General features: G+C 41.3%; 1 protein-coding gene across 1 annotated transcript; it reads left to right on the top strand.

Annotated features, from left to right (window-relative positions):
- Nucleotides 1-53,108: 53,108 nt before the first annotated feature.
- Nucleotides 53,109-54,000, top strand: LOC147462320 (histone H4). The gene is made up of 2 exons (XM_086525957.1): nt 53,109-53,668; nt 53,847-54,000. Exon 1 carries the CDS (start codon nt 53,348-53,350, stop codon nt 53,657-53,659), a length of 312 nt encoding a protein of 103 aa, XP_086382083.1. The 5' UTR covers nt 53,109-53,347; the 3' UTR covers nt 53,660-53,668; nt 53,847-54,000.
- Nucleotides 54,001-144,179: the final 90,179 nt, after the last annotated feature.

The raw sequence follows: 144,179 nt of genomic DNA, 5'->3' as shown, positions 1-144,179 counted from the left end.
ATGTTATTTCCTCCCTCTTTGAACTTTTTGAGCTTGGATGACCTCTTCCACGCGGCATAGGATTTCCTATGGCCTCTTCTTTTTGGTGGTTCGAAAGCTGCACCATCACTTTCTTCAAAAGAGGAAGAATTTGAGGAGGATGGAGAAGAGGGTGACCTTTTTCTCGCCTTTTCCTTCCCTTGTTCCTCCTTGGATGCACCATCACTTTCTTCATAAGAGGAAGAGGATGAAGAAGATGGAGAAGAGGGTGACCTCTTTCTTGCCTTTTTCTTCTCTTGTTTTCTCTCATCCCTCTTTGAATTATGGTGTAGAGAAGCGTGTGATGGTCTTCTCCATCTAGGGGGTGTTGGAGAGCGTTTTGCCCATCGTCTTCGTGGAGCCATCTCCACCAAGGTGGTAGGAGACTCACTTCTTTCTCGTTCTTTTGGTGGGGACTCTACCATTGAAACTTGAGTTCTCTTTTGAGAAGGAGATGCGGAGATGCGTCGTCAAGTAGTAGATTTTTGAGCCCTTTGTACAGATCCTCTTCTTCTTCCCTTATCGGAGAGAGGCCTCTTTTGGAAGTCTCAGAAGGAGGCTTCCTAGGTACTCTCTCTTCTTGGTGAGGAGTTTGGAGAATCCCATGAGCACGTGACTGTCGTTGCACTTCACTTTGGAGGGATGGATTGCCGATGGCTTGTTGAAGCCTAGTAACAAGGTAATTAACAAGATAGGGGCATCATTAGTAGCATGTTCATTAGCAAAATCAAAGCTATCAACATTAATTTCACTCTCTTTACTATTTTCATCCATTCTAACAACTTCTAGGAGTAAAATTTTTAAGTGTACTTTGGCACTTCAAGCCCTAGTTGCTACTCCTCTTAACCCCTTTAAAAAAGAACTCAAGCATGTACCCGTGGCTCGAATATCATTAATTGCAAGGAAAAGAAGAGAGAGTCTTTCACCACCAAAACAATATCGGCTCCTGTCAAGTTTCTAATAGCTCAATAGTAGCCCCGTAGGACTACACTATTAAGACCATAGCTCTCGACGGTGATGCCCCGTTATCTGCACGAAGCAGGCGCACTACAAGGCTGAAAAATCATTATTCTACTTACTCAATTGCAATTAATAATACCATTTACTTATAGTGATAGCCGTTTTTTTGGCTTTCCATAATTTCCATAGTAAGCTACCTCACCCTATCAAATCACTCAAACATTTTGGTTATCCCTACCATTTCACTATATATAGGCATGTGTGAGTTAGGGGACTTTTCCCATATTTTCTTAAAAACCCTCAATTAGCTAGTCACTGGGCTAGTTGAGCCAAAACAAAATAAAAAATTATAAGTATATTATGACCCATTTGTGTATAAATATTTCATTGTATATAGAGCCTAAATAAAAGGATTTTTCATAATTATTTTGGTATTTATTTAAATATTTCTACCTATGGTGTGTTATTTATGCTATGTACATTGACTCACCATTACCATATTTTTTCTTACCATTTTGCATACTCTTTATTCCATATAAAAATAATTTCATGGAAGCTTCTCTTATTTTTGGTGTAACTCCATCCCTACAAAAATAAAAAAATTAGTTCTATTTATGTGTATATTTTTTCACTGTTGTGATTTTTTACTTCCTACATCTATTCTCTATTACTCTCATAAATTAGACCACCAAAAATATTCATCTTTTTATGGTAGACTTATAATGAGAGAGATTTATTTTGACCCCTTTATATTTTTTCCACCTATATTATTTATATTTGACATGTACATATTTTTTAGGCCCCTCAATATTTGATTTTCTTAGTTGTACTATTCACTTATATCATGATCTCAACAATATCTTCAATTATAGACCTACCAAATAAGGTCAAGGGTATGTGGAATGCATGCATGCACCATGGGGGTCTCACTCTTGGAGGTATTCAAAAGAATCATCCAAAGAAGGACCTCACAAGGACTTTGTGCAGTGGAAAAAACAGTTGGTTTTGCTGAATTTTTAAAGATCACATGCTCCCCGAATTTGAAAAGGTGATACAAACAAAAGTTGTAGCTCGTGAGCTGAACTTTTATCTCAAATTTTTTCATATTTTTATGAGGTACGAGCTGTGATCTATGATTTTATTGGTGGACCCCAGTTTGCCCATGCTATGCAGCCACACTCCCTCTTCCACTTTATCATTTTCCTCTTTCACACACACTTCTCCACTCATCATCCCTACCTCTCTCACCACTCCTCTCTGCACCCTACTCACCTTCTTCTCAACCTTGAAGAATAAGAGAAACCATGGTGAACTCATGTCTCCTACACACACTTCCATTCCAAAATTGACCACTTAGTCTCATTTTTCCTCATCCATATTACCCATATCTATCAAAAAAACCACAAAATTCAGCCTCTTCTCTTAAAAGACAGCATCATGGTGATTGATTACTCATGTTCACTTACCTTGGCTCTCAAGGAAGGTCAAGAGTGGAGAAAAAACGTACCGTCAAAGCTAGTGGACCGTCAACAAGCGTCAAAATTGACTCTACTCAAGACACTTGGAGCATCAACATTGTAAGAAATCCATGTTTTCTTACCTATTAAGAGTTTTTTCTTCCTTATTTGTATCCTACATGGATACTCCCATTGTAAATATCCAATTCCATTTGTAAATCAATAAAAATACTAACTCTACTAATTTACTAACACTAACCTACTATGAAAAGTCCTATCACCTCCACTTCTCTCCTCTCTCTCTTCTTCATCTATCCACACCAACTTCTTGATAATTCCAAGCGAAAGAAATTAGATAAGTGCTGAAAATCTAACCCAACCATGGTTAGAGGAGTAACCCTAACCTTCAAAATTGCTATAAAAGGAGGGTGTAGCTAGCACAAATGGGGGAGCCATAAGCAAGAGCACTATGCTATAGCTTGAGAATCCACGCTCAACCTCTCTAAAAGGAGCTCTTGAGTGGAAGCTCATTGTCTTATGCATATGCATGTGTTGTATTATGGGTGATTAGCAAGGGAACTCTATGCCATTGTAAGAGAGAGTGATCATTCAATTGAGAGTAGGAAATCTATCATTTCTCCTACTAGTGTAAGCCCAACATTTGCTGAATCAAGGAGGGTGGATTTGGAGTAAGCTTGGATACTTTGTCTCTCTTCCAACGTAAAGTAATGGACAACAATGATGTGTAAGTGTCTTGGTGTTTTGTTTTAAGTTCTTGATAGCTTGTCTCTGGGTGCTGTCATCAATTTAGCCATAAATCCCACATACTGTAAGAGGACGACGGGGTGGAGAGGACTCCCCTGGCTTTAAGACAGTGATTGGGGTGGCTTTTCTTGTGATTTGTTGTGGTGTAATTTACTCAAGCTATGTTGAACAAATACTAATCTCACTTTCATTGGTCATGACAGATTTGTAAGAAGGTATTAGTGCAACAATCACCCCCTCCCCCTTCCCTCTCTTTCCTACATATATAATTGTTTTTGCTTGATCATTGTCGATACATTTCAAAGCAGCCCGAGCTCTCTCTCTCTCTCTCTCTCTCTCTCTCTCTCTCTCTCTCTCTCTCTCTCTCTCTCTCTCTCTCTCTCTCTCTCTCTCTCTCTCTCTCTCTCTCTCTCTTTACGCGTCCTAGTTCGCATCCAAAACTAGGTGGTGCCCCAAATTTGTGTAGGGTTAGGTTGCGGGTTTGTGTGTGTGTTTGTTGTTTTTTCCAACCCCAACCCAATTGAGCAACACGGGAGCCTAAAAGAGTGCTTAGAGGCCACTCTTCTTGTTGCCCGCCCCAGACCGCCTCAATAGTTAGCTTGAGGACCTCTCTTCTTGAGCAAGAAAAGAGAAACCTTGTGCTCTAATACCAATGTAATTTTAATGGTCTAGTAACTTGTGTGTAGCGGAAAAAAACATAGACATAGTGAGCATTTCATTAAGACTAGATTCCTAGCAAGAGTGCTTGGATGGAGAGAGCAACAAAAGCATAACACCTAGTTAGATAGGCATGAACAATACTTCAAAAAGAGAGAGAAATTAAGCTATTGACAATAGTTGAGGACCGAATTTACATGGAGTCAGTCCCAACTCCAAAAGGCTTTGTATTATAGATTTCCCCCATCAAGGGAGACATTTTACAATACAATACTTTGTGTTACTTCAATAACTTGCTAGTGCAATGAAGATGGAAACTTCAAGCACCAAGCGTACACTTGAAAACACAACATCAATTCCCTCACAGTCTCAGACCCAAGACCTCACACACCTTCGAAGATGGTGAGAGCTAGCAGGGTATGAGAGTAGATCGAGAGGAAGGAGTATTCTTACGAGAAAGAAGTATGTCTCCTCACATAATCACTCTTAATAGCTTAGTGTATCTTAGTAATTATCATGGTAGAGGAGATGAGCATGCATTGGAGCTTGGCTCTTGGTTGGATTTGCATCACAAAGCCAAGAGTTGTTGGTGTAGGCCTCCCTTCTCACAAGCTTGCAGTAGATGATGAGCTTTCCATTAAAGCTTCAGAAGGAGATAGTCTTCTTTACTTCACACATGAGCTTGTGTGAGTGTGTGTGTGATAATGCCTTGCAAAAATCAGCCCCCTCTCTCTCTTGGTCAACCCCTCTTGCTATTTGCTCATGCTAGCATCCTATTGGCCCTTGCAAAGCTTAGCCAATGACAATTAAGAAGCATAAGTGATAGCCTTGTGACATGTGTTCCCCTTTCCCCTTTTGAGAGATTTATCTATTTAAATAATGCAATTAAACTCTCATTGGACCTCTTAGTCTTATGGCCAATAGGGACAGGCAAGCCATTGGGCTGCTGAATGTTCATTGGGACCCCTTGGAAGACTGTCCAATAGTCTTCTAGAGAGCTTAATTTCTATTGGTTCTTTTATCAAGTGTTTTTAAATGAATTAAACTAAATTTACTCTAGCATAATTCTCATTGGTCCACCTCTATGGCCATCCAATAGGACTTGAATGCACCTTGGGGGCAACTAGGCTAGGAAGCTGACATGTGTACACTATGCCCTTTGTGTAAAGGGAGCTTTAGAAGAGTGTGTGTGTGTGTGTTTCCCTCTCATCTCCTATAGATATGGATCACCCCCTCCTGGATAGGGATGTGGGAAGACTTTTGAGTCTTCCCACAAGCATCCAATTTTTCCTAAGGCTTTACCATTGAGTATCTGATTTAATTTTGGAACCTTAGCATTTTGGAAGTCTTAATGGGCTGAACCTTAGGGTCTTTGAACCATTGATGCACATTGCTCTTTTCCAGATGGCCCCCCTTTTGGATCCCTATTTTCTTTGCTTTGAATCCCTACTATGATCAGTCTGCCAGCCTAACCAATATTGTAGCTTTTTCTCCCCTAGTTAGTTTAACATGAGAAAATCATTTAGGAGAATTAGATATTAGTTATTATGACAATTACTCCATCCATTTCCAATCCCTAATTCACCATGGGAGAGTATATCCATGGATTTTATTACTGGATTACCCAAGTCTATCCATGGGAATATGGGAATATGGACAATAATCGACAGGTTTAGCAAGCAAGAACACTTTATGCCTATCAAAAAGATTATGAAGGCACACCAAATGGCAACCATCTTCATATCTCATATTTTCAAACACCATGGATTACCAACATCCATCGAGATCCTAGAATGACCAGTAATTTCTGGAAAGGTCTCTTTGAAAATCTAGGTACAAGATTGAATTTCTCTTCGGCCTACAACCCACAAACGTATGGCCAAAGTGAGATAGCCAATCTTATGATACTCGATCTACTAAAGACTTATGTTATAGAAGTAGATCAACGATCACAATGGGAGAAGTACTTACTCGTTGTAGAGTATGCGTATAATAATAATGTCCATACTACTACAGAAAAGGCACCTTTTGAGATCATAGAGGGAAGACCTAAAAGTCCCTTGCTACTTAAAGTACACGGGAAGATCTTCGTTGTATAGCTATGACCTACAAGAATCTTTTCAAAAGGTTAAGGAGTCTATATCCATCTATCGACAAAGGAAAAAAGCTACTGCTGACAAGCACATAAGGGCCTTAAAGTTCAAAGAAAATAATTGGGTCTTACTTAAGTTTCCCAAGCCTTGATTGAGGCAAATGATTAGCAAAAAGATACTATGATCCTTTTCAAATCTTGAAGCCAATCAATGACATGGCTTATCAACTCAAGTTGCCCAACCATTGGCTCACACACAATGCTTTCCATGTGAGCCTACTTAAGCCCTACAAAGGAGAGCCACCAAGAGAAACAATTATTGAAGACCCTCTAGAAATCAAAGACCAAGAAGAGGTGCTACAACCCGAAGCTATCCTTTGGCATGAAGACAAGGTACTATGGCATGGTAAGATTATCCGACGGTATCTTGTTAAGTTTAAAAATTATACTTTTGAAGATGCTAGATGGATGCAAGGAATACAGCTTAAGGATAGTATGAACCTTGTCAATGCTTACAATGCTACACTAGAGTAAGCAAATGTATATGCTTTCTAAATGAACAATGTTTTTGTATTATAAGACTAATCCTCTTTTGTGCACAAATTTCAACGTCACTCAAACACCAAGTAGAATTTTTCACACTACTTTGAGAGTATGATATGGACTAAAGAGCAGACATGCTTGTTGCAGCTACGTCTCCCAAGCACAAAATGGACTAGTCATCCATTATAGAATGATGTCACAGGGTGAAAAGGGATCCTCTACCCGCTAAGAAACATATACTAATGACTAAGACTATCTCTTCTACCTCATAGTCAAAGATGACTATGATTTCAAGAGAGAGGTAATGTCATAAAATCTAATATCTAACCAACCCAAATGATTTTCTCATAAACTGATCATTTAATGTGGGAGAATAAACGGGAACAAGGGTTAGAATATAGACATGTGCTTATGAATCTGTCTCAACACAATGCCAAGGTTAAAGGGGTCCAAATGAGAGATGGTTTGTTAAAGAGAAACTCTACCTAATGGGGCTTAAAGACCTTAGGGTTAGCTTCATTAAAGACCTCCAAAAGTTAGTGTTAAAAAGTCCTTTGACCTTAGGCAAGCTAGGGCTGACCTTGAGGTGGGAACCCTGCCCAAGCATGAGGTGCTTGTTTGTTTGCTAACTAAAGTGCTTAAAGTGTTTGTTGGAACTTTGCCCAGAGCTTGAGGTGATTTTTATGCTTAAAATGACTAAGGTTCTTGAAGTGTTCAATTCAAAGATAAACTCTCAAGAGGCATAAACGGTTTCCATGCTTGATTGACTAAGTGCTTGAAGTGTTCAATTTAAACCAAATGACTTAAGAAGCATAAAAGACACATGGCAAAATTCTCCACATGTGGCCCTCATGATGTGCTTGAATCCTATTGGATAGGCTATAAAGGGGTCCAATGAGAATTTAGATGAATAAAAATAAATAATTAAGTTATTTCTCTCAAAGAGGAAAAAGAGGACACATGTTCCAAATGATATAATTAAATATTGCTAGAGAAAGAGAGAGGTGTGGACCAAGCATGAGAGGGGGGGTATACTCTCCCACACACACACACACACATTCTCTCATTGTGTGGAGTGCAAAGTGCAAGAGCTTCATCTCCTTCTCCAAGCGTGTTGAGAAGTGGAGATCCTACACCAACACTCTTGGCTATGGAATGCAAATCGAACCAAGAGCCGTGCCCCAATGCTTAATCTTGCCATCTTCTTCATCTTCATTACTATTCTATTATGCTATGCTAAGCAAGAAGAGTGATGATAAATGAGGAACTATTTCTTTCTCCTATGGATGATTCTTCTTCCTCTTCCCTACCCTCATTCCCCGCTAGCTCTCTCCACCTTCGAAGGTGTTTGAGGCCTTGGGACTGAGGCTTGGGATAGTTAATGCTTTTTGCAAAGTTTATGTTATGCTTGTGATGCATGAATCTTCATTGCATCACAAGGAACACAAAGATTGTATTGTATCAAGTCTCATTTGATGAGAGAATTTATAATACAAACGCCTTTTGGAGGGGGGACCAGCTCCAAGTAAATCCGGTCATCAACTATTGTCATGAACTCTAATACTCTCTCTCTCTCTCTCTCTTGCAAAAGTATTGTTCATGCCAAGTTATTTACTATGTTTATGTTGCTACCATCAATCAAGTTCTTCCTCTATGTTCTCAAAGTAACCTCACAAAAATTCTCACCCTAATTCTCTTAATTTCGCTATTCTCAAAGTTCATAGGTCATTTCCATTGCACCAATACTTCATACATGTCCATTGAATGCACTTTGACAACTTTAGTTTTTCTTTGTAACATGTATTGGTTGATCTTCTCTACCTCTATCCCAGTATCCACATAGGAAATTCCTTCAAAGATTTTAGGGAGAACATCATCTGGTTCAAGTACATCACAACCCAACAATTAACTTTGAATACTTGAAACATATTGCTCCCTCTTGCGTACCACCATAGTCCTGCTTTATAGTGGCACCTTGAGAAAATCATGTGCAAACATGTGTTCTTTGAAATCTTGGCATACCTTTGGAAATGGATTATCATGTAAACTATCTTTGTTCCTGGAATGATAAACACATACAATTAAAAATTAAACATCTCTCTTAACATCTTGGCTCCGAATCCTTGCATAGGCTAAGCCATCATCTAACACTTTTGTTTCCATATGCACAACCGTTATGTACGGCTGCCCCAATATGAGTGGGTACGAGGAATGCTACTATACAAAAAAGTTTTTTAATCACAAACGTCCCCAATAGTTACCTTAACGTTTGCATATGCACAATAAAGTACCTATTGAAAGCATGTTGGCAGCTTGAATCCACCAACCGTTGTCCACATCAATAGGCCACTTCCCCTTTTGGTGCAAGCTCTTTGCCATAAGATTGATTTTGGATCCATGGTCTACAAGTGCCAAGACCAACTCTTCAATGCCGCCAATATTCACGATGGTTTCCACCGTTTCTTTAGCCCAATGGGTCCTTGAAAAGTGACTCCTAGGTACAGTTTCATCAGATCCATCCTCATTAAAATGAGCATGTCTTACCTCAGGTACACTTGAATTTGAAACCACCACAAGCTTTGGCTCTTCATCTTCAAAGTCTTCTTTATAGGCAACCCAAACTCAATCCAATATGGCAAATCATTTGGCTCTCTTAACTGCTTCAGGCTCCTGCTCACTTGGTACCTACCATTTTTATTTTAATAATATCAAATCTCTTCATGAAATTCACGCTTAGAAATCCCCAAGATATCACCCAGTGTGAGCTCCACTTTTCTACTAAGGATACACTCTTCAAAAGCGTTCTTTAGATTTGTAGCTAGTTCAATGTCAGATTTCAATTTGTATGAAGGCCCTTTGGGCTTACTTGTACTTTTAATCCTTTGGTGCCTCTTCCATAACCACTTCAAGAGCCATTTTAGGAGAAAATACGTCTTCTTTCTTGCTGTTGACTTTGGTAGACCTTTTTTATGTCCCTGCATTGTCTTCATCTCTCTTACCCTTCTCTTCCACTATAGCTTCATTAACCTGAGACTTAGCAATAAACGCATACACATAAAGAGAATCCATCGAATTAGTCCACCCTATAGTGTTGTGAATGCAATTCCCAACCTGGCATAGTTTACCATGAGTCACTTTCCTGCTTCTGTTGTCTTCAAAGCATGGGGCCATAAACGCATACACATAAAGAGAATCCATCGAATTAGTCCACCCTATAGTGTTGTGAATGCAATTCCCAACCTGGCATAGTTTACCATGAGTCACTTTCCTGCTTCTGTTGTCTTCAAAGCATGGGGCCATAATTTACCCTTAGCTCTTGCATCTTCATCATGTCCCTTTCCATAAACCTGCAGCCCATATGTAGCTGCTTCAACAAGAGCATATTATGTAGCATCTCATCCATTAACTTTTTCATTCTACCTTTCTCAAAGTTCAAGCAGAGCAGCTCCCTAGTTGTCCTAAGATGAATCTTCTTATCCTTCCAAAAAACCACATTTTTTGTGTAGGCTTCATTCATCACAGTCTTTATGTACATGGTCTTTGCAATCGCACCACATACATTGATCATCCCAAAATTTATGTGGAGAACATTGCTTGGGCTCTAAAGTAGACCACTTTGCAGCTAATCATTCTAGCTTTATCGCTTTAAAATTCAAACCCAGCTCTTGTATAACTTTCACCAATGAAATTGGCTCCTCCACTTTATGTATTGCTGGGGATTAACTGCCTCTTCTCAATAGTGTCTGTATCATTGGCCATAATCAACTTATCAACCCTCATGTATTGCTTCACAATCATAATAATTGCTGCAAAAAAAATTTCCAATGAGAGGTTAAACCTAATTCACTTATTTAGTCTTCTAGTAGTTGCATCAAACTCCTTTGAACTCACCGATCAACAACTTGGATAAAATAGATCAACCTTCTCGAGCTTCAACAAATGTTTCTCTACCATAATTAACTATCCAAAACTTTTTTTCAAATTCTTTTAGTCGGTCTCATGCAAATAAGTTTTTATTCTTCTTATACATCCACTACGGTAAAGCTCTATTTTGTTACCCTTTCAGAATCTTCAAGAAAATACTCCTCTTGCAAAGCTTTCTTAAACTCCTACCAATTTGGTGCTTGTGCTGCCTGTATTTCTCTAATTCAAGTCTTATGTTAAGAAATTGCAGTCAAGTGAAACCCTTCTACTGCATTTTGATCATTGATCCCATTATCTTCCATAGATTGCTCATATATACTACAATTTTGAGATATCTCGGCCTTTAAATAGCTATATTTTGTATGTGATTGTCTGCCGAGCTCTACAAATTTGCTCATGCACATTGTGTTGTTGCTAGGTAGAATGTTGTTGTAAACATGTAAGTACCAACCTGTTGCATCATTTGTTGCATTGCTACCTCTTGTGGTGGTCATCTTCCTTAGCAAATTTTTCCCACCCCGACTCATTTTGCATCGGGTTCACCAAAGATGTCGGGGGATATGGGTTTGCAAAGTGAGCTGCGTTAGTGCCTTGTTGCTTGGTGTGGGAAAAGTGTGAGATAATGATTCATAACACCAAACAATTGGCTCAACAAACACTTTGACAATTAACAAACAACAACTTGAATGCTCTAAATTGATAACTTATAATCCATGTGGAATTTGGTTACAAAACAAAGCCTTAACGGCACTCTTAGAACTTCTTAAAATGATCTTTGTGCTTAAATTTTAATCCTTCTACTCTCGTTTAATCTCTTGATGTTTAATCTCTTGATGTTTATCCTCTTGACTTCTTTTATGCCCCTCCTGATCCTCTCTTACTGCTCCCTTTCATGCCAATTTCTCCCTTGAAAGGACGAGAGTTTCCTCTGCTTATCCCCGTGAAGCTGATTATGAGGGAGGTATCAAAGCTTGAGGGTGTACAAGAGAGAGAGAAAACAAATAGTTTTAGTGAAATGTAAGCTCTCTTAGTCTTCACAAGGGTGTTCAAGAGAGAGGAATCAATAGATTAGAATATGTGGGAGTTATGGAGCTTAAGCTCCTTACAAGGGTGTAAAAGAGATTAAAGGTTATGATTATGATAGCATAAGGAAATGGGAGCTCAATAACAACAGTGAGAGAGAGATATCCCAGCTTGAACATGAGGGCAAGAGAGGGATGTGAGAGATTTGTGCATAAGGGAGAAGGAGATAGCTATGGTGGCTTGAACACAAGGGAGGGAGAGAGTTATGGTTTACATTTCGAAGGGAGAGTATAAAAAAAAAGCTTTTCTGTTGGTTTTATAACCTCTCCCTTTCTTGCATGCTAATGCAACCTCCTAAATATAGCTAGGTCCTCTCCCACTCCACGAGCACCATTTGCCTACTCACTGTTGCCATGCCATCCTCCTTCTCCTCATGTTCACACAAAAAACCCTTTTTTCTTCACCCTACAGGGGGCCAACCTCTAAGTCCTTATGGGTGGCCACTTAATATACAAATCTCTAAGTCCTTATGGGCGGCCACTTAATATACAAATCTCTAAGTCCTTATGGGCGGCCACTTAATATACAAATCTCTTCAATGCCCACTTCTCAAGTATTCCCTTCAAAGTGCACCACATTGGGGTAACCACAACATTGCTAAACACAACATGTTTCTTTGATGGCCCTTGCTTAAGCTTCATGAAGGATTATTCACACTCATCCGTCCATTCAAAGAGTGTAATCAAGTTGTACATGGGTTTTGCAATTATAGCGTACATGTAAATGAATTTTTTGTAATATCTACAATGTCCCATAAAAGCTTGAACCACTTTGATTTTTTTTTGTCTAGACAATTCAACAATAACATGAATTTTATCCATATCAATAGCTATGCCATATTTAGACCCTATATGTCCAAGAATTTTTCCTTGTCTGCCCATAAATATTCATTTTTCAGGATTTAAGCAAGTCCTATAAAGTCTACTTTTTTGAATACCTTTTTGAGGTGTTCAAAATGATCAGCACGGATGACGAATGTACACATAGATCATCCATATATACTTCCAAGAAATTCCAAAGATATTCTTTAAAAGCATGGCTCATCAATCTTTGAAAGGTGGCAGGAGCATAATTCAACCCAAAAGGCATAACCCGATAGGCAAAAATATATGAGAGCAAAGTTAGAGTCATTCTAGAATTGCCCCCACCAATGAACTATGAGTGCAAAGATTCATGGGCCATGTTGGTTATTATCAATGGTTTATATTATTCTTTGCTCATTCCAGGAGTGCCTCCATCAGCCATACCTCCTCACATATGTAGTTTGGCAGCATTTGCTCAAACAATATGTCAATCTATCACAAAGAATATGCATCATGCACCTGAGAGAGAACCTAGGAGTAAAGTGGTACAGGTTGCAAAGCTTATGCAAAAATTCAATAAGGACGAAGATGCTCAAAATCACATTGAAGTACTTGGACAAGTATGTGATTCCCTAGGAGAACACAATGAACTTCATAAGTGCAATGATTTAAGCTTGACTTTGAGTGGGAAGGCTAGTGATTGGTATAGGACCTTAAGGATGGAAGAGAAAATGATTTACCCTACTCTTTGGGGATTGTTCCTGAAGGAGTACATATGAGAAGGTGTGCTATTGGGGTGTAGCATCTCAGCTACAAAAAGCAAACGTGAGGAAGGCGAGTCAGTGAGAGACTTTATCAATCATCTAAAGTACTTAAACTCTTGTTTTACTATAAATGAGCGTTTCAACAATAACCAATTTTTAGATGGATTCCTCCGAGGATTACAACATAAAATTATTTATTATGGACTAGTCCTTAGAGGTATTACTACCTAGGAGGCAGTAACTACAAAAATCTGAGATGACTTTGGCAGATCTCACCAAGGCCATTCAAGAAAGTCTTAGAGATAATCATGCTCCACAAAACAACCATATGTATCCAAGAAGGGAACAACAATGGTGCTCAGTTTGGTTTGGTCCACATAGCACTAGTGAATGCCCTACATTTAGAGTAAAATTCAATGGGAATTGCAATGCATGTGGTAGGTACGGTCACCAAGCTAAGGATTGCATAATGTTCAAACGTGTGATGTCAAATAGACCACCTTTGGCTTGGACGGATTCACCTTGAGTTCCTGCATTGATGCCTACCCCACCTATTGAGAAACTATCGCAACACATGGTTCCTAGAGCCCAAAATGTTGTTCAACCTACACCGCTACCACCTCGAATGCTAGGACCGTAGCCCTCGCATCCAAGAGTCACCCATGTGAATAATATGGGTTGCAAGCCATCTAGTGCTTGTTTGGATGGTTGTGAGGAAGAAATAGACACTAGAATTGCCTATGGGATAGGACCACCTCTTCAATGCTACAAGGGTGGTGGACCACATCGGATAGTTGAATGTCCTATTAGGCTAAAAAGAATGCCACACAAGTGCAAACCAGTCAGATTAGCTTGTTCACAACGCCAATACTCACATGTAATCGTTGTGGCATAGATCATTTGATTGCACACTACCCCCATAACCCAAATGCACCCAAGATCACACCCTTGAATTTGGTCAAAATTGCTAGTGGAATATCCGAAATACCACCCATTGTTCTTGCCAATTTGATTATACGATCAATGCTCCAAAATTCAAACCATATCCTTCAAGAGAGAGACACTGCATCGATTGATCGAGCAAAGAAAAACAAAACACGAAGGAAGAGATCGCTAAATACCAGAAATTCAAAACCAAGTTCTAAGACAAACATAGGGACAAGAGATGATCCTGTGTATATGAACAACCCCAAGGATGATTTAGATTCGATTGAAACAATGGAAACCAAAACCATTACCACAAAGGGAAAATCCAACAAAGAACACCATGAGCCAAATAGAAACGCAATTGGGGAGAGCCATAAAGAATCCCTAAAAATGCAGCAAGTGTTTACAAATCCAATTAGGAACCCCCAAGATAAGCCACGAGGGCCAAAAGAGGAAAACCGTAAAAAGAAGATTGGGACCTACCCAAACCCAATAGAGGAAATTGAGCAAGTTCAACACCTAAGAGGTTTGGTGGAGAAGACTCAAAGAAAGATAGAACCAGAACCTAGACATGTGACGATTTCTGACATAGTGTTTCCACGCAAATCCATCCTCACCACACGAACCCTAGACTGTTAGCCATACCGGTATCATCCGAGAAGAGAGTGAGGATAAGACATCAAAAAGTGGGCATACACCCTTCTTGTTTAAAAGGATGTTTAGAGAGGGAATGTTTGATTCCATTTAGGAAGGGGAGATTCCATCCTCACCAGTTCCTAGTCCAGTTCCAAGTCAAGGACCTACACCTACACCTCATGAAATGCCATTGAATGTTTCCAAGCTAGTGGATTTCATGTCTTTAGAGGTTTGAACCACTATCATAACAAAGTTATACAAAGATCCTGATTTATTCTTTGCACTTTGAGAATTCCTCAATGGGGAGATAGAGGCTAGATTATTGCAGTTTGCGCAAATGTAGGCATGATTTGATTATGAGTGTTGAGGAGAATCAAGTGTTTTTGCCTAACTTAGATGGGCACGAGTCTATTGTCGTGGTACCCATCAACAAATTAGGGTAGTATTTTGAAGGTGACGAGTCTAACTCAACCCTAACTATCACTACAAAGGGATTAACTGTAAAGGGAATCCTTGATGGTGGTGTGGGAGTTATCGTTACTAAAACTTGTTGGGAATCCATGGAAAAACCCCACCTCAGTGTTACAAACATTGTGGTAAAGATGGTCAATGGTACCATTGCAAAACCTATTGGGATGCTCAGGGATGTTAAGATCAAAGTTCTAGGGCACAAGATAATACATACTTTCATTGTGACGGATTTCTCTAAGCACCCTATGTCATATGAAATGATCTTAGGATGACCTTTTATGAGGGAAGCACAAATGGTCCATGATTGGTGTAAAAACCATATCTATCTGCAATTCTAGGCATGTGTCATTAGAGTGGATTTGGTGACTAGTAAAGTACACCCCTGGGAAGTAGAGCCATTATAGCTCGGACACCACGGTTCATGTAGTCCCACTACAATATCGTTATACTTGTAAGAAGGATACAGACATTGGCCAAGATTCTCCTTATATGGATGTGCTATCGAGTATGACGGAGTCACACAATTTTGATTGGGATACACCTAGTTGCGGCCATAGACACCTGGGGAAACAGAGGAACTACTTGCATCACACCAAAGGGGGAAGAGTTACCACAAGTTTCACCCTTAAACATGATAAGTGCAATGCATATATCCTCTAAGGGCAAGAAATTGGCAGACCAACCTAAGAGTGCCACCGATGACTCTATAGAAGACTCTGACCAATGCAACTTAGAGACTGAATCCCAAAGTGAAACTGATTTTGAACCTCACAAATTAGGAGATAAAGTAATTTTAGAGTCAAAACATTCAAGACCAAGTACATCAACCTATGTTAGCTCATCCGAGGGTGAAGAGGACACCAGTGAGGACCAACCTAGTAAGTCAAATCTAGATGTAAATCAAAGCGGGTCCTAGGCAAGAAAAAGATGAGCTATAAAGAGGTGGAAATATTGAGCAAATTCGCGTGCTTAGATGAATGAAAAGAAATCCACTACAGATTGGCTTTGTTATGTGGGAGCTATGGATGCTCATCAAAAGTTAGTAGACAATTGGGGTGAATACCTCCAAAGTGTCATGTGGTGCAATCCACAACCCCCTAACATTGCCCAAATAGAGATTGCAGAGAAGCCCAAGTTGAGCCATACAATAAGGAGACAACAAAACCGGGATTTAGCCCAACAACAATAAGAAGCATAAGCTAAGGCCAAGAACTTAGAACAACAAGAGCATGTATACTTACACCCCACACTTGAACATTTCAAATCTTATACCACGGGAGAGCGTAAGGTGGTCTACACCAAAGCCCAAAGGATTCCTACACCAGAAAGTAAGGGAGAGTGTAAGGTGGTCTACACCAAAGCCCAAAGGATTCCTACACCAGAAAGTAAGGGAGTATATGATGGTCCGGCAATGGTGAAGGAGATCGAATTAGCAGAACTAGGTGAGGAGTCTAAACCAATCTTTATTGCTCAAGACCTCAAAGGAAGGAAGAGGAAGACCTTAATGCACTGCTTAAGGGATTCAAGGATGCATTTGCTTGGACATACCATGATATGAAAGGTGTTCCACCTTCTGTGGTACAACATACAATTCCAATGGTTAGCACCACTAAGCTGGTCCAGTAGCATCCCTACCCCATGAACCCTAAGTATGCAAAGATAATTAAAGAAGAGCTTGACAAGCTTATCAAATGTGGATTCATACCCTATTGAGCACTCTAAATGGGTGTCCCCAATTGTCATCGTGCCAAAAAAGAATAGGAATCTCCGAGTGTGCGTGGACCTTAAAAAGGTTAATGAAGCCACTAGGAGAGATCAATATACATTGCCATATTCAAAACATGTGCTTGAAAGAGTAGGAGGTAAGGCGGCTTATAGTTTCCTAGATGGGTACTCGGGCTACAATCAAATCACGATTGCACTAGAGGACCAAGATAAAACTGCCTTCATAAGTAAATTTTGTGTATTTGCATTTCGAGCGATGGATTTTGTCTTGACCAATGCCCTTGTTACATTCCAAATATAGTATCCAAAAATGGGGTTTCTAGATGTGAGAGCAAATTAGAGTTATTCTAGAATTGCTTCCACAAACAAACTATAAGGGAGTGCAAAGATTCATGGACCATGGACGGTTTATATTATTATTTGTTGATATAGATCGTCCCTTGTACAAGCTTCTTATTGAGTTTATTTAGACCAAAGAATGTGACCATGCCTATGAGTTATTAAAGAAGGCTCTTGCTAGTGCCCCAATTCTACAAATGCCAAATTGGGATATAGTCTTTCAGGTGCATATCTATGGGTCAAACTTTGCTATTGATTGTGTTTTAACTCAACCCAGAGAGCATAACCTAGACTACCCCATTAGTTTTGCTAGTCACTAGTTAAATGATGCCAAAATGAACTACACCACTACATAGCGAGAAGGGTTGGGTATGATCTATGCAATGAAGAAGTTTCAATATTATCTTCTTGTCACCAAGTTTGTTTTTTATGTAGATCACCAAGTGCTACTATACTTGGTAAATAAACCCTGCTCCACTGGAAGACTTACACGTTGGTGGAAAATAGTTTCAAAGTCCTGTACTTCTAATCTGTACTCAAATTGTCAAATATTATTTCTTCAGTACTTATTGTGTCTTTGATAGCAACCTCTTTTTTGGCTAGCTTCTTAGAGATTTCTCAAGAAATTAAGGAGTAAATATTTGTGATAGGTAAAAGGAAAAAACTCGGATAATTTGCTTAGGATGACCCTCACCATCCGATCGAGCCCTGTTGTGTAAAGGATTTGGCTTTTGGTAATAGTACATTACTAGCCAGAAGTGTAGTGTCTTTGATAGTGACCTCTCTATGGCTGGCTTCCCAAAGATTTTTCAAGAAAGTAACGAGATCATATATGTGATAGATAAAAGGCAAAACTCAAATGATTGGCTTAGGGTGACCCTCTCCATCCATTCTTGATGTCTTCCTAATCAAGAACTACCTAGTATGTGTTGAGTTCCCAACCTCACCCCTGGATTTTTCTCACCACCTAAAGGACATTACCTCAACCCTCGCCAAAGTTTTGGCTAGTTGTTCCAAGATGGAGGTCAAACCCTCATGGCACATGCATGAAAATATCATAAGAACTAATAGAGAATATCGTAACTTGATGTGACATCAAGCATAAATATAGAAAGGCCAAAATTTATGCAAGTAGTTTAAAATGACAAGCCTAAAGTGACGACAACCCTCCCCACAGTGCAACGTGAAGGTTTGCATAGCCAGGGACAAGGTGTCTACTAAAACCACAACTCTCCCTCGGTGCAATGGGGTGGTCTACACAACCAAGGATAAGGCAATCATACACACTTATTTGGACTCTAAATTTAAGCAATTGGTCACTTGTTCAAAACGATCAATTACAGACTTAGTGAGAAATAGAAGATATGCACAATTGGCACATCTGTCATATTTGAAGAAGCTATTGTTAACTGAGTCAATGTCAGTTAACAGAAGCTGCTAAAGATCGAAGATGTACGAATACACATCGAGGATGAATACAAAGAAGCAGTAAAGATTGGAGTTACACACTTTTAACATTTTTCCAAAACGGCCATGTATTGTAATTTCCCGCTTTATTTAGCCATTGTGATAATTGTAACGTGGTACGGGCTCAATAAGAGTTCCAAGATGTAAAGCATAGGTCAATTAGTGTACGTAGGTTGCAAATACAATAAGTGTGGAGCGGTAAAGGTCTTGGGCGCTGGACATTACAAATTTTAGACCTTGGCTAAGGTATAAAAGCCAACTTTGTAAAGATTTTATTAAGTTTTGGATAATAGAAACACAGCGTGAGCCAACGGCGCTCACTTCTCTCTTTCTCGCGCTTCCTACTCCCTTCTCGGTTGTCACATTATAGTTGTGTCTGTTGCTTGACGTAAGCATTTCACGGTATTTTGTAGCTTTTGACATCGCCAACCCGCAGACTAATTTCATCATAAGTAGGAATTTAAGCTTAAAAATCATAAAATAAGTATAGGTGGGGTATTGGGGCATCATTGCTAAGCATTTAGATGCATTCTGGGTTGAAAATGACTAGGTCAAAAACTCACTACTGTCAATAATCGTGATTTTTATACTTGACCTAAAGTGAGATTTGAGACCATAAGGATGTGTGCTTAGGTCTTATAAACATTTGCTAGAAGTTTCGTAATGTTTGGAGGTCGTTTGATAATGTAACGGTTGTGATTTGTTTGCCGATGAGTGACTAGCTTTTGGTGATTTCAGTCATTTGAGTGTAGATAGAGTTAGATGCGAGTTGTCTATTGTTTTCCAAGAGATTGAAAACCTCTTATAGCCTCTATGCACTAGTCAAGCCAGCTTTAACTTGACTCAAAGGCTTAAAACAGGTCATAAAAAGACTGTCCAGTGAAAAAATTACAAAAAGTGTTCATTTCAGGTCAAAAGTAAGTGATCGCATTTTTTGCATTTGGCTCAAAATGGATCAAGGTAGATACCACAGACTCTATGCATGATTACAAACATCTTTTGTGAAGGCTCATAGAGTTTGGATCACAAAACATACCAAAAACTTGGCAAAAACTGAAATCCATACTGATTGTCAAGAAATTGTGTCTGAGTTTATGAATCTTGTTCAAATTAAGTTTTGACTTGACTCAAAGGTTTAAAACGAGTCATAAAAAGACTCTCAAGTGAAAAATTTGCAAAAAGTGTTCATTTTAGGTCAAAAGTAAATAATCGTATTTTTTTACATTTGGCTCAAAATGGATCAAGGTTGATACCACAGACTCTACGCATGATTACAAACATCTTTTGTGAAGGCTCATAGAGTTTGGATCACAAAATAGACCAAAAACTTGACAAAAACTGAAATTCGTACTGATTGTCGAGAAATTGTGTCTGACTTGATGAATCTTGTTCAAATTAAGTTTTGACTTGACTCAAAGGCTTAAAACAGGTCATAAAAAGACTGTCCAGTGAAAAATTCACAAAAAGTGTTCATTTTAGATCAAAAGTAAATAATCGCATTTTTTGCATTTGGCTCAAAATGGATTAAGATTGATACCACAGACTCTATGCATGATTACAAACATCTTTTGTGAAGGCTCATAGAGTTTGGATCACAAAATAGACCAAAAACTTGACAAAAACTGAAATTTGTACTGATTGTTAAGAAATTGTGTTTGACTTGATGAATCTTCTTCAAATCAAGTTTTGACTTGACTCAAAGGCTTAAAACAGGTCATAAAAAGACTCTCTAGTGAAAAATTGCAAAAAGTGTTCATTTTAGGTCAAAAGTAAATAATCGTAGTTTTTGCATTTGGCTCAAAATGAATCAAGGTTGATACCACAACTCTATGCATGATTGCAAACATCTTTTGTGAATGCTCATAGAGTTTGGATCACAACACAGACCAAAAACTTGGCAAAAATTGAAATCCGTACTGATTGTCGAGAAATTGTGTCTGACTTAATGAATCTTGTTCAACTAAGTTTTGACTTGACTCAAAGGCTTAAAATAGGTCTTAAAAAGACTGTCCAGTGAAAAAATTGCAAAAAGTGTTCATTTCAGGTCAACAGTAAATAGTCGCATTTTTTGCATTTGGCTCAAAATGGATCAAGGTTGATACCACAAACTCTATGCATGATTACAGACATCTTTTGTGAAGGCTCATAGAGTTTGGATCACCGTACTGATTGTCGAGAAATTGTGTCTGACTTGATGAATCTTGTTCAAATTTGGTGAAACTTGAGTCAGTCTTAAAACATGTCACAAAAAGACTGAGTATTGAAAAAATTGCAGAAAGTGTTCATTTAGGTCAAAAGTAAATAATCGCATTTTTTGCATTTGACTCAAAATGGATCAAGGTTGATACCACAGACTCTATGCATGATTACAAACATCTTTTGTGAAGACTCATAGAGTTTGAATCACAAAACAGACCAAAAACTTCACAAAAACTGAAATCTGTACTGATTGTCGAGAAATTGTGTCTGACTTTATGAATCTTGTTCAAATTTAGTGAAACTTGACTCAGAGGCTTAAAACATGTCACTAAAAGACTGAGTATTGAAAAATGTGCAAAAAATGTTCATTTTAAGTCAAAAGTAAATAATCGTATTTTTTACATTTTGGCTCAAAATGGATCAAGGTTGATACCACAAACTCTATGCATGATTATAAACATCTTTTGTGAAGGCTCATAGAGTTTGGATCACAAAGTAGGCCAAAAACTTGGCAAAAACTAAAATCTGTACTGATTGTCGAGAAATTGGGTCTGACTTGATGATCTTGTTCAAATTTGGTGAAACTTGACTCGGAGGCTTAAAACATGTTATTAAGAGACTGAGTATTAAAAAAAGTACAAAAAATATTCATTTTAGGTCAAAAGTAAATAATCGTATTTTTTACATTTAGCCAAAATGGATCAAGGTTGATACCATAGACTCTATGCATGATTACAAACATCTTTTGTGAAGGCTCATAGAGTTTGGATCACAAAACATGCCAAAAACTTGATAAAAACTGAAATCTATATTGATTGACGAAAACTTGAGTGTGATTTGGTAAATCTTCCTCGAATTTAGTGAAACTTGACTCAGAGGCTTAGATTGAAGTGTTAAACAAGGTATATGCTCAAATGACCAAAAATATGCAAAAATTTATCAGAAGTAAATAATCGTGATTATTAAGTTTTGTCCTATTTTTTAACTTTTTTGACCAACTAAGCATACCACAAGTTTTAGCATGTTATATTAAGCCCACAAATCAAATTTGGTAAGATTTAAATCATTGGATTGAAAATTGTGGCCAAATTTTCAAAGTCAGTCTGCAGACACAAAACTGTTGACAAATTGAGCAGTAATTATCTAAACTTGGTGAAACTTGGCTAGGGAGCTTAAGTTTAGTTGCTTAATCAGTTGGTATCAACATTTTGGCAAAAAGTTTTTTTTTTTTTAATCTATGTAGTAAATAATCGCGAGTATTTACATTTGCTCCAAAATTGAGAAATTTTGCACAACTGAGTATACCACAGGGTTAAGCATATCAAGTAGGCTCCACAAATCAAATTTGATGAAATTTGGATCACAAAATTGAGACTTAAGCCAGATTCTTGGAATCAGAGTCTGCAGACAATAAACAGTTGATAACTTAGACAAATCTGGATCAAACTCAACCAAACTTGTCTAGAGACCACAACAAGGTGATTACTTGGCAAAACAAGCCTAAAAAGTGTAGAAACTGAGAAAAGTAAATAATTGTGATTATTTACTATTGGAGCCCAGAGACAGAATCTTGGACTTTTGAGTTTGTACAATGTTAGAACAACATAATACAAAGACACTGATCAAGTTTGGGTTCCATCGGATCAAAATTAATACATGATAACTCAATTTTTAAGTTTGCAGATTAGTCCTTTAGCTCCTTGCAAGGATAGAAGTTGGAAATCTCATTTGCTGACTCGCTTAGCTCAGATTGAAGAACCAGGTTGCAGGCAAAGGATTGGGAGCTTGACACGAGCTGAATTCAAGTCAAGTGGAAAAACGGATAACAATCTAATTTGCAGGTTAGGTTATTCAAGGCCTAGATTTCTATCATTTCAAAGGCTGCAATCAATTTTCATAATTTCGAGCTAGAGTTAATTAACCCTTGTGAGTCTAAGAGCAATCAACTGCCAAAAGTACTTGGGCAAAAGCAGTCTTATCAAACTCAAGCAAGAGTAATTCTGCTAATCAATACCAAGATTTGCTAAGAGATTTTTCTTAGAGACCAAGACAACATGGAGTCAAGCCGAACCAAAAGTCCAAATGCACGAGAATCGAAGCTAACCAGTAGCAGTAGCAACACATGCACAACTGCAATAGAGCGAATGTTATAGCTATATGGCTACATTGGAGATAAGGTTTTGTATACAGATCCGGAAGGCCATAGGTATCTTATGAGTGGCAGAAGTAACACACGAGCCACGATCCTATTGATCTAAGTAAAGCCAGATTCAGAGAACTCCCAGATGTTCACAAACTTTAGTGTATCCAAGTATTGCAAGCTTAAAGATGAAGTGCAGATAGAAGTTCGAAAAGTCAATCCAAGTGTTTATCTAGAAATCTATACAAGCCAGCAAAACATACATTTAGTGCATATGCAATCAGGATCATTGTACATGGACTACATTGGTCAGATCTATAGTCGAGAACCAGAATCGCAAGATCCAAGAGATCAACCAATAGAAGCCAGTCTAGCACTTGAATAATCAAATATACATAAAATGTAACATCCTTCTGCATAATCCATTATCTGCTGATGCTGTTGCCACCTGTCAGCTGCAATAGATAATAAAATATCAATTCTATAACAGTTTTCATGAAAGTAGATTTAAGAAATGATTGACTCCTTAAATGGCCACCCTGCCACCTTTTATTGTTGAGGTGGTTCTTATGAGTGTATTTGTAGAGCATCAACTATCAATCCTCTCATCCACGTCCATGGAATTTGTAAGGCCACTCGCCTTCAAGGTGCATGCATTGGAGGAGGTCCTTCCCTTCACATCCGGTTAAAATAGCTCAAAGCTTCCCTACCATAGCTATGTTGGGCATAATCTGCACCCAATGTACTTCAAGAGACAATAACGGCCAAGTTGCTCCTCGAGCACTTGAGTGCTTTGGTATGCATATCAGCCAAACACTCTATAGAACACCACATATGGCACACTTAACAATATTACTTGGCGTACATATTAACCAAAACATTGTTGACACTAGAATCTTCATAAGTTTATGCTTCTAAAATACCCCATATTTAGTATTGATGGACCAAAGCATGCCAATCTCATCACCTAACCCACAAAAGGCACATTGTTATTATCTTTCATATAGTTTTCCCTTGTTCATGGGAGTTTGAAACCACAGAGTGAGCTACACACGGCCATAAGTTAAGCAATTAATTCTCGCACATGCTCTAGCCCATGCCAGATGCTATCACTCAAAATCTTGTCAAGTTGAGACCAATCACCCAAGAATGCATCTGAAATCTACTCCAAAGATAGTAGATCCGACACCTAGAAAATACCAAAATGGCCATAACTTCTCCATCCAGATTTCAATCAATAAACCCTAAAGATGTAGCAGGAGGTAGCAAGGCTACACAAGGCTCAGCTTGCGTGGCCACCTTGGTGGACATGCTCTAGAGAACATTCTTTTCCAATTGGACCATACTTGGTCCGGGCGCCCGACACTCTTGGACCAACCACCAACAAGCACCCAATGTGGACACATCAACCAGCTAGGGTGGGGCTCGGACCACCATGGTCAGAGAGGTAGCATTCATCATGTAAAGTGTGGCTATCCTATGGCCACCCATTTTAGAGCATTCATGAGCTACCAAATAGTTGTTCTTTGGGTGGCCTAGGATCAATCGTGGGCTAGGGCTAGTAGTTGTCCAATGGCCAGCCAAACAGCTAGTGGCCAAACTCACCAGCGGCTTCCCTAGGCAAGGAGTATCGGGTATTTTTAGTTGCCCATGAGTTGCCTCAGCTAGATGTTTTCCATTAGCCACCAGATATGTGGTGGTCGTGTGATGGCTTCGGCTTGTGAATATATATATATATAGCATGATGTGAGTAGCAGATACAGGTTTCCATACACTTGCCTTGAGCAAGAGTCAATTTTGTGTCACATTTTGAGCACTTGCATGCACTCTTGAGCACTAGCCTTTGGGTGCCTCATCGTGGTTGCCTACATGTTGTCGGGCTTGCGAGTAATGTAGTCTTGTTAGCTAGTTACATTATTGTGATTTCAGTTGTGTCTTGTACCTTGACACCCACTGCACTCTCCATTGCACCTCATCATCTACATCCCCATTGTACCTTGTTGTGATAGTCGTGGACTAGGTAGAGTTGGCCGTAGACTTTGCATGGTTATTTGGTTATCTACAAGGTGTTGCCTTGGAGGGCTTGTGGTTGTCTTGGATATTGTTTCAATTCTATTATGTTGCTTTGCCAGTCTTGACATTGTTTCAAACTGTCTATTTTTAGATTCTGTTGGGTTGAGCAATGTGAACCATTTCCATCTACAAAAGACATGCTTATAGAGCATTTTGAGTACTTCATTCTTAGCCATAAACCCTCATTTCAACAACTTCAAGCATATCCTCATTCTTAGCCCATAAACCCTCATTTCAACAACTTCAAGCATATCCTCTTACAACATCAAAAAGTCCAACAACAGGACCCCCCTCTGGTCTTGCCTTCCTCTTTTTCCCTTGTTCAAGCCCCTCTGTGCTGCCCCTTCGTGCATAGTAGTTCCAAATCTCTCTCTCTCTCTCTCTCTCTCTCTCTCTCTCTCTCTCTCTCTCTCTCTCTCTCTCTCTCTCTCTCTCTCTCTCTCTCTACCATTGTAATTCAATCATCGTAATCTGTTGATATTTCAAGGTATGGGTACCCCCTACTTATGCATTGAAGGAGAATCTCACTTTATTCTTCTTGTCCTTTTTTTAAAAACAAAATCATAGCACCTACTCCTTTAAAAAAAATTCAAAAGGTATTCCTAATGGCCTTTAAAAAAAAAAGGTATTCCTGATTCAAAGATTCCCTCAACAACAACAAAAATGATGCGCTAATCTATAGCACGTAGCCACGGGCAATGACGAAGCACGTAGATCTCTAACAGTGTTAGCTATAAAAGCGGATGCAACATTGCGCGCGCGCACAAGCAAAAGAGAGAGAGAGAGAGAGAGAGAGAGAGAGAGAGGACACTTTGAAGAGAAGAAAATGCTAAAGGAAAACTAAAGGAGAAGAGAAATACCTTTTTATATGGACACAAAAGGTCTTTTGACTTTCCACCTTCATATGTCTGTTGACTTGACTTTTCACTTTCATTTGTCTTTTCATTTCTAAACTCACCCTTCACTCATGCACTTAATATGTTTTGAGAGAATTTTTATTTTTCTAGGATTCGGGAGAGTTAATCCTTGTAAACACAATTTTAACTTGTCACCCCGGCGTGTTCACTAAGTAAAATCTTCTTATATCGTGTGCGTTCACCAAAATTGATTTTAATTACCCCAAAATGAATTTGTAAATTTATACGAAATTTAAATCCCTTCTATTGAATCCGTGTGCTATGTTACATATACTTTAGTGAACTCCTTGGGCTTGTCACTAGAGTGTGTTTTGCATTTAGGTTCATAATTGCTTCTTTGTTCCCTCTTCTTTGCAGCCCAATAGTTTTGTAGACCTAGCAGAAGTTCCCTTGGGGCGTGTTGTGTAATAGACAATGGAGGAAGATATAAGGTGTCTGTACTACCATTGTCGACATCATGTGATTCCATGTGGAACAAGTAACAAGGCTAATGATACAACAAAGAAGACCATCAAAACACCGCCATAGTACTCATGGGTGGGGGGGGGGAGAGAGAGAGAGAGAGAGAGAGAGAGAGAGAGATGGCACATGAATAGTTCTAGGGAGGGAGGGAGCCATTGAGCGAGTTGCAGAGTCCAAAAGTAGCGATGGTGGGAGAATCTTCAATAGAGTTTAATGGTCCAAGTCAATTTTCTATACATTTAAAAACTCCAAGCCCGCCCATCTTATTCCCTCCCTCTCTGCCGAAAGGGCTTTTATACTTTTACTTATAACATTTGAAATTAAACAACCCACACCCCTCTCTCTCTCTCTCTCTCGCTCCTTCCAAAGGGGTGTCCAAGACACACCTTTTTGGTGCCACCTAGACATGCTTTCACCCATTAGTGTTTTCATCTAAGCCACTCAATTTGAGGCCACTAAAGCACACTTGATTTTACAAAGTGGGAGTTTTTATGTGTGTGCATAGTCCTTGTTGAAAGCTTCTCAAAGCACCTCTTTGAGCTTAAAGTGGCCAAGCACTGTCATTTCAATTGCTCAATTAAGATCTCAAATTTAGTGCATTTTAGCCTCAGGGGTATGTGCACGTATGAGCCTCAAAAGGGGTGTGTGTGTGTGTGTGTGTGTGTGTGGATTTGAGCCGTTTTTAATGCCTACTTAACACCTTTTTTTTTTAAGTCTCACAATCTTGGCCACCTGGTGGACCCAAGATCCAATGGAAAATCGCATTGCATAAGGCACCAAGTCCACAAGCATGGCTGCTTTTGCATAGGCACACTGTGAACCTTCACGGCTTTTCAAGTGTTTCTGCACTAAGGGAATTAAAGCCAACAGAGCTTCACTGGTGGCTCTCAAACCAGATTACCTCGTCACCCTCGAAGCATTACGTTTCCCTTGCTCTGACCCTCACTCTGCATGGCCCACCTACCCTGGCTTGCCGCTTGATAACCACAACCCCCTGGCTATCACACTTAAGCCTCGGTCACCACTTGCAGTCAGATCGACCTCAAACTCATCATCTTCTTGTCCTAATATGCACATTAGGATCACCCCCCCCCCGGACGTCCTTTTTGCTTTAACCGAAGCACTGGCGGTGTCCCCATATTTTATTGGTGATTGATCCTCTACTAACACGTGCTTGAATCCATTGCCCTTGACCTGCAACATCATCTAGTGGACAAAAACTGCTACAACAACGAGCACACAACTAAAAATCAAGTCTAACCACCTCCTCTCTCCCATCACAAGTCCACATGAACCCTATCAATCCAGTAAACCAACAAACATAGATAGCATTGCAAGGACATGACGGCCACTCTAGTGCTCTTCGATCATGCCATAGTTGCAGATTGGCATTCCCTTGCTTTTGACGACGTCGGCTTCTCTCTCATTTCATGCTTTTAGTCAAATTTTGTCATTTTCTTATTTTGGCAACTTTGAAATTTCTCTTTCAAATTAAATAACACAAAAAAGGAGGTTTTTGTTTTGGATTTAAGAGACAGTTCTCACACCCACAGTGAAGGTGACCCCAAAAGCACATTGTCATTGAACCTCTCTTAGAGGTCTTTCCCATAGCTCATACCACAATCCAAGCTCGCATCTTTTCAAGACTATTCACTTCAGCCAATTTTTATTGCACAACCGCTTCGCTTCCAAGCATAAGTTAGGTGACTGAATCAATACCATTAAAGCCACTTCAATGCAACAACAAAACTTCACACCAAAGGTGGCTAAGTCCGACCTCGTCAAGTAGTTTCAGTTCAACGTTAATCAAATTTCAAAGGCATGAGTGCAATGCACAAACATGCTATGGAGATATTGTACACACCCATGTTGTTTCCGTTAATGTATAGAGGTGACACTCATGCACAAAATCGCAAGGAAATGTATGTATCATTCACCATTTATGGGTTTGACACTTTCATTGTGCTATAGAGGACTAGGCATTGTCGCAATTGATAGTAAGACCTTCCTTGAGAGAAACTTTTGCCACAATGCCATGCACATCATTATTTGCATGTTCTTATGTATGCCAAACCTTTTTTTAAAGAAGAGATCCAAAAGAAAAGCTATCATTGCGACAAACGAGTTGCAGCATTAGCAGCGGCAACAACAAAGTTGTAGCATATGAAGAAGATGATTAGGTTAAAGGGGGGGTGCTACTATGAGTATACAATGGTAGTCGTACTGTAGATATGGTTGGCCTTCCGCCCTATGTGTTTGAGGGGAGGAATCTTTAGTATGTGTGATACCATGTCAGATGAGACCTACTTCTAGTCTTTGTGACTACAATCCGAGTGACTACCCTAGTATGTGTGACTATTAGCCTGTGTGGCATTGAGTTTTGATTTGCCTTTCTTCAGTATAGGCCATGTCCAAGGGGAGGATTATTGGGTGGGCATGTCCAGCCTAGTCTTAGTTTTTGGTGAGAAGTAACTCCTAGCTATTAAAATCCTATGTGGGGATAAGTGCTTGTGTGAAACGATATTTGTATGCTTTTATGAAAGTCAAAGGCTCTCAAGCATGGACGAGCTACAACATTAGCAGCAGCAATAGCAAAGCTGTAGCATATGAAGAAGATGATTAGGTCGAAGGGGAGGTGCGACTATGAATATACAATGGTAGTTGTAATGTAGATATGGTTGGCCTTCCGCCCTATGTATTTGAGGGGAGGAATCTTTAGTATGTGTGACACCATGTCAGATGAGACCTACTTCTAGTCTCTGTGACTATGATCCATGTGACTACCCTAGTATGTGTGACTTTTAGCCTGTGTGGCATTGAGTCTCGATCTACCTTTCTTATGTATAGGCCATGTCCAAGGGGAGGATTGTTGGGTGGGCACGTCCAGCCTAGTCTTAGTTTTTGGTGAAAAATAACTCCTACCTATAAAAATAATATGTGAGGATAAGTGCTTGTGTGAAAAGATATTTGTATGCTTTTATGAAAGTCAAAGGTTCTCAGCCGGGACAAATTTTGGTTTTATAAGTAAAGGCTTTCATGTACATATCCTATGCTAAAAATAATATTGTGCATTTTGTATATTGAGTACTGCAAGTGTTTACTTCTCTCTCTCTCTCTCTCTCTCTCTCTCTCTCTCTCTCTCTCTCTCTCTCTCTCTGTGTGTGTGTGTGTGTGTGTGTGTGTGTGTGTGTGTCTCTCTCTCTCTCTCTCGTAGCTATGGCTACCTTGAGCTTCAAGCCACCTTGAACTCGTTTGCACCCACGTCGATCCCAACAAAGCATTAGATGGAGCTGCGAGCCGAATGGTTCTCATTTGGGGGGAAGAGGCTTTAGAAAAGAGCTCAGTGCTTTTGATGTTCGCCTTGGCCAAACACCCAAGAAGATAAATGCCTTTGTGGCTTTGAATTCTAAAATTAGTGGCTTTTCCCACATGCCTTGTAGGCCTTTGAAGCTTGGAGTCCAACTTGGATCTTTTTCCTCTAAAAAAAGAACCTTGAGGATTGATCTCTCAAGCACACATACACACAATGCTTTTGACATGTTGTAGAAAGACCAAAAAACCAAGCTTAAAAGCTTGATTTTAATCGAGGTGTTGATTTACAAAGCTTAGCCCAAAATGTGTGTGGATGGTTCAAATGAAAGCTAGTGATGATGGCCACACACACACACACACACACACATAAGTATGTTCTTCTAATTTTGTTACCACCATGACTTCCAATTGAATAGCTTCAAAAGTATAATCATGGCTCCCAATGAAGTAGCTCCAATGCAATGCAAACTAAATGCAAATACAACCTACATGCACATGCTAATTGACTTCAAATTAATTGTTGGGGAGAAGCCCAACTTTGGAGGCCAAGATGAGTGTGAATTTCATCTCATCATTGTAAAGTGTATTTATAAGGTTTATGAAGACCTAATTGATACTCTCTTTTTTTGTGCACAACATGCTCGCTTATCCCCTTATTTGCATCTCTCCTCTCTCTTCCTTGATCACTCCCTCCGTAGCCATTTTCATTCATCAAGCTATTAGCTTTCGCATTCCCAACAATTCGTATCAGAGATTTGGCATGGTTTGGACATTGGGTTCCAAGCTCATGAGCTCTCCATATCTCTTTGGCCTACTTCTCTCATCCCCCCTACCATAGCATTTGCCTTACTTTTGGCATACATGGACCGCAGCCTCTAGAAGCAGCTTATTGTGTGCACAATATGCATTAGATTTTTGATCTCTATGAGTAATCTTTCTTAGCTCTGCTTAGGCAGCAAGCCAATAGCAATGTCAAATTTGAAGGTTGTGGTGGAGATCTTGCATTTAAGTAATCTACCCCCTGAGGATGGTGAAGGCTCAGCAAGTTCCTATATAGAAGTGAGCTTTGATGTATAAAGGTTATAGACTCTAAGACTAGAGGGGACTGGACCATGCAGCTCTCCACCCAACCTTGCTATATATAAGCTCGTATCCATCCAAATATAACACCCCTTGACCGCATGCCCATCCTGGCCCTTGACCTGCCTGGTCTTACCCTAGGCATGACATTACTCTCCCCTTGGAGAAGTGTTTTCGCCCTCAAACACAAAAGTGGTGATATCTTCATCAGAACACTAATGTTTTCTGCAGTGGCATCCTTCATAGATCCAACTGTCCATTTGATTGTAACATGATTCAATAGGAGGTTCAATGAAACCAAGATGAACATCTTGATTTTCCACATTTTTGTCCCTTTGCAACCGTCTTGTGTAACCAACCATATCCAACATAGCATAATGACTCCATGTAGAACTCACTTGAGTATGCTAAACGAGTCATCACAACTAAGAGATATCTGGAAGAATACCTCCTCTCACTTTCCATGAAAGTAACTAGCTGACATAATTTATCAGTAAAGGATAAGTCCTTGACTTATTATCAATCTTCCATCAGTAGACAACCCCACCATAACTGGTGTTCAAGGTTGAGAAGCTGACTTAAACATGAGGAGACTAAACTTAGTCATAAACATGTTTTGCCTAATGATAAGCAAACTCCAACTAGAGAGATATCATTTCCAATTGGATTGCTTGGTGCTAGCATATGCACTTAGCATATCCTTTAGCACAAGATTAACACTTGTAATTTGCCAATCCTCTCTGGATAACTGATAGTATTGGGGTGTCTTTTCCCACCATTTATAGATAGTCCTCAAGAATGACTAGTAAACAGGGATCACAATTTCTTGAGAAATTGTTGAGTAATCAACAATGTTAGGAATAACCATCTTGGTTAACTTTAGTGAGTTGATCTACAATCATCCAAACCGATCCATGGCCTCTATTGGTGATTGGTAGATCTATAATTAATTGCATAGAGATATTGCACATATAGTGTGAAATGCTTTAGAAGCTACTAATGTCATAAATGTGCATGCTGCTCCAAATCAGACATTTCTAAACATTAGGGCCCATAACACCTAGTGTGCATGCATTTAGCAAAAAACAGATCCGAAATTGTATATCCATGACCATACTTGCCAATGCTTATGGTCAATGTTATGCTGATAGCTATAGGGAAAGAAGTAAATACTTTCCACGTGAGAACCATGCTAACATATTTGGACCATAATAGAATGTGAAAATCCCTCACATCTAGGTACCAAATGAACTAGTTCATTAACAGAACATGACTTTACTACGCGTATAAACAACCATCCATTAAAGTTGTTTAACTATACTTGTAATCTTAACAAGTCCTATTAAGTATTTGACAATTTTTATCCATTGGAATTGTTCTTGATACAATCTGCTTAAAATGGTCTAATAAATGGAATTGACCAGCACCTGGGGACTATGTTGCGACACAAAATTGAAATAACAGGCACCAATGTCAGCCCAGAGATTCATATCTCCGGATGTGGAATATGTCTCATATAAGAATGTCCAAAAAATGACATCCCCATCAAGTATGAGAGGCACTTGCGTGTGGAGGTAACGGTAAACACTCAACGACATGAGTGAGAGGGGCCCTTATAAACTTTTCTCCACACTGGATAAACTAGACTCCGTGAGTTCCTAGACCATGTTGCTCCTCTTACCGATCTAAGACCAAAGGGGACTGGACCATGCAACTCTCCACCCAATCTTCCTATATATAGGCTTGTACCCATCCAAATATAGCACCCGTTGATCGTATGTCTATCCTAGCCCTTGGCCTGCTTGGCCTTACCCTAGGCATGACAATTAAGGATTTCTAAGTAGGAGGTTGTGTCCATGCACATAGGGTGCATGCTAGTACACTTGGCCCTAGGAATTGTTTGTGTATTGAGTGTAAGCTAAAGTCTTACCTCAACGAACACCCCCATAAGTTGAAGCTTACAAAAAATGCATGGATTCTTATCAAGGAGTCTAATATGGGTTACATAGGGTAACTGCAAATGGCTCATAATATGAATCTAATGCAAGAGGGTAGGTCTTACCACCAAACTTTGGGTTTAGGGAAGCCACCAAACTTTGGGTTTAGGGAAGTTTCTAAACCCATTACAATACCTTCTTATAATAAACAGTGTTGACATCCCCTTATTCTTCTTCTTGTTCCACGACATGTACTTTTCCTTTAAAATCTCTAGGCTTTTGTATTTATTAGTATTATCTTTGAAAATACACTGACGGTTGGGTGCATGTCCCTTCTTGTTGCAATGAGGGCACACCTTAATGCGCAAGCAATCCTGTGATTTGTGGTTTCTTTTGCCACAATGTGAGAAACCTTTACCGTTTACAACAAATGCATTATTTTGAAACCTTGTGTAAGTGCCCGTTCTTTTTTCTTCCACTAAAAGTGACTTGATCACATCTTCAAATGCATGAATGGGATCTTTCTCCTTGTGCATACTTACAATGTTACCAAAATACTTGGTAGGGCTTTGAGAAGGATGGCAATTTTATCCCCATTTAGAACTTGTACCTTGGCATAGACAAGTTTGGTTCAGATACAATTAATTTTGTTGACAAGGCTAGCAACATCATCTTGGTCTTGCATAGTGAGACCATAAAGTTGAATTTTGAGGCTCATTTTGGAATGCTTACATTAAGCACCAAAAGGATGCTCTAGAGTTTGCCAAGTGTCAAGCACAGATATAGCAGAATAAAGTAATCTTTGAGTGTTGTGATGATGATTCCAAGTGGTTGTTCATCTTTGGCTTGTTTTTTAGCATTCAAAGTTTGTTCCAGGCTTCCCTCGAATAAAATGGCCTTCACTTTTGTTTGCCAGGTGTGAAACTTGTCGACATTTTTGGTGGACACTGTGTATGCAAGGCGGTCTTACCAAGCAATTTGGTAGTGTCTAAACTCTTATACAACTTGGAGTGCAAAACAAGAGAGCCGATAGCTCAAATATACATACACAGTGGGTTTTACAAAAGAAGATAAATATTATCATTTCAAGTGAGGATGGTTGGAGCTCAATGAAGGAAGGGAATTTCTTGAATTGAATCCTCGATGTTCTTTAAAACTTCTTATTGGAATGGGACTTTGACTCGTCGACAAAAGGGAAGAACGGGGAGTTGCTATAGGAAGGTGGTCTTAGGCCAATGGTGTTTGGGAACATAGGCTCAATGGAGGGCAAAATGGTTGATGTGGTGTAATTTGGGGTTATAAGGCTTGGTGGGAGCACCCCTTAATGAATTTGGGCAGCAAGGTCAAGGTAGGCAATGGGGGCAATGAATCTGGGCAGTGGAGTCAAGTTGGGCAGCAAGGGCAACAAAGTTGGGTAGCAACGTGAGGGTGGGCACCGAGGGCAATTGTGAGGTCCCCACCCCGTCGTATCAAACAACGGATCTGATGGTAAACCTGGTGGCCACTAGATCTATAGCGGAAGCAAATAAAATGGTTCAGGGTTCGACTAGCGGACGATCTCTCATCACAAAGTGTGTCGAGTTCGAGCCTACTAGCAAGGAGATCTAGCTCCACCTCGCAGGGGAAGCGTACTTAAACTATCTAGCGATCCTATGACCCACCTTCCAAGAGGAGAGAAGCCTCGAGAGCCTTTTTCCCCATGTTTCAGAGGCACGTACTCTCGAGAATTCCCCGCTCTAGGGGCAATGAGCGTTACTAATATCGAGTAAGCACTACGGGGACAGAGAGTTCCCGACCAATCGGGACCACCCATCTCGTAGGCATTGGCAACCCGAGCCAAGCCCCCACTTTCCACCCCCACACTCACACTTCATCGTGTGACCTAATTACTACCATAAAGGTTGTTCAACATAAATATTCCTTGTTTAATTCCGAATCACATGGTTCGTTAAAACAGCCCTTCAACCAGTATTGCAAACAACACCAAGATAGAATTCTAGTAAAAATTCTACTCAAACTTATTCATAAAAATTCCAATGTTCTGGAGGTACAACATCCCCCCTCCAGCGAGAGTTCACTCCTCCCGTTGTCGCCTAGCTGCCCATACAACTAGGTATGTCCACCGCATAGAAAGCACGTCATGGACACTCCCACCGCATAGAAAGCAAGACGTGGGTTCCCACCGCATAGAAAGCAAGTCGTGGGTATCCACCGCATAGAAAGCAAGTCGTGGATTCAAGAGCCCTAACGAGGAAGTCTGCCCCCTGTGATCAGTAGAGGGGTCAGGACTGATTCAACATTGGAAATAAAATGAACATGTCGAGCTAAATTTTCCCTAGCAAACATTCTTTCCTCTTGCAAACAGCATACCCATCAAACATTACCTTCCTACTTTAGAACTTAATGTATAATGATTTCAATGCCGGGGTTTCCGTCGGATTTCTCCAACATGTTTGGGGATATGAGCATTCCTAACTAGCATATGCAATGTTAATTTAAACAACTTGAAAAAAAAAATATGATCTACCTCTTCCACTTCTTCATCGATGGCCCGTGAGATGGCCGGTATTTGCTCGTCCATGGGAGCCTTTCCCTTTCCGTTGACATTGCTCGTTCCTGCTTCGCGATCATGGGCACCACCGAAGCGCGTCCTCTTAACCGGGGCCATTTCTCACTACTTTAAATGATTAGCTTGGGGAAAGAGCTAAGGTTCACAGCATCATAACAGTCCAATGGGTAGATTAGTGACATCAATTAATCCCTCCTATATGAGAGTCTAGATTTCTTTCATAAAGCAATCATTAAGGATGGCACATAATCCTATGGGAACCGGCTCTAAGATAATTATTCGGCTTACATGATCAAGAATAATTAGGATTTCATTATTGGAATTACCAGAGAATTGGATTAAGTATGATTAGACTATTTCCTAGCAATTAGATGATGCAGATTTACCCCTTGCATATGTGTGAGGAAAAACCAATTCTTAGAGACTTATTGACGGATTAATTTCTCCTTAATTACGTCTTAATGCATAAGAGAAATGAATTCAATTAAGCTACAATGTTAATGAGTGATTACAATAGTGATTCTCTTCAATCTGCACAAATACTAGCTTACCGATTAATTACTATGCTATCTAGAGAGAGAAGATTCTGATAATTATGCTCTAATCATTAATCGAGAGTGAAGAATGGCTGATAATTCAGCTATGGGATAATGATTACATAATAGAGTACGAATAAGGAGAATTTAGAGAGTAGTCATAGAGATTTTCGGCTAGGAATAGACATAATGTACGAGAATTTTTGATGGTAGAGAAAGGAATTTTCAGATAGCATTAATTAAAATGTCGTTACCGTGATTAAGAGCTGGTAATCTTCTCGATTTTCTGATCTAATCGAGCCTCTTGAGATGAAAATTCGGCAGCACCTCCCTCCTAGCTTCTTCTTCAATAGGTGTGTGATTCGGCAACACCTCCCCAATGTATGTGGGTGTGTGTGTATGCACTGTGTGAGTGTGTGTGATCATAAGTGTGTGTGTGTGTGTGTATGCAGGACTTTAAATAGGCTCCTACAGGCTGAAAATCGATCTGGGTTGCTAATCGCATCTGGGAGCTTCTCCAGTTAAGCATGGCAAGTCCAGTTCTCTGCCCACCAAGTGTCAGGTTGGCTTGGTTAACTGGTTCTGAGACTGAGTTGCAGGCTTGGCAGCTTTCCCAAGACTCCCACAAAGCAAGAGGGCGCCCCCTAGCTGCTAAAGCTGATCTGGAGTGGCCTGGGACCTGTTCCCACACAGTCCCGGGCCCCCGGTGCCTCCCCGGACAATTTTTAGGAAATTTGGTTTTAGGCTAAAACGGGTCATAAGAATCGGATTTTGATGCCGTAAATTGCCATACGAAGCTCTAACTAAGGCGTACTGGCCCGAGTACCTGCCATATTTAGCAGCCCCCGGGGTCCGAAAATGCTTTTTTTTTCAAATTTGGGGTACGGGTGCAGTTTTTCGAGACGGTCGAGACAGGACGGTTCGGGTGACCAAAAACTTACTATTTTTGGAAGTTTTTCACAAAAATTATTTTAATTCACATTTTCAAGCTTTATAACATTCTAAACATCATGGCACTGACAGAATCTAAAAAACTGCTAAAAATAGTAACTTATTCCATTGTATTCATTTCGTAGTACAAGGGTGCTCTTGTGATCGGGTCAGAGACCTTACAACCTCCCCAACGTGAAAAATTTGAGATGTCCTCATCTCAAGAATGAGTTCGAGTAATCTTTTAAGAGAGTCGATTCGTCTTCCCAAGTTGCATCTTCTTCAGGGTAATCCTTCCACTTTACCAGATGCTCCGTGATAGTTCTGTTGCGTAATTTCCTTTCTCTTGTTTCAAGTACATAGTCAGGTTGGAGCTCAAGAACTCCTTGTGCTGGCATGACTATCTGATCTGAGTCCAAGAATTGATCAGGGTTGGGAATACAGGGTTTGAGTAAGCTGACATGGAATACATCATGAACCTTCAAGTTTGCAGGTAACTTTAGCTTGTAGGCCTGGTCACTTATAACCTTAACGATCTCAAAATGGTCCACAATATCTTGGGCTAAGCTTCTTATATCTGCCTAGTGATAAGTTGCTTTTCTTAGGTCGGACTCGTAGAAAAACCTTATCTCCTTCCTTGAAAGTCCTTTCCGAACGATTCTTATCTGCATAGTGCTTCTGTCTATCCTGAGCTGCCTGAATGTCCTGGCGAATGGCTCTAGTCTGGGCTTCCATATCTTCTAACATCTTTCTAGAGGCTTCTACTCTAATGGTTGGATCTGAAAAGTTCAGTGGTGTTAAACAGACCTGTCCATAAAGAGCTTTGAAAGGTGACATTCCAATGCTTCTGTGTTCAGAAGAGTTATAAGCGTATTCTACCAAAGGTAGATATTGTAACCACTTCTTTGGTTCTTGCGAACAATAGGCTCTGAGAATGTCCTCAATGACTTGATTAACTCTCTCGATTTGCCCGTCGGTCTGCGGATGATATGCTGTGTTGAAGGCTAATTGTGACCCAATAGATTGGAAAAGAGAGGTCCAAAATTTTGATGTAAACTTGGCATCTCTATCACTGACAATACGTTTGGGTAGACCATGTAGCCTGAAAATCTCCTTGATGAATACCCGACTAACATCTGAAGCAGTAAAGGTCGTCTTTACGGATATTAGATGAGCCACTTTTGTGAGCATGTCAACAACCACGAAAACAGAATCATAACCTCCTGTAGAAGGTAACCCTGTAACAAAATCCATACTGATGCATTCCCACTTCATCTGGGGTATGTCAAGAGGTTGAAGTTGCCCTGGTAATTTGATCCTTTCGGCCTTTATCCGTTGACAAGAAAGACATTGCCTCACATGGAGAAGTATGTCTCCTTTCATTCCAGACCAGAAATAACTCCTTCTGACAGCGTGAAGAGTTTTAGCATAGCCTGGGTGTCCGGATGTAGGGCTATTGTGTGCTTCATATAGAATGGCCTTCTTTAAAGATGGGTCTCTGGGTACACAGAGTCTATGTCTGTAGTAAAGACATCCTCCCATAAGAGAGTAATCTTTCGCTTCAGGCATCTTATTCTGCTGGACTAATGAAGCCATACGTTGATACTCTGGATCTTCGAGGGATGCTTCTTTGATTCTATCCCAGATAGGGTTATTTGGAATAGAGATAGCTCCGAGAAACGATTTTCGGCTAAGACCATCTGCAACTGCGTTTTCCTTCCCTGGTCTATACTTTATGTCAAGGTCATATTCCTGTAATAGCTCTATCCATCGCCGTTGTCGCATATTGAGAATGGGTTGAGTAAAAATCCACTTTAAACTCTTGTGGTCTGTAACCAACTGAAACTTGCGTCCAAGAAGATAATGTCTCCATAACTTCAGTGCATGTATAACTGCTAAAAGTTCCAGATCATGAGTGGGATAATTCTTCTCATGATCCCTCAGCTTTCACGAAGTATACACCACCGGTCTTCCTTCTTGAGTAAGAACTCCGCCTAGAGCGAATTTGCTAGCGTCTGTCGCTACTTCAAATTCTTTACTGAAGTCTGGAAGCTTTAAAATAGGAGCTGAGACCAAGAATTCTTTTAGCTTAGCAAAGCTAGACTCGTGCTCGGTCTTCCAATCGATCCTCATTCCTTTCTTCAGGAGTTCCGTCAAAGGTGCAGCAATACGTGCATAATCCTTGACAAAAATCTTGTACCATCCCGTTATTCCAAAAATCCTGTACCATCCCGTTATTCCAAGAAATCCTCTTACTTCACTGACAGTGGATGGTTGAGGCCAGTCAACGATGTCCTTGACTTTACCTGGGTCCACTGAAATCCCTTCAGCCGAAATGACAAATCCAAGATAGTTGACCTTTGGTGAGCAGAAAGTGCACTTGCTCTCTTTAGCGTAAAGTTGGTGTTCTCGAAGGAGATCAAGTACTTTGCGAACATGTTCCTTGTGATCTGCTTCATTCTTAGAATAGACTAGAATGTCATCAAAGAAAACCAAGACAAAATCATCCAGGTATGGTCTAAAAATATCCTGCATAAGTCGATTGAAGCTTGCAGGAGCATTTGTTAGACCAAAAGACATTACTGTGAATTCGTAGTGCCCATACCTAGTATTGAAAGCTGTCTTTGGAATATCTGATTCCTTGATCCTGATTTGGTAATATCCTGACCTTAGATCTATCTTTGTAAATATTCTGGCGCTGTGGATTCTGTCCAAAAGTTCGTCAATCCTTGGAATTGGATACTTGTTCTTGACAGTTACCTGGTTCAGTCCACGATAGTCTATGCATAGCCTTAAGGTCCCATCCTTCTTCTTTTGGAAAAGAACTGGAGCACCCCAAGGAGAAGTACTGGGTCGAATGAATCCTTGCTCAATGAGTTGCCTAAGTTGTTCTTTGAGTTCAATGGCCTCCGGAAGTGACATTTTATAAGGTCTCTTTGAGATAGGTTCACACCCAGGGATAGTCTCAATCTCATGATCTACCTCTCTGTGCGGTGGAAGATTCGTAAGGTCCTCGGGGAATACGTCATCATACTCCCTCAGCCAGTCTGGTCGAAGTGAGGTATCTGATTGGTCCACCTTATTGAGTTTAACTGCATATATTTGCTGACCCTTCCTTAGTCCCTTCAAAAGTCTGCTGGCCTTAACTAGAGTAGCCTTAGGTCTCCCATTTTCCCCCTGAATTAAGGCTTCATTACCCAAGTTATCTGTAAAGGTAAAATTCCCTTGTGCACAATGTATGTGGGCCCTATTTTGCTTTAGCCAGTCCATCCCTAGTATCCCATCAAAGAATCCTAAGGGTAAGGTTCGAAATTGGGCAGAAGTCGGGTTTCCCCCTAAATCAAAGTCAATTTTGCCTGCAGAGTGTTGAGATACTACATCCTTGCCGTTTGCTAACTCGACAACTAGCTTGCTTGCCGGATACTTATCTAGCTTAAGCTTTCTCATGCATCTGGGTGAAAGAAATAAAAGAGTACTGCCACAATCTATAAGGAAGTTAACTTGTTCACCTCTGAGAGATCCTGGCGTATGAATGACTGCGTATTGCTCGCAACCATTGGGATTGTCAATTGCAGCATGTAGGGTTGCTCTCTCCACTGCTTCATCACCCACAGTTGGTTGAACTACTGCGGCATTTACTCTGGCGGTAGCTCCACGCCCTCGCCCTCTGTTCATTCTTCCGCGTCCTCCTCTTCCATTAGCTTGGTCACGCCCACGGGTATTCAAGGGTATGGCATTGGCGTTGGTTGCATGAATGTTCCTGGGGCAATTGGATCTGTAGTGTCCATGCTCGCCGCAACCATAGCATCGAACATCATGGAACTCCATGGTTGTGGTGGTAACCACAATAGGGCGCTGGTTATAGGTTTGGTTGGCTGTTCTGTTGTCCCAAGTAGTGTTCCTTGCCCTCTTTGACCAATGATTCCTCCTGTTCTGATTAGCCTTTTGTACTTCGAGAGCTAGAGGTTTAGCCCTCAACAAGGCATCCTGAAGTGTTGACGGCCTGATAGCCTCCAGCCGAGTGTTCAAGGGATCGATTAGTCCTTGACAGAACCTTGCCACCTGTTGTTCCAAGGTCATCTTAGGAGCATATCTTCGAAGAGTGACAAACTTTGCATAGTATTCTTCGACCGTTGAATTCAGCTGCCGAAGTGAAAAGAATTCATTCATTCTCAAGGTCCTATAGGCAGGTGGTAAATAACGTCCCATTATTGCAGCTTTGATGTCTTCCCAGGACTGGGAAGATCCCCTAATATCCATGTCCCTGCAATGTTGCTTCCACCATATCTTGGCATCGCCAGTCAGGCGGAACATCGCAAGCATGGTCTGATTTACGGGTTGGGTTCCCGCAGCTTCAAAGTAATCGTCCATGGCTTCCATCCATACTTCCGCATCTCTCTCCACATTTGCCCCCTCGCCCTTAAAGATTGGAGGTTGGGCTTGCTTAAGGAGGAGCTTCTTCTCTTGTGCTGCCGAGTACAAAGCAACAGGCGGTACCTACATGGGTTATACGAATTTCTTGCTACCATTACTTGAATTTCAAGATAGACACGAGACTTTAATAAAATTCAAAATTCCACTTTATCAAGAGACAAATTCAGAGACAAAAAGCACTTTATTGATGGAAATTTATTACAATCGAAACTCCTCAAGGTTTAGAATGACTGATGACTGCTTATTACATGGCTTTATGGATTTGCGTATGACATACGCCTAGGAAATGGTATTGACATGATGCACTACTTCATTCGTGTAATAGTTCTTATACACATTCTTGAGGGGATAATAAACTAAGATATCGGGCCGGAGTTCCGCTTTCAGTAATCCAAAGGTTTTGACTCGGTTTGCTGGGATCACATTAGTGACCTTCTCCAAGAGCCAATCGTTGATGGTTCGGTTGGAGTTGCCCGAAACAGTCTGATCTAATCGTGTGGGCACCAAGTAGAATATCTCTATCACTCTCAACTCTTCTCCCCAACGTATCTTCTTCAAGTCGGTAGCCAGGCATCCTAGCTTCCGAGCATTGATGTAGTAAACCCCTCCTGGAAATGTCCAATCAAGTTCCCATCCTTTGTCAATGCGAGTGGAGTGTGGCGTATAAGCCTTCAACAGTATCTCCATGACATCTCGCCTGAACTGGTAAACAGGGGATCTTCGAGCTTGCTCATAAATAAGCTCAAACACTTGGAACTTCCGATATTCGAGCACGGGGTCTTCCTGCAATACCAATGCAAGGAATTCGGATCAACTACCTATATACTTTCAATTCCTTTTAAATGTTCAAACAATACGACTTTATTTTCCCAGACCCTTCAACCAGTATTGCAAACAACACCAAGACAGAATTCTAGTAAAAATTCTACTCAAACTTATTCATAAAAATTCCAATGTTCTGGAGGTACAACATCCCCCCTCCAGCGAGAGTTCACTCCTCCCGTTGTCGCCTAGCTGCCCATACAACTAGGTATGTCCACCGCATAGAAAGCACGTCATGGACACTCCCACCGCATAGAAAGCAAGACGTGGGTTCCCACCGCATAGAAAGCAAGTCGTGGGTATCCACCGCATAGAAAGCAAGTCGTGGATTCAAGAGCCCTAACGAGGAAGTCTGCCCCCTGTGATCAGTAGGGGGGTCAGGACTGATTCAACATTGGAAATAAAATGAACATGTCGAGCTAAATTTTCCCTAGCAAACATTCTTTCCTCTTGCAAACAGCATACCCATCAAACATTACCTTCCTACTTTAGAACTTAATGTATAATGATTTCAATGCCGGGGTTTCCGTCGGATTTCTCCAACATGTTTGGGGATATGAGCATTCCTAACTAGCATATGCAATGTTAATTTAAACAACTTGAAAAAAAAAATATGATCTACCTCTTCCACTTCTTCATCGATGGCCCGTGAGATGGCCGGTATTTGCTCGTCCATGGGAGCCTTTCCCTTTCCGTTGACATTGCTCGTTCCTGCTTCGCGATCATGGGCACCACCGAAGCGCGTCCTCTTAACCGGGGCCATTTCTCACTACTTAAAATGATTAGCTTGGGGAAAGAGCTAAGGTTCACAGCATCATAACAGTCCAATGGGTAGATTAGTGACATCAATTAATCCCTCCTATATGAGAGTCTAGATTTCTTTCATAAAGCAATCATTAAGGATGGCACATAATCCTATGGGAACCGGCTCTAAGATAATTATTCGGCTTACATGATCAAGAATAATTAGGATTTCATTATTAGAATTACCAGAGAATTGGATTAAGTATGATTAGACTATTTCCTAGCAATTAGATGATGCAGATTTACCCCTTGCATATGTGTGAGGAAAAACCAATTCTTAGAGACTTATTGACGGATTAATTTCTCCTTAATTACGTCTTAATGCATAAGAGAAATGAATTCAATTAAGCTACAATGTTAATGAGTGATTACAATAGTGATTCTCTTCAATCTGCACAAATACTAGCTTACCGATTAATTACTATGCTATCTAGAGAGAGAAGATTCTGATAATTATGCTCTAATCATTAATTGAGAGTGAAGAATGGCTGATAATTCAGCTATGGGATAATGATTACATAATAGAGTACGAATAAGGAGAATTTAGAGAGTAGTCATAGAGATTTTCGGCTAGGAATAGACATAATGTACAAGAATTTTTGATGGTAGAGAAAGGAATTTTCAGATAGCATTAATTAAAATGTCGTTACCGTGATTAAGAGCTGGTAATCTTCTCGATTTTTTGATCTAATCGAGCCTCTTGAGATGAAAATTCGGCAGCACCTCCCTCCTAGCTTCTTCTTCAATAGGTGTGTGATTCGGCAACACCTCCCCAATGTATGTGGGTGTGCGTGTATGCAATGTGTGAGTGTGTGTGATCATAAGTGTGTGTGTGTGTGTATGCAGGACTTTAAATAGGCTCCTACAGGCTGAAAATCGATCTGGGTTGCTAATCGCATCTGGGAGCTTCTCCAGTTAAGCATGGCAAGTCTAGTTCTCTGCCCACCAAGTGTCAGGTTGGCTTGGTTAACTGGTTCTGAGACTGAGTTGCAGGCTTGGCAGCTTTCCCAAGACTCCCACAAAGCAAGAGGGCGCCCCCTAGCTGCTAAAGCTGATCTGGAGTGGCCTGGGACCTGTTCCCACACAGTCCCGGGCCCCCGGTGCCTCCCCGGACAATTTTTAGGAAATTTGGTTTTAAGCTAAAACGGGTCATACGAATCGGATTTTGATGCCGTAAATTGCCATACGAAGCTCTAACTAAGGCGTACTGGCCCGAGTACCTGCCATATTTAGCAGCCCCCGGGGTCCGAAAATGCTTTTTTTTCAAATTTGGGGTACGGGTGCAGTTTTTCAAGACGATCGAGACAGGACGGTTCGGGTGACCAAAAACTTACTATTTTTGGAAATTTTTCACAAAAATTATTTTAATTCACATTTTCAAGCTTTATAACATTCTAAACATCATGGCACTGACAGAATCTGAAAAACTGTTAAAAATAGTAACTTATTCCATTGTATTCATTTCGTAGTACAAGGGTGCTCTTGTGATCGGGTCAGAGACCTTACAGCAATGAAGTCGAGCAACGGATGCAACTCAGGTAGGTGGGCAGGGATCTTGGGTAGGTGGGGCCAGTTGCTGGATGGAGACTGTAAGCAGCTTTGCGGTGTTCGATTGGTAGGTAATTTTGGTTTGTTTGGTGAGCGACCAGACGACCAGTGGGCCAATACTGGTAGTTTGAATGGTCAGTTCAATGAGTGCCTTAATAAAGGGATAGTCCCACAATTGACAGGGTGAAAACATGTATAGGTGGTACCAATTTTTGCACTTTTTGGTAGTACCCTTTAAAAAAGTGAGGACTGGTAAAATTTTTGCAAGAAAAAAACAAAACTTGTCGAACTTTATAGTTTTAGAATCTACATGAAAAAATCTATCCATTGATATATAACATGCTAGTTTATTTTACATGTAACACATGAAGATGTTGCTTATGAAGTGCTACCAAAGGACTGTCCAAGACACCCCTTTTTGGTACCACCAATACATGCTTTGGCCCGACAAAGATCTTCCCAAAGCAATTGAAGAGCCTTTTTGTCTTGTATGCCACACACACACACACACACACACACACACACAATCCAGAAATCAATGAACATGATGAGCAAAAACATGGAGTTTTCTCAAGCATACGAGCTATGATTCAAGCATGCATAGGTACAATAGGGAGCTCTTGAGAAAAGCTTTTCATGTATGTGCTGGTAGATGGAAATTTTGCAATGAAAATACCATGAAAGATTACAATGTTGGCCAAAATGCCACTTTGAGAGTTGTAAAAACAATTATCCAATGCATTCAAGGAATATAACTAACACACAACCTAACTCTCAATCTAAATATCCCTAAACATTGGCTAGGGTAGTGGCCATATAGACTTGCCCAAATCCAATGATGAAAATGATTAGAATCAAGTTCATTGATGTAGTCCTAAAGTTAGGAATCAATTTGCCTAAAGAGAGGGAGCACTAAATCTAGCATAGGGATCTAACTAATGTAATTAAGAAATAATGATCACATGCAAGCTGCTGTACCACATGTAATGCCTATGGTGGATAGACCAACAAGACACGCATCATAGTGAGAGCTTCATAACAAATTAAGAGCAAGTAGATTAGAGAGAATGTACTCAATAAAATGAAATGAACTTGCTTGATTGATTAGAATGAGATAGCAATACAAGTTAAGCATGGTGGCCTTATATAGGCTCAATGATGGAAGGTGGAATAGATACCCATCATCGATGGAAAAATTCTTCCATCTTTGCACCTCAGCACTCGATAGAGGAGAACTAAGTGTGGAGGCTAAAGATGCACTACCAACATTGAAGTGAGAAGGATACCTCATTTATACATGGCTCCACACTTTGGAGTATGCCTCATCGTGATCACATTTTCCCATAAGAGATTCCAAAAACTTGCTTTGTATCTCAGTGAAAAGAAGGGAGCTGATCTGAGGCATTTTACTAAGCGAATCAGCTACCACATTATATCATTCTTTATGATACCGGAACTTAGCATCATACTCCTGAAGAATCTCAGCCCATTCACCCTTCAAATTTGATTGTTGTGTAAACCATTTTATGCTTTTATGGTCAAACACATTTTCAAATTGTGTCCTATACAAATAATGTCGCCAAGTCTTCAAAGCATACACTATTGCATAGAGTTCTCTGTAAAAGAAGAGGGATATGCACCACATGAAGTGGAAAGGGGGCAAGTATCATGTAGGCTACAACATGTAGCTTGCGGCTATAAAGAGTAACATGTGTGCATGTCATGAGAAGCATGTGTTAGTGATTTTTATGCAGGAGGTTGTATCCATGCACATAGGGGTGCATGCTAGTACGCTTGGCTTTAGGGATTGTTCATGTATTGAGTGTAAGATAAAGGTTTACCTCAACACCTTCTTGAAAAAAGAAACTACCAAAAAGTATGTGTAAGGAGGTGACTAGATCACATATAGATGCTTGTGACCTATAACATGAGTGTTTTTTTCCTTATCCCTTCTTGAAAAAAACTACCAAAGAGAATCTAATTATGTGTAAGCTAGCATGTGATAACTTTTAGTTTTGTTCAAGTTGTTATGCGCATTCTAGTTTATGGTTCTAACTCTTTTTTATTTATCTTAGTTATGCATATTAAAAAAAATAGAATAATGAGTGACAATTTTGTGGGTGATGCTAATATTGGCATAGTCTAATGGCAAGTTCCTTTATGAGCTATGGGTCTTGACTAGTGGAGAAGAATGTAATGAAACATGTTTGGGTGGGGATTATGAAGTATGAGTGAAGAGAACATGAGTGTGTGGTAAAGTACATATAAGCTAGAAACACAATTAGAAAAGATACTCTTGACATGACATTGGGATGTATGCCTACACTATGTGCTGAAGCTTGACCTTAAAATGTTAGATATAGAAATGAAAGTAATCTGAGTAGTGTAGAAAAGTGGCTGTTCTTCCAATAAAATGAAATTCAAACATGGCAATGGGAAAATCCACCCAACCAAACCTTACTGTAGAAATCATCTATAAGTACTATATCATACTTTATTTTTAGAGAGGAATATGTGACTAGATACGTGTATTCCCAACAATATGGTGGCTATCTACCTATGCATTTTATTTTTTTGACATTTAATCATTAGGAAAGAAATGGACTCATTTTTGCCTTTTAGCTCTAGTGAGAGAATGCTCCTTAGCCAATAGGAAGAAGGCTAATGTTACGTTGAAAAGCCTTTTGTCTCATTTTTGAAAATATCTATAAAAAACATTTTGGTGAAATTATCATTGTTATGAAAAAAGTGAGGCGCTTGATAGTGACATCTTGCACAAGCGTCGAGCGCCTTTTTATGACCAGTTGTTGCTATCTCGCACAAGCATCAATCACCTTTTTATGAGGCACTTGCAATTCAGATTCGAACGTGTTGTACTTGATAGTGATTGATAGGTACTATTTAAAACTGTGAAGGGGTCAGAACCAAGCGAATAAAGGCCCATGAGGGGTCTTGGGGGCCTCTATTCGCTTGGTTCTGACCTTATGAGGCCCTCGGCTTAAAACGACTGTATCTTGAGCTAGAGACGTCAGATTTTAGTGTTCTAAAGTGCTATCCTAAGCTTTTTGGATGTTCCGGATGCATCCATGGTGTTCTTTTTGTATTTTGAAAACGTCTCTCGTGTGTTTTCTCTCATCGCACATCACATCACTCATTAAGATTCATGGACGTAAACATGGATTTTGGTGCACACTTAAGTTGGGCTCTCGAAAAGCATTTTGTATGAGCATGCATTTAAGCGATCGAGCAAACTTTTACGTATGTACTATGAGAAATAGAATTCCAAAAAACTACTTTTGTATTTTTCAGGGTCACCTCTCTCTATGCTAAGTTGATGTTCTTACAGGGCCCAAAATTGAGTCCAACTTTCTTCTAATGGCACTTCGCCTTAAAAATTATGGATTTAGGTGTGATCATGACAAGGTTTAGGGTTAAGCCTAGGGTTAGGGTTTATGATCCAAAAGTGATTCATAGTAGATAATAACCACTAATCGTGTCTTTGATACCACTTGATATGTTTTATGGTGGATTAAAAAAATGATGCATTCATGGTGATATACATAAATAAGAGAGATTAAACAAGGAATTGATTCAAAATCGATGCAACAAAGTAAGGCTGCAAAATAGAGTTGATTATGCTTAAAGTTTGTACAACAAAAGCTATTTGTGGAGCTAGAAAGGATGTTTGAGTTATCACACATACGAGCACTCTAAGTGGCTTATTGTAAGCCTTTCACATCATTGTTAACTAAATTTTCCACATGGGACAGATGACATTGCTATGTCTTCACAAGCTTCCACATAGGTAGAGAGTGTTCACACACATATGGTGCAATAAATCTCATACCCAACAGAAACATGATTGCAAGGTGGTAGTCTATCGGCATCCCCTAATGGTTACGTGTTCTTGCATGGCATCCTGCTGGCCAAGCATAGAACTTAAAAGAAAAAGCAATTTTAGATGCACAATACTAATCTAGGCTCACAAGTCTATAATACCGGTATGACCATGTTGATGTTCTAAAGCCAAAAAGGAAATGTCCATTGGGCATTTAAGATGACCTTCACATACACTAGACAATAAAATCTTTATTAGGATTACCAATTATAGTTTTGGCTAAATTTTGGTTATAATTTAGCATGCATTAAAGTTTTGGTCAAAATTTTGGTTGAAGTCCAATATGCATTAAAGTTCAATTGGTGTTGCTAAATTGGCACCTTCATGGTTAGTCTCTAACTTGTCACCAAGTATTGCTAGTGTTAAATTCTATGAAATGTATCATCTTTAAACTCAGGCATTTATTGGTGGTTAGAATTCCAATTGCTAAGCTATAAGTTCATGGAGGATGGAGGGGTGCTGCGTGCATTTTAGCAAGGACTCCGTTGGAGGTGATTGCATGTATGAATTTTTGTTTGCAATAGTGGAGTGAGAGAATAGATTGGTCGGTACTGTGAGTAGATCATGCATGATTGTGGCTAGTCAACAATGGATATGCTTACAATTTGCTGATGTAAATGTAGGTTGATGGTCTTCAAGGGCAGGATGGTCAAAGTTGGTGTTTGTTGCCTAGTAATTAGTTTGTCGCGATTTTTTGTAATGTATGGTGCTCTTCTCTTGTTTAATGCCTTGGTGTCAATGCTTTTGCAATGGTCTTGACCGTGTGTGCAATGAGTATTGTTGTTGTTGTAGACATGTGGTAAAGTACATAGCTGACGGTAGGCTAAAAAACCATTTGTGATCATCGAGCTCCTTCAGTTAGTCCAAGAATTGGTAAGCTTTGATTATCACATCGCATGCGAAAATTGTCTTTGATTGCAAATTTTCCTAATACAGACAATGGGGAGATAATGAGATGAGACTCCTTCATACATGTGATAATTGTGCAAAATAACTATCTCTAAATTGAAGTTGTTTGGATAAAAGCTATTGGCAATGCTGTTTTAAGTTCATAAACGTTCAAACCATTTTGAGTCTTACATGTAGTAGGGCAAGCACCTTGTGAGACTGGTGGAGGAAAAATTAATCAAAGCATTGAGCGAGAAAGAGCAGAGTATTGCTGTACACAACTACATAATCATGTTGGCAAGTTGTAGCTTGTGCTTGACAATGGCAGAGGGGCCTCTAAGTGCACTAATTCGTTGTTGAGTGAGTTTGTGCACTGCCTATCTTCTCTCAAACAGGTGATACTGTGCGCTACCTATCTTCTCTCAAGCCTATTTGTGCGAGAGGGTTGCTCTCTCTCTCTCTCTCTCTCTCTCTTAGCAGACATAATTAATTCGTTTGATTGACGCCAAAAGTTCTAGCATCAACAACAACAAATGGGCGCCCATGTGACTAAAAAAGGCAAGCGGTATATCACCTGTGACCACTGCTTGTGTGTGACAGAGGCCTTACAAGCACTGCAAATATTGGACTTTCTCCTACATGGATAGATCCAAGCAAGAATGGATGACGACCGTGGATGCTCCTCAGCATCGAGCGGTAAGGCGGGAACTTGTTTGATCTTGGTTTGATCTTGGTTTGCTACATTATTATTTGGGTATTCAGCTTGTACAATGTGACAAATGCATATACATGTTTTAGACAATAGTATATACTCAAAATATTGGAAAAAGTTATATGCAACCCATAGTGACTACATCAACTTGTGAATTTTATATGGAATCTTTCATAATGATGATGATAGTGTATGAATACACAAGTTATTGGCAGATCTTTGGGAGTGCCAATAGACGCTCACCACCATTTTTTATATAGAGTGAATGTGTTATGGCGATTGCAAGGAATCAGGTATTTTATGAAGGAGCACAACACATAGAGGTTCAATACCATTGTCAAAGAAAGGCTACATATAGGGGAGATCACATTAGATTACTATCCTACATAGGCTAGCATTGCAAAACTGGTTACAAAGGCATTGTTGTGAGAAAATTTTGAAGCTTTCAAAAAAGCTTTGGGCTTACTCCCATACACAAAGATCATCTACTACCTTGTGCATAGTTTAGTATTTTTGACAATAGAGATATATCTTAAGTGTCTTATATATAAAAATTTTCATCGATGAGCTCACTAATAATAGTGGCATTCGTGTCTACTAATAATAAGACATTTCATATTGAGAGCCCTAATGCCACTTAAAGTCCTAGTTCTATCATCTTCAATTGAGAGAGAACTAATCTTCTTATGAAGAGTTGCAAAAAAAAAAAAGTGTTTGGAGATGCTTGCGAGAATAACAAGGCGTATATTAGGAACTTTGGAAAAATTGAATGGCATTTTGGGAAATTTTGGCGGGGCATTTTGCTAGTTCTCCCAAATGTCAAGGATATTTTGGTAATTTTCCCTTAAATCTATTACTTTCTCTCTGTTGTTGCCCTATAGACTAGAAGTCCTCACCAAACTGATCTATGGAATCAGTTGCAATCAAGTAGCTTGAAGATAAAGATGAAGATGACCTCCCAATAGAATTAACTGCCCACCTGCATATGAAGTCCTTGGGAACACGAGACAAAAATGAAAAGAGAGAATACATAGACATGTCATATAAGGTAGGAAATATAATGAAAAAGCATGTCTATGCATGACAAAAATCATCCCTATTGCAGAAAGCTGCTTGACTACCTCTGTGCTACACTTTGCCATGTGAAACTTATTGAAAGCTATTTGTGCACCTCTTGCTATGATGTGCCATGTGCTTTTTGAAAGCTTTTGATAGGTATCGCTTCTCATAGGTGCCACTTCTCTCGCATCATTGTGCAAGCCTCTAGGTGGCTGTGGAAAGTGCTTTACAATTGATGCATGGGCAAGCAAAGCATTTGTTTTGTGCGATATTCACACCTCAAATGTCGGACTTGAGGGGGGGTGTGATATCCACACCTTGATGGTTGTGGGTTTAGTTCTAAGAAAAGCCACTGGTAAGCCTTTTTGCAAATCAAACTGTTACACTAAGGGCCACCGCTTGTAGGCTCTCTCCTTTGTCTATTCTGCCATGCTTTATGTCTTTGTGCAACATGCATGCCCTAATCTTCTAACACATAGACATGATCGAGACTCCAATTGCTGTATTTGACAAAGTTCCATGTGTTATTTTGCATTCGTACATCTTGCTCTCACTAAGAATATTGTTGCTTGTAGGCCCGTAACCTACAATACACAGTGCCCCCTTCCTTTCACTCTTGCACTTGACCGATCTTGCCCTTTGTTGTAAATTTGTCATGTCCCTTTCTACCCTTCTTTTCCATGTTGCAAAGCTTGACCATATGCACTACAACATCATTCCAACCACCGATAGTTAGTCGAGCGATGGAGGTGGACAAGGGGGCGACTCTATAGGCATGCGAGGACATAAGGAGATAACAAGAGCCAAATTGAATATGCAAGATGCGTATACAAGGTTTCAACAACTGTCATCCTCAATAAAATGAGGGTGTACTCTGGGTGAGAGAGTGAGAAAGAGAAAGAGACTGAGATTTTTGAGAGAAGAGAAGCGAGCTTTAACCCATAGGCCTCTCCTTTCAAGTACCTCAATGTATAAGTTGCTCTACTAATCAATTGAATTTTTCCCCTTCTTTGGTCACGAGGGGCCTAACAAAATGCCCTACTTTGTAAGGATAGTGCCAACAAGGTGTCTGGAGACAAACGTTGGCACTGCCTTTCACTCCGATCCGATGAGAGAGAGAGAGAGAGAGAGAGAGAGAGAGAGAGAGAGAGAGAGAGAGGGGGAGAAGAAGAAGACTATAGGTTAAAAAGAAGACGAATAAAACTGTTTTGCCTTCAAAATTTGGAAGGCTAAAACTCCCTTTGCATACACCCTCCCTTTTGTGCGAAAAAATAGTGCCAACAACCACTGAAAGGGTGCACACTTGCGGCTGAACTCTCCCCGCAGCGGCAAGAAATGATGATGTGGCAGGACTCTTCACCCCGCTGCGGCAAACTCGTCAAAGTAGGTCTTGGCACACAGTTAGCCACTACGGCCAATCATTCTCATTGAGAAGCAAAGGGGAGAGAGATCTTGTCCGATGGAGAATAGACAACTTGTGCATGCGAATAGGGCTTGGTGGTAGCGTGCTTAATTTCAAGTTGCATGAATGACCTCGCTAAAAAATCGTCATGTGCACACCCTTTGAAGGTGAAAGTTCACCGCAACGGGAAAGAAAGATTATGTGGCAAGCCGCTGTGTCAGATGTGTGATAGTAGGACTTTATACACAGTTGGACGTTCGGCTTGAAGATTAAGCGTGACCGCTACATCCAGGTACATCATGTGCGCAATGAAGACCATGCGGTAGGTTCCTTGTTTCTAGGCCACTCTATTGTGAACTTTCATGTGCGCACCCTTTGAGACATGGGTTAAAATTTAAATGAGCGATACACAAGGATGGATCCGTGGCGGAACAAACTGTGACCGTGGGATGTGCATACAATCGAGCGGTGGTTTTGGTTTCGGAAGTGGGCGGGGAATGATATTAAGAGCGTGTTCAAATTATGAGGAGCAGAGAAAGAAAGCAGTGTCCCCTGTTCAGTCTCGAAGAGTAAGAAGAGCTGTGTCTGAAGAGTAAGTAAGAAGAGGCATGTCGGGGCGAGGCATCTCTCTCTCTCTCTTAGCAGACATAATTAATTCGTTTGATTGACGCCAAAAGTTCTAGCATCAACAACAACAAATGGGCGCCCATGTGACTAAAAAAGGCAAGCGGTATATCACCTGTGACCACTGCTTGTGTGTGACAGAGGCCTTACAAGCACTGCAAATATTGGACTTTCTCCTACATGGATAGATCCAAGCAAGAATGGATGACGACCGTGGATGCTCCTCAGCATCGAGCGGTAAGGCATTGTGGGCGGGAACTTTGAAGCTACTTCTTCTGAGTCGACCTGAAGCGCTGTGTGAGAAGAGAAAGCGGATCGCTACGTGAAGTGCAAGAAGCAAGCAGAGAACAGAGAAGAGAGAGCAGAAGGCATGTCGGGGCGAGGCAAGGGCGGGAAAGGGCTGGGGAAGGGCGGCGCCAAGAGGCACCGCAAGGTGCTGCGCGACAACATCCAGGGCATCACCAAGCCTGCCATCCGCCGCCTGGCTCGCAGAGGAGGCGTCAAGCGCATCAGCGGCCTCATCTACGAAGAGACTCGAGGGGTTCTCAAGATCTTCCTGGAGAACGTCATTCGTGATGCCGTCACCTACACAGAGCATGCCCGCCGCAAGACCGTGACCGCCATGGATGTGGTGTACGCCCTCAAGCGCCAAGGCCGCACCCTCTACGGCTTCGGTGGCTGATTGCCCCTGGTAATAGCTTCTGCCTTACGGTGTTTGTTAACACCACCCTTTGAGCCCGATTTTTCACTTTGTGCTGTTGTGAGTTGGAAGCTTCCTCTTCCATCTCGTCCTCTTTGTCTACCGATCTTTTCAGAATTTTCAATTTATCCCATCTGGGTTGACTAATACGATTTTCTTTTTTGCATAGAGATACATTCAAGCTTCTCTCTGCTACCTCTGCTACCTGGGCTTGGATTTATATGTCACGTTTGCAATTCAGATGACCATAGCTCTTTTCATCACCTTCAAATGTTAATGTCAATGCGTTTTGAATGCTAGGGTGTACAATTTAAGGGCCTCGCGCAGATTGGCACCCAAGTAAATCTTGATTTCTCTTCATGCTCTTTTTTTTTTTTTGGGGGTGAACGAATCAATAATGGAATTGGATAGACTTCTGTTACAACAACAAATTGATGGGGTTGGGAATTTGCTGGTCAATTTTGGTGAATTTTGCTTTAAATCTAGCCTTTACATTTAGCTCTTTGACATGTTTCCCTATTTGTGTGGCTATTTTGGAAAGGTTGGGGTGGGGGGTAAACAAGCCCAATTGGAGAGGTTGAAAATTAGTTGGTTTTATTGAAATACCTCTTGTAGCTCCTTTGCCTTGTTGAATCACATAGTGAGGTAGTTGGTCTTAACCCGTTCTTTGTAACTACCTTGGGAATCTTTAGGGGCTTGGTGAGTCGATATATATAAAGAGTAGAAGTGCATCTAAAATTCCTTGATAACCTACTAGGGCAAAATTTGTCTTTATTGAAGGTCATTTTGTTCCTTCTAGTCCAACAACTAGAAGTAGAATCCTCTAGGACTCAACAAAACAAAGGCTTCTCAACTTTGATTTAGATGGAACTTCCCAAAAGGAAAAGCTATATGCTTAACTAGAGGGAGTGGGAGATGTCCTCAAATTATGCATTTACTTGACATATGAACATACAAGTCATGGTGGAGAAAAATACTTTTGTCGAACTAGAAGCTCTAGTAACCTAGTATGTACATAACAATTTTGTCAATACAATTTAATGTGTATTCTTCTAAGCTTTTCTTTGTAGAAGCATTCGACATTAAAATTCGTAATCACATGAGAATGTCTTGCTTAATCAAAAGTATCTTGAACCTATTAAAAACATCTCTTCTCGAATATAGAGTTCTTAGAGTTTGACAAGGATCATTTATAATTTTGTAAGGAATTTGGTACCATTGGATCCCATATCTAAGAAGAAAAATAAAATTGAAGGAAGATAAATAGGGAGACTAAATATTGTGGAAGGAGAGATTGTATTGATAGAAGGCTAACATAGTTTCACCATAAAGGGTTCTATTAGGGCAAAAGGGTGAAGTTGGAGATTCTTTGGAGTTAAGGAGGTTAGGTAGAGTTGATTTCAAGGGTTTAGTACAAGCCATTAATCATGCTACTCAATCTTCAAGAGTTTCTTGTTTTAGTAGATGTTAACTCTCACGGCACACGGACACCCTATGATCTATAAACGTTGTATGATTTAGAGTCAGGTATCGGGCTTGTCGGACCAATAGGGAAAGGTAGAGTGATCGTCGATGAGAGGCGCACTTTAACTTGGACATTCAAGGGATTAGTTGGTTAAGCATGGGCGCCCGAGTGTGAATGGGGTGAGCTCCTATAAAAGCCAACTAAACCTAATTTTTACTCATTCTCTCATTTGTGCAATTGAAGAGTGCTCTTGCTCCATCTCCATCTTCTTCTTCTTCACCTCCTTGTGTGTGTGTGTGTGTGTGAGAGAGAGAGAGAGAGAGGGAGAGTGTGTGTGCGATCGAGCATTACGAAGGTACGACGGCGGTTGAGCGCGGCACGATTGCAGCTTCTTCTTCATCGCGGGAAGAATCCACCACGAAGGCGAGCGTAGAGCGGTGAGTGACACACCCTTTGTTTTCTTGAGCTTGCTAGTTTAGGCTTGTTGTGTGCTTGGAGCCGTTTGTGGCTCGCATACGGTGTATTGGCAAGTCCCTTGTTTCGACAGTGCGGCAAGGAGCGCACATTTTTGGCGCCGCTGTCGGGGATATGTCCTACACTAAGCTCGGTTAGCACTTTACGTTTCCTTGTGATGCAATTTCTATCATAAGAAAAACATGGAAGAAGTGTGTGGAAGGTTTCTGTTTTTTGCGTTTTTTGCAATTGCTGTCAAGTTTCAATTTTTGCTATTGTCTACGTTTTTTCAATTTTTGCAATTTCTGCATTTTAAAGTTCGGCGTTTTCAATTTCTGCAATTTCTTCGTTTTTTCTGCAATTTCTGCAATTTTTGCGTTTTTTTTACAATTTCTGCATTTTTGCGTTTTTTTGTATTTTTTTCAATTTCTGTATAAAAATAATTTTGAAAATAGAAAACGTGACTCTTAAAACGGACGGGTTGGTTTGTATAAAAGATAGATCGGAATCGATTTCCCAAGCATAAGCCCAAGCCCAAGTTTAGGCCCATGCCTCAGTCCTCAGTCTTATGATATATACTAGACTCACTCTTATATATATACCCTACTCCCTCAAAAGAGAATGAGAGCATGTGGGACAAGTCCTCCACTCTCCTCCTTTCTCTTCCCACTTGCACCCTTAGACTTTCTAGTTTGGGCCTAGTTCCCTACTGGAAATTGACAGTTTTAATGATTCCAAGAGCATAGAGTGACCAAACGGAGGGCTGTAAAGCACGGCGCGACCCTCTAACCGATACGCTCGTTTCGAGCTATCACACGGCCCATTCCACGACACGCTCAAAAAAATCTAGCAAAAAAAACAAACAAAAAACACGCTAAAAACTAGTCACAAAGCCTCCTACAGCAAGTTTTTGACACCTTAGGGTATCAAAAGCACATGCACTTACGCTCTGGGCGGGTGCTAGAACACGAGCATATTGAGGGTGCCTCTGTTCATACGGACACCCATTACCCATCCACGATAATCTCTAGACCCTCAGCGAGGACACAAGGTAGCACCACCCAAGACCCTAAAATAGCCGCTAGTGATTCCTCCTCCGACTCAGAAATCATGGAAGCATACCCTATCCAAAACACTGAGAGAGAAGGCCATGCACCTCCCGAAGCTCCACAGCCTAGTACTAGTATGTTTAGTCGTTTCATGGAAACATTAGGTAGAGCTACTCGCTCGGAACCTGATGCAAATGAAGCACACGAAGGGGGTGGGGAAGTGGACTCTCCTTTCACATCGCACGTGGACCCCACACCCCCAAAGAGTGTCCATGTGGATATCCTGCCAACTTCTTACCAAGAAGGCCCTGTTGAGCTGCCTCCTTCAGAAGTTCCCTCTATAGTACCGTTGGTGGCAAGTAAAACCACGGGGAGCAACATTGCTTCTACCTCACAAGAAACCGTTAACACGTCGACTCTAGAAGGATTGTTCATTAATGATCATTGGACATACGACCTCCACACTGAGGTGTTGACGGATCTACACTCTGGCCACGCCTACCATGTAGGATGGATAGAGATTGTACAATCCACCTCTAGTGCCACGAGCATCGAAGATCAACAAAAAATGATCTGTAATGTTATCCATGGCATTATTCAATCAGAAAGGCAAAACCGAGGGGTAAATATACTCTCAACTGGCCCCATGAGATTTTTGGATACGAGCAAGGCTCAACAGCCTACTCTATCACAAATGGAGACTCCTCTAATGAGCCCCATGGACCCATCTTACGTCATTTCACCTGGGGTCTCTATGCAATCTGAGCCTCCGAGCGAAAACTTTAGCTTCCCTAACTTGGCTCAACCCTCTATTAAGGAAAACCCAGTGCTCACTCCAGGGATAAGCCTGACAGAGAATGTACCGATGACATCTACGGTTAGCGCAGTGCCACTACCTAGTGTCGTAGTACCTAATATGGGGCCTCGACCGTATGTGCCTCTAGCCCCTTATGCACACATGGCCCCCACACCTCCAATTGTACCACTTGTTCATGCTCCTCGAGTGCCGCTCCCTAGCCCTTATCCGAGTGGACCTATGCCCTCTTATGTTCCATATCTTGCATCATCCACACATATGCCAAGACCGGTACCCGTTCCTCTCCCACATATGATTCCAAGAGTACCTCCACCGGCCCTGCCTCCTCACATAGGTGACTTGGCAGCGTTTGCTCAAACCATAGGTCGATCTATCGCGGAAAATATGCGTCATGCATCTGATAGAGAGCCTAGAAGTAAGGCAGTACAAATTCCCAAACTCACGCAAAAATTCAATGGGGACGAAGATGCTAGAAAACACATTGAAGTGTTTGAACAAGTATGTGATTCCTTAGGGGAACGCAACGAACTACATAAGTGCAATGCCTTAAGCTTGACATTAAGTGGGAAGGCTGGAGATTGGTATAGGACCCTAAGGGTGGACGAGAAAACAATCTACCCTACCCTTCGAAGGTTGTTTCTAAAGGAGTACATACGAGAAGGTGTGCTTTGGGGTGTAGCATCTCAGCTACAGAAGGCCGAACGTAAGGAAGGAGAGTCAGTAAGGGACTTCATTAGTCGTCTAAAGCACTTAAACTCTCGCTGCCCTGTAAATGAGCGCTTCAACAATAACCAACTGCTTGATCGATTCATTCGAGGGTTGAGGAATGAAGGAATCTATAATGGACTAGTGATTAGAGGTATCACAACCTGGGAAGATGTCACTACCAATGCAATCCAATTAGAGGACAACTTGATGATAGCAGGCATGAGGGTGTCTACTGACACGAGATCCACTAGCTCACAAGCCATTGAGTATGAACCCATGACTGCAAAGCCCATTGCCAATGAGCCAAAGGTATTTGAGACATTCTTGACAGACCTCACCAAGGCAATCCAAGAGTCTCTTAAGGATAATCGACCCCCTCAAAATAGTCACATGTATCCAAGAAGGGAGCAACAATGGTGTTCCATTTGCTTAGGTCCACATAGCACTAGTGAGTGCCCTACGTTTAGAGTAAAATTTAATGGAACTTGCAACGCATGTGGTAGGTATGGTCACCAAGCTAAGGATTGTTTAATGATCAAACGTATGATGGCAAATAGACCACCTGTAGCCTGGACGGATGCGCCTCGAGCTCCTGTATTGATGCCTACTCCACCTGTTGAGCAACTACCGCAACACATGGTCCCTAGATCTCAAAATGTTGTACAAGCTACACCGCTACCACCTCCTGTGCTAGGACCGCAGCCCCCGCATCCAAGAGTTGCCCCTATGAACCAAGTGGGTTGCGAGCCATCAAATGCTTATCCAGATGGCTGTGAGGAGGAAATAGACACTAGTATTGCCTACACACTTGATACATTGGAAGAGTGTCCTATATACTACATGGAATATTGTTGGGGGCAAGTCAAGCCGGTTTATCAAGCTGCTGCTCTCGCATCTTGAGGTCAAAATATCAACACCCAGGCTAGGAGGCCACCTCTTCAATGCTACGAGTGTGGTGGACCACATCGAGTAGCGGAGTGCCCTATTAGGCTGCAAAAGAATGCTGCACAGATGCAAGTGAATCAAGGGAGCACGTCTGCAATGCCAATACTCACATGTAATCGTTGTGGCATAGATCACTTGATTGCCCAATGCCCCTATAACCCAAATGCGCCTAAAATCACACCCCTAAATTTGGTCGAAATTGCTAGTGTGACATCGCCAATACCACCCGTTGCACCCGCTTATGCGATTACACGGTCCATGCTTCAAGGGCCAAGCCATATCCTCGAAGAGAGAGATACCGCGTCAATTATCCAAGCAAAGAAAAAGAAGACACGAAGGAAGAAGTCGCAGAATACGGAAAATTCAAAGCCAAGTTCCAAAACAAACATAGGAACAGGAGATGACCCCGTGTATATGAATGACCTCGAGGATGATTCAGATTCAGTCGAGACAATGGAGACTAGAACCAATACCACAAAGGGAAAGACCGACAAAGAAAACCGTAACATGGAACCAAATGAAAACCGAATGAGAGAAAACCATAAAGAGCCTCTGAAAACACCACAAGTGTTTCCAAATCCAATCCAAGACCCCCAAGATAAACCGCAGGGGCAAAAAGGGAAGAATCGTAAAAAGAAGATTGGGATGTACCCAAACCCAGTAGACGAGATTGAGCAGGTGAAACATCTAAGAGGTTTAGTGGAGGAGACTCAAAGGAAACTAGAACCAGAACCCATGCATATCAAAATTCATGACACAGTGTTTCCCACGCAAGTTCATCCACCCCACATGAACCATAGACCGTTAGCCATATCTAGTATCATCCAAGAAGGGAGTGAGGACAGGACATCAGAAAGTGAGCATACACCCTTCTTGTTGGAAAGGATGTTTAACGAAGGAATACCTGATCCCATTGAGGAATATGAGATTCCATCCTCACCAGTTCCTAGTCAAGGACCTACACCCTGCAAAACGCCAATGAATGTTGCCAAACTAGTGGACTTCATGTCTTCTGAGGTCCGAACCACGATCATAGCAAAGCTGTATGGAGATCCTGAGTTATTCCTTGCACTTCGAGCATTCCTTAACGGAGAGCTACGAACGGGATTACCACAGTTTGCGCAACCAAATAGGCCTGACTCGATTATGATTGATGAGGAAAATCATGTGCAATCACTTGACTTAGATGGACACGAGTCTGTGATCGAGGTACCCATTAACGAATTAGGGCAGTATTTTGAAGGCGACGAGTCTAATGCGACCCTACCCATCACTACCAAGGGATTAACTATAAAGGGAATTCTTGATGGTGGTGCGGGAGTTAGCATCGTTACAAAAGATTGTTGGGAATCCATGGGAAAACCCCGCCTCAGTGTTACTAACATTGTGGTAAAGATGGCAAATGGTACCATAGCCAAACCTATGGGGATGTTCAAGGATCTTAAGATCAAAGTTCTAGGACACAAGGTACGACATACGTTCATTGTAATGGATTTCTCTAAACACCTTATGTCATATGAAATGATTTTAGGACGACCATTCATGAGGGAAGCACAAATGGTTCACGATTGGTCTAAAAATCATGTCTATTTGCAATTCCAAGACTCTGTCCTTAGAGTGGATTTGGTGACTGGTAAGGTACACCCCTTAGGGAGTAAAACCATTATTGATCATCGCTCTGACACCACAGTTCACTCGGCCCCACTACAATATTGTTACACTTGTAAGAAGGATACAGACATTGGCCAAGATTCTCCTTACATGGATGTGTTACCGGGTATGACGGAATCAGACAATGTGGATTGGGTCCACCTAGCATCAACCATAGACACTTGGGGAAATAGGGGGACGACTTGGGTAACACCTGAGGGGGATGAAATGCCTATACCCTTAAATATGCTACAAGCAATGCATATCGCTTCCGACAAGACTCATCCTAATGTCACGAAAAAAACATACAAGTGGGTCCCTAAAGCTTCTTTAGTGACCATAGCTAGTGCTAAAAAACAGAAGCCTTGTAAGAAACGTACCACTCACTCCAAGAAAAGTAAGAAAATGTTGCGATGGATCCCTAAACGACTATTGGAAGCCCAAGGCTACTATCAAGGAAATGATCAAATCTGGGTGCCAAAACGTAGATTGTGCTCTTACCTATCACCTGACCCAAGTGAGCCCAATCCCGTAGTTCCAAAACGAATCAATGATCGTGGAAAGAAAAAAATCACAGAATGCTACACACCTAGTCCAGAGCTAGTTTGGGTACCAAAGAAAGAACGATTTGTTCCACCTAGCTCAGGAAGGGGAGAGTCCCATGAAGATTCTAGCTCATCATGTAATACATCCATAGAGGTAAAAGCTTCTACACAGCCTCCATCTATAGTAGTGGACCTCAATGAAGCTACAAAAGAATCCACACCTCCCAGTGTTCAAGAATCACCTAATGAACCACTTCAAGTTCGATCCTGGGAGAGTACCTTACCACCCTTGCAGCTTGACGAGGCACCTAGGGTAATAGAAAACTACTGGCAAAAATCCTCACCTATTACCAACTGGAACAATTGGTTTCAAAGGGTGACAAGCTCATTTCAAACGGTATGATCTACCCAAGGAAGGGGGGAGTGTTTGCTGACAGTCATCATTCATTTGTTTCCCTCTCAACCTTTTTCCCTGACCTCTCAATCTCCGATCTTAGGGAATGTATATATATAGCCTTATACTCACAAAAAACAAAAATAGTAAAGAGCAAGAGCGCCTAGCAATGAGAGAGCACCCTATCAGATCTTACATATAAGTCCAAATTCACCGTGTCAAGTCAAGCAACACACAAAAAAACTCTTATGTTTTAAAGGCCTAACCAAATCTATCTGTCTTGTCAGAAATGGCTACTTCACCAGAGGTATGCACTTCTATTTTTGATGAAAGGTACCCCTTGTCTTTTCAACAAGTGTTCTACGTATGCTACCCTATACTTTCTTGCGAATGGGATTTGATAGAGAGCCTTGCATGTGAGAGAAATTTTGAGGAGTTAGAATGGCTGATACGTCTATGGCTAACTAGTGATCCCTACCCAGTAGCGAATGTGTCTCCAATGGCACATGCTTATTCTTTTGCACAAGATGAGTATCCACGCATCACGAGGTTCTTGATTAGCATGCTTGCACAAGAGGATGATGAAGAGGAACTAATAGAGACCGAGGAAGACTATGGCCTCACGGACAACGATTTTATTTATCTAGATGATGAGGATAGAGGCCTAGCCTTAGGGTGGCCACCCGGTTTATATAATATCCTCTTTCCTTGATTCTAAAAGGGGTGACAGATAGGTAGGTTAGGGGTCTAGATTGTGTTTTGAGTTTGTTTTTTAGGAGTTTTAATTTTTCCCACTGATGTGCCTCCTGGAGGTATTCCTTTTGTTTCCTAGTGTGTACAGGAGCGTGTTGCTATTGATAGGATTTGGACCTTCATGGAACCTTCAAATCAAGCGCGACCATCAACACAAACAGGTGTTTCTTATCCATTAGCATTGCCCTTATCTTTTTTGCATCCATGTTTGTCTGCTTTGATTGTGATTGGTAGCATAATATTCAGCGCATTGGCTTAGTATCAAACATTTAATTCAATGTAATGTTTTGTCATAATCACTTGTTTAGGTGTAAAAATCAAGCAGTCCGACTAAGCTAGTTTGACCAAGTTAGGTGTTAGAGATCTTCTCTTAATACCATGGGGAATGCCTTCCTAATAAACAATGGTTACTTAGGTTCTTAATCCGATTTAGGCAGCATTGTATGAAATGTACTAGGGCTTTCTAGTGGGCTTGACCCTATTGACCTTTAGCTTAAGTATTATAAAGGGAGTTTACTAATGTGATGAGCCTGGGGAGTGTATCAGTGTTATATGACCCCCCAAAGTTACAAAACTTAAATGCTGAAAATGAACAAACAAAAAATCAAAGGGCCACAATGTAAAATTTTAAGCTGGAAAAGAAATCTCGGCTTGATTTGGTACTTCACTCACATGTATCGCCTATGGTACTAGAGCCCTAGAGGTTCCCAGTGTGGGCGCTTTTCCTTGAAAAGCAAAAAACCCAAGGCATACAAAATAAGCACACACATCATAATTGAATCAATGTGAAAAGACTTTGGGGGGTCAAAGAAAAAGTAATCAGTCAGGCGATGATTTCATGAGAAATTCCTTTTATGGTAGCTTAACTACAAGGTTTTCTAGATATAGCCTCTAGTCAGCCCTCGAACATGAATACTTGGCTCTCGCGATTAAACAACTTAATTGACCACAGAAAATTAAGAAGCTTACCCATGGTATTAATATTCGATCTCTAGTGCTTTTCGACCGTCAAATTAGCGACCCCAGACTTGTTTAATTTTCTACCTTTACATCTGTTTATGCATTTGATTACATTGCAATTTAATGTTCATTGCTATCAAATTGTTTGAAATTCTTTTACCAATCAATTTTTCTATCTAAAACTGCATATGCTTCTTAAGAGAATGCAATTACTGTGCCAATGTTGTTTGATTTTGTAGTGACTGAAGAAGGCTAAGGACATTCATCTCAAATGCTCTTCCACCTCGACGACCCAGCTTCAACTCAATAGCTTCCGAGGACGGAATCTACATCAGGAAGGGGGGCATGTTAACCCTCACGGCACACGGACACCCTATGATCTATAAACGTTGTATGATTTAGAGTCAGGTACCGGGCTTGTCGGACCAATAGGGAAAGGTAGAGTGATCGTCGATGAGAGGCGCACTTTAACTTGGACATTCAAGGGATTAGTTGGTTAAGCATGGGCGCCCTAGTGTGAATGGGGTGAGCTCCTATAAAAGCCAACTAAACCTAATTTTTACTCATTCTCTCATTTGTGCAATTGAAGAGTGCTCTTGCTCCATCTCCATCTTCTTCTTCTTCACCTCCTTGTGTGTGTGTGTGTGTGTGAGAGAGAGAGAGAGAGGGAGAGTGTGTGTGCGATCGAGCATTACGAAGGCACGACGGCGGCGAAGCGGTTGAGCGCGGCACGACTGCAGCTTCTTCTTCATCGCGGCGAAGAATCCACCACGAAGGCGAGCGTAGAGCGGTGAGTGACACACCCTTTGTTTTCTTGAGCTTGCTAGTCTAGGCTTGTTGTGTGCTTGGAGCCGTTTGTGGCTCGCATACGGTGTATTGGCAAGTCCCTTGCTTCGACAGTGCGGCAAGGAGCGCACAGTAGATTTAAGGTGAGGTAGGAGGTTTGGGAACAATGAGAGCAAAGGAGAGGGTGCCCAAGCTATAGTTGGCTACAATGGAGGTTTTGAGAGAAGTTTAAGGTTATGTTTTAAGAGTAGTTTAGGGTCAATTATGTAGGCTATTGTGAGAGAAGGAAAAGCTCAAAAGCATAGGCTATAAATTACAAGTGTTAAGGCTAGAAGAGGAAATCCTCCTAGAGGGAGTTGAAGAATGAAAATTGAATGAAAAAGGTGGAAAGGTAGATTACATGTATGGAGACTTGGATTTGAGGCAGCATTTGTGAATTGGACAAAGGAGAGCACTTGTTAGTGGCAAGCACTAGAGACAAATTTTATTCGGCATATAAGTATAAGGTCATGGTTGGTTTGATTGAGATAGTAGGGTGGGATCCAATGAACTTCACGCATAAGTAAAAAGGGTTGGAGAATACCAAGCAATGATTTTGGCCAAAGCCTTGGTGCCAAGTTTGAAACATCTAAATAAGCTATCGTCTTTGAGTATTGATTTGACTTCTCATTGTTTCATTGTCTACATTACCATCGTCTTTCTTTAAATTTTGGAATATTTTCAAAATTTTATGTGTTTTTGAAAATGTAATCTCCTTGGCAAATGGATTTGAATCCACCTTCTTCTTCTAGTTCACTCTCTTTTGTAATTGATTTGAAACTTCTCATAAAGCACTATACTTCTTGTTAGCTCAGATTAGGCCTCTCAACTCTCTATGTTTGTGCACAAGCTTGCATATTTGATGATTGTGTGGATTTCATTGCTTCCCTTTATATATAGCCTTCTTCCTTGTGGGATTTGGAATGCTCTAATGTGGAGCTTGAATTGCTAGAGGTTGACTCGTAACTTGAGCATTAGTAGCCTCATTATTTTTTTGAATAGTTGATGAATAGCTTCTTGCTCCAATTGCTCCTTGCATTCAATCATCATCTCTACTTCATAGGGTGTCAAATCATTCCATTTCTTGATATCAACATCATACAAAGTGTGTTTGCCCTTGGTTTAGCTCTAGCTATCTTATGATAGATTAAAGTTGTATGAATCTATCCCTTTGGTAATGGTTGGTTTGCCTTGATTTGGGCTTTGAACAACACTTCAACCATTTCTTTGAATTGAGGCTTTGATGTTGCCTTGTTTTCCACTTTCTTTTTAGGGATTTTGGAGGCTTCTACAAAAATTTCAAGTAATTCATTGTTAATTTGAATCAATTGCCTAAATTGATCTCTCCATTGGTGTATTTTCCTTTTGAGAAGATGCAAATCAGTCTTCAACTCATCCACAATAGTCTTTTGCTTTGTTTCATTCAAAACATCTTTCCAAGCCACCTGCTCTACTCTATGACACTCATACCATACTTGTAATTGACCCACTATCTTCACAGTGTTGTGATTAGTTTGCTCATCATATTTGGATTTAGAGTAGGGAAACTTGGGCAGTTCCTCATTCTTCATGGGTAATGCATACAACAAAATTGATGAATTTGGAACAAATCCAATAAAACTCATAACAATTTGTTTTTCTTGGATCAATATCTTTCTAAAAATTTTGACCATATGAGATAAGCTTTTCAATCTCATTCACGTTCTAGGACCCCTACTATTGGTAGCATTATTCTCAAGGGCCACACTTTTTGATTTGATATCTTTTTGGGCATCTTGATCAACATAGCTTTGATTTCAATGTGAATGTTCTTCATGCATTTGAATGTTGGTTTATCACCCAACAACATTTTGAGTTGCACTCCAAGACTTTGGAGATTCATAGTGGACGTCTCTTTCAAATGGGGATTGACAATGATATCATCAACACCGAGCATCCATTTTGGCACTTGCTCTAGCACTTGAATAGTAGTGGAATTAGGAGGTAATTGACAAGTAGATTGCTCATGATAATTGATCATCTACCATAGTTGGATCATTGGCCTCCCACATACAATATCTGGAACCTTTCTAAATCAGAATATGCATCTTCATCATAGAACTCTTGTATCTGACAACCTTTTCTTTCTCAACCTCTTATTCGGATTCAAGCACTCAATGGAATAATCCAAGCCGATATTTGAATCCACCTCTACTAAAATATCTTTGCCTTTACTTAACCTTTGAGCTTCTTGAGTTTGTTGTCCGTGAGTGTCCTACTAGGTTGGCTACTGATGTTGATAAGATTGAATGCTATCCTATTGGTTATGATTGTTGAGGTAAGCCTTAGCTTACACTCATAGCAAGAACACTCCTTAAAAGCCAAGCATGCACCATTTAAGTGCATAGTCCTTAACCTACAAAGCCTCACACATGCGACTCATTCGTTAAACACATGCTACACACTTGATGGCCACATGCCACTTGTGGTAGTTCACACGACTCTTGCCATTTACATGTGGTGCATATCCATATAATCGTTGATTGCATATTTCCACATTAAGCCTATAAATGGCCAATATCCAAAGCTTGTAACTCCTCCCTAATTCTAATCAATCAAGCACACTATTTTCAATCTATATTGTGTTCACTCTCTAATCTACTCCTAATTACCTATTGGCTATGAAGCAAGCATGATTGCCTCATTGGTCTATCCACCTTAAGATCTTCATGTGGTATCAGAGCTTATGCGCAATTAGCATTTCCTAATTGCACCGGTTACGATTTCTATGCTAGATTTAGTGCCCTCTCTTTAACCATTAATTTGAATCTTTAGGGTAGGACGATTAAGCTCAATCTTGATCATCTCTTCTCGCTTGGATTTGTGCCCTCTCTTTAATCACTAATTTGAATCTTTAGGGTAGGACGATAAGCTCATTCCTAATTATCTCTTCTCGCTTGGATTTAAGTACGCCTAAATGGCCACTTTCCTAACCAAGCAATTACAGCTAATTGGTAGCGACCATTAGCATTTCTTTTGCTTGATTGATGGTTCTTTTTCCAAGTCACTTTATTTTGCTTGAAAGCATAAATTTAATGTTGCAATGTATGCATTTGCATAGATGTTTTCATAACCTTCCTATTATTTTGGTCCAAGCACCAAGCAACATTATCTTGATTAAATCCTTGCATTTTGTGCTTGCTAATGCTTTCAATTTTTGCTTATTGCCTTGCTTAAGTGTATGTGTGTGTGTGAGTGAGAGAGAGAGAGAGAGAGAGAGAGAGAGAGAGAGAGAGAGAGAGAGAGAGAGAGAGAGAGAGAGAGAGAGAGAGAGAGAGAGAGAGAGAGAGAGAGAGAGAGAGAGAGAGAGAGAGAGAGAGAGAGATCACTTTTGAATGTGTGGCTTAGTGTGTGTTTGTGTGTAACTTTGAAGACAAATTACTTCTTCAATGCTTGCTTTGCAAAAGTTGTTGGCTGTGGGAACCATCCTTACAACATGACAAAAGAGGAACATGCACTAGAATCAAAAGACTTTGGTGCTAACTCATCATCCTTGTCATTGGAAAGCTAGGCCTACTAAGGGTTGAGCCAACCCATGTGCTTACAGATCACCTTGCTGGCCCTACAAATTGCTCGCCTTCAAGCAACCAACCACTCACACTATAGGCCTCTTCAAACTGCTCACCTACATCCTTGTTGCCATAGTCAGGCACCGAAAGCACCTCTCACTATAGGTTACTATTGATTGGTGTTTACCACTCACCCAAGCCCCATGGCCCCTATCCCCCCTGCTCTAATCACAAGGTGGTGGTGTTAGATCATCGCCTAGCACACATTACTCTCGAATTTTACAACATGCTGCATTGCCACTTTTGTTGCTAATCTCATCATCCTTGGTGTTGCAACCCTCCTTGTTTTCAACCTCAAGTTGTCTCGACACTCACATCCACATGCTCGTCCTTATTAGAGCCGTCATTTGTAAAATTCAAACTCCACACAAAGTTGAAAATATTTTCTATTTTATCTGAGTTTTTTTTTGTTGTGGTAAGTGGCCTTTCTCATTGCATGTTCTTGGGTGCTCTTACCCTCACTCCATTGTAATGTTGAGAGCACGAGCTCCCATAAATCTCCTTCATTGGAACTATCCCATGACAATGTAGCAAGAATATTTTAAAGTACAAGGCGTTCAGAATTTAAGCAAGAGCATCCTTCACATAGCAAGAAGATGAAGCGCATCCTGAAGGTCATTCAAGCGCATTAAGCATTCAAGTTACTCAGAGAATTCAAGTGTTCCACAAATTCACACATTCAAGTTTTTGGATAGAATTGTAATGTATGCAAAAATTGAGTAGTCAAACATAGTAGAGAAAAGTGCAATCATTTACGCTATATATGACATACCTAATCTCAAGATTGTAAGGGGTTATATACACATTGCCAATATCTATTCGTAAGACATGAACTTTATCATGAAGATACCCAAATGTGTTTCCATGATGTATATGCACCTGACATGGATCACATGTGCACCCACATGTGAATCATCATCAAAATCCTCTAGATTCTCAAAGCAAGGAAATCAATGCATTGGAGATGAGACCCTACAAAGTTCCTAAAAGAAAAATGATGACTTGCATTGTAAGTGTTTAGACACTGCCCAAACCATATAGTTTGGAGGTAAGAACTACACTATTCTTGCATTAGATTCCATCTTTATGACCCCCTTGTAGTTACCCGATGTAACCCATGTTAGACTCCCCGATCAAAATCCATGCTCTATCATGTAAGCTTCAATTTACAGGGGCTTTTGTTGAGGTAAGCCTTAGCTTACACTCACAACGAGAACACTCCCTAAAAGCCAAGCATGCACCATTTAAGTACATAGTCACATTATTTCTATGGAACCTACAAAGCCTCATACATGCTACTCATTCCCTAAACACATGCTACATACTTGATGGCCACATGCCACTTGCAGTAGCTCACATGATCCTTGCTATTTACACTTGTGGTGCATTATCATCCAATCATTGATTGCATTTCTCCAAATTAAGCCTATAAATGGAAAATATCCAAAGCTTGTAATTCCTCCCTAATTCTAATCAATCAAGCAAGCTATTTTCATTCTATATTGTGTTCACTCTCTAATGTACTCCTAATTAGCTATTGTTTATGGTGCAAGCATGAATTCCTCACTGGTCTATCCACCATAAGCTCTACACTGATCCTCTCCTTTAATTTTCCCATTCAATCTGTTTGTCCCTTGTGTATCATTGTTTTGCTAACCACCAATCACCAAACCAGGTGATGGAGGATGAGGTTGATCATTATCATCATCATTGTTACCATATACATGTGGTAGTGATGTGTGTGAACACACTAGGACCACCGGGGCATTTTTTCCCTCTTTAGGAGGTTTTTTCCCCCGTGCATTGTATATACGCCTATCACTCTAGGGCTATCTATCTTTCCATTGCACACTAAGTAATACACTCTCCATCGTGTGCCTTGAGCTTCCTTTGTCTTCTCCAAGATGTGTGTGTTTCTCTGCAACCCTAATTCCAACAATTGGTATCAGAGCAGGTCACGTCCTCCCGGGCTTAGTCGCCAGCTGCTCTAGCACACGCCTGCTCACTTTCTCCGATCTCAGTGAGCTTTGGCGAGCGTTCGTAGGTCGACAAAATTTTTGGGATAGCTCAAGGAGCTTGGTCTGCTTAGAATTTTGATTTGGGCTCATTTCGGCCTCCGTTTCTACTACAGACAGTACTACACAGGCTATTTTGTCATTTTGTGCAGAATTTCTGTCAGTGCCGTTTTCTGCATAACAGGTGCCTTACAGTCTTCTACGGTTTGTGCTATATAGCACAAGTTGTTTTCGCTCCGTTTCTCCTATTTTCGGGCAGTTTTCACATCAGGTGCAACATTTACCATGGTTGACAACAACAACACAGATGTGTTCAAGATGTTTTTTGCTGAGGACAGGTTGGATGGGGACAACTACCCTATGTGGGCTTATATGATGCAACATGTTCTTGTGTCAAAGGGTGTCTGGAACATTGTGCAGGGCATTGATGTACGTCCTGGTTCTGAGGATGTAGGCGATGTTGAGGATGTTGCAGGTCTTGCTGCAAGGATTGCAACTGTTAGAGTTGTTTTGCCTACGACAAAACAAGCTCGTTGGGATGTTAAGGATGCGCAGGCTCATGCATTGATTGCGTTGTCTGTGAAGCGCACCATTGTTTCTCACATCCGTTCAACAAAATTTGCAAAACAGGCTTGGGATATTTTAGCAGGTCTTTATGCAAGCCGCAATGAGGCTAAAATTGCTTTGCTGCGTAAAGAGCTGGAGTCGAAGATTATGCATGAGGAAGATGATATGGACACTTTCCTTGCTAGTGTCAAGGATATCAATGAGCAGCTTATTTCTGCAGGTGAAGTCATTTCAGATAGTTCCCTTGTGCAGACTGTTCTTGATGCCTTACCAGATTCCTACCAGACTTTTGCTAGTACTTGGAGACTTATGACCCAAGGAAATCCTGAAGTTGTCAAGTTTGATGCATTATGCACATTGCTGTTGCAAGAGTCACTTTCCAGAAAAAATAGGACTAGGCAGCGTGCAGTTGAACAGGCTTTTATTGCTTCTCAAAGAAAGGGTGGTAACAGTAATGCAGCCACTTCTTATGGTTCTGCTGCGAGTGACAAAAATACTATTCCTAATGTTTCTGCTGGCAGTACTTCGTCTGGAAATTCTGGTGATAAGGGCAAAAAGAAGATGCGTTGCCATTATTGTAAAGCCAATGATCACTTGATCAAGTGGTGTCCTAAGTTGAAGGCCAAAGAGGCTAAGAAGAAAGAGGGTGGCTCCACTGCAAATGCTGGTTCCACTACAAATGCAGCCATTGTTGAGTCTTCTGTGAAAGGAGATTGTGTTGCTGATGTTAATGCAGAATGGGCTTTTAGCACAGAGTGCACTTACAATCCTGCTGTCCATGATGCATTCTTGTCAGTTGCTACAGATTCACATGTGTGGTATTTCGACAGTGGTGCTACAAAGCACATTACCTCACATCGTGAATTGTTTACCTCTCTCGAGTCTGTCCCTCATGGGAATTCAGTCACTTGTGCCAACAATGCCTCTTATCCAGTTCAAGGAGTTGGAAAGATTGTGCTTATTGCTGCTAATGGCAGTTCTTTCACACTTGTTGATGCACTTTATGTACCTGGGATCAAGAAGAATCTCTTGTCTGTATCCGCACTTGCTAGACTTGGACTTGTAGTCAAATTTGTGGATGACAGATGTACAGTTCATGATCTCAGTTTTGGTGATGAAATTGTTGCATCTGGGCTTTTGTGCCGTGGGCTGTATAAGCTCACTTTGTATGACAAGTGTGGACAACACTTTGCAAATGCTGTTGCAGATTCAAGGGCTATTTCAGATGCAAAACTTTGGCATGCACGTTTTGGTCATCTGAATTTTGCCAGTTTGCTGCGTTTGCAGAAATTTGATATGGTTGCTTCTTTGCCACCTATTGAAGCACCTGTCAAACATGTTTGTGAAGGCTGTATTTTGGGTAAGATGCAGCGTTCTAAATTTCGAAAGGATGGTTCAGTTCGGGCCACATGCAGGTTGCAGCTTGTGCATAGTGATGTTTGAGGGCCCATGCAAACTCCGTCCTTGGGCAATTACCTGTACTTCGTGACTTTCATTGATGATTACTCCAGGCATGCATGGATATTTCCGCTTAAAGTGAAGTCCGAAGTTTTTATGTGCTTCAAACAATTTCTGGCTATGGCTGAAAATGTCTCAAAATGTACTATGGGCACCCTCCGTTCCGATCGAGGGGAGGAGTATATGTCTCATGAATTTAATGCATTTCTGGCTAGTCGTATGATAAAACACCAATGTACAATGCCTTACACACCTCAGCAAAATGGTGTTGCTGAGAGGAAAAACAGGTCACTGACGGAAATGGCACGATGTATGGTCAAAAGTCAAGCTTTACCGCATTCTTTTTGGCTTGAGGCCATCATGTGTGCCACTTATGTACTTAACAGGTGTCCTACGAAAGCTTGGCAGTCTATTTCTCCATATGAAGCATGGCATGATAGAAAACCTTCTATTGAGCACATGCGTGTTTTTGGCTGTTTGGCATATGCTTTGGTGCCACAAGTGCAGCGCAGAAAATTGGATGATAAGGCTGTCAAATGTATTTTTGTTGGTTATAGTGCTGAAAGCAAATGTTACAGGTTGTATCATCCGCAAACAAAACGTATTCTGGTTTCACGGGATGTAGTGTTTGTGGAAGATTCTGGTCAGCCCTTGCTGTCATGTCCTAGAGACAGTAATGTAAGCTCACAGGACATTTATGACACTTTGTTGCCTCTTTTCAGTGGTGGAAATACGAATGTAAGTTCCAATGAGGCAAATGTACAACCTATGGGGGTTTCTGAAAATGTCTAGATCAGCCTATTACTGATGTAGATGTACATGATGTACTTGATGAGGAAAGGGCTGAAAATGAGCAGGCTAGAGGTATGCCAAAATGGCTGGTGCACACTTTGCGTGACAGTAAATTGGATGCACCTTTGTCTAGTCGTACTCATTCAGGCTCTCGCCATGCATCTTATGCATCAGATTGTTATGCTTTGGCTCTGTCTAGCTTACATGATGTTGAGGAGCCTCTGACTTTTGATGAAGCACAAAATTCAGAAAATTGGATGGCTGCCATGCAATCAAAATATGATGCACTTATAGAAAATGACACATGGACTTTATGTGATTTGCCTCCTGGAAAAAAGGCCATTGGTACAAAGTGGGTTTACAAGTTGAAACGCTAGCCGGATCGTGAGATCGATCGCCATAAGGCTCGACTTGTTGCAAAGGGTTATGCACAACAAAAAGGCATAAATTATGAAGAGACGTTTGCTTCCACTTGTCGTATGACTACTGTGCATTTTCTATGTGCATTGGCAGCTCATTTTGGTTGGGATGTACATCAATCAGACATTGTTACTGCTTTCTTGAATGGTGACATATTTGAGGAAGCTTATGTAACGCAGCCTCGCGGTTTTGTCATAAAAGGACAAGAGGACAAAGTGTGCAAATGTAACAAGGCTTTGTATGGGTTGAAGCAATCTCCTCGTGCTTGGTATGAGAAAGCTGACACTCATTTTGTCAAACAAGGCTTTTGTAACAGTCCAACAGAAAGCACATTGTATGTAAAGCGTGAGGGTGATGTAATTCTCATTGTGGTTCTTTATGTTGATGATTTGCTGATCACTGGACCAAATGAGAGACATATTGCTGAATTTAAGGCTGATTTGAATGCTACTTTCATCTTTAGACGAGGTTGAAGTGGTGAAGCTAGAGGAGCTTCCCGAGCTTGAGATAGAGGACGAGGTTGAGCCAAGTGAAAGTAGCTCTTTGGATGTTGACACAAGTTGGGAGACCGAGTCGTCTCAGTCAAGGTATGATGAGTTCGATCTCTTGCATGTGAGTAGAGATACAAGGGATGTGTGTGAAGAGCAGGGTGAAATGCAAACCGATATGTTCAGTGGAGACCAAGTGGAGGAGCACGAGCCTACAGGTTATGATATGCACGTGAAGGTGATGTACGGTGCCATGTTAATGGCCATGCTGATGAAAGTGGCTGTGGAGTATGCTGTGGTGGTGCATCAGGTACAAGGTTTTGCCAAGAATGACGAAGTGGCCTTGCTTATGGATGAAGATCAAGATGAGGATAATGCGATAGATAATGAGTTTCTCTCTTTCTTGATGGAGCATGATGCAGCAGTAGAAGAGATGCTTGAAGAGCAGGTGATGGAAGCCAACAAGCAAGTGGTGCTTATCGACCTTGAAGGGCCAATAGAAGAGGAAGAGCTCGTCGATGCTACAATTGAGTGCATGGCAGGTGAGAAGGGCAATGTGGAGCCAAAGATAGAGAAGTTTTCTATGCAGTCAGTGCACTCTATGATAGGTGATGGGCATTCCAAGGCGGTGTCTAAGATTTCTAAAGGGATTTGTGAATGGTGGTTGAAAGGGATGCTGATAAAAGCGGCTGTGCAGTATGCTATTGAGCAGGTACAGGATCTGCTAGACGAGGATCTAGCTTTACATAGATGGGAGGGTGGGTCAGGTACATCGCGAGTGTTGATTGAGCAGGATGGTGCTCTATTTGGTGTGTCTGGTGTTTGAATCAATTGTCTTTACCTGTCAAATCAAATGTCTGCAATTTTTAGGTATATTGGATATGTGTAGCATTTGAAAACTTGGAAATAGTCCATTTACTTAATTTTCTGTTTACAGAACTATGCAGCAACAAAGTAAGAAGTTCAATCTCAAGCACACGTTGCTGCCAAATCCTTTCTCCATTCGAAAGACAAGACTGGAGGTCAACCAGGAAGTGCTTCGGACATTGGGCACTCCTTTTCACATTGAAGCAATGTACATATCGCCATCAACAGAGGAAGTGGTCTATGACAAATACAAAAAATATATTTTATGATTTAGTAGCTTTGCAGACATATATTGTTCAATTGTTCTGGTTTCTCAAGAGGAATGCAATGGAGTCTTGAAGTTTGTGCTTAAACTGGATGAGTGCGCGCTAGTGAAAGAGACAAAGGTTGAGCGTGTCACAATAACACTTATGAATAGAGCATTAGATGAAAGCATTGCTTCAGACGACCCTAGAAACTTTAGCGTGCAATCCGAAAACAATATTTTCTTATTAGCCACATTCAAGGTTTGATATCAACAAGTTTTTGCTTTAAAAAAATGGTTAGACATGTTTCATTTGATTGGTTTGGTTTTCCCATTTCAGGTGCCTGCAGAGAATTTTGATATTCTTAAATGGGTTTTCCATCAAACAAGTATTCCTGAACTCATAAACGAACAGAGAAATGGAAAGACACTCGATGTATTAGGCATGGGTTCATACACAGTAAAGTGGCATATGGTTGGAGATCTCAAAACCCTAAAGTGTATGTACAACATCTCAAAAGGAGAAACAAGTCAAATCCCTTGTTTGTATTGCATGGGAGGAGTCATTGGTCTTGACAAAAGAAGTTGGACGAGAGCACCGGATAGGCACTTGCAGGACCTTAACTTCCGCCCAGTGTTGGATATTCCACTATCCAGAGTACATATTTGCACGATGCATGCACTCTACAGAATCATTGAGAAACTTATGTTTCTGTACATTTGTTTTGCTTGGACCACTCGGCCAGCATCAACAAAAAAAAAGGGCTATATTATCATTGGAAACAGTTTTCTCAGATATGGGCTTGCATGGAGGACATGTGAAAATAGAGCAGGACGAGAAGAGGTCTAAGAATGGTCGAGATGTGCCAAAGAAGTTGTCTATTGGCGGTGTGAAAGCCCGTCTCTTCTTGTCGATGCCAACAAGTGGCAGACAACGCAAAAGCCAAAGTGCTCAGGAAAGGTTGACATTGAGATACAACCGGTGGAGAAACCTGCACAATGCAGTGGTTGACCACGCAGACAATGGTGCAGCAAGGACTCGCAAAGCGAACGTGTGTAAAACTTTGGATTCCATATTCAAGTTTTGTGAGCTCAATACTTGGAGAGATACTGACTATACATTGTTTCAAGACGCTCTAAAGACCTTCCACAGGTCTTTCATAGCTACATGGACAAATCAACACATAACTCATTACATGGTATATTACTTTATTTGATAAAATTGTGATTATATATTTATATATAAACAATAGGCTTGTTTTTTCTTGCAGCATATCATATGAAACCACATGCATTGGTTTGCTAGGCAGTATGGTAGCTTGGCTATATGGTCTACACAAGGTATGGAGAAAACTCACTACCAAGCCCGTACTGGCTATTTCAGCCACACTCGTCACGGAGGTGGTGCAAACAAAGGCAACAGTTTGGAGGAACCACATCAATGGACTTATCAAAAACTTATGCATAGAACACACCGAAAGGAATGTGTCAAAGACAGTCAGATTGGCCAAGCAATGAGATTAGCAAGCAAACGACGGAAGAAGAAAATATGGGAGGCATCTTCTGCGGCATCGCGACATGTAGAGTGGCGACTTCAAAAAGAACGCATTGGAAAAACTTGGACAACTCCGACCCAAGTTGTTTGAGACTTCCTAAAGATAGCGCATTGTAACACAATATAATTTTTTGTGCCAAGAGAAGACAACCAGTCACAAAAGTGAGAAACATAATGTACTCATTGTTTTGATAGAAAATGTACTATTTTTTGGCATTGACAATATACATTGGAGCTTCTCTATTCTTCATCTTCGTCACGAAAAGTTACAAAATATTATGGCCTTTTTTCCTGCTGTGTGTTATCGTCTTCTTCTTGCCTTGGTATTTTGCAACCTAGTCCTGCAGGTTCGTTTGACGACAGTACGTTTGTCTCCACCTCCAGAGACACAAGAGACATTTCTTCAGTAGGCAAATGTGCAATTGGTTGTTTATTGCAAAATATAGCATGCTTGTCATACTCTAGTAATTGCATAGGGTTAGTGATTCCGCATGCCAAACCATATGCTGCTTGGGTCAAAAAATAGCGACTACGCAAACCATACATTCCTGGCCCTTGGCCAAACATATACAATGTGGCCTTTTTTTCTAAAAGCATTATTTTATCTGCGTTCCACCTAATGACGGCCCCTCCTAAATATCTTGAAAGTGTCTTCAACGTCATCAAGGGTAGCTCTGCATTGTCATTGGAGAAGGACGAATGGAAGACCAAAAAACTCGGATACTTAAGATTCTTTAAGTATTGGCCGAGAGAGGAATTCTTCCCTAAATCTCCCATGCCTCGTCCACGAGGGCGAGGAATGAAGGTATCATCATAGACCACCAACTGCAACAAATTTAAGTTATGAAATTCCTCGCCCTCGTGGACGAGGGCGAGGAATGAAGGTATCATCATAGACCACAAACTGCAACAAATTTAAGTTATGAAATGACATAAGTAGAAACCAAAAAGGTAAGGCAAATAAAAAAAGATTACCTTTTGGTTTTCATCTTCCTCAAGTAAGTCCTCATTCCATAGGTTGATGCCGTCCTGACCTCTAGTGGGCGCATTGGAGGTTGAGGCCAAAGATGATGAAGAAGTGCTTGCCTTACCCATTTCTTCAATCCCTAGCTTTTTTTGTACTTCCATGAACTCCTTTTCTGTTGGAAGCGTGCGCTCATACCTAGCAACATCATTGTAAATCATCACAAGTGCACTTGCGGGTCAACGAACTCATCGTCATCTACATGGGCATCTATAACAGAATACTTGTCGTGCTCAGGGTCAATGACAACATCATCCTCTTCGAGATTCTGTGCCACAATGGCAAGGCAATAGTCCTCTTGAAGGTCAAAAAGCTCCATAATGTCGTTAAGCATGACATACTGCAAATCACCAATAGGTATGGTAGGTAGAACACTAGTAGGCAAAGACCCTCCTGAAGCTGGACTCCCATTGAAACCTGCAAGGCAAGGCTTCCCCGAGACTTGTTCTCTTGACCCTCCCTAGTCTGATCCTCTAGCAAGGCCTCTGCAGCATCAACATGCTCATCCAAAACTAAATGCAAATATAAAATAAAACTTGCATAATATTCAGCCACTCGACACTTGCGGTTATGAAGTGTACACTTGTAGTCTGTTATCCGTAAGTGCACTGGCAGCTTAAGGCAACTCCTAGAAAATATGTGTTTCTTGGAGGAGTCCGAATTGATATCCTTCATGTGAACAAAATGAACTCCTTGTATCTCGACAGTGCCACCAGACGTTTGCTGCTGGTAGGTCTACTCAAAACTTGATAGGTAATGTTGCGCGGAGACAATCCACTCATGCAAAGAAAAATCTGGATTGAACATCGGCCTGATCTCTGTCTCGCGTTGCTGAAACTCAATGCGGTATAGAAAATGAGATAGTTTGTCTTGGGGGGCATCCTCAGAGCAAGGCACTTCCTCCTCTGCTTCAACATTGAAGGGGTCCATAACGGAAGTTCAAAAGCGAAGATAGACGAGAGAGCACAACATCCAAACAAAGGACAAATGGGGGAGCAAGTCATATTTATAGGACTCCCAAGGACAATGATGACATCGATTGACGTGCATCATGGGGCCGACGTGCATCATGCAATCGTCGTGATGATTATGCCACATGTCAACCGCCGTGGAACGGTCGCGCTAGAACACGAAACTGGTGCAGCCACACCAGAAAAGCACCGCTATCGTGTTTTGGCGTGACAACTTGTTGTCGCGTCATAACGCGATACGGATAGTCCAGAGTACTCAGGTCAGCCTCCTCATGCTGTGCCGCGACGCCTTTTTGTCCCACCACCCGTGCATCATGCAGTCGTCATGATGATTATGCCACATGTTAGCCGCCCTGGAACGGTCGCACCACAACGCGAGAATGGTGCCGCCGCTCCACAAAGGCACCACTATCGCGTTTTGGCGCAACAGCTTGTTGTCGTGTCATAATGCGATACGGCTAGTCCAGAGTACTCTGGTCTGCCTCCTCGCATTGTGCCGCGACATACCATTGTTGCTAGGGCAACCCATTGGGGCGCTTCTTTCCTTGTCGTGCCACACCGCGAATAGGCAGTGCCACTAATTTCGGCACCACCAATATCGCTTGAGTCCCGATGTGCCACGTGGTGCGTAATCATCATGATCGCACGCTTTTCATCATACCTGGCAATGTCATGATCAATGCAGCCGCCTCTTCTCATTATACTTATTCGGCTAATATAACCCCCCCCCCCCCTTTTTTTTTTCTCATCGTTTTTTCCGAAGTGTCTCTAGTCACTCTGCGTTTTTACCCACATCCAGATTTCCATATTTCCTCGCATGCTCCTCGTTCAGGTCATGGCCCACACAAAGCAAACAACAAGGAGGTTTATCCTGGCCAGTTTGGTCCGCAAGGCCAGGTTAGCTCGTCTACAGTGCAACCGTCAACATCACAGGTGATTCCGGGCAAGACCATGCCGCAGTTACGGGCAACAATGCGAAGAAGAAGATACGAGCAGGATAGGAGCGTTCTACTCGAACTTCATAAGCTCCAAAAGCACATTTCATTGGCAACACCTAAACTGCCATTCCAGAGAGTTGTTCGTGAGATTTGCGAGCAACACAACCTGAATTTCCGGTGGTCTCGAAGTGCAATGAGGTGCTTGGACAAGGCCGTCGAGGATTTTTTTGTAGAGCTTTTCCAAGACAACTACATTCTCTCGGCCCACGCCCATAGGACAACATTGATGCCGCGAGACATCAACACACTTCGCCTTCTCAGGTTCAGGTATGACAAAACAATACCGCCTGCCGGTATTTCAGACCGAAAGATGGACAATATTCTTAGAATACCACCTATTGACAAGGTCAAAGTTCATGAAGTGTCTACATAAATGCATCGATACAGCACCCGTCTCAACACTGAGCGGGACACAACAGAAGATGATAGTGAAAGATTGGAGCAGTTACGCCTTGAGATGATGGAGGAACAAATGGCAGATGCCATCAGCGACACCAACGCTGATGATTTGTCATTGCTGTTTCCCTATTTCCATGTTGGCCTTCCTGTGTGGGGACACATTCTGTATTTTCCCTATCACCCCCACGAGATTGCAATTTTACAGAACCGGACAAGGGAATTCACAGACACAATCATCAATTGCTTGCTTTGGTGCGTGCTATTCTTTTTTTCACAATAAATTATTTTAATATATTCAATTTTGTATGACACGAATTTCTTTACAGTTTTGTAGTTTCAAATTTGCCTTGGAATATGCAAGATGATGTCGCCGTCCTTGACTTGAACCTCTTGGTTGTTTTGACGGCCGAGGATACATCTTTAGTGGAAGTAGTTGACTGGTTCCAGTCAGTGAACATGGAGACGGCAATTTTTTTTGTTCTGGCTTATCATGAAGGGTACGCAATGTTTTCAATAGTGAAATTATTTTATCTTGAACTCTAATTTGTTATGATGACATATGTTTTGCTTATGTTTATTTGTAACAGATCTCATTGGAGTCTTGTTCTCTTATACCTTGAACGAAACCGGTGCTACCTTGCTAATTCATCCCATGGATTTCATGGTGAAGTACGTAGGTAAGAGGTTTTGTATTTTGTTCGACATCGCATAGAATTTTGTTAAAAGTCGCTTATGAAATTTAATTGTATTTTGCACAAATCTGTTCGGAAGCTTGTGTCTGCTCTTGAAGATTTAACGCAAGAGCAGATATATGAGAATCTTACGATTATTAGTTGCAAAGTCCCTAAGCAGGACGATGCCTACTCTTACTCTTGTGGATGGAGGGTCTTAATCAATGCAGAAGTTTTGTTAGGGGTCATGCTTGAAGGAAGTCGTAGAAGTGTAAGCATTTGAAACTTGTTTACAGATTTGTATCTTAATAAGTTAGTAGCTATGTTAATAAACATGATGTTCTTAACGCAGGTAAGAAATTTGGCAGATTATTCAAAGGCTGATGTTTCTTTGTTTAGAAACAGAATGATTGAAAACTTGATCAATTGCGCGACCATGCGTCTAGACGGAGCACGTCATGCTTTTATCCCGCCAGCACCAAGGCCCACACCTAGGCCTCCGTCGACAAGATACCCCGTGTCTGCCAAACCAACACAAGCACATATCAATATCCCCCAGATGCCTCCCCAAAACCAAGCTCCCACCAGCTCTCGTCCTGAAGAAACAGCTCCACAACCCTCAAACCCCCCACCCAACACCTCTCCTGCTCATGAAGCAGCTCCAGAGCCCCCAAACCCCCCACCCAACACCTCTCCTACTCATGAAGCAGCTCCAGAGCCCCCAAACCCCCAAGCCACCACCTCTCCTCAACCTCAACCAACAACCCCCACATCACCGCACGCACAAGATTAGAAAGAGATTATGAAATGTACTTTTGAAAAATTGATTATAAGCAGTGGATCGAAATTTGACTTTTGTTTTGATTATGGTTAAATTTGACTCATTTAACAGATCCTCTCAAACCTGTCTTAAAGTGACATTTGATCTGACCACAACAACTGTAAGCAAATAATTTGAAAACCATATCTCGATGGACATCAAGGGATTAAAAGCATTGTCACTTAAATCTTGATCCATAGCTACCAACTGACCATTCACTCTATGCCACCTCATGTAGTAAAAAGAAATCATAAAATTCTGTGATGCTATCATACACTTGCACACAACTGAGCGCTTATAAACTTTGCACAAAATGCCTTCAGAATCACTGACATCCCAATTATCATCCAAAAAATCAAGGCAAGTTTGGGATTTGTAGATGAACATGGTTTCTGTTTTTCTAACCTCCTCATCGTGGAAGAAATCTATAAAGACATGTAATGGCATAAATAGACTGACTCGTACTTGCCTGCTTGCAATGTTTGGTCGCAAACACTTCAAAATTTCCTGATGAAGCTTGAGTTTAAAACACTCAGAGGTTTCTGAAGTTGGAACTGGCCACTTTGGGGAATCTTGTTGGGGAAGAGGGAAAGGTTTCAAAGTGCCAAATCCATGGACAGAGCAAGGGGCGTTGTAAAAGTAGTGTAAAAGAAAACTTCCCTCTCTGTGAGAGCTCTTCTCGCACTAGTTCTGTACATAAGTTCTCCCACTGAAGCATGAAAAGCATAAAAAATACCAATTATGCACTCAACTAGTTGCCAGTCTTCTTTGTTAGAAGGATAAATATCAGCAAAAACAAAAGATAAGAGAATGGTCACAAGAAATATTCAACAAAATAACTTGAAGGATCTTTAAAGACTTTTTAGCAATATAGTAGTCACACAGTTTGGTCTATGAGCAGGAAACCCCAAAGGTGACGGTTGTAGTCGTAGTTCGGAGTGCATATATGCATGCTCAATGAACACCTCTTTCACTGTCTTTCCCGTTTGAGACAAGAAAAAATCTTTCACACGTCCTTTGTAGTAGCTGTTGATGATGAATTCATTTGACACCCGTTTTCTTCTTCTTGTTTGAAGCAGAACCCAACTACCAATGGTGAATGTGGTAGACATCCAGTGACCATGGTCTAAGTCAAAGCTGTTGAATAGTTCCACAGATTTAACAGAGGCAGATGGTCGTCGTGGTCGTCTTCCTTCCATCTTTGCTTCTATTAGCTGTGAAGTGACACTACGCAAAAATGATAAAAGAAAAGAGGGTCACTAGTTTACACAAGAAGTAGTAGCTTGAAAAGTGTTCATCAAAAGGTGTGCCTCATTGAATGTGAGTTATGGCACATTCGGCGTTCGTCGCCCATGGTAGGGGAATAATTTGCACAAATCGCGACGTATCTTCTTATTCAGATCTTTTTAACAGAAAAAACTCTTTTTTGAAAACGCAAAAATTTGAGATAAAAATCAAATAAATTGGAGCTACCGTTGTGGTGACTCAAACTCTATTGGTCGAACAACATTCTCTCTCTAACGCCAAAAAGTTCTTTTTTGAGTCCAAACTTTTCCTAATGGGTTGAGCTGAGTGAAACATGCCTTTCTTGCTTGGGAACCCATACTAGCTATGGAGCGGGTGTGTAGCATTCTGTGATTTTGTCCTTTTTACAATCTTCAATTCGTTTTGGAGCTAGAGGATTTGACTCACATGGGTCAAGTGACAGGTAAGAACACAATTTACATTTTCGCACCCAGACTTGATCATTTTCTTGATAGTAGCCTTGGGCTTCTAATAGTCGTTTAGGAATCCAACGCAATATTTTCTTACATTTCCGGGAGGAGCAGGTTGTTCCTGCATTGTGACACTCCCTGTTTCCGAATCAATAGTGCATTTGGTTGCTATGATCCACGTGCATCCTAGGTTTACATGACCTTCCATAGTTCCAACAGGCATTACCAAAAATTCTTGACCTACAACCCTGTTCTCATAAATGACAGAAGTGTGCCAAACTCCTAAAACCGTGGTTTTTTTCTTGTTGACACCCTTGACTTGGATAATACTCTTAGATAGAGATGGCCTAATTGACACCACACCCCATATGATAGCAGATTATATTTAGCACCCGTACCTAACAAGGCATTATATAGCACTTTCCCATAGGTTCTATTTAGCTCAATAGGGTATCTTAGAGGTGTGTCAGAGTCCAACCAATCATTCCCTGTTTCAACGTGGAATGCATGTGTAACTCCCAGGTTGGCCTCTCGTTGGCGTCTTATACGTTGTTGTCACTCCTTAGCCTCAGTTTGAGCTTGTATCTTCTTCAACTCTGCTTGTGCCTTGGCTGCCTTTTTTTGATGACATGTAGCTCCTCTTGGCTTAAAGGATCATAGTATCTTTTAAATTTGCTCCCATTGAGGATTCCAATGGTTTCAACTCCATCAAGCGTCTCCACATGAATGGTACCTTGTGGGGTGATTTCACATACTCTATATGGTCGTTTTACCGCATATTTGAACTTGTTTTTTCTTGTTTTGCACTCCATATATAAGGACTTTATCACCAACATTGATATCTTTGTCCTTTAGATGATGGTCAAACCATTTCTACCTCATATCTTTCTACACAAGTGCATTTTGCACAGCCAATTTCCTTTCTTCATCTAACCTCTCAAGGATATATAAACGCTCAACTAAAGGGTTACTGTCCCAACCTTCTTTTGTGAAGCTACGTGTAGACTAGGAATTACACACTCCCACGGCATAACTGCATCTTGGCCATATACCATTTTGAATGGTGTACAATTAATAGCCACTTTGTAAGAAGTACAGTAAGCCCATAGAGCTGAAGTCAGCTTCAAATACCAATTTGTGCGATGAGCTTCCACCCTTTTGGTCAAGATAGAGATTAGGGTCTTGTTGGTACTCTCAGCTTGGCCATTTGCTTGTGGATAATAAGGTGTGGACTTATGGAGAGCTATCATGAAGTTGGTAGTGAGTTCTTTTATCACTCCATTTATAAAATGAGTGCCATTGTCACTCACAATCTCAAAGGGACAACCAAATCTTGTAATAATGTTCTAAAGAGAAACTTGGCAGTTGACCTTGCATCAGCCTTACGTGTCGCCTTGGCTGCCACCCACTTTGTCACATAGTCAGTGGCAACGATAATATATCGAGATTGAGTGCTACGAGCTGTCGGACTAATTGGGCCTACAAAGTCTAAACCCCATTTTTCAAATGGTTGAGTCACTTTAACAAGATGTAAGGGTATCTTATCGTTTGTTCTGTGATCTTGTAACGTTGGCATTCATCGCAAACTTTTGCAAAAAGTGATGCATCCTTGAATAAGGTATACCAATAGCTTGATTGCAACACCTTTCTAGCAGTTAGTTTCCCTGAGAAATGTCCTCCAGCTATACCCATGTGGGCTTCTTGTAGTATGTATAAATACTCATCCTCATGGGCACAACGTATAAAAATTGTCCTTCCCTAGCTTGTAGAGATTTCCTGCAATGAAAGAATAAGGTTCACATTCTTTTAACAGTTTTCAAGCTATATCCTTATAAAACTCTTTGAATGGAAAACCATTAACTAAAAAGTTCAAAATCTTGTCACTCCATTCAGGCATAGTCTCGACTAGGAATAGGGAAGTATCGGGCCATTCGTCATCGACTCTAGTAGGGGCTTCACCATTGGGTATGCGAGACAAATGATCCACCGTGACATGTCTTTTACCAGGTCTCACCACAATGGTAAAATCAAACTCAAGAAGAATTAACATCCATCGTGTGATTCTTCTCGTGGAACAAGGCTTATTTACTAGATACAACAATGCTTGATGATAAACATAGAAAATAAACTTGTTGGCCAGAAGGTAGTAGCGAAATTTATTCACTGCATAAATCATAGCTAAACCCTCCCGCTCTATAGTGGTGCAGTTTCTCTCAGCATCATTCAATTGACGACTTGCAAAGCTAATGGGTTAGTCCAATTTATGTTCTCCTGGTTGAGCTAACACACCCAATAGCAAAGTTCGATGCATCAATATGCACATGGAAAATTATATTCCAATCAAGAACTTGTAAAATGGGAGTGCTTGTCAAGGTCTTTTTTAATGACTCATAAGCATGGTCACACTCCGCGGTCTAGTGGAACTCAATAAGAAGCTTGTACAAAGGACGAGTTATCTTGGCAAAGTTTAAAATAAACCGCCGGTAATAACCAACATGGCCCATGAATCTTTGAACTCCTTTATAGTTCGTAGGCGGTGGTAATTACTGCTACCTACTGTCTTTGCTCATGCGGGTTGCCCAACCCCCTGCTTTACCTGTTATCAACCTCCTGGGTCAAACACATTGCATTGGTCTTCTCCATCCACCTGTAACAGCTTTGCATAGTGCCACACCAAGGCACATATCCAACTGCATATCCAAACTGCCATCAACATGCTTCCACCACTCCAAGCATTTCTTAGCAAACTGTCCACTTGCAACAAAGCACTTTGAAGAACACCAAATAGAGCACCCTCGTGCTCACCATCCAGAGACCTGCTTGTACCATCATTCGCACCAAATAGACCTAACACATCTGACCCACCCTCCCATCCATGTAAAGCTAGATCCTCATCTAGTAGATCATGTACTTGCTCAACAGCAGACTGCACAACCGCTTTTATCACCATTCCTTTCAACCACCATTTACAAACCTCCTTAGAAAGCTTGGACACCACCTTGGAGCCTGCATCACCTGTCATAGAGGGTACCAGCTGCATAGGAAGCACCTCCTTCTTTAACTCTGCTCTGCCCTTCTCACCTGTCATGAAATCAATTTTAGCATCGTCGAGCTCCTCCTCGTCAATTGGCCCTTCAAGGTCGATAAGCACCACTTGCTTGTCCGTTTCAACCACCCGCTCTTCTACTGCTGCATCATCAATCTCTGCCAAGGAAGAGAGAAACTCGTTCTCTACCGCATCCTCCTCATTCTCTCCCATAGGTACAACTGCTTCGCACCTTTTAGCAAAACTTTGCACTTGCTGCACCACTATGGCATATTCCACCGTTACCTTTACCAACATGGCCATTAGCATGGCACCATACACCAGCTTTACCCGCACATCATCACTTGTAGGCCTAGATTGCTCCCTTTGGTCTTCACTAAGCACTTCGGCTTGCACTTCATGCTGCTCCTCGCACACATTCACTGCCTCTCCACTCACATGTAAGAGGTCGAATTCATCATACTTGGATTGGGATGACTCGGTCTCCCCACTCGTATCTGCGTCCATAGAGCTACTGTCACTTGACCCAGTCTCCTCTTCGGTCTCAAGCTCGGGAATCTTCTCTAGGTTCACCGCTTCAACCTCGTCTGCAAACCGCACTCCTTGCTCTTCACCGCACTTCAATGGAGCTTCAACAACTACACTTGAATTTGGCAGCACATCCTTTGTCCACTCTGGAACCACCTGCACTTCCTCCACAATTGGAACTGCTCTAGCCGGCATTTTTGGCATAGGAACCATTCTGTCTCTTTGCAGCCAAAGAACCCCTGGTTCTTCTCGCGCCTGCACTTCTCTTTGCCCTACCTGTGGCTCGGCTCCCACCGCATCACATTGCCTTGGCTTCACCGCACTTGGAAAACCCTGCCTAGCCTCGCGCTTCTTCAAAATTTTCTTGGTCCGCTCTCTCGCTACAGCTACCGCCTTCTCATACGACATTGGGCTATCTACCTCCTTTATCTCGGACTTCCTCATGCAGGAAATCCATGAATTTACCCAATTTCAAAAAACTGGCATTTTTTGCAGCAGTTACCTTAATTAATTTCGCCCAAAGGGCTTCAAACTCCCACTCGAACGCTTGAAAATCTCCCTCCAAGCTTTGCTTCAAACTATCTAGTTTCTACTTTACTTCATCTAGCTGCGCATCCACAACAAATCTGCTTCGAAAAGTTGCCTCCAGGGCTTTGCAATCTGCTTTTTCTTCTTTCCCCAGGCCATCGAACCGTATCTTTGCTTTACCACGAACTAGGAGCGGGAACACCTGTACCACACCATCTTCTCTTGATAAACCACTTTCCAACACGAACAATCCATAGTCTTGAAGCCAAGTTTCTGCATCTTCAACCCCAGTGAAAATGGGAAATCGTACCCAAGCCATCACTAACAGCACCTGCTCTTCAAAGGCCGCACCTTTGGCATCACCAAAATCATCGCTTAAACTTCAACTAGGAGCATCAACATACTCCTCAGTGGGGGCACCAGAAGATGGAGAGGGGGAATGGGGGAGCACGCCCAACACAAACAAAAGGGCCTCTCTATAGCTCAGGGTATTCACACCACCCCTATCCTCTCGAAAAACACCTTCAAACACACAACTCACACTAGCAGACCACCGCCTGCTCGATTATCACTGCTCACACACTTCACCAAACCACCACACGATGCACACCTACTACCACTGCGTGTCTCCACCCTTACACACACACACACACAACCACTCAATCTCACTCTCTCTCACAAACCACCGTCGGTCCGGGGGGGCACACACTTCCACACAACCGACACTTAGGGAAAACATTCGAGCAGGAGAAAGAGAAGGGGGGAAGGGGAAACAACAGCACGAGAAGCAATTGTGGCTAGATTGCACTTCAAAAACATTTATACAGACTCACATTGCCATCACCATGGCCATTTACACAAGAAAAGTGCAAAGGGCTTTGACAGGCACCCCCGTCTGTCCAAAAGCTCCACTTTGCAGGCTTCCAACGGGTTCCAAAGGCCAAGAAAAAAGCTAAGAAGAAGCCCCTCATTTGATTAATTTTTGACTTTTATAGGGTGGGGGGTTCAATTTGGGAAATTGCACTTTAATTGGTCCATATGGAACCGATTTTTGGTATTTTTTGGGAAGGGGGCACCGCTTTGCTCTATCTCTCTCTCTTTACTCTTTGCACTTGTGGGGGGGGGGGGGCATTAGCGATGTCGCTATTGCCCCCTAGCCTTTTCATTTTTTTATTTTTTTCACTTTCATTTTTTACCCCTCTTGTTGCTCAACCTTGCACTGCCCTATCTGCTTGACTTTGATCTGACACCCTCCAACCTTCCCTTCTCTCTATTTCTCTTTCCTCTTCTTTGGTCCTATCCTTTGCCCGGCTTTGAAATGGGCCCGCCTATCCCTTTGTACCTTGTTTGGCCCGGACGGCCTTTGCTATGTCCACATGGAGGTCCTAGGACTTTCCCTCTCTCTCTCTCTCTCTCTCTCTCTCTCTCTCTCTCTCTCTCTCTCTCTCTCTCTCTCTCTCTCTCTCTCTCTATGCTTGATATCCGCGGGACCACTCCCCTCTCACTACCAATAGTGATGTTGCTATTGGGGGGGGGCGGCCCTTCTCTAAAAATGTGGGGTGCCAAGGGTTTGTGGGAACTGCCACGTGTTGGGCTAGCATGCCACATCATCACTGGCCATCTCCTTCTCACATGTGGGCGCACCACCAAGCCCCACCGGCCGTGCTGCCAAAACTCCTGCGTTTCCACCTAGCACAACTAGGCGCGTGCCCATGCAGCGTCGCTCTCGCTCTCCACCATAGCCAAGAGTTCACGGAGCTCGGTTCCATGCTTTGTAATGGGCTAACACCCTAGCTCAAGTACCCTGCCACCGGAAGGCCTTAGTGCGCATGTGGGTTTTACCCTACTGCCACGTGGAAACTGCAGGGAATACCCCCTTTGAGTGGCCTCCAAGGCTATTTAAAAAAAATGCTCATCCCCATTGATTTTGTGGCCCACTTCATCATCCTGCCATTTCCTACTGAGAAACCCAATGATTAGATTGAAACCTCCACCCAATTGTCCCGGTTGTTGGTTTTGATCCTCCCCGTGATCTTCAAATTTCAACTTTCCTAGGTCTGCGATCCAAGGCGACCAAAAAATGGAAAATCATATGCAACCACTTTGTCTTCATCAGCCCTAGGTTTTCCCAAGCCATAACTCGGTGCCAAAAGCTCGGAATCACGTGCCATGTCATTGTGCTAACTCCACATGATGTACACTATTGTCGAGAATCTTGGCGAGGCCGCAAAACTGCCAAATGGCTCATCCTCCAATGCGGTCAAATGAGCACAGACCCGGCCCCCGAAAAATCCTCAACTGACCACATCTTGCTATACAGAGCTCCGATTCGAAATCTGAAAAGACAGGCATGCTCCGTAACTCAAGCTCTACACATGTATCAACTCACACCTGCCTGGGCCACCTACCCCTGCTGCCTTGTCCGTAGGGGATCTGCTACACACTCCAGATTTAAATAGCAATATCTTGAGCACCGGGGCTCCGTTTGACGAGCCGTCTCGACCAAAGCTTCTAGAGCACACTGAGCACCACATTCTAGCACATAAAACCCACATCTCGATCACAATAGACCACCAACCTACTTGGCTCTTTACAACACACCTTTGGCCTAAAAAACCACTTCGAGCATACACCTCTGCTATCCTTGGGCTGCCTAAGGCTTTGGTACCTGTACTAGCCTTATTCAATGCACTCACATGCTGCCTCTACCTGGCATTGAACATCTCCTAGCTCGGACCAACTTTGGCTGCACCACCGTTAGTCATTGTCACTGAATTCAAGCATTAATATCTTACAGCTTCGGACTCCGATTGGCAAGATCATTAAACGTTGTTTTCTTTCCAACTCCAGCTCCCTCTTTAGTGCAGCCACTTCTTCTTCTGGGTGGACTACTGGTGTTGTTGGTAGCGACGTTTTTTGCTTCTTAGCGCGTCCGATTTCTCTTGCTTGGATATCTGTTACTGCTCTCAAATCTTTGACTTTAATTTGTAAGTCATCAATGATGACTTGCAAACTTTTGATGGTCTCCAGCACATCTTGCTTTTCCTTTTCCAACTTTTGGATGTGTTCGTCTCTGTCACTGACATCTTCAAGGAATACGTTTATTGTATCTTCACATATGGCATTGAAGTCTTCCGACTCCTGTAAATTGTCTTTGAGAAGATTTACTGTGTCTTTGAGCCCCAATATTTCAGCATCTCTGATGTTGATCAGCTTTAGAGTGTCCTCCCTTTGCTCTTGCAGTCTCAGCTATTCCTCATCAGTTTTTTGTAGCTTCATTTTGTTGGACCGGTTCTGATCAGCTAACCATTGACTGTGCAATCTTGTTCGGTTTAGTATTGTCGCGATTGACTACAAATCTTCATCTATAGTAGCTTCCAGCTCAATTTCTTGAGAGGAAGAAGCTTTATCTTTAGTCTGATCCACCTCCTTTTGCTTGCCTTTATCACTTTGTGATATGGCTCCAGTGTTTGGGTGTCTATCTGTTCCTTCTTCTTCTTCTTCCTCTTCTTCCTGTTCACTGGGCGGTGTGTGAACTCTGTCATCATGATGTGAGTTTTCTGAATGCCAAGTAGATTCAGCAGATGGGCTAGATTGCCTTTCACTTGTATCTCGCCTTGGAGATGGCGGCAGTGTTTCCTGATCACGTGAAGTTGGCCTCAGTTGATCTCTCAAAGTTTGGAGATCCTCCTCTTCTAGTAGCAATTCTGGTTCATCCCTAACATTTCTTTCTTGGATGTACCTCTCGAACTAGTCCAGCTCAAAAGCTGTGTTGTTTCTATTCTTCGTTCTCAGTGTGAAAGTGCTACTAGAAGGTTTCCAAGTGGCGCCTACATCGCCTCGTAGAGATCTTTCTAGAGCAAACCCTTCTAGCATCCTTTCCATTTTTGCTATCTTCTGCAACCTGGTGTTGTTTTCCATTTCCGCTTTCCGCTTCTTTAGTCGGGCATCTTCCTCTTCAGTTCTTTTTTCTTATTCCATCTTTTATTGTGTACTTCTTGTCACTCTTTCCAGCTTGTGTCCTCCAATGGTGTTAATAGATGCCGGTACTTTCCTTTGTGATCTGTCTTCACTATTTTCCCTTAATACCAGCCAGTCATTCTGATGAGGGGCAGGTGGCAACTGATCTGCCGCGCCTATGGCATGGTATATTACTCTGGTTAGGACTTCTCCTCCTGCAATGTAATTGGGTCTGTCCTGCCTTAGCTTTGTCATTTCTTCAAACAGATATGACGCGTGATCTATATAGAACTCACGGGTCATTCCCATAGCCCATGTCAGTGTGGTTGAGATGCTCCCGTGCGGTGTAGTGTATCTTGGCGGCCTTTTGCTGTAGCTCAACAAACACTGACTGTAGATCTGTGTCAGTTCTCTTACTTCCGGGTTTGCTATGAGTTCGAAAGAAGGTAGTTTGGACTTTTGCAAGTAAACTGTGAGGTTTTTCCTTCTTTCTCTCATGTTTGCTCCTTGATCTGACAATTTCAATGCCTCTTTGATGATCTCTTTGGTGATCTGGATCTCCATCACTTCATTATCCATGCCTGCCACTCTGCAAGTTCCATCTTCTTGGATAGTCTCTATTAGATGTTGTACCCTCTTGAAATCTATCCCTACTGGTGGTAGTGATACGAAGTTCCACAAGCCGACTTTTTTGAGCCATGACCTTTGCGGTGATCTTTTCAAGTAATTCTCTGCCTCCTTGGGAATCATCACTGTATCCACTAAGTTTCTTTTGTCATCCACATATGAACCTTGATATATCTGAAAGGCCGCTGCCTGTTGCACATCTGTAGGTATCCAGGTGGCTGCTGGCTTTAAAGAATTGGGTAGAAGTGCATAGGGTACTGCCCCTTCCGTTGCCAGGTTCTTGCCTTTTCTTTTTCCCGGAGAAGCCTCCATTGATCCTGTCATCACAATTATCAGTTAATGCACAAACATAGTACTACTCTCCTAAATTGATTACCACTTAATCATGCATCTAGATGAGCCTTCTTAATCCCAAGATTAGTTAAGATAAAATATTAGCAGATAGACAAGCTCTTCCATTGTGCGACTTTGGCGGCTTCAAATTGATGTTGTTAGTGAAGAAGAACAAGTCCAAATGCCTTGAAATTTTGTGTGGTGTATGCTCTCATGGCATGTAAGGTCACTCCATAATCCAAAGCTCAAAATCTGTCCATTTGCTACTTTTTCTTAGTCTATCGCGATAGACTAGCATTTTTTTGATCTGGGTCCTTTTTTGCAGTTGTGACTCCACCAATTGGTTTCCCATACCTTGCACATGATCTGACCCCATTTCTACCTCAAATGAATGTCAAGTGACCCCTTTTTGGATCAACTCCCATTTTTCTAGATTCCTTTCAAGGAGATGTTGGTCTATCTCCTTCATTTTGTGTTGTTTTGGGCTCAAACTTAGTGGGTGGTCATCTTGCATCATGTTGAAGAAAACTGCTAATTCAAATTTTTGATAAGATGGTCCAGTATCCCTCTGCTTGGTCTATCGCGATAGACTGGGACTTAGTGCCAGTTTGTCATTTTTTGGCTTTGTGACCATCTGTCTACCTTCTCCCAGTTGATGCAAGGTTTCTTGACCCCTCACATGTAAATTTTACCTGTCTGCCCTTGAGATGTCCTGTTCTGACTCTGAGTTGTCTGCATGTCTTTCTCAGCTTGCCATATGAGTCCATCTTGGCACCAAATTTGGTGTACTACCTTCATTTGCTTCCCCAAGTCTAGCTTGTAAAAATTTGAAAAGTCTTTCCCCCCAATAATTGTTGTAGCAAGTCTATCGCGATAGACTGAGTTTTTGGCCAAAAAAGATTTTTCTTGCACTTTGACTTGATATTGGTGGTTAACATTCCTTGTTAGCACCCCTCATGAAGCCAAAGTCAAAGTTTCCCTTGTCTAAGTCTAAGTTCAGGTCTATCGTGATAGACTGGGCACTTTGTCATTTTTACCAGTTTTTTGATGTTAGTTGACAATCATGGTTTTAATAGGCCCTCCTAGACACACACATCAAGTTTTAATCAATTTAGCAGAATGTACTCCCTGTTTGCAGCACTTAGCTGGTCCTGAAGTCGAAGTAGACCACTTAGGTGATGGTCGCGGTTCCTTTTGGTCTTTGTATGATTCCGGCTGTCTTTTACTTCCTTTTGACCTTCCATCCAAGCAGTCAGTTGTTGTTTTGGTGTTTGAAACACCAAGAACAACCATTTGGACGTCTTTCTGGCCTGTTACCGGCATTTGCCCTAGTGGAAGAACTTTTTTCCTGAGTGGACACATTCCATCTCGTATTTGACCTCCTTTGGATGTTCCTTGTTGAATTTGGTGTAATTTTGTCACTTGGTCAGCCCGTTAGAGTATCGTGACGCTTTGTGCGCTTTTCGTCAGATAGGGACTTTAGGCTCCGTTTTGACAAACTTTTTCATAGTCTAACCCTTCAGTCGGTTTGTCGAGGTTATTGGCTTGCTGTCTATGAAATTTGGCTCATTTCCGATCACCTTGGTTTTGTCGCCCTTTTGCAGGTCCTGCTAAATTAGGGTTTTCTGAGCGGCTTCCTTCACGCTTTCCGAGGTCATAGGCTCGATCCCTAAGCTATAAGCATTGTGCCTTTCACTTTTTGTCCCATTTGGTGGCCTCTAGGTCTCCCTAACAACCATTCTACCGTATGTGTGCACAGGTTGTGATTGTGATGTCGGCCAGGTTTTGTGACTATCTGAACTAAACAACACTTATGGTCAGTGTTGACGAGCATACCTCTCATATCTGATGTTGATCTGGTGACCGTGCACGATGGATGAGCTCCTAGAAGTCTCAACTGCTGTAGGGAGCTCTCTCTCTCTCACTATGGAAAATGACTCAAATGAGGGATTTCTAGCCTAGCCTCTCTATATGTAATCGAGACTCCGACAACAAATTTTCCCATCTTTTACCTGTGGCATAACTTTTTGCGAGATACGGTTTAGGCTCGAAAATTTCCTGATTTGGATTTCGGTTGCTTCAGTTTTACCACTTTTGCAGATTTCTCGAGTTGGAGGTCCCTTCATGACGGTGGTCATTTTGCCCTGTCACCTTTGCAGTCCTTATTTTTTCTGTTTCTTCTTTACCTTGCTCTGATCAGGCGTCTCTTCTTTTGTGTTTCCATCTGGATTACGGATTTTTTTCTATAATTTTTGCTAGAAAATGGTTAAAATAAAGAAAATAAATCCCAAAATAACCCGAAAATAGCAATTATAACCTAGAAAAATACCAATGAAAAGCAAAACACTTTGTAGCTCACTTTTCTCTCGTCTATGTACAATCTAGCTCATTATCGTCAACCTTGGCCTATTTTTTGTTGTTTTTAGACAGTTTTTGGCCAGATTTGACTCTCTTTATAGTCTATACACATCCCTAGGGGCTCATGAATGATGATTTGGTCCCCAATTCTGATTAATTACGAGGGCATATTCTTTTTCCCAAAATCACACAATAAAACGCAAAAATGGTTGAAAAATTGCTCACAAACATTGCCCTCTAATATATGACATGAGTCCGTATTGGAATGCCTCCCCCCCTCCTAATTGGAGTCCTCCCGGACGACAGGGTATCATCAAGGGTATGTGTTGTGCATGGGTTTGAACTCGTGCTAATGCAGGCCTTGTAATATAGCCCTATATGCATGTGCAGTCAATGCATGTAGAAAGAATTTAAGCGATGCGCTTATTGGCATTTGTCGTTGAGATTTCCTGTGGTATCTTGAATTGGCTGGCAGATTTTCTTTGCAAGTAGTAGTTATAACTCTGCCGCTCGTTGTTTGATTGTTTTCCACTGGTTTTGAATTGGCGTATGTGGTTCCTTTGAAGTCGATATTGTCGTATCTGGTGGAACTTTCTTTCTTTCTACCTTGATGACTTGTGTCTGATACATCCTTGTAGTTTTTGTTGTGGATTCTGTTTGTTTCCTCGTGCTGTTTGCATGATGTTGCTTGACCTTGACAGTTGTAGATATCTGCACGATTGTCATCTTTGTCCGCCCTTCTTGTGTTGTTGGCTTGTTTTGAATTGGCAATTTTGGCCGCCATACCAATATAGGCCGTTGCGTATTTGACAAATTGACTATGTTTCTTTAAATTTGGGCTTGTTTTCGGTGTTTTGTCTGTTCTTCTTACTCTTTTTTTATAGGAATTAGGCTGTCGTGCCTTATCCAAACTTTGTATTTCTGCTTTTGATATAATTGTGCCTCGGTCAGCTCTGTACGCCGTACCCAAACTTGCCTGGTTCCCTACATGGTTGCTGATTTTTGATAAGACGTTGCTAGACTTGTAAACTTTGTTTGTTGTTGGGCAGATTTTTGCAGTTGTATTAACTTTTGTTTCCTCCTTGACATGAATTGGTTACTGAAAAGTTTTCCTTTCTGAACAGTGCCTCATTCGTATCCAAATCAATGAATACCCTGTTAGCTTTCATCCATGACACTGCTAAGATACACGGAGTTGCTGACCTACTTGGTGGCAGTACATGGAATTTTGTAGTGTACGGGTGTGCCTGCACTGTGATTGGTATTATAATAGACCACAACGTGGTCACCTCATCACCCGATGCTACTTTCAATCTGTGTGTCTCTGGGATCGTCTTCATTGGTCCAAGTTTCTGAAAGAGCTCAAAGATGATGACATTCATTTTTGCCCCAGTGTCAAGTAATGCATAGATTTCAACTTGTTTTGTGCCTGCATAAGCTTTAATGTAAGGAATACACCATGTATCTTCCAAGTCGTCGATGATGCTATCGTCCTGAGCCCTAAGGTCTGTCATGGTCTTTTCTAATTCGTCGCTTTGTATATCCGCTTCGATTGTTTGGGATGTTGAAAGAGGATATTCGCCAGTCATCATTGGGGTGACCATGTTTATTGTCCTGAGAAACTGCTTTCGTTTAGCAATCCATTCCTTTGCTTCTTGTTGTGCCTGGTCCTGAATTCTTTGTTGTTCCTGTCTATAGGTTTTTCCATAATGCAGTTGAAACAACATTTCCGGTGTTAAAGGTAGATGATATTTTTTTAAACGACACCCACTAATCCAGTTCGGCATTTCTTTTCCATCTAGTGTCGACAGTTTTACTGCTCTGCTGGACGATATTTCTTGGATCAAATAAGGTCCCATGCCCCTTTTCTTTAGCTTTTTGGCATGCTGTTTAAGGGTGTATACTAAGACATAGTCGCCCGTTTTAAAGTTCTTGTTCTTGACATGTTTGTCAAAAAACTCTTTCTGTTGTCTTTTTTTTGCATAGATGGCCACTACAGCATTGAGTCGTAACTCATCTAATTTTTCAAGGTCCTCTAACCGTTCTGAAAGTTCATGCCCCGTCCAGTCCAATTGTTTTGCTACCCTTAGTGTGGGGATTAAAAAGTCAATAGGCAATATTGCATTTAACCCATATGCCATATTAAATGGTGTAGCATTGAGTGTTGTTTTATATGCAACTCGATAGGCCCACAATGCCGAATAGAGCATCTGATCCCAATTTGTTCTTGTTTCACTAACCAGTTTCGTAAGAACCGTGCACAATATTTTGTTGGTCGCTTCCGCTTGGCCATTGTCTTGTGGATGATAGGGTGCAGATTTGCGATGAATTACCATAAACTCATTTAAGAGATGTTGGATAACTTCATTTACAAAGTGTGTCCCTCTATCACTCACCAGCTAGATTGGAAGGCCATAACGTGTAAACACATATTCATATAAGAATTGTGTCGTGGTTCTAGCATCTGCTTTCGTTGTGGCTTTTGCTTCCACCCATTTGGTCATGTAGTCTGTGGCCACTATGATATATTGTGCTTGTGAACGATACGCTGGTGGAGTGATAGGACCAACAAAGTCCAATCCCCATTTGGCGAATGCTCGAGCACTCATCATTGGTCTTAAAGGCATGGTCGGCCACCATATACCTGCAACCATAATGATTTTTACGGTTCTCTCTGCTGAAAAATGACCACCTGCTATGCCTGCATGAGCCTGTTCCAATAATGGAAAGTAGTCATTTTCATGAGGAACTAACCTCAGCTGGTCATCAGTTCCTCTTTTGTACAATTGGTCACTAATGAGGGTATACCTATTCGCTTCGATTTGTAAAGCCTTTTGTCTGGCTTTAGACCAATCTCCTGGAAGCTCCTTATTATTCAAATAATCCACAATAGCATGACTCCATGCGGGTGCTACTGTTACTTGGTATAATGTGGCATAATCCACAGTGGTATTGGATGTGCAAAAGTCGCATTTCTTGATGTAATTTGCTACATCGCCTGCCATTTCTGGCCAATACACTCCAAGTCTTCTTAATTGTTCATACATCATTTGATTTCCTCTATGGAATCCCCCTGTTTGTGTGTGGGTCTCCTCTAGATACGCTTCGTACTCCTCTGGGCCTATACACAACCTTAGAATCCCATCGTTTCCATGATGGTACATTCTTCCTGCAAGCATTGTGTAATTTTGTGCTTGTCTAATGTCTTCTACCGTGTGTTTGTCATCAAGATTCATTCCATATGTCAGCAACGGAATAATTTTCTCTGACCATTTCGGTACCATCTCTATATTAAACAGGTATGCGTCTGGGAGATCATCATCTACTCCGGTAGCTTTTTCACCATGTAGTAATCGAGAAAGGTGGTCTGCTCTTTGATGAGTTTTTCCTTTCTTAATGAACCATCTTACAATTCGTCCCGTGTTGCATGGTTTGTTTACTAAGTACAAGAGTGCCTGATGATCCACAAAGAATGTGAATTTGTTCGCGAGTAAGTAATGCCGAAATTTCTTTACAGCATATATCATACCCAATCCTTCTCTTTCAGTGGTAGTATAATTCTGCACTGTTGAGTTGTCTACTAGCATAACTGATTGGAAAATCCGTCTTTCCCTCATCTGGTTGTGCTAATATACAGCCTATTGCAAATGCCGAAGCATCTACATGTACATGTAAGATCTTTGACCAATCTGGTGCTTTTAAAATTGGTGCAGATACCAGTGCATCTTTTAGTTTCTGGAATGACTTCTCACATTCATTTGTCCAAATGAAGAGCGTGATTAGACTATACAAGGGTTTTGCGATTACTTCGTACATGTAGATAAAACGTCGGTAGTATCCACAATGTCCCATAAATGATTGTACCTCTCGTACAGTGTTTGGTCTTGGAAATTCTATGATCACCTTTACCTTGTCTTCATGAGTGGTAATTCCATTATCTGACACTATGTGGCCTAAGATTTTACCTTGTCATACCATGAATACGCATTTTTCTGGGTTGAGGCAAATCCTATACGTTCTGCATTTTTCGAATACCTTTCTCAGATGATCTATATGGTCTTCTCTCAATAGAGAATAGACACACAAGTCGTCCATGTAAATATCCAAGAATTTTTGCAAGTATTCTTTAAAAGCGTGTGTCATTAATCTTTGAAATGTGACTGGAGCATTGGTCAAGCCAAATGGCATTACCCTAAACGCATATATGCCCCATTCAATTGCAAATGTTGTTTTGTATTGATCTTCTAGTTTGACCCCCAATTGGTTATAACCAGAGAATTTGTCCATAAAGCTATAGGCTTGCTTGCCTGCCACTCATTCCAGGACGTGTTCAGTGATAGGAAGAGGGTAGTTGTCTCTTATTATTGCTGCGTTTACCTTCTTGAGATTCACACACACTCGTAATTTCCCATTTTTCTTGGGTACCACCACTATCGGGGACACCCAGTCCGTGTGTTCTATCTCATAAATAAATTCAGCCTCCATAAGTTTGTATATCTCCTCTTTGATCCTTTTGGCGAATGTAGCATTATACGTGTAGGGACGTTGTTTGCTTGGCTTTGCATCAGACTTCAGAGGGATTGAATGTTCACAAATGTTAGGATCCACTCCCTTCAAATCTTTGTACGACCATGCAAATACATCTCGAAATTCCTTAAGTGTTTTAATCAGTAAGTCCTCTTCTTCTCGACCTAGATCTGTGGCAATGTAAGCAGGTCGAGGATTTTCTCCTGGCTCTGCTAATTCTATTTTCTTGGCGTTCTCAAGCCCATCGTAGGACAGCTCGTTTGATCTATGCTCCCTCATTGGTTGCTAAACCACCAATCTTCTTTCTTGAATGGTGTACTTACAATAGTGAGGAGGTACATCTATCTTTTTACTCCCATCACTAGCGTTCGTTCCATCGCTACTTTCCATTTCACTTGTCCATACATTTTTAATTTTTTGTTTCAACTCATTGTATCTCTTTTTCCGTTCAATTTTCTTCATAATTGGACTACCACAGACATTCAGTTTTTCTGTTGCAACTCTTTTTTTTGGTTTGCTGGTTTTCTTAGGTTTCAACAGTCTGTACTTAAATCTTGAGTCTTCAGCAACCTTAAGAAATCTTCCTGACACTTTATCCTTAGCACAATCAACAGCATGAATGTTCATAAGGAAATGTGTCTTACCCTTAAACTCTGGCATGGGTCTCAACCTGGTTGTTGTACTGATGTGGTGTCGTTTACTCTTGTATCTTTTTTGGCGTCTCTCACTTTGGTTTGGGAAATTGTAGAAGACGTCATTGTCTTAATCTTGATTTTCGTCTCCCTCTGTATTTTCCGACTTCTCGTCATCCGCGTTATCCTTGTTTTCACTTTGATCAGAAGAATCATAAAATTCTTCTCCTTCCTGCTTGATTTCTTTAGTGGGGATGTCCACATAGCCCACTATCTTAATCTCAAGTTTCGTTTCTGTTTTATGGATCCTCATATTCTCAGTATCTACCTCGTCCTCGTCCTCCTCCATAATTTTTCTCAACATGTAGTATGGTATGATATCGTAGCCATTCTCATTCTCATCACAAAATTCGGTGGGAGTGACTTCATTGACGCATACATCCAATGTAGCCAAAATTTGAGACCATTCTAGGGGTTCGAGCTTCTCTTCAGGAAAAGGTTCTCGTATATAGGCATCGTCTTCCAAGACCCTCTCTAGTGTCCTTTCATCGTGGTCAAATTCACTACATTGAGATGCTCCACACATCCATATCTCTTTTTTCTTACAAAGCCACGCTGGGACTTCTGATCCACTAATGGTGGCTGAGTCAAATTCTTCCACAGGGGTTCTCGTGACATCATGGTAGCTATGATTTTTCATGTTTACGTGTGTAGTAGTTTCAGCATGTCTTAGATACAAATAATCATACCCCCAGTCCTGCACCATTTTGAGTTGCCTCATGAACGGCCTACCAAGGATAATTTCATAGTTGTTCTTCTTGCCGAAATCTACTATGGCAAAGGTATGTTCATACTCTATGCCACAGGAAGATACCACAATTGCCTCAAGCAATCCTATAAGCCTTTCTATGTGCCCATCTGCCAGTTGCAATTTCATTCTAGTTGTTCGTATTGCTGGTTTTCCCCATTTTTCCCATAGCAATTTGGTCGCAATGGCAATGCCAGCTCCACTATCAAGTATTGCCTTAGTCTCTATGCCATTATACTCAACTGGTAGGGTCGTGTTGCCGTCTTCACCCTCACAATACTCTCCTACCTTGTTGAGTGGCACTGGTCTAGTGTTGACTTTCTTCGGTTCTGTGTCATAAAGCTCGGTTTCGAAGAACTTAAGAGGCGTCCTTATGCCAAATTTTTCAAGACATTTGCCCACTTCCGTCCACATGCTTGGCCTAATTTTTAACAATTCTGCCAATGTGATTGTACACTTGACCGGAGTGGTCAACAAGTCTGTCAAGATTTTAGTGTCCAATTGATTCGAACCGCCTATTCTCTAAGAAGGTACTCTTCGAATTTCTGACCTTGCCTCATAGTCCCCCATATATGATGGCAAAGTTCTGAGAGATTGTGGTCTGCTATCTTCAGATGCAACTGAACCATTAACCCCTTGAAATGATTTAACGTCCAAATCCCATGGAGTCTTATTCAAGTTCAGCTCCGAGAAAGGCGCTGACTCGACTGTTTTTGTCTCATATTTTTCTTGAGCTTTTGTCTCATATTTTTCTTGAGCTTTTCGCACCGTTTCCCATAGCTCTTCATGCCAATTTTCTTCCACAATAGGGGAATATGGTGGAAAATCTTTCAATGATTCATCAGCTATTAGGTACGTCTTTTGCATCCTCTACATCCGGCAAGGATTTAATGTTTTCTATCTTGTCGGGTATCCTTTGTTCGGTTTTGTGAGGTGTTTCATTGTTTGGTGGTTTGATTACTCTATCTCTTGCTTCCATAGGTGGAGGCTCCAGTAAAGCTTGTGCAGTTTCAATCAGCTGTTTGCACATCTCTAGTCTCTGTTTTTTTATCTCTGGATATAGATATGTCATCCACCTTTGCTCTAGGGTCTGTCTGTTCTTCAATCTTGCTTCATATGCTTGCAAGATTGCATCTAAGGGTTCATTGATCTTATCTACCAATACCGACCCTCCTGAGCTTGCACTCTTTGGTCCTTCCATTGATTTTAGAGAGTCGGACTCTCTTTGCTCTTTAAGTTGCTCTCGAGCTATCGTTAGCTCAGCTTCTACATCTTTTTGTTTTCGCTCACGCGATCAACTCGAAACGGCGAATGCGTGGCGTGGGCGCGTAGCTCTCGGAGAGACTACCACGATGGTGTGGTCGCGTCATGAATCCAGTGAGGGAGAAGCGCATAGTGAAGAGGATAAGACACACTCACTCTCTCTCTCTCTCCCTCTCAGACTCGTACGACACAGGATTAATGTTCAAAAAAATGTTGTTGAAAAAATGGTTCTAAGGTGACTTTTATACTTTAGTCACCTTAGCTCAAAAATGTACATGGGGTTCTCTTGCTCATGATTACAAAGTGGGAATAAATCTGAGTCCTGACTAACTGACTAATATTTACATAATCCAGACGAATGGATCAAAATGATAAGACGTCTTTGACATAAAAAATGGAATTTGATATGCTTTACAAGATGGGCTCATTACAACAGTTGGACCAATGGGGCTCCAACAATGTCTTACTGCTAAAGCCGACATCAAGGGACAACTCTCCATCCAAGACAGCACCATCTACTATCCTCACAAATCATAATGAGGTAGAGAGAGAGAGAGAGAGAGAGTACCTGAGTCATCCTTCCCCTTTGGATGCAAGGTCTTTGCCATTGGGGATGCTGGGGAATCAGAGAGCTTCACCCTTTTTCGGGGCGGAGAAGAAGCAGCAGAAAGTTTAGGGGTCGACTTTGTTTTTGGTTCTCTCTTACCTCTGGCCCCTGCGCCCCTCTTACCTATGGCCCCTGCGTCCCGCTTCTCTGCATGCATGTTGACTGCCCCACTCCTCTTCTCTCCACGCATTTTAACTGCCCCACTCCCCTCAGAGTAACACTGCGTAAATGGTCAGGAAAGTGGATTTAGGGTGGTCTCCCTATTTTGAAATATTCGATGGATTCCCACACGTTTGAAAAGTTACACTCTCATTATGCTTACAAGATATGCTTGTCACCACATGATAACTAGCACAAAAAGCATGACAAATTAACATGCTTATACCCTATAGCCGCTATAACCATCCATGAAGCTATACATCTCATATCCTGCAATCTCATCAAGCAACATATCAGTAAAAGGTAAGGGAAACGGATCCTTAATGGTCTGGGCATTTAGTTTCCTATAGTCGACACAAACCTTTATTTTTCCATTCTTCTTAGGAACGACGACTATTGGAAATAAGTTATAACCAATCACTACTTGCTACCTCTGTAATGAACCCAGCCTTGAGAAGATTATCAATCTCCTCCTTGACCTTCTTTGCATAGTTGGGGTTCATCCAGTATCTTTGCAATCTGACTGGTCTAGCTTCTGGTTTTAGTGGTATTCGGTGTTGACAGACTTCAGGATCTACTCCCTTCAAATCTGTATGTTCCCAGGCAAATACATCTTTATAGTTCTAGAACATTTTCCTTGCCTTTTCCTTCATTGCCGATTTCAGGTGCTTGTTGACTCTGATCATTCTGGGATTTTCCTCTGATCCCAGGTTCCACTCCTCTACTTCCTGATCATTTGGAAGCAACCAATTTGGTCCTCCTCCTTTTTGTTTGGTCGAGTATTCAACGTAGTTCCAAGAAGGTCCATTCATCTCTGAATCATTATTCTGATTCAATGGATACTCTTCAGAATATACTGATTCTTCTATTTTACCAGTATCAGCTAGTTCCTCCATTCTTCCAGTTAGCTGAACGGTTCTTTCCCATGTATTGACTTCAGTAAACTGATCAGGGAAATTTCTCTTCTGCTTGTCAGCTTGTTCTTTGTTTAGTAGGACTGCATTCGGCCTCAGTTCCTTTTTCCAACTCCTGGTGTTGTTGGTCTGGATTTTGATTCTGCCATTGGCCCCTTCTATGGTTAAGTTTTGGTTTGCGTAGTCATGAACAACATCTGCTATTCTTAACCATGGGCATCCTAATAGCATTCCATATGCTCCCTTTACATCCAAAACTAGGAAACTAGTTTTGAATTTTTCCCTCCCAACTCTTATCTGCATGTTTTCAATCATGCCCGTCGCTTGTACGACTCGATGATCCGTCATTCTTACTTTTAATGGTACTAGTTTCATGTTAGTGATACCCATTCTTTGCTGAAGATGGGCTCCCATTATGTTGACTCCTGCTCCTCCATCCAGTATGACGCTTGAGAGAGGTTCCCACTGCTTCCTGACCTTGTAATCTACCTGAATAAGTGGAACTTCATCATCCCGGACAGCCATCAGGTCCACTATTCTGGCTCTGCCTCAGTCTTCCTGCGTTGTCTGATAAAGTTGGCCACCTCAAGTAAGGTCTTTCTTATATCCTCCAGCTCTACAGTCAGCTTTTGGATTCTATCACAAATTTTCACCTGAATTTTCTCTCGCTCCTGGTCAGACTGATTGTCAGAGCTTGAGGAACTAGTGTCTTCACACTGCCATTCTTCTTTATCAGTACTACTCTTTCCTTCCACTCCCATTTCATCAGCTAGTCCATGTACTACAGCCAGCATGGTCTCTGTCATGGCCGGTACTGACTGATCTTTATCAGTCGATTGGGCTGGTATCTCTTGAATGACTCTAGCCTCTAAACTTTCTGGCTGCTGTGGCAGCTTCTTAGCTAAATCCTCTGTGATTTTAGCTACTAGTTCCCGCTGCTCTTGCCACTCATCTACCACCTTTTCTTTACCTTTGGCCTTCCAAACTTCCCTTTGTTGGGCCCACTTGCTGCTGTTAGGATTAGCTGGTACTTCTGAAATGTCTGGAATTTCTTCAATGATCACTCCCTTGCTCCTGGTAACTACTCTGACTGGCTCTGGTGCCTTAGCCTCAGTAGCAGTCATTACTGGTGCATCTGGACATTGGGCTACAAAATGACCATACTTCCCACAGGTGTAGCAATTCATGCTCCTGGTCTGGAAGTTGCCTCTTCCTCTTCCTCTACCCATTCCTTGTTGGTATGTGTCACATCCTTGACCAGTACCACTGGTACCTGGTCCCTCTTCTTGTGCTACTTTGATTGGCTCTGCCTTTGCTGGTTCAGTGTAGGCAACCACTGATAGATCCTTTCCTTTCTTAAAATGGTGAATTTGGATGCCACAATTATTCCATAGGTGACCGAAGGCCTTGCAGTAGGTACATTATGGGCATTCCGTGGAGATGTGGTCCTTGGATTTACATCTTGAACACCAAGTCTCCATCTTCCGGACCCATTGTCTTGTATGGCTAATCTCTGCAATCTGCCTAGCCATTTCTTCAATTTTCTTGGTCCATGATCCTTTCTTTGATTTTTCCTTTGTCCATTCATTGGAGTTGTTGGATGTTGCACTGGAATCAGATGCTTCAGTAGCCGAACTACTGCTGCTGGTCCTTCTCTTCTTTTCTTTCTTAGCCTGTTGTTCCAATTTTAATGCTTGCTGGACCAGATCATTGAATTTCTTTGTAGGGGTTGGTACTTCTTGTTCTCTCAGTTTCTTGCTTCTGAACCCATTCAGAAACCATGCCCTCAATCTCTTCTCAGACAATGGTTCTTTCAACTGTCTTGTCAGTTCTTTGATCTTTTCGACATAGCTACGGACTGACAAACTCCTCTGTTTGATCTGATCTAATTCACAAAGAATATTCTCATCTCCTCGATTGTCGGTAATATTCCAACCTGAAGGCCTTAAGTAATTTCTTATATCATCTCAGCTGGCATGTAGGGTGATGGTAATACCATTTCCTTGCTGCTTCCTTCAAGGTTTGTGGAAAGTATTCCCCCCAATCATCTTCATCAATGTTTTTTAGTTCAGCATACTGCTCGAAAGCTTGTATGTGAACATCAGGATCATCCTTTTTCCCTCCTTTGAATATGGGAAAGGAAATATTCAGGGAAGCGGTGTAATTATTTCGATTACTGTTGATCCCGCCAGTTCTCTTCTTGGCTTCAGACTGACGCTTGGGAGCCTTCTTGCAATTGTCAGTGTCAGCATCCCAATCAATCTCTGTCTCTATCTCAGTATCAGTATCTTCTCTGTTTTGTCTGCTAGAAGTATGGTGACATCCCTTTCTGCCTTTTATATGCGCATCTTTCTGGCGAGACTGAGAACTCTTGGAACTCTTTGCCTTTCGTGCTTCCCGTTCTGCCCGTCTGCGTCGAGAATGACTGGAGTGCTGTGAGTTCTGCGTCTCATCAGCCTGACTATGCTCCTCTTGAGCCTCAATGTCAGTCATTTTCTCTTGCTTGGGGTCAGACTCTCTTCCTGACTCCTCAGGAATGGGGTCCACACGATTGGTAGATTTCCGGCCACGATTGGATTTTGGTGCCATTGCTGAAAACTTCAACTGGGAGAAGAGTCTTTCAGTCCACGAGCTTCAGCTCAAGCCACCGTGATCGCCAAAATGGAATTGGAGCTGATCTCTTGAGACAGCTAATTCTAGTGTTGAAGGATTTCAGCTACTCGTGTGGAAAGATTTCAGACATCAGACTAGACAGAAATCAGAGACTAGACTGAAATGTGGATACTGAAATGAGAATCAGACTTATAGACTAGAATAAAGTTCAGATTCAGAAGACTGTTGAGAAGTAAGTATCACTGAATATATACCATGATTGAGATTACAGCGAATATGATTACAGAGAAAAAGTATAGCCAACAATACTATCACTGATGCTCAAGTGCAATTATAGCCCAAAGCGCTAATACAAGTGATTACAATTGCCGCCGCCATATCAATGTAATGGGCCCTATTTATATGCTTCGGTTTTACTGTAGTAATTACTCTAGTAATTACTAAGTGATTCGTTGCCCATCTTCTAAGAACACGTTCCCACATGGTGACTCTCCAGCCGTCTACAAGCATGTTCCTCGTGAGCAGAATAAAGAAGTTGATGAGTTGGCTAGGAACAAGTTGGATGCCTTGGTAGCTCCTTTAAAGGTCAAGGAATCCTTGTATGCAGGAAGGGAATATTTGCAAGATGTAGAAGTATTTCTTGGTAAATGGCAATGTCCAGAGGGCATGTCAAAGGTTCACCATAAGAGAATAGTTGCAAAAGCAAGAAACTACACATTGGTAGGTTTAGGACCACCGGGGCATTTTTTCCCTCTTTAGGAGGTTTTTCCCCCCGTGCATTGTATATACACCCATCACTCTAGGGATATCTGGGTGAAAGCATGTTAACCTGTCATGCTTTTTCATGTCCCGAACAATGCTAACTAGCACAATTTTGACATATGCTAACTAGTACAATAACTTGAGCTACATATCCAAGATCTATGACATATGATATATCAATAGAAAGCACTTGAAACAAGGAATCCAAATCTACAAACTCTGACAAATTTTGATATTATTTGTAAAAATTTTACCGGACGCCCAACTTTTCGAAGATGTGCTAACTTGAAACTACTAACTAGTACAAAAAGCGCGACAGGTTAACATGCTTTCACCCATCTATCTTTCCATTGCACACTAATTAATACACTCTCTAATGTGTGCCTTGAACTTCCTTCGTCTTCTCCAAGATGTGTGTGTTTCTCTGCAACCCTAATTCCAACAATTGGTACCAGAGCAGGTTGCGTCCTCCCAGGCTTAGTCGCCAGCTTCTCCAGCACACGCCTACTCACTTTCTTCGATTTTAGTGAGCTTTGGTGAGCGTTCGCAGGTCGACAAATATCTCATGCAGTTGAACAGGCTTTTATTGATTCTCAAAGAAAGGGTGGTAACAGCAATGCAACCACTTCTTATGGTTCTGCTGCGAGTGGAAAAAATTCTGTTCCTAATGCTTCTATTGGCAGCACTTCGTCTGGCAATTCTGGTGATAAGGGTAAAAAGAAGATGTGTTGCCATTATTGTAAAGCTAATGATCACTTGATCAAGTCGTGTCCTAAGTTGAAGGCCAAAGAGGCTAAGAAGAAAGAGGGTGGTTCCACTGCAAATGTTGGTTCCACTACAAATGCAGCCATTGTTGAGTCTTCTGTAAGAGGAGACTGTCATGCTGATGTTGATACAGAATGGGCTTTTAGTGCAGAGTGCACTTACAATCCTGATGTCCATGATGCATGCTTGTCAGTTGCTGCAGATTCACATGTGTGGTATTTCCACAGTGGTGCTACAAAGCACATTACCTCACATCGTGAATTGTTTACCTCTCTCAAGTCTGTCTCTCATGGGAATTCTGTCACTTGTGCCAACAATGCCTCTTATCCGGTTCAGGGAGTTGGAAAGATTGTGCTTATTGATGTAAATGGCAGTTCCTTCACACTTGTTGATGCACTTTATGTACCTAGGATCAAGAAGAATCTCTTGTCTGTATCCGCACTTGCTAGACTTGGACTTGTAGTCAAATTTGTGGATGATAGATGTACAGTTCATGATCTCAGTTTTGGTGATGAAATTGTTACATCTGGCCTTTTGTGTCGTGGGCTGTATAAGCTCACTTTGTATGACAAGTGTGGACAAAATTTTGCAAATGCTGTTGCAGATTCAAGGGCTATTTCAGATGCAAAACTTTGGCATGCACCTTTTGGTCATCTGAATTTTGCCAGTTTGCTGCGTTTGCAGAAATCTGATATAGTTGCTTCTTTGCCGCCTCTTGAAGCACATGTCAAACATGTTTGTGAAGGTTGTATTTTAGGTAAGATGCAGCGTTCTAAGTTTCCAAAGGATGGTTCAGTTCGGGCCACATGCAGGTTGCAGCTTGTGCATAGTGATGTTTGTGGGCCCATGCAAACTCCATCCTTGGGGAATTACCTGTACTTCCTGACTTTCAGTGATGATTACTTCAGGCATGCATGGGTATTTCCGCTTAAAGCAAAGTCCAAATTTTTTATGTGCTTCAAACAATTTCTGGCTATGGCTGAAAATGTCTCGAAATGTACTATGGGCACCCTCCGTTCCGATCGAGGGGACGAGTATATGTCTCATGAATTTAATGCATTTATGGCTAGTCATGGGATAAAACACCAATGTACAGTGCCTTATACACCTCAGCAAAATGGTGTTGCTGAGAGGAAAAACAGGTCACTGACGGAAATGGCACGATGTATGGTCAAAAGTCAAGCTTTACCGCATTCTTTTTGGCTTGAGGCCATCATGTGTGCCACTTATGTACTAAATAGGTGTCCTACAAAAGCTTTGCAATCTATTACTCCATATGAAGCATGGCATGATAGAAAGCCTTCTATTGAGCACATGCGTGTTTTTCGCTATTTGGCATATGCTTTGGTGCCACAAGTGCACCTCAGAAAATTGGATGATAAGGCTGTCAAATGTACTTTTGTTGGTTATAGTGCTGAAAGCAAAGTTTACAGGTTGTATCATCCGCAAGCAAAACGTATTCTGGTTTCTTGGGATGTAGTGTTTGTGGAAGATTCTGTTCAGCCCTTGCTGTCATGTACTAGAGACAGTAATGTAAGCTCACAGGATATTTATGACACTTTGTTGCCTCTTTTCAGTGGTGGAAATATGAATGTAAGTTCCAATGAGGCAAATGTACAGCCTATGGGGGTTTCTGAAAATGTTCTAGATCAGCCTATTACTGATGCAGATGTACATGATGTACTTGATGAGGAAAGGGCTGAAAATGAGCAGGATAGAGGTATTGGCAAAACGGCTAGTGCACACTTTGCGTGACAGTAAATTGGATGCACCTTTGTCTAGTCGTACTCGTTCAGGCTCTCGCCATGCATCTTATGCATCAGATTGTTATGCTTTGGCTGTGTCTAGCTTACATGATGTTGAGGAGCCTCTGTCTTTTGATGAAGCACAGGATTCAAAAAATTGGATGGCTGCCATGCAATCAGAATATGATGCACTCATAGAAAATGACACATGGACTTTATGTGATTGGACCCTTCCTAAAAAGGCCATTGGTATGAAGTGGGTTTACAAGTTGAAACGCAAGCCAGATGGTGAGATTGATCTCCATAAGCCTCGACTTGTTGCAAAGGGTTATGCACAGCAAAAAGGCATAGATTATGAAGAGACTTTTGCTCCCACTTGTCGTATGACTACTGTGCGTTTTCTATGTCCATTGGCAGCTCATTTTGGTTAGGATGTACATCAATCATACATTGTTACTGCTTTGTTGAATGGTTACATATTTGAGGAAGTTCATGTAATGTAGCCTCGCGGTTTTGTCATAAAAGGACAAGAGGACAAAGTGTGCAAATGTAAAAAGGCTTTGTATGGGTTGAAGCAATCTCCTGGTGCTTGGTATGAGAAAGTTGACACTCATTTGATCAAACAAGGCTTTCGCAACAGTCCAACAGAAAGCACATTGTATGTAAAGCGTGAGAATGATGTACTTCTCATTGTGGTTCTTTATGTCGATGATTTGCTGACCATTGGACCAAATGAAAGACATATTGCTGAATTTAAGGCTGATTTGAATGCTACTTTCAAGATGAAAGATTTGGGGCTATTGCATCATTACTTGGGTATACAGTTTAAGCAGTGTGACGGTGGTATTTCCTTGTGTCAGAAAAGTTACATAGAGACATTGCTATGTAAGTTTGGACTTGAGGATTGCAAACCTATTGCCACTCCCATGGAAATAGGTTTGAAGTTGAGTCTACATGATTCTGGCGATCCTGTTGATGTCACTCTTTACCAAACTGTTGTTGGCTACCTCATTTATGTATGCAACAGAAGGCTGGATATTCAGTTTGCAGTCTCACAGGTCAGCAGATTTATTCATAGCCCAGGGTCTAAGCATTGGCAAGCTGTCAAGAGTATTTTCCGCTACCTTAGTGGCACTTTACATCTTGGCTTGTTTTATCCCAAGGGGGGATCATTTCCGCCAGACTTACATGCTTTCTCGGACTCAGATTGGGCTGGTTGTTTTGTCAGGCGAGTGTCCAAGTGGTTTTTGTTTCATGCTTGGCAGTTCATGTATATCATGGTTGAGCAAGAAACAACCTACTGTGGCCACTTCAAGTTGTGAGGCTGAGCACAGGGCAGTCTTCATAGCTACGGTTGAGTGTGTATGGCTCAGACGCCTTATGGCTGATTTGGGTGTTGGACGGTACACTGCCAACACTATCTACACTGACAGTCAGAGTGCATCGGCAGTTGCAAGGAACCCAGTTTTTCATGCTCGCACAAAGCACATTGAGGTGCATTACCATTATGTCAGGGAGAGGCTCTCAGTAGGAGAGATCAGCTTGGCTTATGTGCCAACGTAGGACAACCTTGTAGATCTTTTCACAAAGGCATTGTCGTGTGAGAAGCTTGAAGCTTTCCGCAAAGCTTTGGGCTTACTCCCCTTTGTGGACTGATCATGTCCTCAGGGCATGGCACTTCCCTTTACTCATGTGCCAGCTCTCGTTACCGCATCACTCCAAGGGGGATTTTTTACCATATACATGTGGTAGTGATGTGTGTGAACACACTAGGACCGCCGGGCCATTTTTTCCCTCTTTAGGAGGTTTTTTCCCCCGTGCATTGTATATACGCCCATCACTCTAGGGCTATCTATCTTTCCATTGCACATTAAGTAATACACTCTCTATTGTGTGCCTTGAGCTCTTATGCCCATACAAGTGCAATTGGATGCCTTGAAGTTGTTGTGCAGAATGCAAGGTGAGCATAATGACAAGCTGTAGGACATAATTCTTTCTCTAGAGTTGTTGCAAATGAATAGAGAGAAAGCCAGTGATTATTATCTTCAACAAGCAGAGACAAGGATGGAGAAAATGAATAGGAGGCTACCAGAGAAAGAGATCAAAGAGGGAGATTTGGCAATAAAGTATGATTCTCGCTTGGATCTTACCTTTTAGAAGAAGTTGAGGGACAAATGGTTGGGTCCATACAGAGTGAAGCATGTATTTTCTAATGAAACATATGAGCTGGAAAACTTTTCTAGTGAACGTTTGCGCTACATAATCAATGGGTAGCGATTGAAGAAATATTTTGCAAGGGATGTGGTTCCAGATGCAAATAGTCTCTTGGTTGAGCATAAATGTTCTACCTAGAGGGTGGGCAATGATGATAGACCGCTTTTGGCGTGTACGAAGTAGCGTGTACAAAGTAGCGTGTATATGCATGGTTATATGTACAAAAAGATGTAAATACATGAATTCGGGAGCTTTGCAAAGTGGTTTCAAGTTTTCAAAAAGATGCAACGTGTACACATTGTGAATAGTCAGGTTTGTGTGCCCCAATCGGGCACATGTATATGCCTAGATAGGGTATCAGGGCCTTGGATATGGTTCTTGGTGGCTTCTTTTGGCTCTAGATAATGTGTTTGAGCTTTCTAGAATGTGAATAATGCAGGTGGAAAGTGTGGGCACTCTCATCCCGCCCGAGAAGTTTGGGACATGTAGTAACTGTCTATTTACGGTGCCTGACCTGCGGTGATGTGTGTACCGCCCTAGAAGTGGTCAAAGATGGAAGTTCGGGATGTGGCAAAGTGCTTTGGGTATCAAAGATTGAGAGTGAAAATTTTGGTGAATTTTGGAGTTCGTTTGGGGTTTTTCCCGTAAAAAATCCGGCCGGTCGGGGGTCAAAACTGTGTCAAAAAAGGTCAAAAAATGATCAAAAAAGGTGTGAAAAGGCTTCAAATTTCCACATCACTCACAAGTGAGTGTTGATGCTAAGAGAGAACTTTTGAAGTGGAATACCAACACTTTCACCCCTCTGTGTGTGGGAGGAAGCAGGGTTCCTACACGTAGTCTAGTGCAGTCCCGTCGCGTTCGTGTTCTATTTTCGAGTGTGTGGAGCCGATGGAATTCAAAAATTACATTCTATTCTCTTATCCCTTTATCTTCTCTCTCTCTTCCTGTCTCTTTTTGAACTACAGAAAGAGATAGGAAGAGAGAGAGAAGATAAAGGGATAAGAGAATAGAAAGTAATTTTTGAATTCCATCGGCTTCACATAAAGAAGGTTTTTTTCAAAGCAGTCTACAGAAGCAGAACCATATCCGCATTGTGTACCACAAAATGGTTGCTTCGCCTACAACCATTGCTCTTATCTCCCTATTTCTTTATCTTCCTCTCTCTCTCGCTCGCTCGCTCGCTCTCGCTCTCTCTCTCTCACACACACACACACACACACACACACACACATCTCTTTCCCTCTCATTCTAGTAAAAACTGGCTCCTTGTTTGGTCAATTTCTAGTGCTAAATGTTTAGTGCACATGATATATGAGGCCTTTGACCTGGAGAGTTCACTAAAGTATATGTAACATAGCACATGTGTTCAACAGAAGGGATTTTATATTCTTGTAAAGTTATAGAAATATGTGTGGATAAGGCACTTTTAATCCATTTTGGTGAACGCACGTGATATAGGGAAATTTTACGTAGTGAATGCCCCGGGGCCTTTGAACACATAGCAAAAAGGGAGGGGGGGGGGAGGGGGTTTTCTCTGAGTATATCAAATACTATACCTCTATCTCATGGCCAAGCATTAAAAAAAGGCCCTGTTTTTCATTTTAAATCCCTATGGACCCTCACCAAGAGGGGCCACAAGGGCACACAAAATGGCCAAAGAGGGATCCCTCTTTGGCCATTTTGCGCGCCATTGTGGCCCCTCTTTTTGAAGGTCCCTAGGGCTTTAAAATGATAAATACAAGCATATTTTAGTTTTTTGGTAATGCCTTTACCAAAACATTCCCAAGAACGGGGGTGGACACAAGGAAGCAAAAATTGACTCCTTGTTTGGTCGATTTTTAAAGCTTAATGTTAAGTGCACATAATTTGTGAGGCTTTGACCCGCCTTTGGACATAGAGCAAAAGAGGGGGGGGGGGGGGGGGGGGGGGGGGGGGGGGGGGCTCTAATACCATCAAACACTACACCTCTATCTCATGGCCATGCATTCAAAAAAGGCCTTATTTGTCATTTTAAAGCCCTAGGGACCCTCAAAGAGGGGCCAAAATGGTGCGCAAAATGGCCAAACAGGGGCCTCTGTTTGGCCATTTCGTGCGCCCTTGTTACCCTCTTGCTGAGGGTTCCTGGGGCCTTAAAATGGCAAACACATGTATATTTTACCTGTATGACAGACATTTCTTACTTTTTTCTTAATCTACGGGCTCCAACGAGCGTTAAAACCATGGAATCTGAAAATACTCAAAGAACCAATTGTTAAGGACTATACTTCCAACATACAAAACTTTCCCAAAATCTCACCCTAACATCTTCAAAGTGGCTTCCAAGGAGTGCCCTTGGTCAAAATTTGAAATTAAAGGAAAAAAATCAGAATGAACTCCTAAACTGTGTACAAACCTTCAATAAAAATTTATTGTTAAAATTTTGAAAATAGGCCCCCCTTGGACTCTCCACAACATTAGAAATCAAAGGGTTCAAGGCGAGAGATGGTGTTACAAGTGCATGGTAGGAATCTCACCGAAGTTTGTTTCTTAAAGATCTTTTGTACTTCATCATGTCTTCTCATACACAATCTTACCAAACAAAAACAAATTTACACTTTAAATGACTAGAAACCTTATTTAACTTATCAAACAATCTAAAATATGGTAGAGCTAGAGTGCTCTTACACATCAACAAACAAAAAAGTCCAATTTTTTTCTCATTAACTTTGATAAACCTACATTCATGAACAACTTCCAAGGGGTAGTGTGGTCATATTTCTTGCACCCATTTCATGACATGGTATGCTCATGGGGTGACCTATCACATAAAAATATCTTTGGTGGGGGTGTCCTCATATTAGGAAAGGGTGTGTTGCTGGTGGAAAGCTGTTGTATTGTCCTACTAGGGATCTCTCCATGTTAGCATAATGATTATTGGTGTAGTAGGAGCCACATTGCTTGAGGAGAGCTTTGTGCCACCATAAAATATTCATGTCCAGTTTCTTGAGCCATTGTTGCAAACACCACACTCGATTATCATAGTAAGAGGTCAACTTGTACCATGACGCGTTAGAGACCTGTTCTTCAAACAAAAACATGTATGAATTCAACATTTGCAAGCTATATAATAAAGATACTTGTTACGTGTACGCTATACAAATTAGCTAGTATTTCTATCCAGCTGGGAATAAACAATCCTAAAATATACATTAGGATGAGATTACCCACCTCTAATAAGCATAGATTTGAAGCACCTACCTGCAAGATATGTAGCAAAGAAGGTTTTTTTAGAGGAAAAGTGGTGACACTTAACCTATCTAACCTTCGACCTTTCACTATTTTACACTCATCGAGTTTCAACACAAAAGCAACCTTTGTGCCAAGCACTACAAAACAAGTAGAGGCAACACCTTAAACTTCAAAGTCTATGATAAGAAGAACACAACCAAAAGTAAGAAATATATTGTTCCCTTGCACCAAGGGGTGTTTCTTTCAAATATGTGATGGTATTGGCAAGCTTCATAATGTGAACATCCTTTTCTTGCATTTGTTGTTGGAGAGTTTCAACGTCCCTCTCTGAAGAGACAATACTTTCTTGTAATGCCACTATTTTGAGCTGAAGAGCTTCACATTCGTGCATCCATGAATGCAAAAAAGCACCTGCACCCATACACAATTGATTGCAATAGACTAACAAGCTTGATTCTCCCCTCCCAAGATATTGAAGAACCATCAACATTCATCTCACTGACGGTACGACGTTCCTGGGATAACCTCTTCTCACCCTCAGTACGGCCTTCGGTGCAAACGACGTGGACAAGAGAATATGTATGCTTTTGGTGTGTGGAGTACATGGTAATGGAGGCACACAATTTGTGGTGTCCGTGAACACCATGACAGCTGTTGCGTGAGGAAGCAAAGAATGAAAAGAGAGAGGGGTGGGGAGAGGGAGGAACATGGGAGGAGAGAAGGGGGCAGGGGGAGAGGGAGAGAGAGGGGAGGAGGAGAAGAGAAGGGGGCAGGGAGAGAGAGGAGAGGGAGAGAGGAGGGAGGAGGAGGAGGAGAGAATAAAGTTTTTTTTTTGGATTTTGTTTTGAAAAAGTGGACTTTCAGTGCTTGTAGGTTTAAAAAAAGGTCAAAACATGATTTTTTTATATGTATATATGTTGGGGGGAGCTTTAAGTCAAAAATAAGTAAAAATGACTTTTTTGAGAAAAAGTCAAATTTTGGCTCTTAGTGACCCACGTTTTTGCTAATGTGACCACACCCCTTTACTCCCTTCACTTTCAAAAAGCTAGAGAGAGAAAGTGACCTCTTAAGTCCACATCCTACAAGTGTCTTAAAAAAAGGCTAGAAAAGCCTATTCAAAACCAGTTTCTTGAATGTCCTTGTCCCCTTAACCCTACACAACATTAGCCTTAATCCCTTAAAATTAGGATTCCTTACAAGACCCATGCAAAGTCCATATTTCTCGTAAATGGATAGTCAACGCAGAGGAAATGTCTAGGAGACAAAGAGCTAGGGCTTAGTGGAATGAAGCATGGGTGAAAATGTTTGACTACCGTGAAGTTTTTGAGTTACCACGTATCTTTTGTCCATTTTGTAGGCAATACCCTACGTCTAAGAGAGAGTTTGGGAATGGGGTTCTATAAACATACAAATTAGTGCTCTGTTCGACCATGCAAAGACAAATACTCATAAGTTGGCTTTTTATCAATGTGGTGCAATTTTGTTTTTTATCACAGAGACTTTAGAAAAAAATTACAAAGATGATATGTTTTGGGTCTAATGGTGCATCCGATGATATGTTGTCGTGCTGGGTTCTCTACTAGATTAAAGAGAGAGAATCCATTTATGACAAATATCCATTGCATCGCCCCTAAGACAAGCCTATGCTTGGCAGATGCTGTCTAGGAGTTTCAGGTTGCTCAAGGTATTGATACTTGCATGAATTCTATTGCCTCAATTTTTTCAAGGAGTTCTTGTAGGACAAAAGTGTTAGAGAATTTGCAAGTTGAATTCAATGGTATTGCCTTGCATCTTAGTCGCATTCACAATGTGGGTTGGCTAAGTAGCTAGTGTTGTAAAAAAAGTGTGTGATTTGTTTGAAGCATTCTTAGCATACACTAAAGCTAAGAATGTGACCCTCTTCAATAAACTTGCCAAATTTGAATTGATGTATAACTTACAATTTTTTGTCTGACGTCTTGGATTCAGTTGGAATGTTGAGTAGCATACACTAAAGCTAAGAATGTGACCCTCTTCAATAAACTTGCCAAATTTGAATTGATGTATAACTTACATTTTTTGTCTGACGTCTTGGATTCAGTTGGAATGTTGAGTAGAGTTTTTCAAAGTGATTTTGTTGATGTTACTATTGTTGCTAGCTTCATTGACATGTAGAATTATTGGAAATAGGGTTCTTGTTCAACACCCAAATCATCCATAAGGCATCTGAGCCATATACACTCAACCGTAGCTATGAAGACTGACCTGTACTCAGCCTCACAACCAGAAGTGGCCACTATAGGTTGCTTCTTGCTCAACTATGATATGCATGAACAACTGAGCATGAAACAAAAACCACTCATGGACACTCATGTGTCATAACAACCAGCCCAATATGAGACCAAAAAGGCATGTAAATCTGGTGGAAATGATTCTCCCTTTGGATGAAACAACTTAAGATGTAAAGTGCCACTCAAGTATCAAAGATCCTATTGACAGCTTGCTAATTCTTAGACCCTAGGATATGCATAAATCTGTTGACCTGTGAGACTGTAAACTGAATATTTGGCCTCGTATTGCATCAATAAATAAGGCATCTAGCAATATTATGGTAATGAGTGACATCCACAGGATCAGCAGCATCATGAAGATTCAATTTCAAACCTATTTCCATGGGAGTAGCAATAGGTTTGCATTGGCTCAAGTCCAAACTTACATAGTAATGTTTCTATGTAGTATGTTTGACACAAGGCAATACCACCATCACATTGCTTAAACTGTATACCCAAGTAATGATGTCGCATCCCCAAATATTTTGTCTTGAAAGTAGCATTCAAACCAGCCTTAAATTCGGCAATATGTGTCTCAATTGGTCCAGTGATCAGCAAATCATCAACATAGAGAAAGATTATGAGAAATGTATCACCCTCATGCTTTACATACAAAGTGCTTTTTGTTGGACTGTTTTGCAAAGCCTTGTTTAACCAAATGAGTATCAACTTTCTCATACCAAGCATGAAGAGACTAATTCAACCCATACAAAGCTTTCTTACACTTTATCTTCTTTTCCTTTTATGACAAAACTACGAGGCTACATTACATAAACTTTCTCAAATATGTCACCATTCAAGAAAGCAGTAACAATGTATGATTGATGTACATCCCATCCATAGAAAATGCACAGTAGTCATATGATAAATGGGAGAAAAAGTCTCTTCATAATCTATTCCTTTCTGTTGTGAAGAGACTAATTCAACCCATACAAAGCTTTCTTACACTTTATCTTCTTTTCCTTTTATGACAAAACTACGAGGCTACATTACATAAACTTTCTCAAATATGTCACCATTCAAGAAAGCAGTAACAATGTATGATTGATGTACATCCCATCCATAGAAAATGCACAGTAGTCATATGATAAATGGGAGAAAAAGTCTCTTCATAATCTATTCCTTTCTGTTGTGCATAACCCTTTGCAACAAGTCGAGCCTTGTAGTGATCAATCTCATCATTTGGATTGCGTTTCAACTTGTAAACCCACTTTGTACCAATGAGCGGATTTTGCATGGCCCCACAAACTTCATTATGCATAAGTTGTGTGATGTGGACAGAGTGGACGGAGTTTTTGTGTGATGTGGATGGAGTGGATTCTTTGTTTGTACCAATGTGGACGGAGTTTGCATGGGCCTGCATGTTGGAATTAGGGTTGTAGAGAAATGCACACAGCTTGGAGAGGACGAAGGAAGCTCAAGGCACACAATAGAGAGTGTGTTTTTTAGTGTGCAATGGAAAGATAGATAGTCCTAGAGTGATGGGCGAATATACAATGCACGTGGGAAAAAACCTCCTAAAGAGGGAAAAAATTCCCCAACGGTCCTAGTGTGTTCACACACATCACTACCACATGTATATGATAACAAATCCCCCCTGGAGTGATGCGGTGAACCAGAGCTGGCATATGAGTAAAGGAAAGTTCCGTGCCCTGAGGACATGATCAGTCCACAAAGGGGAGTAAGCCCAAAGCTTTGCGGAAAGCTTCAAGCTTCTCACGAGACAATGCCTTTGTGAAAAGATCTACAAGGTTGTCCTGTGTTGGCACATAAGCCAAGCTGATTTCTCTTGTTGAGAGCCTCTCCCTGACATAGTGGTAATGCACCTCAATGTGCTTCATGCGAGCATGAAAAACTGAGCTCCTCGCAACTGCCACTGCGCTCTGACTGTCAGTGTAGATAGTGTTGGCAATGTCCTGTCCAACACCCAAATCAAGCATAAGGCGTCTGAACCATACACACTCAACCGTAGCTGTGAAGACTGCCCTGTACTCAGCCTCACAACTCGAAGTGGCCACAGTAGACTGCTTCAACCCATACAAATCCTTCTTACATCTGCACACTTTGTCCTCTTGTCCTTTCTTGACAAAACTGCGAGGCTGCGTTACATAAACTTCCTCAAATATGTCACCATTTAAGAAAGCAGTAACAATGTCTGATTGATGTACATCCCAACCAAAATGAGCTGCCAATGAACATAGAAAATGCACAGTAGTCATACGACAAGTGGGAGAAAAAGTCTCTTCATATTAAATTATCACAAATGTACATCAGGGTCTTTCTTTGAAAGACCTCGAAAGCAGCTATACTTAATCTGACCACCCGCCCACTGGCTGTGCCATAGTCCCCTGCCCAACTATACCCCCTCCTAGAAAAAGCTGCCGAACACTAGGAGGTGGAGACAATGCCGGTGAAACCCCAGGACTGCTTACCAGAGATAGTGGTGGAGCAACATGAGTGGGTGAGGGTGAGCGCACGGTAGGAGGACATGACTCATTACGTGGAGTAAGTCGCCATGCCAAATACGCCTACCACGCACCAGACTTGGCGACAGAGACACATGTTCCTCAGCCTGTGGTGTAGAAAAAAAAAATTCATCCGAATTGCCTCTCCTCTGACGTCTCCCCACAAGGTCAGGAGGACCCTGCGACCTAGTGCGCATGCATGTTCACAGCAGGCCGCCCATCATGCATCATCGTCGCCATAGGTAATGTCTTTTGCCCGCAATGGAGCAATAAGCATTACGAGAATGAATACCCTCACACTGCCTTACATTATATAAACGTCAAAGTACATGAAGGCAGAATAGAAGAAAATACACAGGATCAGAACCCCGTCTTCTTCATTGATATGTAACACAACACAGAGTTACAAGAGAGAAATATATAGATAACATGAGATAGAGATATCCACAAAGACTGGTATGCCACCCAATATACATCCGCTGCTCCAGCGCAGATTGGGAACGATGCAAAACCCCATCCTGTCTCATGATATCCCATGAAGAACTGCCCCAAAGCCGCATGACTCCTAGTCTGCAATGTCCAGACATCCGCAAGACCGTAGGACCGCAATGTGCGGCTTATGCCGTAACATGACTGCACACTCTAGAACTTGCTTACATCTACACAATGCAGGTATGGAGGACAAGAAGAGAGGAAAGGCGAAGGTTTCCCAAAAGATGATGGCGGAAATGAAGGAGGTAGAGAAAATGATAGCTGAGGCAAAAACTCTTCGAAAGAAGTTGAAGAAGGAAAACCAAAAGAGAAAGGCTGAGGAAAACAACACCATAAGACCGAGGACAAGAAACCACCAACAAAAAAGAAGGAAAAAAAATAATTGAAATGGACAAACAAGATAGTGCATCCTTGAAGTTGTAATGGAGTTCTTGAAGATAATGCAAATTTCTTCATATATTGTTCCTTTGTCTCTGCCTCTTTATTTATGTTTTTGGTTAATGATTATGAAGGAAGAGCTTTTATCAAAATGTGTCGCACCACAATGTGAGCGGTAGGTTTATGTCACACAGCCATTGACTTGCTTGCGTTGTGCATCGACAGAAAAAGGTCACACCACAACGCGATATGGATCTCTCTCCATGATATAGACATGCCTTCCTATCGTGTTGTGACGCGACATCCAAATGTCGCATCACAATGCAATAGGAAGGAATGTCCATGATATGGGTGGTTCCTATCGCGTTGGTCCCTATCGCGTTGTGATGTGACATCCAAATGTCGCGCCACAGTGCAGTAGAGGGGCATCACCACAACATGGTTAGTCCCTATTGCGCTATGTCACGCCTTTAAGAGTGCCATGCCACAACGCAATACGGAGGTTTTGCTGTGGTACACTCCCCCTACTCGCGTTGTGCCATGACATTTTTCCTTGTCGTGACACAATGCGAGGAGGGGGTTTGGTCGAACAAGGTACATCCCATATCGCGTTGTGCCATGACAATCACATAGTCGACCTCGTGCCCCAATCAACATGCAGTATGCCACGTGTCGTTCATGCGATGATGCACTCTTCTCAATGATGATAAGCAACTCAATTAATTGTGGCCGCCACACATTTGATAATGATGTTGATGTCCTTGAGGATTATATAACGTTTCTATTTCTGTATACCCCACTGCTGTTTGACGATTTTCCTCACCTCTCAGAATCAGCTTTTGCAACGTAACCTTCTCATTGCTCAATCTTCTTTTTATTCTTCTCCACAACGCTTTCCAGGGTAAACACTTGTTTCCATGGCTTGCATGAAGCAGTCCGCAAGGAAGGTTTACCCGAAAGAAAACCAACTTTCATTCAAGAGTTGCAAGTAAAACTCTCCCTAGTCTTCGGACAACAATGCGTATCGTCGAAGGTACGAGCAGAACCAAAGCATTCTGCTTGAGCTGCGCAAACTCCTGAGGCATATTTCTTTTGCTATTCCTTAGTTACCCTTTCAAAGAGTAGTTCGCCAAATTTGTGAGAGCGCAAATTTGGATTTTCGGTGGGACAAAAGTGCAATGGGTTGCCTCCACGAGGCAGATGAGGCCTTTTTGATTGAGCTGTTCCAAGACAGCTAGGTCCTCATAGCTCATGTCCACAGAGTGACAGTGATGCCCCAAGATATCAATTCTCTGAGGCTGTTATGATCTAGGTACGACAAGACACTTGCGTCGATCCATCTACCTGACAAGAGAATGGACAACATTTTGGCAATCCCTCCAATAACCATAGTGAAGGTGATGGATGTGAGCACCATACAACACACATACAACATACATTTGAATGTAGAGCAGACCCAACAGGCACTTGTGGAAGAGCCTTCGGAGGAGTCAAATGAAAGGGAGATGTTGCTAGCAATTGACCAAGCTAACAATGACACCCTACGTTTCATTGGCCCAGCTTTCGATGTAGCACTTTTTGTATGGGGTCAAATTTTATACTTTTGTTTTGGCCTCCACAAGATAGGTGCTTTTCAAAATAGTGGGAGGGAGCTTACGGATCAAATTATCAACTTCGGTCTCTGGTATGTTAAATTATTTTTGCAGAGGTATTTATTTGATTTTGGCTTATTAGAGATCCTCATCAATTAATTTTCTCAATAGCATATTAATTTTGAACCTTGCATGGAATCTACAATCCAAGGTAGCCACTTTGGACGCAGAGCTATCAGTCATGCTTACCTCGGAGGACACTTCCCTGATTGAAGTCATTGATTGAGTGAACGTGGACACGGCAAAAGTTTTACTTTTAGCTTACAGTAAAAAGTAAGTATTTTTTATACCACTTGTTGTGAATATTTTCTATACTACAAATAGCAAACTAATTCCTTTTTTATGCAATCAGTTCACATTGGAGCCTTGTAAGCTTAAACATTGAGTGCAAGTGTTGCTACCTTGAAAACTTTGTGCATGGTTTCCATGGGAATTTTCAAAGGTACGTAGTTACTTGTTTCTTGATTTGGCAATTTTGATGCAACGTGTGGTCACCATATGCTATTTATTGCAAGTCCATTCAGAAGCTTTTTGCTGCATGGGAAGCATTGACCCAAGATAGTGTTTGGGAAGATATGTTGATTTTGAGTTGCAAGGTTCCAAAGCAAGACGACACACATTATTTTGGATGGAGAGTTCTTGCAGGAGCTTCTTCTGGAATGCTTTTATGCTGAGGAGTGTAGAAGTATAAGTGCAATGTTTTGCTTTTGTAATCCTTGCACATATGGTTTCTTTCAATTACATATAAAAGCTATAGAATTCATTTGCAAGCAAGGAACCTGGCAAATTATTCAAACTTGCATGTGGAGGCATTCAGGATGAGGATCATCCAGAATATGATCAATCTTATGGAGACTCGTCTTGAAGGAGTCACTGATGTATTTCTCGTGGCACTGCCACAATCACAACATTGGTCTCCACCTCGAAGGTACGAAGCAGCACCTCCACCAACGACAGACCAAGCGCTCCGACTTTCCTCCCCTCATGTTTCTGGTCACTTGACCTCCAGTCTTTTTGTAATACCCAATTTTACTGAGGAAGACGAGCCACTACACAATCTTTTCCTCAACCCCAAGCCCATTATCCAACCCCCAAACTATCTCATAAGCCTTTACATCCTAATCATGATAATCAAGCCAGGGGGAGCTCCCCTCAATCGTAAATGAGAGCTATTAAGATTTAGTTGGATATTATTACAGTGTACATTATTAAACACAATATAAAGACAACTTGAGTCAATTTTGAAACGATAATTGTTCTCAAACTTTATTTGCAAGATACTCCTTAACAATGCATTTTCGCATGAATGTAGATTGCAAGCTTGCTGTCAACAACTTCTATAATATTCGCAGTACAGAGCAATGTGATATATTGTGTGATCCACCTTCTTCAATCAATAGTTGCATTGCACTAGAAACAGTCGGTCATCCTTTATCTCTGTGCACAATGTCTTCTTCTCCTTTCTCTGAGGCACTTGCAGGACAATTAATCGAACAGTCAGATTAGACCAATATTTTGTGATGATAACCAGTAGGGAAAAATTTAACGCATCATTAATGTTTACATACAAAACATACTACCTTTCGCATGTTGCACTAGAAAATAAAGTTCGGAGGCAAGCTTCATTCTCCAAATCCTCACGCACTCGTAGTGTCACATTGCCTTGAATGCTTAGAACAATTACCAGATCTGATCCACACCATACCTCAAGCATTCTCAAAGGATTGTTAAGGTCACTAGTTAAATCTTGGTCCAAAGCTACGAGATGACCATTCACTTGATGCCACCTTATGTAGTGGAAGGAAGCTATGAAATTTTGAGAAGCTATCATGCACTTACACACAATAGACTTCTTATTTACCTTGCATAAGACTCCATCAGAATCATGGACATCACAAGATTCATCTAGAAAATTGAGGCATTTCTTTGTCTTGCAGAGTAGCATAGTTCCTGTGTCCCTAATCTCTTCATCATGGAAAAAATGGATGAACACATGCATGGGCATGAAGAAAGTTGAAACACGTACCAGCCGACTAGCAATACTTGGTCTTAAGCACTTTTGTATTTCCTGATGGAGCTTTAGTCTAAAACACTCAGAGGTTGCAGATGAAGGGATTGGCCACTTTGGACTATCCTTCAAAGGAACCGAGAGATATTCTAGAGTGCCAAAGCCAAGCGCAGAACGCGGAGCATTATAGTGTTCAAAGAAAAAAAAAACCCTTTCAGCCAACACTCTTTGCGCGCTGGTGTTATACAGTAGCTCTCTCACAGTTGCATAGAATGCATTAAAAATGCCAGTAATGCAATCCACCGGCTGCCAGTCTTCTTTGTCGGAAGGATAAATATCTGCAACTGGCAGGTTAAACACACAATACACGAGTGACGAGTAGAATCTATTGTGGATGTAACAAAACCTACAATTTGATCGGTTTGTTGGAAATCCTATCAGCGTTGTTCGTAGACGCAAGTCTGAGTGCATATATGCGTGTTCAATGAGAACCTCTTTGACTATTTTGCTCGTTTTTGACAAGCAAAAGTTTTTCACCCTACCTTTATAACTATTCACAAACTCATTGCCCGTGCGCTTTCTCTTCCTCGTCTGCAGGAGAACCCAACTTCCAACTATAATGGTGGTGGAAAGCCATCGATCGTTGTCCAAATTGAAGCTATTGAAAATTTTGACAGACTTAATACTTGCAGATGGTCGTCGAGGTCTTCTGTTCTCTATTAGTGATTCATCTATATATGGCAAGATGCACAACACATATGTGAGAGGGGGAGTGTTTCTGAGCGCAAACATAATACAGTCAATTGCGAGCAGAATAGTTAGTTGAGCGCAAATGAATGAGAATGACAAAGAATATTATGAAGTCTCTCCTATCAAAAAAGTGCACACAACTGCATTGAGTGTGAGTTATGGTACATTTTTCCTATATTCGGTCCTGACAAGGAAGATTCGAGCAAATCACAACGTATATTATTGTTAAGATTTTTTATGCAACTAAAACCTATTTTTTGAAAATGTTGAGATTTGAGATAAAAACAAGGAAAACCCGAGCTACTGTTACAGTAGCCCACCATCCGTTGGTCATGTTGCATTCTCTCTCTAGCGCTAAAAGGACCAAATTTGAGTCCAAAATTTTCCTAATGTGCCAGGACCTCCTTTAAGTATACTGCATCCATAATGGATGGATTGATATAAATTAGTATATAATTGTTTCAATCTATTTGCTTTGCATTTATCTTTAACTATTTGTAAGGTTTTGACTTCAAAGTTTCTGTTGACTGGCTTGTACTTGTAGATATTGCAACACAACTTATTTGAAGGGCTAGATTTGTGATGAAGAATACAATGTTTTAAATGAAATGTTTTATTGTTTTCTTGAAGTAGTTTGTCTTCTTTTTCTTGTTCAACTCGTGTCTTTTTGAAAATTTACTTGAAAAGATAACAAAGACAAACACAATATAGTTATTTTTTTTTGATATATCATTCATAAATTATGAGAGAAATATAAAGTAATTACCTCATCGTATGAACCCATTGTATTAACTTTGTTGTTATAGATACAGATTAAAAAATATAATTTTTTGCAAAATATTATAAATATATGTGTGTTATTTGATATGTACTTTGTTAGTAAAACTCTTGCTTTGGTTCAAAATCATTTGGTTTACATGTGTTTAATATTCTCATGTTATTTCTTGTTGTGCTTTGTGATAACATTGCATAAACAAGTCCAGGGCTAAATGAATTTTAATTACTACCAGTATTTTATCGACTATTGTCATTCCTTGAGAATTGTGATCGGTAATTGCATATGCCAACATTAAGAGGAAACTAGTTTTATAGTACCATTCATTTTCATATATTTTTTTTTCTTGTTTTTGCCTCGCATCCCCCTTTGCAGTCTTTTGGCGAACACGGCCATTAGAATGAATGAGATTGTGTGGCTGAACTAACGACCTCTATAGCCTAAAAGAGATTACCAGCACACGATGGCTTGCTTCATTGTGTCCAAAGCTTTTCCAAGACAAGATCCTATACCATTCGATAGGCGTGGCACTTACGAGAGAGAGTTATAAGTGATGTTGGCCACATTTGATGACCAAAATAGAGACATCCTTGAGCTCTCTCACATGGAAGAGAAAATGTTTATTGTTTGGGACGGCAACCATCGGCTCCATGCATGAAAAGATTGGGCATTGCAGGAGCAATTGGATGAATTCTCTACACCAAAGGTTGAGTGCACGATTGTGAAGTGCGACCTTTCAGAGATGGCTGAATTTCTTTTGCTGCTCGGCATGATCAACAAGTAAGTTTCTTGACACTTATATTGGTGCACTTGATATTACCAATTGTTAATATAATGTTTCATTTAAAATTAGGGTGACGCGAGTCCATGTGCCTCACCCCACAGCGCACGACATGTTCCTGATGCAAAAATTAGCGCTTACGGACCCACAATCCTTATTGGATAAATTCAATGAAGAAGATAAGACCAAATTTTATAGGGCACTTCGTGGGACGGCAATGAACCATTCAAAATGGCGTAGACTACCTATGGCTTTGCTAGCGCAACTACTATGGAAGGTATTTGTAAATTTATTATACACATGCATTAGGTAAGCACATAAGGGGTTTTTTTTGGAAATGAGTTTGATTTGGCGATTTGTGTTGCAGAAAGAGTTTGATGCAATGTATCGGGCTGAAAACACAAAATTTACCAGTGAAGGGGAGTAAAGAGTACCACATGCACAAAGATGTGTAGACCCCAATGCTTTTTGACAATTTTTACACAACTCCGGGTTAATTGGGATATGCATGGGCATGCTAGAAGCATTTGCATTTTAAATTACTGCACATGTATGCCTGTTTAGCATGATTTGATGTTGTTGCATATAAATGATTAGATAGAATTTGAAAGCATTTGCTGATGTTTACATTCAAATTTGAATGCTATGATTAGTTCGTTTAAGGGAAGTTCATAAGTTCTTGACCTAATCTGGCCGTATTCATCTAGAAAGCAATGGAAAGCTTACCAGCTCGAGAAAGTTTCAAGGTGAGTACTACTCTTGAGTTCATTCTTAGCCGAAGTAAATCTTCGGACTCTTGTGATTTTACCCTAATTTGCGTTAAGGCATGTTAGTCAGTTTAAACAGTAGAATTCCAGTTAGATTTTGAGCTAGCTTTTGAGGAAAACGAAAAGTGTACACAAGTTTTAGTGTAAGTATCAGGCAAAGTTTTACATTTTGACTTAGAATCCGGGAGGGACCGTGAAGTTTAAGAGAGTAAGGAGAGAGAAGATGTGAGCTCGATGCTCATTGTCATGATAGAGATCTTTGAGGTTTCGGGGATTTTAACCCTTTTTCAAGGTGGGAGAGAGGTCTTAAAAGACCAATGCTTGACAATGTTTAAAAAAATATAGCAAAACAAAAACAAAATAACGTTTTTGTCGGGGCCAGCTCATGCAGAGAGGAACCGCCAGGAGGCGAGGAAGCCAGATGACGAAAGGGGGGATTGTCATCAGGTGAGTGGGAAAGAAGGGAGCCCAAGAGGGCTACCCTTGCGTGTACTGTGTCTGTGCAGAGGAGATAGGAGCCACCAAAGGCCACTAGGTGTGTGAGGCCGTCATGCAAGCCCGAGAGGGTGTTGTGGAGCGGGAAGCCTGGAAGAGCCACGGGGTGGCCTGCTTGATGAGGAGGTCGTGACTAGGGCAGAGATGCCAATTGTGCGAGGGTAGTTAGAGGGAGAGCCAGAAGGCTGAGACCTGCGAGGGGTCGCAAGCAGTTGAGTGCAGGATTGCGAGCATGTGTAGTTAGAGAGGAGAGAGCGTCGCGAGCAGTTCGAGCAGGGAGATTATGTGAGTGAGAAGGAGAGAAGGTTACTGTATGTGTGTGCGTGCGAATGAAGTCGCCAGGGCATAGTTTGAAAGAGAGAGAGCCTGAGTCCGAGATGTAAACCGCAAACAATTGTGTGTGCAGGGTTGCAAGCCTGAATAGAGAGTTGGAAAGTAGCGTTTTCTTGCCAGAGAGGGAGCCTAGAGATAGCGCTACAGTACAGGATACTGAGAGAGATAGAGTTTAGCGCTGGATGTTTAGAGAGAGAAAGTAGGGGAGAGAGAGAGAGAGAGAGAGAGAGAGAGAGAGAGAGAGAGAGAGAGAGAGAGAGAGAGAGAGAGAGAGAGAGAGAGAGAGAGAGAGAGAGAGAGAGAGAGAGAGAGAGAGAGAGAGAGAGAGAGAGAGAGAGAGAGAGAGAGAGAGAGAGAGAGAGAGAGAGAGAGAGAGAGAGAGAGAGAGAGAGAGAGAGAGAGATTTCGGTTGACTGTGTGTGTGCATCGAATTGATTGAGAGAGTCTCTGTGTCTCTGTGTGTGAGTGTGTGTGTGTTATTCTTGCTTGCATAAGCATAGCAATACAGAGAGTAGAAAGAGTTAGTGAGATAAAGGCAGCGCTAAAGTTAAGAAAGATAGAGAGAGATTTCGTTTTTTTTTATTTCCTGTGTGTATCGAATTGCTTGAGTCTGTGTGTGTGTTACTCTTTGCAAGCATAGCGCTACAGTAAGAGGCATAGAGAAAGAGAAAATTAATTCTCTATAGCAAATCGAGAGCAGGATGGGCCGAGTAGGGGCTGCCTTTGCTGCGCCTTGAATGAAGGGAAGATACTGAGAGGACTTGATGGGGTTCTAAAGGAGGCCGCCTAGAAGGTGGTGTGTATGAGAGTTAGTGAGATAGAGAGAGAATAAATACCTTACTGAGCTAGTGAGAGAAAGAGAGAAGGAGAGAGAAATTTGGAAAGTAAATTCAAAATTCTGCTACGGAGTGACTCATTTTCAAGTGAGAGGAGCCGCTACTCGAATTCGGACGGAGACGAAAAGCAAAACACTCGAAATCAAACATTAAAATTCACTGGTTAGTTTTTTTTATTTCCAAACAAGTTCATAACACTAGAAAGAAGTATTGCTAGTTTCATTATTTGCATTGCTAGCTTCATAATTGAAAACAAATCTGATCATTTGTCATACTTGGAAATGAAATGTTGCATATTGTTGCATGATTGATGGCATTTGGGAAGGGAAATTAGATCATTGACAATTTTTAGATTTTCAATAGAAATTTACATTTTACGAGATTATTCTGGTGCTTTTCATTGAAAAGTTTGCAAATATATTCAGTGATTCTAGTTGCAATGTTCAATAATCTAAAGTCCAGTAAGTGATTGATTTGTTTTGTGAGTTCTGAAGTGTAGTTTTGAATTCTAGTGATCAAGTAAATGCATAAATGATTACGTGTTGATAACTCTTGGTTAAAAACTCCATTAAAAAATGTATATGAGAATTCAAATTTTAACCATAAATAGCATATCTAGAGATGCATACATGAGAAATCTTGCATATTAGAGAGTTGGACTACGAAACTGGGAGGGCAAACATATTTAGACTACGAAGCATAGCAAAGTAAGTGAAATACGAACGCATAATCAGAAAATTGCTAAAATGGGTTTGAAAGTTGTAAATATATGGCAAATTAGTGCACGTCTAGGTTAGTTAGGGGACCATTGGGTTACTTGAACGTTATTAGGAAGACTTGGAAGGCGACGTTCAAGATGACTACAAGAAAAGCTATGATTTGGCAGTGAAAGAGACTGAGAATTTTTTTGTGCGAAAGGGACTATTAATAACAGTCATAGCCAATCCCAAAATGAAACATTTTTTTTTTTTTAATGCATCTCTTTTGTGGGCTGGGGAGAGAAGGGTTGAGAAATGACACCCTTTAGAGTCTCCGAGGTTGCACATGCATGGACTAGTCCTTCGGAGTAAGTACTATTTGCTTATGAATTCACTGTTTGTTCTTCTTAATTTCTTAATTTATTAAGAATGTTATCCAATGATACATTGTAGAAGATGTCGCCTGATTGATATATTGGCAAAGGGTGATGTGTTGTAAATGGAAGCATCTATTCCGATGCAGGAGAAGCTGTTCTCATAGTGGTTGAGAATGCACGTATATTGGTGGTAGCTTGAAAGGTGAGCGTACTAACACTAGAGTTTGGGGTCTTCTCTAGTATAGCCACATTACTAATACTTAATGTGCAGGGGTGTATTGAGTGTGGCCGAAAAGATGGAGGCCGATAACTCCACGTTAAAGAAGCTGCATGCACGCGTTATTGTGCAGCTCCACTCCCATGATAAGAAAGATACCAAAAAGATGCACATTAGTGTTCAGGGTTTGCTAACAAGCTAGTTTTACGATTAATGTATGCGAGATGCGGCTTAAAAAGGGGCAATTAATGCCTTAATGATGATAAAAATAAGTATGTGTGAAGTGATTACAGACGGGATTTTATGATCTAGAACTGTAATGCTTGAAGTGCTCTACCGGTCTGTCTTTACGACTCATCAATTGGAGCTACGGTGCAAAAGTTATGGAAGTTTGAAGTTTAAGTTGATGCAGATCCATACCGGATTGGGCAGAGCTCTGCTGATGACGGATCAAAGTTGATATGAATGCATGGGGATGATGTGCTTAATTTGTGGAGTGCATCTGTCTTTTCATATCAGTAAAATCGGAGTTCTAGTTGCCAAGATATCGTAGGTTAAAGATTCATCGGGGGCCAATTCAATACCAGTCTGGTCGGCTCAGTTCGATTTGATAAAAATCTAGCAGTTGTAGATTTGCCAAAAATGTGGGAATTAGTTCAGGAATTTCTGCAAGAAGCAAAAGCCATGCAGATAAAAAAGCAAATTGATGACGCAGTAGAGATGGCACTTAATGTTGTATGGGCGACAGTATCATAATTTTTAGGGATATGACCTAGAAGGTTTTATTGCATGTTATGAAGTCGAAGGGCCAAAATGTTCCAGAAAATCGGATGATTGCAGCTTTTGAAGAGGTTGTAAACTCGGATTGTAAAAGGCAGGTTCAAGAACTGGCAGAAGCATATCCCACATGGCGGGACTATTTTGCAGAGGAATTTATTTGCAAAAGCTCAAGGATTCCAGATCTGGAAATAAAAGAGATTACTGAACAAATCCATGTTGTCTTCAATAAAGGTGAAGGGGATTAGATGCAGTTCCTCAACTATGATGAATTTTGGGAGCACATTTTTGCAAGAAGCAAAGCCAAAGAGAATGCAAAATTGAAAGTAGCAGATTTAGTTTTAGAGGATCATATTTTGAGCAACGTAGAAAAGGTAAACGATGAATTCAATGCTGAAATAGACTTATATGATTTTTTTTCAAAGATTGCTCGCATGGATGCTACCTCCAATAATGGCTCAGTGAAGACATAGACTGTACAGTAAGTGGTTCCACAAGCTGCTGACCTTCATCAAGCAGATGAGCCTCTACAGGATATTACTAAAACTATCAGCACTATAGCCAAGCAAGACAACACGTTTGTTGCAAAAGAGTGCATAAATAAAGCTATTATATACATAGTAGTTGATAAAGTGACCAAGATTGTGGACCCAGCACAGGATGAGCCTGAGGATGTCAATGAACCTATGATTGCTACTAACAATATGTTTGCAGATACTGTTAACAAGGAAGAAGATGCCATAATCAATGATTTCTTGACTAGATATGAAGGAGATGATTATAACAGTATAGAAGAGCTTTTTGATGCATATACCCCTTCAGAGGGGGTGCCAGATGAGCCTTTATAGTGCTATGATGGATTGCTAAGTACCATGGATGCAGATAAGGGAGCAGAGGATGACATTGATGAGTATGAAGATTTCCTAGATCATGTTGATTGTGAATAGATTATTGACAGGTATTTTACATCTATGATTGTACATGGGCTACATGAGGAGATAACTCCTACAGTTTTGATGAATGTTGAGACTTCCAAGGGTGATTTTCTCGAGGATGCTATGGATGAAGATTTACAGGTTGAAGCTTTTTTTTATGATCAAGTTGAAACCCCAGCAAGTAAAAATTCCTATGATGATACAAGTCCAGAGACTCCCAAGGTTTTTCATGATGGCTATGAAGCTAGAGGGGGTGATGATGCAAAATCATCCTTGATACCACATAAAGTGCACAGGGTTTTCATTTCCTTGGACAATGTGCCAAATGTGGCTGGATTTGGATGCTATTCCTATTGATGCTTATGTTAGTGATGTCTTGACTGCCAGTAAAAGGGAGTCAAAATTCTTTAATGCTTGTTGAGTTGCCAAAGCTTACGGGATGTGGGTGTTGCATTATGATTCAAGAGAAGCTCTAGTATATTGGGGATCCTATCAATGCTATGTGATATCAATGGTTTTTAATCCAAGAAATTCTAAGAATATTCATAAGTAGATTCAATATGGATGGATACTATTAAGTATGAATAGTAATTGCGTGCTATTTGAACTAGAGGAGGCATATTTGCACCAGAAATTCTTGATGTTGATTGATACAGGAGATGTATGCTCGTGTGGATATTATGTTGCCCCAGTATTTGGGCAATTCCTTATTATCCCGTTTGATCCTGGGGGCTACTAAAGTTCAAAGTTGTATATTCAAAGGATACCAAATGACTGTTGTAGCAGGCTGCATGGTTCAAGGTTTTGGTTTCTAGATTATGCTTAGTCAGAAGAGTTTTTGGTTATGCGTTCAATAAGCTTACATGGTTAGCTTCTAGTTGACTTCTTTTGACAATTGATGAAGTATCTTCATATCTTTTGAGTTGGTTCTGCTACCAAAACTTGAAGTGAAGGACTTTACGACCATTCTGTGTGCAGACACAATAAGGCATACTTGAACTTCAGAGGGTTCCCTAAACCGAGCTTGATGGTCAAGTCGTGTGCATCATTAACTGGAGGACTTGAGTCTCGTGGGGTTCACTAAACAGGTTTTCCATAATTGAATGCTTTGGAGATACGACATATACGATTCGCATATTTTTTATGGGAAGCTATCTAATGATTAAGCTAGAACATGGATGATAGGGGATAAGCCTTATATTATTTTTCATATGTTTAACAATTATGTGAGTCTGTTGGTGGCAAAGAGCTTAAGGTACCTATAGTAGATGTAGATTAAAGTGCAGTTGGCATAGATCAGAGGCTATGCACATTCAAAGGGGGTGGATGTCGTGCAGCTCCACTCCAATGATAAGAAAGATACCAGAAAGATGCACATTGAGCTTAAGTGAAGCTTACCTAATTAATGATTAGTGTTCAGGATTGCTAACAAGCTAGTTTCACGATTAATGTATGTCAGATGTGGCTCAAAAAGGGCCAACTGATGCCTTAATGATGCTAAAAGTGAGTACATGTGAAGTGATTACAAATGGGAGTTTATGATCTAGAATTGCAGTTCTTGAAGTGCTCTACCAGCCTGTCTTTACGACTCGTCCATTGGAGCTATGTTGAAGAAGTTATGGCAGTTTGAAGTTTAAGTTGATGCAGATCCGTACTGGATTAGACAGCTCTGCTTATGAACGGTCAAACTTGATATGAATGCATGGGGATGAAGTGCTCAATTTGTGGAGCACGTCTGTTTTTTTGAAATCAACAATCAAAGTTCTGGTTGCCAAGATATCGTAGGTTAAAGATTCACAGAGAGCCAGTTCCGTATCAGTCTGGTTGGCTCGATTGGTGTTCCATCTGAGAATTTTTGAGCCTCAGCAGGGTTTGTATGGGTTCTATGTAGCTTGAGAAGCTTATAGGAATTTAAAGACAAATTTCAGACTTGCAAAGTGAACAACAACAAGGACCGGCTCCTGACAGTGAAATGGAAAGCATTGTTTCCAAATCACTCAGAGAAGAAAATGAAAACTTGCACATCAAGTTAAAACAGTTAGAGGAATCTGCCGCAAAAAAAGAAATGGAATTTCAAGCTCTACAAATCACCAGTAGAACAATGGCTATGCAAATCGCAAGTCTACAAACTGCAAGGCAACACCAAGGACAGGGACGGGTGCACCTGGAGCAAGCAACAACGAATTTGGCTGGACTCGCCGAAGTATATGGGGGTCAAGATGAGTACGAGGATGATTTAGATGAACATGAGGCACCAGATACGCAGACGGATCAAACCGGCTCCATAGACCAAGAGACAGAAGAAGATTAGTCACGAAATTGGAAGAGCAGAGGTTGGCCGAGCAGATGGAAAAACAAACAGAAATGATATGGTACAAGGCTATGCAACTCGAAAAGGAGTTTCTACAAGGGCTTTCCAGATCGGGCAAAACAGCAGCAGAGCTACGGAAGGAATGGAATGCACGTATGTTACCCTATGCTCTGCTAAAGTACGAAACTCTAACACATCAACAGCAGCTCGAAAAAGAAGAACAAGTGCCAGTGTTTGAAGGAGAAGTACAGGATAGGGAACAATAAAACAGAATAGTGGACAACCAACCAAAGTGGAGGCGTCAATGGCTATTGGATCACCCTAATAACCTGATCCACTTAGTCAACGCACCGCCTGAGATGAGGAATGACAGAACGTTTTGCCCCACTCCCCGAACATACACCTACAGCCAACATAAAGCACTACAGAGCAGAAATCCGACATGGTTGAATTATCCAGTAATGCCAGGGCCAGCACATGGAGAGAGAATATCCGATTCTTACATGGTGAAAACCCTGCAGGGTGCCATAGCAGAATTCGGAGGCTCTCCTGACCTATCCTGCAAGATGCTATGTAAGATAGCTCGAACATTTTTGGCTTGTCTCACAGTCTTCTCAGAAAGCTGGACATCAGAGTATATGAATACTGAAAGAAGCATCTCAAAGTTGTCATATGATCTAAGTGGGCCACCGACAGAGCTAGTATTGTATGCCTATTTCAAACGGCTGATGTTTCTGCCAAGCTACCATCTCCAAACTTTTGAAGAAGCATTTTACACGGGCTTCTTCATGTACAAGTCAAAAATTTTTGGCCCATTAATGGCAAGTGAGTCTATGCGCTATGATGCGTTTCTACATCAAATCACCCAAGAAAGGCGACAACGACAATGAAGACAAAGAAGATCATGTCGTGGTAGACATGAATTAGGAGTGGGGGAGTGTTGGAGCCCCATTGGTCCAACTGTTGTAATGAGCCCATCTTGTAAAGCATATCAAATTCCATTTTTTATGTCAAAGACGTCTTAGCATTTTGATCCATTCGTCTGGATTATGTAAATATTAGTCAGTTAGTCAGGACTCAGATTTATTCCCACTTTGTAATCATGAGCAAGAGAACCCCATGTACATTTTTGAGCTAAGGTGACTAAAGTATAAAAGTCACCTTAGAACCATTTTTTCAACAACATTTTTTTGAACATTAATCCTGTGTCGTACGAGTCTGAGAGGGAGAGAGAGTGAGTGAGTGTGTCTTATCCTCTTTGCTACGTGCTTCTCCCTCACCGGATTCACGACGCGACCACACCATCGTGGTAGTCTCTCCAAGAGCTACGCGCCCACGCCACGCATTCTCCGTTTCGAGTTGATTGTGATCGATTCTTCCTCGAGCTTGTTTTGCTTGTAAGTAGCACAAACAGTGTCTGTTTTCAATAATCAAGTGCTTCATGGAATGAGAAAGAGATTAGCTACACATAGATACTGATAAACTTAAGTTTCGCCCACTTTTGGATTATGACCTGTTGGTCTATCGCGACAGTATTCGAGATAGCTAGGGTTCAAATCTGGTGAGATTAGACTTTTAGGTAAGTATGTCCTAGTGAGAGGATGATGCCTAGCAAGTTTGATGCGATTCCGAGTTCATTGGACGTGTAAACGGTGTTGTGAGCGTTTAGGGATAGAGTGGGTTGCATTCTACCAGGGTTAGTGATTGATGCATCATAAAAGTGCGTATGTGTAGATTGGTCTCAGCCTGACAAGCTAACGAGATTGCCTACGTGCACCTACGGGTTAGTCGTGTCATCGGATGATAAGTATGTTGTCTGTGTCGTGCTCGTGAGTATGAACAGGGGAGTAGTTTTTCCCTAAAAGAGACATCTTGTGAATAGTCACTTGAAATACAATCGCTCAAGTCAAAGTCTGGCTCAAGAAGCACAAACCAGTGTTTGATTTGAACCTTGAAATTGGAAGGAAGTGCTCAATACTGGACTTTCCTACTGCTAATCTTGTGACATTGGGGGTGTGTAGGCCGATGGAAAGCTCCAAAGTTTATAGTCCCAGTACATAGCAAGTTTTGTATTACAGTAGAAGAGTTCAATGATGTTCATGGCCTCTCCCTGGTTGGTGCCAACCCCAAACTAGTGAGGTGGGATCAGATCAGTGATGTGGAGTGGTTCAATGTTTTCAGAGAGTCAAAGAATCGTAGTCACTATCGCATTAAATGCAGTTGTTTGCGTACTGATATGTTCAACCAGGTGATGCAGCTGCATTACAAGGTGTACCAGAAGCCCCCAACAAACATGGAGATCAACTCTACATTCGCTAAGGGGTTTGTAAAATAATTCAGCCCGGCAGCAATTGCAAGTAGCTCAACCATGCAATTCAATTGGGCTGAATTCGCTGTCCAGCATTTGCAGGATCTCCGAGAGAAAGGGTACTACGAGGCCCATGTCGAAAAGTGGAGAATGCGCAATGTATGTCTAAAGATCGAGGAGGCGCAAGCTGAAATGAAGGAGGATACCAAGGAGACACCCATCTCTCGCCACAACACTCACCAGCAAGCTGAAAGCTTGTCATTTTTTGGCGTTGAGAATTTGCAACACATAAAGGCTGCCTCTGAAATTATCAGCAAACAACTGCAAGATGCTAAAGAACATCTTCTAACTGCAAAATCAGACTTTGAAGCTGCGAGGGTTGTCCAAGCAAGCAATGCTAGGGTCACCCCAATTGTGCTTGCTATGAGACAAAAGCTTCACAACGCTGAAAATGAATTACAGAGGTTACTACAGAGCGACAACGTGGATGCAAAGAGGGAAATAGAGTGTAAAGTAAAAATAGAGACATTTAAAGAGACATTGGAAGGTTTGGCATTTCCTGACAGTGAGGACACTCTTGCTGCTGACTCAACTTATCAGCGTGTAAGTGCGTGACTTTTATGCTTCTACCGTATGATTGGAATATGTGCACAACAAACCTATGTACTTACCATGCTCCTCTTTTTTTTGGTGTGCAGATTAATGTGGAGGTTATGGAAGCAAAAGTGAATGCATGTGAAGGTCAACTGCAGCTCCTAATGCACATGAGAAAGATGCTACAAGGCTCCTCCATTCCCACTGCCCTGTGTAATATGGCTATGGGCACTTTTATCGAAAGTATAGAAGGGGTATGCGATGGGACGATGATCAACCCGTGCAGTGGATGCAGTTTGCCACTTGAAGTAAAGGGAATCTCCGCCACGGTCAAGATGCCCTGTGGGCATAGCAACCACTTTCTCTGCTTTGCAGCTGCATGCTCCTTATCGACAAAATGTAGAGCTGTGACTTGCCAGCAAAGGATACCACAAGAATGGTGTTGGAAACCCACAGGGCAAAGACATCCAATCACACCAACATCTGGTAAGATTGTATAGGGTGTGCTAATTAGCATACCCAGTGTGTTAATTAGAATATTTAGTGTGTTAACTGGATATGCTAATTAGCATATCTTGTATGCTGATTAGCATACTGGGTATGTGATTAGCATACTGGGTATGCTAATTAGCATACCCAGTATGCTAGTGTGCTAACTGGATATGCTAATTAGCAGACCTTGTATGGTGATTAGCATGCCCTATGCTCAGTGAATAGATTAGAGTAAGTTTGGCATATTAGCATATCTAGTAAGTTAACTACCATATCCAAATGCTAACTAGCAAACTGTATATGCTGATTAGCATACTGGGTATGCTGATTAGCGTACTGGGGATGCTGATTAGCATACTGGATATGCTTATTAGCATATTGGATATGCTAATTAGCATATTGGGTATGCTAATTAGCATACCCAGTGAGAATATTGAGTGTGCTAACTGGATATGCGAATTAGTAGACCTTGCATGCTAATTAGCATACCCTGTGCTCAGTGAACAGATTAGAGTAAGTTTGGCATATTAGCATATCTAGTAAGTTAACTACCATATCCAAATGCTAACTAGCAAACTGTATATGCTGATTAGCATACTGGGTATACTGATTAGCGTACTGGGTATGCTGATTAGCATATTGGATATGCTTATTAGCATATTGGATATGCTAATTAGCATACTGGGTATGCTAATTAGCATAGTGGGAATGCTCATTAGCATACTGGGTATGCTGATTCACGTACTGAGTATGCTAATTAGCATACTGGATATGCTTATTAGCATATTGGATATGCTAAATAGCACACTGGGTATGCTAATTAGCATACTAGGAATACTAAATAGCATACTGAAGACAATCCTTGTATGCTAGCTACCAGCAGTCCGAGTATGCTTTTTAGCATATCCAATATGCTAATTAGCATACCCAGTATGCTCATTAATATACCCAGTATGCTAATTAGCATACCCAATATGCTCATTAGTATACCCAATATGCTAATTAGCATATCTTTTATGCTAATTAGCATACTTGTGCTCAGTGTAGAGACTAGAGTAAGTTTGTCATAATGGCAAATCTAGTAACTAAGCTACCATCTCCAGATGCAAAATAGCATATTGGATATGCTAGTTAGCATACTCAGAAATTCGAATTAGCATACTGGGCTTGTCAGCATAATGGATTCCAATGTATGCCAGGCCGCACACATAGTCACAGCATATCAAACATTTTCTAGCATACATGACATGCTTATATGAGTCTTAATCCACGTTTTTTGTTGCAGGCCTGGGGCAGTCCCTCCGTGATGTGGGCAGTGTGCATGACACGAAGGGCAAGGGAAAGGCTGTAATAGAGGACCTTTCGATCGAGGAGAGTGATGAGATGGATACATGTGAGAACCCTTCGACGGAGAAGGGTGTTGAGCTGGATGCAAGGAGTGAAGGGGTGGATGAGGGCTCCCAGCAGATGCCAAATGAAAGCATGGAAACAACGGAGGAAGGCGGTGATGTGAGCAGGAACTCAGAAGATGAAAAAGAAGATAATTTTTTTGTCATGTCTCCTCGTGTGCCCCGTGTGCCAGCGATGCCTGCTGCAACTGACAAAGCAGAAGCTTCTCAGCAAACAGTGGCTAGTGGCTCAGGGGAAACTTTGAAGAATGACAACATAGAAGATGAGCAAGAAGTTGGTGACAACAGCCCTCTCGAGGGTTTTTTATGTAAAGCTCAGTTGAAAAGAAAAGTTGGCCTTGAAGAGGTACCCGAAGACATTGCAAGCACAGCCTGTGGTTCGGACAAGGCTGAAAGCTCCAAAGGTGAAAAGAAAGCCACCCGCTCAAGAGCTTGCAAAAAATTGTGTTAAGACTTAATGCTCCCTATCCAGTTGTGCCCTTCACTGTATATGCTAGACCATTTTGAAACCCAAATGCGTATTGTAACTGACATGCATTTTGTTTTCCAATGAAAATGTATTTTTGTGCAATATAAATCTGAGCAGCAGTTCATTGTAATTTTTGCGGTTTTTCTTTTTTAAACTTGTTCATTTCGTACCGCGGTTTCCCTGCAGAGGAAGAGAAACAGGCATTAATCGTCATGCCTGATGCAACTGCGGCCATGCAATGGCAGAAATTACGGAGATGGCGAGTCCACAAAGCCAGGCAGTTAAGGAGACAGAAAATGGAGATTGAAAAACGCCTTGAACGATATTCACAGCTTGCCCGTAGTATTATTGAGCACCTAAATTATGTGCACCCAAGTGGGCCGATTATTTTTGCTGAATGGTATCCTCTACCAGACCTAATATGGGTGCCTAAGCGTTTATGTGATGAAAAAAGGGCTCTGGTGCTGGACTTGAACGGTCTTTTGGTGGCAGTGGTAGAGCCTTTGTTTTGGTGAAAAGCCCCCGACATATGTAGATGAAATGCTGAAATACAATGTACTTGATAAGCAGGTGTTCTGTCGCAAGGACAACCATTTTTTTTTGGACTAGTGCCTGCAGTTCTTTAATGTGTTTGTATGGAGCACAAGCCTCAATAGTAAAGTCATGAGTATTTGCTGTACTATTTTTAAAGAGCAGGTGCCAAAGATTACTGGGTTTTTTGCTCAAGCGCACTGTACAAAGCAATCCTGGCAGATCCAGAGAAAACCCGTGTTTATGAAAGACTTATCCTTGTTCTAGAAACACACTCCGGGGTACAACGCCCAAAACACACTTATAATCGATAATAGCTTCTACAAAGTGTTTCAGAACCCACCACAAACTTGGCTTGTTACTCCCAGTCTAGAGCACCAGAGTGCTGAGCAGAGGGAAAAGTTCCTAAAGAAACTTTGAAGTCCTGGCTTTTTCTTTGGCTGCAAACGGATGATCGGAAAGAATATGTTGCTGATAATGTGTTTGAGATAGGCTCAGATGAGTTTTCTGATGCAGTCGTCAAACGTTTGCTTGACATTCAAAAGAGGGATATAGAGGCTAAAAGACTGGAAGAAATTCGTCGCAAACAGTGGGAAGCTGACCTAGAAGCAGAAAGAGAGAAAGAAAAGCTGGAGAGGGAAAGAAGAGAAAGTGAGCAGCATAGTGCCAACCTAAAAGCAGAGGAGGAAGCAGAGAGAAAAGAAAAGAGGCAGCAGGAAGAAGACAAACAGCGAGGACAGCCCGATCACTACAAGCGCCCTCCGAGGAGGCCTTAAGGGTTTTTGGGGCAGTGACTGTCATTGTAAAATTGACGCCTATGTAAGTAATTTGATGCTGGCAATTAATGTAAACACTTTGATAGTTAGCATGCTGACACAAGATGTAAACAGTTTGATAGTTAGCATGCTGACCAACTTTATAATAAAACTGCATACCCTTACAGCAAAGTGGTATATAGAAAATCCAGTGGATACAACTTAAAAGTTGAAGGGCATGCTATTACAGATTGCTTCATAGCTTTCTGGAGTGATTGTGTACACCTGCCTTCTCCGTGGGACGTGCTCCATGGGTATTTTGATACATCGCACCAGATGTGAAAGTAGGTGGACGATAGGCTGCTTGTGGTCTAGCTTGAAGGTGTATGCATCCAATTGCTTGTAATACAGTCCTTGCACAACATATGAGCCTCTATCAATTACATTGCTCCATTCATCAATGTACCCATTCTCCACCTTCTCCTTTTCTGCAACACACTTGACTAGATAGAAATCCACATCTTCGGCGTTGGTTAAAGCATCTGGATTTACAGCAAATGTGTCTCCAGAACATAGAGCGCTACTCAACACATCATGATGACCTTCGTCTGTGAAGTCAGCATAGCCAACGACTTCCTCTGTCGAAACTTCATCTGTTTGCTCAAGTAATGGCTGCAGAATCTGATAATCCCAAGCCTCCATGTGAGATTTATTGATGCAGCGATTCCACCTTTCGTTCATGCATGCATCACAGAAGCATGCCAACTTTCTTGTTGCAAGGGCAGTTGGATCCTGCGGGTTGTGACCACGAATAACATGCAAAGAGCGAGTTTTTGCCACAGTGGCACAATTCCACTTAACTTCCCTGTTAACATCTCCCTCTTTAACCTCCCAGAACACACGAGCACATTCCCTTTCTTTTGAAGGATATGATGTAGGTGCTCCATGCGATAGGTTGGCCTGGCAATAAGAAACCACATCTGCTGCACACTGCAATATAGCTCCATTAGGTTTTAGTTGTTCATGGGTCAAGGTTCTTTTCACAACTGCTCCTGCACCATCATGCTCGCCCTTGCCATGCCCTGATCCAAAGAAGAACCAGCTCATCCCAATCCATGTGAGTCCACCATATCTTGCAACAAAATAGAAAGGCCTGGCTCCCTTGAATTGCGAGGCCGCACCATCTGACCACACCCAATGTTGTTTACAAGTGACACCCTCTTGTTGTAACCATTCACGGTGTAGCATGAAGCAATGTTGCACAAACAGTGTGTCATGGACCCTATCATTTGATATGAAGAAGTGGATTGTTTTGACTTCCTCCCCTGCCTTGCGGTAGTATGTTATGTGCACAAAAATAGTTACTTGACTAGAGTGCCAATGCATTGACTGAATCTCATTTTGCTCCTTGAAGGCGTAATTTTTAGCAAAGTCAACAACTGAGACAATGACATCATCCGGAAAGCGAAGTATACAATCCTTAAATTGTTGTCCTTGCCATCGTGCCACATAGTTATGAGTGATGAAGAGCTTCAACTTGGTCTGCAACAGTCGAAGAAACTCCCAGCACTGCATTTCTTTATGCAAAAGATCTTTTCTTTTCTTACTGTTTCCATGCCTGTCTTTTGCTTCTACATATGCAAATACTTTCACATTAATACTCTTACCTGGATTTGCTGTTTCTAAGCAACATAATTCTAACTTCTTTACTCCACATATCTTACAGTCTCCCATCAGGCATTGCCTTCTATGGAAAACTGCATCTGCTGGCTTTGGACAGAGAACAGACTCCCACATCTGTGTCACACCTTTGAACGTGTGATGTGAAGCCAGGCAGCCGCTATTAATGTTCTTGCCTGTAGCACAGATATTGCATACACAGTTGCAACATGTATCATGTATCCCAAAAGCACGAGAGCGCATGTGGTTCAGTGCGTCTTTCAAAAAGGTCATCTGCACATGGTATTCGCAACAGCATATGTACCTATCCTTCAGCCTCCTGCAAAAGAATGGCTTTAACATCTCAAACATCCTCATGCCAATCTTGCAATCTGGATGTTTTTGTTTGAATCTTTGAAAGAGATCAACCTGCAATATCCATATTTGATCAGTATGTTTACTAGGAGAAATAATCCAAACAGGACTATACACATTGCTACTCAATACATCCACCATAGATACAAATTGTGTGTTAAACAGCACATTGTATGGTCCTAACATGCATGTAACTGGGTATAACATTGTATACTAAGCATGCTAGTTAACATGCTGAGTATGCTAACAAGCATGCTGAGTATGCTAACTAGCATGCCTGAGTATGCTAACTAGCATAGCTGAGTATGCTAACTAGCATAGCTGAGTATGCTAACTAGAATACTAGCTGTGCTAACAAGCACAATCAGTGTGTAATGTAGCATACGAGGCATACTCATCAGCATGCTAGTTAGCATGATGAGTATACTCATCAGCATATTGAGTATGCTAACAAGCACAATCAGTGTGTAATGTAGCATACGAGGCATACTCATCAGCATGCTAGTTAGCATGATGAGTATACTCATCAGCATATTGAGTATGCTAACTAGCATGCTGAGTTAGCATACTAGCTATGCTAACTAGCATACTCATTAGCATACTAGCTAGCATACTCATCAGCATGCTGAGTATGCTAACTAGCATACTAGTTGTGCTGACAAGCACAATCAGTGTGTAGTTTAGCATACGAGGCATACTCATCAGCATGCTAGTTAGCATGCTGAGTATACTCATCAGCATGCTAGGTAGCATGCTGAGTATGCTAGTTAGCATAACTGAATATGCTAACTAGTATACTAGCTGTGCTTACAAGCATAATCAGTGTGTAATTTAGCATATGAGTCATTGTTAACCACATGAATGTGTGCTAAGAAGAATAGAAGGTATGCTAACTAGCATACATATTGTGCTAACCAGCACACTTATTATGTTGAACAGCATATCCAGCACACTACGAATGCTAACTAGCATAAATCAGCTTACCCGTTATGCTAACTAGCATGCTGAGTATGCTAGTTAGCATAACTGAATATGCTAACTAGCATACTAGCATAAACCAGCTTACCCGTTATGCTACTTAGCATTCTTAGCTGTGCTAACTAGCATACTCAGCATGCTAGTTAGCTAGCTGAGTATGCTTACTAGCATGCTATATTGCTAGTTAGCACAGTTGAGTATGCTAACTAGCATACTAGCTGTGATAACAAGCAAAATCAGTGTGTAGTTTAACATATGAGTCATGGTTAACCACACAAAGTGTGCTAAGAAGAATAGAAGGTATGCTAACTAGCATACATATTTTGTTAGCCAGCACACTTGTTATGTTGAATAGCATAGCCAACAGACTAGCATAAAAGGTGTTAAAGTAGCATATATATTGTGCTAACCAGCATAGTCCTCAAGATCACTAGGCATGCTAACTAGCAGAAGATTTATGCTGAACACCATACCCACCATACAGGAATGCTAACTAGCATATACCATAAACCAACTTACCCATTATGGTAGTTAGCATACTACGAAAGGTAGCTAGCATACTCATTGTGTCAAAGAACATACAGAGCATGCTAGTTAGCATAATAGGTATGCTAACTACCATAAAGGGTGTTATAGTAGCTTACATATTGTGCTAGACAGCATACTTATCATGCTAAACAACATACCCAGCATACTAGGAGTGAGACTATGCTAACTAGCACGACATACATAGCATAACATATTGTGATAACTAGCATGCTCTGTATGCTAGGTAGATTACTA

Source organism: Adiantum capillus-veneris, chromosome 2 (genome assembly GCF_014529385.1).
Source record: "Adiantum capillus-veneris isolate H3 chromosome 2, ASM1452938v2, whole genome shotgun sequence".
Classification (NCBI taxonomy): domain Eukaryota; kingdom Viridiplantae; phylum Streptophyta; class Polypodiopsida; order Polypodiales; family Pteridaceae; genus Adiantum; species Adiantum capillus-veneris.
The sequence above is the reverse complement of the archived record's forward strand: the minus strand, read 5'-3'. Positions and strand labels throughout refer to the sequence as shown.

What these genes read in the sequence shown, in the direction of transcription:
- LOC147462320 (XM_086525957.1), top strand. Translation starts at nt 53,348, where the DNA reads ATGTCGGGGCGAGGCAAGGGCGGGAAAGGGCTGGGGAAGGGCGGCGCC.